The 141961-nt window shown below is 42.7% G+C and overlaps 5 protein-coding genes and 1 long non-coding RNA gene across 15 annotated transcripts in view; 4 read left to right on the top strand and 2 right to left on the bottom strand.

The window, feature by feature from the left end:
* ZCCHC24 (zinc finger CCHC-type containing 24) overlaps positions 1-3776 on the bottom strand; it is a 116035-nt gene extending 112259 nt beyond the window's left edge. Inside the window, exon 1 of the mRNA XM_075109298.1 lies at positions 3117-3776. Coding sequence (XP_074965399.1) covers positions 3117-3356 — 240 coding nt within the window. The 5' untranslated portion in view covers positions 3357-3776. The remainder of the gene's footprint in view (positions 1-3116) is intronic.
* On the top strand, positions 1511-32422 carry LOC142064388 (uncharacterized). The gene is made up of 3 exons (XR_012663083.1): positions 1511-1823; positions 16350-16489; positions 32316-32422. It is a non-coding gene; the product is annotated as an uncharacterized LOC142064388 (long non-coding RNA).
* Positions 32423-33325: 903 nt separating this feature from the next.
* LOC142064386 (uncharacterized) lies at positions 33326-41792 on the top strand. Of its 4 annotated transcripts, XR_012663082.1 has the most exons (4): positions 33326-36223; positions 36299-36812; positions 37256-37366; positions 40292-41792. XR_012663082.1 is itself a non-coding variant. In XM_075109296.1 (3 exons), exon 3 carries the CDS (start codon positions 37713-37715, stop codon positions 39276-39278), a length of 1566 nt encoding a protein of 521 aa, XP_074965397.1. In that variant the 5' UTR covers positions 33331-36223; positions 36326-36812; positions 37256-37712; the 3' UTR covers positions 39279-41792. The 4 variants fall into 4 exon arrangements, 3 of the variants coding, with proteins under 3 accessions (XP_074965397.1, XP_074965396.1, XP_074965398.1); XM_075109296.1 differs by having other exon boundaries at positions 33331-36223; positions 36326-36812; positions 37256-41792; XM_075109295.1 differs by having other exon boundaries at positions 33331-36223; positions 37256-41792.
* Positions 41793-48343: 6551 nt separating this feature from the next.
* Positions 48344-74393, top strand: ANXA11 (annexin A11). Of its 5 annotated transcripts, none has more exons than XM_075109286.1 (16): positions 48347-48488; positions 52536-52627; positions 60025-60085; positions 61269-61381; positions 62753-63130; positions 63657-63744; positions 64142-64236; positions 64686-64799; positions 65942-66032; positions 66150-66229; positions 66358-66414; positions 67319-67412; positions 68181-68276; positions 70886-70944; positions 71546-71668; positions 73659-74393. In XM_075109286.1, exons 3-16 carry the CDS (start codon positions 60034-60036, stop codon positions 73716-73718), a joined length of 1500 nt encoding a protein of 499 aa, XP_074965387.1. In that variant the 5' UTR covers positions 48347-48488; positions 52536-52627; positions 60025-60033; the 3' UTR covers positions 73719-74393. The 5 variants fall into 5 exon arrangements, with proteins under 5 accessions (XP_074965390.1, XP_074965387.1, XP_074965386.1 ...); XM_075109288.1 differs by having other exon boundaries at positions 48369-48488; positions 52536-52622; XM_075109289.1 differs by lacking the exon at positions 52536-52627 and having other exon boundaries at positions 48344-48488.
* A 2108-nt stretch (positions 74394-76501) lies between these two features.
* PLAC9 (placenta associated 9) lies at positions 76502-90547 on the bottom strand. Its single transcript, XM_075109294.1, has 4 exons — positions 90116-90547; positions 79226-79326; positions 78166-78286; positions 76502-76692 (listed from the first exon to the last, which is right to left on the bottom strand). Exons 1-4 carry the CDS (start codon positions 90171-90173, stop codon positions 76682-76684), a joined length of 291 nt encoding a protein of 96 aa, XP_074965395.1. The 5' UTR covers positions 90174-90547; the 3' UTR covers positions 76502-76681.
* On the top strand, positions 86133-137213 carry LOC142064384 (L-threonine ammonia-lyase-like). 3 transcript variants are annotated; one of them, XM_075109290.1, is made up of 12 exons: positions 103289-103703; positions 108181-108207; positions 111433-111775; positions 116258-116374; positions 117277-117518; positions 121551-121716; positions 122197-122293; positions 123199-123274; positions 123994-124119; positions 125355-125522; positions 125810-125867; positions 133833-137213. In XM_075109290.1, exons 1-12 carry the CDS (start codon positions 103570-103572, stop codon positions 133929-133931), a joined length of 1653 nt encoding a protein of 550 aa, XP_074965391.1. In that variant the 5' UTR covers positions 103289-103569; the 3' UTR covers positions 133932-137213. The 3 variants fall into 3 exon arrangements, with proteins under 3 accessions (XP_074965393.1, XP_074965391.1, XP_074965392.1); XM_075109291.1 differs by having other exon boundaries at positions 103349-103509; XM_075109292.1 differs by lacking the exons at positions 103289-103703; positions 108181-108207 and adding an exon at positions 86133-86667.
* Positions 137214-141961: the final 4748 nt, after the last annotated feature.

Below are 141961 nucleotides of genomic sequence, written 5' to 3'. Positions count from 1 at the left end.
CCTGGTACAATGGGCTTTTATGCAGCAAACAGCTGTGTTCATCATGTTTGTTTAGAAGGCGTCCATTGTAGTGGAAAAAGTCTGGAGGACAAAAAATCTTGGTGAAGTGCAAGACGACTCTGTGGGTGCTGGCACTTTTTATTTTTTTCCTGTCCAGTTCCTTTGGTCAGCATGCAAGTCACATACGCAGGCACTGCCATGCAGACTTGCACACCCGGTATAATAGCAACTTTTCACAAGTGCCGTCTCTTATTCCAAGCATTCTCCTCCAGAACTTTTCAATTGCAAGGCAACATACAGGACGCGCGACTATTTTACACCCTATGATCCTATCGTTTTTCAATCTGCTGCTATTTTGGCCCCTCATTAGGTCACTTTCCAAATATTGTGTACAGCTATGTGTCAATCATTGTCACAGCTCGGATCCTGGCTAAGCCAACCCAGGACAAAACTGGGAGGGGGAAAAAAATGCCAACCAAAGCAAGCACTGTGTAGAAAACAGTCAACAGTTTAACTGTGGAAAGCTATGTGTTGTTCCAAAGATAGCGCAAGCCCACTTGATGCAAAAGCAGCATACAGTACTAATGCTCCCCAAAATAATTTTATGCAGTTGAAATACATGGTGTATACCCAATGGCATCTGCAAATAAACAGATGTTAGAATCTCAAGAATTAAGAGCATGACATTGTAGGAAACTCTTGGGTGACTCCTGCCAAAAAAGCAGTCTCGTTTCCAGTTTCTGGAAAGAACGGCGCATCTAACCTATCGACAGAACTTTTTTCTAGCAACAGTACCTCTAACACCTTCCTAACCTTTGAATGCAAGCTGCCGTACAAGCAGGCAGCATTAGCCTGGGAACTACAGGGCTCCCTGCTCGCTTGGGGTATATCCAGCAGGGCAAATGCATTCCCGTGCCGTACAAGACACCTGTGCCCCCTTCCCTTTTTTCAGGTTATCCTGTATTAACACGTAGTTCAGATAAAGACAGGAAATACAGAAGCGTCTCTGCCGGCTGCATAGTCAATATTATTGTTGTCACAGGCTGGAAAATTAACTGGAACAACCTAGCATGCTGGATCTTTTAAAAATATTAAAATATCTGTATAGAATTAAGTGGCTGCTTATTTCCTCAACGGTGAATGTTCTAGGCTTTCTACAGAGCTGGCATTCCCAGTTGTTGTCACTCATGTGCCTCAGAAAGCTGTAATGAGGTTAAAAAGAGAAAATAGAGTTGCATCCGTACAGCTCATGGATGATAGGAATTGGTGCAGAAACGCAGCTAAGGTGACTGCTGGGATCGGAAAGCAGCACGGCCAGGGGGAGGCTGCGGAGGGGCTGACTGCTCGGAGCTGGGGCTGAAGCAGGGGCCCGCGGGAGGCCTGGCATATCAGGGAAACAATTTTCCGGAAGAAAGCAAAAAACAGTTTGGGGAAAAAAAACTGGAAAGAAATGTGAGCCAAATGGAAAGGGAGGGAGGGTGACAAAAGCGTTAGCCCCTACTTGCCAACAGCATAGTAGAAGCAGAAAATGAACTCGGGGTGGGGGGAAACTTTAAGGAAAAGAAAACTCTTTCTCAGAGACTGTTTCAAAGGCTTCCTGGATGCAGCCTCCATTTACTTGTTTTTTCCTTTTTCTCCCAGGAAGAAAAAGGTCTCACTGTGAGCAGAATGTATCCCGACTTGAACAAACGCAGGCCTGAATGGAGTCCCAGTCTGGACATAGTCCATGTAGGCCAAAGCCCTGGGGTCTTACTGCTACCTGGGCACCACGAAGCACATACATCAAGTGGACAAGGGCAAAATCTACAATCTGTGATCGACAGGTAGGTAGCTGGAAATTTAAATTCCACTCCCTGTTGGTCCTTCAGCAAAATCAATGTGCTTGCTAAGTCTGCATATTTTTAAACTGGGTATGTTATGTTGTGCTTAATAAGGCTGGGTGCATCAGACTGAATGGATTTTGAACTATATACTTTCAAAAATTGTGTCTGTTTTGAGACTGGATGTGCTTTGTGGAATTCTTAGGAAGAAAGAATTTCTAATTAAGGAAAATAGAACGTGTGTGTATAACTCCAGTTTCTAACTGTTAACAGCTATAACACCAGAGCAGTTGGGGAATTTGATTCGTTTTTAATTAACAACCCCACACCTTTGCTGACAGAACAGGAATGTGTATTTTGACCGAGAGTACTTTTTAAACCAACGCTTTAATGTAAATGGCGCTGGGAGGACTCTGAAATGTCATTCTATGGGAAGTGCCAGAGCGGGTCGGGCGCCTGGTCCATCTAACCCTTGTCAAATGGAGCCACCGATAAACATCAGTGGCGAGAGCCCCGCGGTAGGGAGTCACAACGCTGTTGGATCGCTTTGGGAGAGGCTGCGGTGTGCGAAGTGCCACCTTGCAGCACCTCCACGCATGTGAGGTCCCTCCAATGCAGAAGTGCTTGACCTCAACAACTTCCTGTGACAGGGAGTTCCACGGTGAATTGTCTTTGCGCACCCTAGTTCTTTTAGCTTCCTTCCCTTTGGTTTCATTTAGTCTTGTTCTTGTGTTATGAAACGTGCGCAAAACTTTTTTCTCACTCTGTTTTTGTCACGTTCCTGTTTGTATCGCTTCCTTTTAAATACTGCCAGCCTCTGAGCTCAAGCTATGGATGTTCTTGATATAGAGCTCTTCAAGTATCACTTAAAAAATAAAAAGGGGGGGAGGGGGGATGTGGAGGGCGATTTTTGCAGGTTATTAGGGTTGTAGCGCTTTCTGTATGTCCGTCCCCCCCTCCCCGTGCCCCGGCCCGGCCCCGCAAGGGAAATCGGTGTAACCATTTACCAGAGTGTCAACAGGGGCGGCCGGGGCCGCTCCCGGGCGGCGGGAGGAGGCGGCGGCTTCGCCAATGCCGCTCCGGCGGCCCCGGCCCCGCTAGCGGCCCGTTACCGGGACGGGCGCCGGGGGGCCGGCGCCGGGGGAGGGAGGAAGGAAGGAGCCTGGGCGTGCGGCCGAGCCTCCCCAGCCGCTCCGGGGGTCCCCCGTCCCGCCGGCTGCCGGGGAGGGAGGGTGGGAGGCTGCCGAGGCATCATGGCGGTTGTGGCCGGGGGGCTGCGCGGCGGAGCGGACTCACCTCGCTCCGCTGGAGCTGGAAGAAGCTGTTGAGATAGCTGGAGCTGAGCGAGGAGCCCAGCTCCGGGGTGCTCTTGGTGTAGCCGAGGTCGGGGTGCTGGGAGGAGGAGGGCTCGGGTCTGAAGGCATCGAAGGCGCTGGCCTGGTGCGTGTCTTGCAGCGAGAGATAGACCCAGTTGAGGAGCTGGGCGGGCTGGTAGACGGACGCGGCGCTGGTGTCGATGGCTGACAACAAGCTCATCTTTCCCCCGCCCCGGGCTCTGCCGGCGGCGGCTCTCCCCGCCGTGCCGCTCCCCCTTCCCCGCGCTCCGGCCGCCGCCGCTTTCCCGTCCCTGCCCGGGGCGCTTCCTGCTCGCCGCCCGGAGGGGAGGGAGGCCGGGCCGGGGGGCTCCTCGCTGGTGGGGGGTGGGGGGGGGGGGGCCCTCGCCGCTCTGCTCCCCCCTAAGGCCGGCGGCGCCCGCCCAGCCCCAGCGCTCCGCGCACCACGGGCATCGCCGCCGCCGCCCGCCGGCTCCGCAGCAAACTTTCGGCGCTCTCCCTCCCCGCCCGGCCGGTGCCTGCCCCGCTATCTGTCTTTATTCCCACTCCCGCAGGCAGCGGCGGGGAGGGGCTGCCGGCGCTCCGGCCGCGCCGCCGCGCCCCCATAGGCCTCCCGCCCGCTGCGGGGGGCGGCCGCGCCGCCGGGGGGCACGGGCGTCCCGCCGCCGCTCCGCCCCCGCCCCGCCCGCCCTGTCCGTGTGTCCGGCTGCACCGGCGGAGGTCCCCGCGCCGCCGGCCGGGGGTGTCCCCGCGCCGCTGGCGGCTCGCCCGCCGCCTTTGCGACGGCCTTCCTTTTCCTCCTTCCTGAGGCTTTTTGCACCAAACGCACGCAAAGCCCTCCCGAGGGCTGCTCCCCGGGCCGTTCCGGTGGTGGCTTTAACTTTGCAAGCTTTGCTCGGTATCAAGCTGCACACACACCGCCCTCCCCCCCGCTTCCCTTCCCTTTGCGCTCCCGTTGCTGTTTCTTGCCGCTTCCAGGAGCTCGTTGCAATCCGAGGTTCCTCCTCGCTAAACCTCTGTCAGAGCTCCAGGCTTACGAAGGCTTGCTCGGTCACTGAGGTTGTGCCAAGCCTTGCAGAGTTAGGGTTTCCCAAATAAGGCAGGCAAGCGGTGCGATGTTCCCTTTGAAATCCATCTAGGTAGCCCTGGCGCAGGCTCTTGGGCAGCCTGGCCGCGGTGGGACACGCTGGAGTTAAAGCTGAGTAGGCCTTTTAAGGAGTCGGTAGCACAAAAGAGGATGATGAATGATTCTCCTTTTAGGAAGGAGCCTGAGCGGGTAAGCTGGTAATTACAGTTCATAAACTCTTCCCCGCTGCCTTCCCTGCGATGAGCGGAGTAGAGCAGGGCAGCTATTTCTCGTCTTGGTTCAAACACTGTAGCAATCAAACTAGGAGTTTTCTTTTTAAAACCAAAGGATCTCCCAGGAGGTAACTTAAAAACTCAAGCAAAGCTCCTTGTGCTCTTTCCTGAGTGACAGGAGGCTAAAAAAGTCATGTGTCTTTCTAGGAGGGTCTGGGGGGAAAAAATCCCCATGCCTTCCTTACTTAGAGAACAGAAAAAAAATCTGACCTTTGAAACATCAAAGTTGGCATCTAGGTTTGCTGTAATGAGCCGTATGTCTCTGCTGAGATAGAAGAAAAATCACTGCTCTGAAAAGGCACGGTTACAAGCAATAGAAAATGCAGGTCAGCGTACGCATGGGTCGAAAACACTATTAAATTGTCAGCTGCAAACACCAAAGATGGATGCATTTTACTTCTGAGGGCAGGTACTTAAGGCAGCACAGATATCTGCTTGCAGGAATTGAAGTGAAGGTGAAGACTGTAACTTTCCAGAACTGCAAGGCGACGTAAAGTTTGGAACAGCTGAATCAAACTGAACTCCTTTAGTGGTGCTAATATTTTATTTTTTTTTTTTTTTTAATGACAAAGCCCTTGCAGCGCAAAGGCAGCTTGCTCGTTTGTAAGCTGTCCTGGTTTACAAGGCCTTTCGAGCACATCTAAACGTGTGTATCAGCATGAGGAACATACTACGCCAGTGTTAAAGGGTCTCTGTAACTGTCCACAGCATAGATCATAATAACAGAAGAATTAAATCGAATTGCATCCCAAACTCCAAGAGCTGCATAGCATTTTAAAGAAGCAAAAAATAAAGTGAATGAGGCTTAGTGACTTCATAAATTTTGGAGGAGGATTTTCCAGGATTTGCTGGTAAATGGAAAAAGAACAAGGAATACAGATCAGATGTGAGGACCCTGCCTTCCTGGCAGGTGGTGATAGTAAAGTCAGGATATGGTAGAAAGTCTAGGAGGGGGAACTAGGCTGAAACTGCTTGTGTTGTTGTCGTGAAGTTTTTGTGTAGGCATGCTAATTCCTTCCTTAAAGATGATTTCTATTCTTATCACTTCCCTCTTTTACTTGATAAATTAAGCCAAAATACACGTATTTTTATTTGACAGCTCCACTGTTCGCTCTGTTTAGTACGATGCTGTGAAGCAAAAGGGAGTTTGGAACAAGCAGAAAAGATAACAGGGCTCTTGTAGTAACAGAGGTCAAAATACAGAGCGGCTGAGGTGATACAATGTTTTAGACGAAGAGGTTTTGGTATGTTTTGATACTTTTTTTCCCAGACGGAATGCAGCCCTCGTTGTGGTGGTTTGTTTGCTTTGGTTAGGCAAGGCAGGGCAGATAGCAGCAGGGCGAGAGAAGGCAGCGCTAGAGTGCATTCATTGCAGCAGCTGCGTTCCGAGGTGCAGCTGTCCCCGCACGATGTCAGGGAGGGGATGCGTTCCACCAGATGCATACAGGTTTTGGCTGTAATTTCCCCTCGATAGTAGCCCTGGGGGCTTCTAGTAACCACACAGAGGAATGACTGAAATGACTAGATGTTTTATTCAGCATATCAAGAAAGGGAAAGGTTGCAAATGCCCCCCTATGATTAGCTTAACTAAAGAGCATCCATGCTTTGAGATTCAGTTGTCATTCTGGTCTTCTGCTCCAGTTTCTTCTGGAAAAGTTTCTAGGCAGTTCCCCTCCCTTTCTAGACTTAATACTGCTCTTAGCTTAGCAAAATGCTGCTACCGCATTTGCTACAGTACAGTTATGTTCCAGATAGCAATTTTTTTTTTCCATGGTAAGTCCCCCCCCTTCTTCACCGCTACAAGTCACAGATTAGTCAAGGTACATCGCAGTAGAGAAAAAAAGTTGTCAAGGTCGATTGCATTTGTTGTCCTCCAAAATATGTGGGACAAAACTGTCCAATGAGACAGTGCAATGGCGGCAAGGTGTCTTCAGGACATGTGCACGGTTCCTATTGAGTATGTTGGCATGGAGTATAAGTGGCATCGCCTACATGGATTATGCATCAGCCTTATGGTGCTGAAACAGCTATTTATTTATCCCCCTGGTTTTACTCATGAGTAGTGCTAATGAAGTAAAAACCAACTGGAACTGTAACACGAAACTTTAAATAATCTGAATGGCTTAAGGGACTTGGAAAATAGAAGCCTTGAAACAGGTCAAAGGCAAACACAGAGAGAGGATCCAGCACCTTCAGCCCTATTCCCTAAGTGGTGGGTGACCGTGTAATTTATTCAGAATGACCTTATAACCGCTCACTCGGCCTGTCCCCTTAGTGAGCTGGACCTCTTGGGGCTGCTCTCTTCCCAAGGCATCTTTGCAAGAGTGAGGAGCATAAGTGTCCACTTCTGGCCAGGGCTTGTTTCATAACCTAGTTTAGTTATATTCCTGCTTTAAGTGTTCATCCCTTTAGATAGCGTCGGCCTTTAAACATCTGTGATTTTTAAAATTTTCTTTTTTTATGGTACTCCATATTTTAAAAATTTATGTGCCTTAATAGCAAATATCTTAGATTCTCATGGTATTAAAGATGTCTTGGTCTGAATTGCCATTGTCTTAGTCTATTTCTAGAGCAGATGGGGCTCTGGAAAGAAAATAGAATGAACACCCAAAACTGCCAATAAGACTAGAGAAAACGGGTAACTTGAACACACCACTGTATTCTCCATTTTTTGTAATAGGGGTTTACGTAATGCAATGGGACGTTCAGCTGCAGTGTAGCTGGAATATTCCAAGCAAATGTTTTTCATATGCTGCAGCAGAGATTCTTATCTTATTATGAAATAATTTAGCTATGCGGTGGAAACAGTGCGTAAGCGCTCCTCAAATTATGAGAAGGCATTTCAGCAGAGTTGTAAACTGTAAAAGTACACCTGCGTGTGGCGTTTCTCAGTTATGGGTGTTACAGCCGCTCGTGCTCGCTACGTAGGTACAACCGTTCTGCTGCCAGCAATGAAACGCAGCAGAAACCAAAGTTTGTGACAGCAAGTCTAGGAAATGTGTGTGCTTGTTACGCCACAGGCTTTTGCACCTACCTAAAGCTCAGCTGCAACCTAGTGCTCGGGCACAAGAGATAAAATTCCTGTTTTCTTCCTCTAAGCTGCTACTCCTTCTATATCTTCGATAGAGAAAGTTCTGGAAGTGGATGAATATGCATTTATAGCTCCTTCATATGTAATGATTTGCTGTGCGTAGCGTGTGAAGCACAATTCCCGCGAGACTGCCTCAAACCACTAAGTGGGTAATTGGTGTAACAGATCCTCTTGGAGCACACAAGTTTTTGCACCCAGTCTGTTTATGGTTTCAGGTCTTGGGGCCTCCTCGCTTGCTCTGCGCTAAGACGGCGGTGCATTGCTGAGTAACTGCATGAAAGATGCCCCAGATATGAGTAGCTGTGTGAGAAATACTGGTTTGATTTTTGCATTGTTTTGTCAAGGCTCCTGCAGACTCTTCAGCTGCAGCTGAAGCTTCTCAAGTGTTGTTATTCCAGTTTTAAAAGGCAGTAGCTCCTTGTCTCTAGTACTGATCTCAAAGTTCAGCATCCCTGTCCAAAACACTAGCTGAGGCATCTTGTCCCTTGTACTTAGCCCATCCTAGCCCCTTTCTCTTGCTTGACCCAGGAATCCAAGAGAGGAATCCCAGGAGGAATGCAGGGAAGAGGGCCGAGCAGAGGAGCAGCACAGCAGCAGCAGTTAGGGAGAGGAGAAGCGGGTGCCGGGTCAGCCCGTCTGCCTCACCTGGAAGCGTCTGCCTTGGAACCACTGCTGATGCTGGTTTCAACAGCTGGAGAAATGGCAGGCGGGCAGGGAGTTACTGTCACCTGGGAATCCCTCTAACCTGCCTTAAGCTGGCAGAGACCCTTTACTGAGGGCATTTCTTAAACATCCTCAGCGCTTTGTAACTGGCTACCAACTGAATAAGACGGGTGCTCTCTGTGGAGCCTCTTAAAGGCCTTGGTGTTAGAGCATGCAATAAGAATACTCAAACAACTGCCTGAGGAAGGAGAGGACGACTCTTTATTTGATTTTTTTTCTTTAAAATGTGTCGAAGTTTTCATCTGTACATTTTTGTGCCGGCCTTTACTGCATATAATATATCTGCCCATCTGCTTCTCTCATTAAATCCACAGTACAGCAAGCTCCAGGAGCCAGATATAGTGCCTAATTATTTGCCACTTCTTCTCTGTGCTTCCCTGGGAGCTCCACCAGATTCTTTCTTCCAGTAACTATAAACTCTCTGAGTTTGCTTCCTGAGGTAGAACAAGGCTTTGAGAAAATAGGAGTTAGAGAAATTGCAGGAGATGGAAGAGAATGATGGAGATAAAGATAAATGAAATGATGATTAGTGGATGGCGCAGGTCGTAGTGGTTAATAGGGGATGAAGAGGACAAGAGGCGAGCGGTGGGACCCGTGAACAGAGCGGCTGTGGCGGGATTGGAAGCTGAGACTGTATCTACAATTAGCTTTTGATTAATGGGATATTTGACTGCTTTTTGTGGAAGTGCTGATTGTCCTCAAGTCAGCTCAGGTCTGGAAGCAGTATTTTAATTGTGGTATGGGAATCTGCCTGCACCACAGTTGCCACAGAGAATATCCCTACTACCTGCTTCAACACTGTAGTCTCACTGATTTCTTCTTAATGCAGCCTTTACATACCCAGGATTATCTGTGGGTTTGCTTTTTATGTTTTATCCCTGCTTTCCACCAGGCTGGATAATAGAATGAGTATTTCATTTGTTCACAGGTACATGCATCTTACCTGTTCTGGGTTGCAACGCTGATTCTAGAGCGGGCATTTCTCTTCATTAGCACTAACACTGTTGCAGGAAAGTTTGCTTCCTAGTTACTTTAAGTTGGCACATTATTCGTATCAGAATTGGAAACCCTCCAAGGAGGTTTTAGGCAGTTCTTCGTAGGAAAGGAATGAACTGCAGATGCCTGAAGACAAGAGATCTTTATTTTCATGTCCTGAAACTTGGACCTCCATCTCACGTGAGGGCTCAGTGCTTCCCTTGGTCAGCACACCTCACATGCCTACGAAATTCTCCAGGATCATCTAGAACTGTCTTGTGCATCGTCTGGTTTTGAGTGTCTGATGCAGGCAATGGGGTGACAGTAAGTACCGATGCCCTTACAGCTCTGGGCAGGAAGAAGCTGTCACCTCGTACCATCCCATCAAGGGTGTCTTTTATAACAGATACGTGGTGTACAGGTGTTGGATCAGATTTACTGTATCAGTTCTGGTGCATGGTTTTATGAGAACAGTGACGTTGGTGCAGGCATAAATATGGACTAAGTTACTCCATTAAAAAAAAACTTTCCATCTACGTACATTTATCCATTATAGATAAAAATCACGGTGATATTAAGTAAGTTAGCACAGCTGATGGAACACTAAAACCCCCTTTAAACCTTCTTTTTGAGCCAGGCTGTTTTTTCACCTTAATTAATGTAATTGACAAACGTCATTCTTTCCCACATACATGTCTTACTAGTAAAAGCACTACAGCCCAATCTCTATGTACTATAATCCAATATCTCACCAAGAAAAAGAAAAGATTCACAAGGGAAAAAAGTGCCATTCCACAGCCTGTGTAAAAACAGAGTTCTCGGTATAGAGTCGTTTGTCCCTGATCAAATTCACGTTCGCCCTGTTTAATTCAACCAAAGGCAAAACATGAACTTTCTAGCAAGACATGTTTTCTTAGTTTCTTCAGTGAAATCCTAAGTAAGAAAGATGAAGTTATAGTGGAGATTACAGTCAGTAAATGAACCAGAATGGTATAGGTACCCATGCTTTAGGGAAAAATATACCCCGCTCTTTAGTGTAAAACTGGAATATTTTGAGCTGTACCATTCTTCTGGAAATTTTTCTTGCCTGCTAACCCAAAACTTTATTTTTACTCTCCATGTCAGTCTAGACACCACTGCAGACCCTTACAGTGAACCTCTTAATTTAAGACTGGTACCAGCCTGCAAGAACTGACCTGATCTTTTCCCATTTAGTGAGGCAAGTAGCTTCTTCTCATATAGAGAGCTGAACAAGCCTCCTAGTGTCTCTGTCTTACAAATTATAGCTGTTAATTTGAAGGTGTTAACATGTACCACCTGGTCCTGTGAGGATGGGATTAGCCAAGGGTGTCATTAACACTAATAACTTGTTGAATGAAAAGTAAAAATGAAAGCTGAGGAAGTCTACAAGGGTGTAATTGCTCCAAAATTAACTTTCCAGTGTTTCTACCTTATGGAATGTCATATTTGCTGGGCAATGTGAACAGCCAATGAACAGCTGATGTATTTTTTGACAAACTAGTGAAAAAAGTGCAGAGTTTATTTCCCCACTTTTAATATTGACTGCACCTTGTTTTCTTTCACTTGTCTCAGCCCAAGCTGTAGGCCAGGGCCAGCTACGGAGCACATATGTGACTCTCTATCTACAGAAGCACGTTCTCCAGCTGACGTGTGCCCACTTCTCTGTTTCTGCCACAATATCCCAGTCACTGTAAAGACTTTTAAGGACACTCCTTAGAAGTGCCTCAAAACTGAATTGCTAGGTAAGTAAGGACATCAAGAAATGGGTGGATGTCTCAGTGTAATCCTAACACTGGCCTTAAAAACCACAGCAAAAGGTCTTGCACGTTTTTACACTGGGAAAACGTAAAGGATAAGTACAGATGCTCCCAGTTTAAATCTTTTTGTGACGGCTTTCCTCTACACTGGTTGCCTTTTATGCCTCCAGGTGGAATATCTTTCAGGAAAGTGGCTTCAGCTCACCAGCACAAGTGCCATACCGGTGATGTCAAAGGTACTGCATGTTCCTGACATTGCCAAATTCCAGCTTCGCTAACGGCACAGTTATGTATTGCATTCACCAAAAATATTTTTCCCATTCCTGAGCAAAGATTTTAATAAATGAACGCTGAACTGAAATTTTATTCAGCAAAAAATTATCCAGTTCTGGGGAGAAATACAAATGTACTTGAGCAAACTGAACGACTTTGGTTAAATTCTTCTTGAACTGGTGAAAATTCTCTGTACAAAATACTCAGAGTACAAAATAATGCAAAGGAAAACCTAAATTAAACATATTGAGTCTCTGGGTCCCAAAACCCAGCTAGATTTTCCAAAAAGCAAAAAAGTTGAAGTTAGTATTTATTTTTTTAATTTACATGTGTGGAATATGCAATTTGTTTACTACTGCTTCTAGTACATATGAAATTATTGAATGCAGACCGTTTAACAGCGGTTGAACTCCCACTCACCACCACGTCCTTTATTCAAAATACATCAAACAAGCTACAGATACAGCGAGAAGGTTCATCTCCCCTTGCCTGGGTTCAGAGAAAAGAAGAATTCATTTTAAAAAAAAAAGTTAGAAATGTGTTATTATCTGTTGTTTTAAGAATTAGGACACTGTTAAGCCCAGATTACTTCCAAAGAAACAGATTCAAATTCTGTTTTTTCTGTTAGCGAGAACCAGAGGAGTCCGGAGCAACAATAGGTTCCGCAGGAAAAAAGTTCATGTTCTGCCTCATCGCTGGTGTAAAGTTATATACGCTCATCATTTTGCCTTTGGTGTAAGCACATGTATTTTGACTATATTTATACCAAAATATAGCAAAATGGAGATGACAAATGGTAACATGCACACTAAGGCACAGCACAAGAAGGGATTGTGCTTTTCAGTCAGATTCTTTCTAGGTCATGAGTGACTTGAATGAAGATGTCAGTATCCTGCATCTGTTTTTCTATCTTGCCAGATGTCTTGAGGTGAGATAAGAGGATTCATGCAGCTAGGAAAAAACCCAGTTATCTATATTGTGTTTTCTGTGTGTCAGCAGAAAAATATTAGGCATCCCTTGGCAAACTGAGTGCTACCAAAAGTTACTTACCTATATTTAGTAATGACTATAACAATATATTAGAAATAATATAGTTTGTTTAACTTCTTTTAAACTTTTCCCCTTGATGAACTGAAAATACGACTGTGCTGCAAATATTGCCAAAATTATGATTCTTTTAAAAAAACTTCTGAGAAGAACTGACAGTGACAACTAATATCCCCAGTAAAATGTTGTGGTTTGGCTTTGATTTGTGGTTAACTGTGGCTGGGGTGTCAGCTGGAGGTGCAATTTGTAGAAGTACTTCCAAAGTAATAATTCACTTTCAGTTGTAGTTGGAAAGTTTGAACTGGGTTCAGATTTGGTTCAATTCTCTGTTTTAAAATGCCTTTATCTTGCACTGTTTCTGCGCTCAAAGATTCTCTTGTTCTCTCCACCATCGTAGTTACGTGATTATAATTCTTTCATAAAGAATGGCTCTAGAAGGCCAATAAATAAATAAATCATGCTATACCCCCTAAAGATCTGTTTTCTGGATAGCTTGAAGACTGTATGTTAGCAGGAGGCTTGGGTTACATTGGGACACTTCTAAACTGACAGTCACACTTTTAACATGAATAATTGCTTTTGATCATAATAGCAGCAAGTCTGCAAGGACTAATAAATTCCACTGAGTTACCCAGAGATATAGCTTAGTCTCCTTGGAATCTATAATGCATTTTTAATCGGACTGTTATGGCTCCGTGGTACCTGCATATTCCATTGAAAGCTTGAAAATCATTCAGTTATAACTCAGTAGAAATTGGAAGAGTCATATATCCTGACTGGGTTTCTTATATTTTTGGCTTGTATTTTTAGCTTGTAGTAATTCCCAGAGATTGGGGAAAAGGCCTCATTCTGTTCAACCTGCTTCTCTAATCATCCATTTTCCCTTACTGAATTCTTCCTTATCAATAAACTCTTTGTTCCCTTTCTTGGCCTGTAACAGTTTGGGTTCTTATTGTTTTGAAAGCGTATTTGGGGAAGTAACAGTCCAACTCAAGTGATGGATAGCATATAGGATTATATCTGCATTACTGAGTACTGGGGCCTGATAGCTGTGAGCTTTTCTTTTCTTTTCTTCACTCTTTTTTTTTTTAAAGGAGGATCAACAGACCTGGCATCCACTCATTTTAGTTTTTTTTTTTTCTTCCTCAGGGAAAGATCTAGTCTGGCCATCCACACCAAATGCCCTTCAGCAGATAGAGCATGTTTTTGCATGGATTTGTGTTTAGAGCACACTGTGTGTGCTCTGAGATGTGAATAAAAACAGGGTGAGGGAGAAAAAGAGAATCATTAAGGTTGGAACAGATCTTTGAGATCAACCGTTAACCCAGCACTGCCAAGTCCACCACTAAACCCTGTCCCCAGGCACCACATCTACATGTCTTTTAAATACCTCCAGGGATGGTGATGCAACCCTTCCCTGGGCAGGCTCTTCCGATGCTTGACAAACCTTTCGATGAAGAAATTTTTCCTAATATCCAATCTAAACTTCCCCTGATGCAGCTTGAGGCCGTTTCCTCTCATTCTATCCCTTGTTACTCTGGAGCAGAGACCAGCCCCCCCCCTCACTCCAGCCCCTCTCAGGCAGCTGCAGAGAGCGAGAAGGGCTCCCCTCAGCCCCCTCCAGGCTAAACCCCCCTCAGCCGCCCCCCAGCACACTTGTGCTCCAGACCCTGCCCCAGCCCCGCTGCCCTTCTCTGGACACGCTCCAGCCCCTCAAGGCCCTTCTTGTCCCGAGGGGCCCAAACCTGAGCCCAGCATTCGAGGTGGGGCCTCCCCAGGGCCGAGCACAGGGGCCCCATCCCTGCCCGGCTCCTGCTGGCCACACCAGTGCTGACACAAGCCCGGGGGCTGGTGGCCTCCTTGGCCACCTGGGCACTGCTGGCTCATGCCCAGCCGGCTGTCAGCCAGCACCCCCAGGGCCTTCTCCGCCGGGCACTTCCCAGCCCCCTGCCCCAGGCCTGGGGCGTTGCCTGGGGTTGGTGTGACCCAAGGGCAGGACCCAACACTTGGCCTTGGTAAACCTCACACACTTGGCCTCAGCCCATGGATCCAGCCTGCCCAGGTCCCTCTGCAGAGCCTTCCTGCCCAACTTGGTGTCATCTGCAAACTGACTGAGGGTGCACTCGATCCCCTCGTCCAGATCATTGAAAAAGATATTAAACAAGACTGACCCCAACACTGAGCCCTGGGGAACCCCGCTTGTGACCGGCTGCCAACTGGATTTAGCTCCATTCACCACAACTCTTTGGGCCAGATTTTTAGCCAGCAAACAGTACACCCATCCAGGCCATGAGAAGCCACTTTCTCCAGGAGGATGCTGTGGGAAACTGTTTCAAAGGCCTAAAGTCCAGGTAGACAACATCCACAGCCTTTCCATCATCCACTAAGCGGGTCACCTTGTCATAGAAGATCAGGTTAATCTATGATTCTACAATTCTCTATTTCTTCTGTGCTGCTTGTAGTACTGAAGGGAAATTCCTGCCTTTCCCCCTCCCATCCATTTAGGATGGATTATAGCGGTTCTCCTTGTGCAGGGTCTTTTTCCCCCAGTTACATAGCTTTTCATGATTTCTCCTCTGTGGAGTTACAAAAGAAGGCTTTCAACTGAGCAGTGCCGTTGTTAGCAAGACTTTCAAAATGGTAAGATGTCCCTCCTGTGTTTTTGAAGGGCACAGAATATTATACGAATGCTTGCCATATTGGCATTTCAGTAATCGCAAAACGTTTTCATGCTGTGATACCCTGAATAGTTTGTCTTCACTCATGCTTTTATGTTTCTTCCATTATGTAGCCTATTTATTCTTTCTGTGAGGCTTCCAGAAGGATCGATGCCATGAATAGTGGCCCAATGTAGTTCTGATGATTGCTTATTTGCTTGGAATGGAATCAAAACTATGTATTATTTGACACAGGACACTAAACAGCCATCAAGTCAGGATTTTATCAGTGGTGTGGGCCAAGTTTCAGCCAGCAAGGGGAAATGTCCTTATATAATTCTCTTCAGGCTCTAAAAATGTTTTTCTTTAATGACCCTCAGTTGAATGGTACTGTAGAATTACTAAGTATTTTATCGATATTAAATAAGGATGAGTGCATCCATTTGATAGGTGTTATTAAAACCAACTCTGTAGGTATACACACTTGGACCAGCGAAATGACCCGACTGTGGATAAACGTGAACCCCCGGCAGGCAGAGCCAGCCAAAGCTGTGACCTCAAATTTCTTACTGCAACCACTAACCCGCATACTCTAACCACTAACCCACATAGCAGGGATTCAATGTGTGTGCTTTAACGGTGAGTACTCTGGCAATACATCCCCTCTCCTGAAAAAACGTTCTGCATTTGGGATGCACAGTCCTGTTCTGCCTTGTCCTCTGAAACAAGAACAATTTTCAGTAAAAAAAAAAAACCAAACAAGTCCTAGTCAGCTAGCCCGCTTCTGAAATTTATTTGTGCCACTGAATTTCGTCCCCGTTAAAAGGCTGACTAAAATCTGGACATTATTTCATTGTTGTTTTTACCTTTGAGTTAGTTTCTGCCTTTCTGATGAGCTGACTTGGCTGCTAAAGCTGCTGGCATCCCCTGGGGCACAGGAGCAAGGCAGTCAGCTGAACCCTTCCCTTTACCCTGCTTTGCAGCACGAGTTTCGGGGGAATGGTTTCCACTGTTTATTGGAACTGGGATTAAGAGTGTTTTGAGTGACAGACACTACTGGGGAACTGTAAAAGCTTTCATTTCGCTTATTCCTTTCTTTTCACACTGCTCAGACAGCACTGTAAAGTTGCACTACTGTTAAGAGTGAGAAACTACCCCACTACAAAGCAGTGACTTTAAAGAACGCAGCTGCCTTTTGGCACCTAGGCATTCAGGCTTAAAACCTTAAGCCCACTCGCTGCCTGTGGAATACTTGGGGAAAATAAAAATAATGCTTTTCTTGTTCTTCCCAGGACCATCTATGCCTGTTACAGTCACCTCACTGCACAATGTCATCTAATGCTGATATCCCTTCGAGCCAAACTGGTCACCAAGTGAAGGCAATGAAAACCCAAACTTTCAGGGGTGGCTTTGGATCTCTGCAGCACTCCAGGTTTGTTTGGCCACGTGTGTGTTTGTGGCTTTTAAGTGTCTGCCCAGGCCCTGAAGTTTCAAGCGTAAGCTAGTAATTTATTACAAGCTTTGCAATCTCAACATTTTTTCCCCTTAAAGTCCTACTGTTACTGTCCAACTTCTGTTCGTGCTGCAATGTAGGTACAGGCTAAACTGGGATATTGGTATTTCTGGAGGATATTGTTTAGAATTAAAACAAAACAAAAACCAACAAAAAAACCCCTAGCTAGGGGCAAGTGCTTTGTTTGCAAACCATTTTTGCTACATCTTACCTGGAATTTCTCCAGCTCCCTTTTTTCCACTGGCTAGTCATGACAGATTCCCAGAACTAATAAGCCACTGTTTCTTCTAACAAGAGGAAGGCTCTGGGTCTGCCATAATTGCTCCTAGCATCCTGGCTCTACCTGGAGTGCTTCCATCTCCTGGAAGGAGTCCAGCCTCTGCTCTGCAAACCACACTGCATAGCTTTGGTTATTAAAAATACTAAAGATTTACTTTCTTAAATATAGCTGTATGAGAGTTCAAGACTTAACAGTTCTTAACTGGCATATAAAGCAGAGTTATTTGGTTTTGACTTTACACTTGATGCCCATTACCACTTCGATTAAGGAATCATATCTTACAATCATTTCTTTGATAACACTAAGCTCTGTCTTTTTGCATAATAGCATTTTAAGTATTTATAGTGTATTTCAATGTAAGACAACACAGAATGTACTTTTTCTCTTGATACCCCTTGTTCTTCTAATTGTCTTCAAGTGAGAGTTGCTTTGTGTATTTATTTACCCTGACAGATTTGATATGAGTATTTCTAGATTTGTATTTGCAATTTTTTTGTTTTGTGGGTTGGTTTTGTTTTGGGTTTTTTGTTTTGTGTTTTTTTTTTTTTAAGAACAATAGCAACCTTGAAATCTCGGGCAAAAAGTCCTGTGTAGTTGAAAAGCTTGTTATAATTTTATAGCAGAAAAAACCTGCCAGCTTTTGTCTCAAACCAGGAGTGTGAAAAATGTGAATGTGTAAGTTACAAAAGGTATTAGATTTATTGCTTCCACAACCAGCATACTGAAGGTATGTGGCTGAAGAAGGTACAGCAGCATCTGGCTGTGGTCCTGAGGGGTCCCTGCTGGCCAGGCTGCTCTCTTCATCTCCGTCTCATTGCTGCTTATCCTCCTTACTATTGGTAAACTCACTGGACTTCTGATAACACAGAACGTCCAAGCATGGGAAATGGTTTCAGGCACTTTGTCTCAAAATTTCCTTCTTCGAAAGGTAATGGGTAACTCTGACAACATAATATATCATTAGCACCAGTTGCAGGCTGGATGTGACCCAATAACCTGGCCCACAAGTTCAGAGGCGTTGGTCCCATTAAACCTTGTTGTGTTTTGCTTTGTATCTTTTAAATGGTCCAGACCAAAACGAAGCACAAAATTTAGTCATTGCTTATATGGCGTTTCCCTAAAGCATTGAATTTGTTTAATTTTCATACTTGCCCTTTTTCATTTAACTGCTGCCTGTGTGTTGTCATCAGCACCTTCACTGCTGTAGGAGGCTCTTGGCTGCGTAGCATTCACGCTTCAGCCGATGGAGGCCTGATCGTGCGGGGCACTCGTGCAGCATGAACCAGTCTGCTGGCACTGGCCATGCACGATGCCTGGTATTTTTCCATCGGCTGGATGTAAGTCATCACTTGCACGTAGTTTCTGCTGAGAAGCCTTGGGAGGGAGAGAATGGGACTGAAATGCACTTTTCGTCAATACGCTGCATATTTCTATGAACTACACATCTGTGTACTCAGAAAAACACCCAGTGATGTACATGGCCAACAAAGCCAGCTGTATAAAATAAGCAGCCAATCCTTGTGATATACTGCTCCCATATGATCTACAGTGTAAAAATTACTCATAGGAAGGGCTTGGCAAATAATTTTTGAGGAAGTAATACATCTGCAAAAAAAACTATGACAAAACTGAACCAGAAATTAAGATTCGAGTACTGGTTACTTAAGACCCCGTGATTCTGTTGATTGCTTTACATGGACAGTAAGTTAGTTTCCTGGAAGGCTTTTGATGATCTGTCAGCAGTTAATGCAGCTATTCCTTCCCACTTCTCACCCATCACAAAATATGCTATAAGTGTAATGGGCTGTGCTTTTTTTATCTTCTCAATAACTTATGATTAGGTCAGATTCTGTGGAAAAATGTACAAATAGGACCAGGAAAAAAACCCCAAAACAAACCCCAAACCAGTTTCTAATTTTTAACAGAAAAAGAATATTTTACCATGAGCAAATTTCTTTCATATTACCATTTGTCTTTGATGGTCTTGTCCAATATCTGACACACCATATCAGATTTTTGAGATTTAGCTCAAGCTAAATTGTCCTGCAGAATTCGTTTGAACCCCCTTGCATTTGCTGTTAACTTGGGGATCTCTGGGAATAGATAAGGGAAGTCATTTTTCAGATGATTCAGTGCATGACCTAATTTTTTTTTTTTTAATGTCTTGCTCTACTGTCTTGAAAATAGTCACTGGTTAAATCTCCTCAGAGCTATAAAAGCCTGAAATTTTAGCTATAGATTTGAAATGCTGCTAAATTGCACAGCTGTTGGGTTGAAGGGGGTTAATTTGGTTTAGCCTTTCGAGTGTACATGTCAATGGAGGCTATGTATTGGTAGAATAGTAAACCGTACGTATTTATCCTTCAGCCAAGGATTGGCCACAGTGCGGCTTACATAGACAGCAACGCAGCAGTTTTTCCCAATCAGTAAACCACAGACCTTCGTCTTACTCTTACAGGACCACACTTCTCCAGTGTGAAGAGGACACCATGCAATTCTAACAGTTTGGTACACAGCATCTGTACCGCCGCATGACTGTGCCAGATGCATGCATGGGCACTTTTGTTTTGGAGCTCTGACCCCTTGCTTTTCTTAAAACATCAATTCCTAACCTTAGCTACAGTAGCAAATAGTAAATGAATATCTGCATTTACGTTGTTTGGCCAAAAATACTGCGTCTATTTCTATGCATCTATTAAACACACTCTGTAAAACATTTGCTAATGCAGTATAATCCTCTTGTAATTACCTGTTAGGACTTGCTGACCTGTTCTCTCTCTAAGAAAGAAGAAATTTCTTTCTTACTTTTTACTTTGCTGTAGAAATACAAATTATTTATGTTCGTAAGCAAAATCAGGGCAAGTATAGATCAGTCATTATGTGATGTGGAGAACTGAATTTTGGTGTCAGTACTATGTACAATGGGCCTCTGATAAATGATTGACAGTGTTCCTATACTGCTGTGTTAAAAAAACAGAATCCCTTTGCTGCTCTGCAGGGTGTTTAAAGCGTTGTGCGTTAGTAAAGCCTGCTGTTTGAACGAATTTCACATCAACACCAGAAAATATTTGACCTGATTTTGTTAGTTCTGCAGCAAAAGTCAGGCTTTGGGAACGTTATCTTCTTTGCACCTTGGATAACTGACCTGCAGGGAAAGGGCTACCTCAGAAGATTGTTATAACTCTAGATGTGTTGCTGTCTGTAAAGAAATGTGGGATCTTGTAGGAACACTCTCTAGATGTCTGATTTTCCACAATTCATGTTTTGGCCATTTTTCCACTTTCTATTCAGTGCCCAAACTTCTCCCCTTCTTTGGGGTATTTTTTTTCACTGCTGTGCCTGCCAATCCTCTCTTCCACCCCAAAGAGCTTGATAAACTAAGAAATTGTAAACCTTTTAGCTGCTGAAGTATCTTCTTGGAAAGGAAACTTTGCAAAGTATGTTACGGCTTGGATTAAGAAGGGCTGCATTGTTGCTTAGAGAGCTCCCATAAATGCTGTGTTGAAGCATCTCATAACGAACAATGGATACTGGGATGGAAATGAACAGTGATCCATTGATTTCTTACTATGCTTCTGAACTGTTTGTCTGTTTTCAGATTCTAAATAGTGAATCAATACACAGTAAAGTCTTGATCTTGAAGAATAATTGCTGGTATGCAGCAGCGCATCTTGTGGTTAGGGCAGTAGATGGGACTTGGGAAGAGCTGTATTCCTATTACTCGTTCAGTCACTGAACTACCCTATGGCTTTAGGAAAATCCCTTCACTCCTTTCTTTTCACTTCCTTTGGCCATTTTAATTTTTTTGTTAGACTGTCTGGCCTTTTTATCAAGGGACTATCTCTTGGGACTACCTCTCATTCTCTGTTTTGCCAAGCTCATCACAAGGCCTGGCTGGATAGTCCAGTCACATCTGTGTAGATCCATCCACTGTGTCCATTACTGTAGTCCTACAGGTCACTTTCTAAGATCAGAAATGATCATATGTAGTTTAGTGTTGATATGATATATAAGGTTCACCATTCTCCTCCTTACCTTGAACTGTAGTTATCTCACTCTCTTGTACTTTGCTTTACGATGAAGAGTAAAGTTATTAAGTGCCTTTATAGTTTCAGTTTTCCTCCCTACCCTGAGGCTGGACACAGGGGGTTCAATTACGATTAGATGTTTGGGAAGACTAAGCATAAAACCTGCCACTGAGAACATTCCAGTTTTACAGCAATTTCATATCTACTGTGCCTAAAAGTCATAAGCAAAATGCTTTTGTGCATTATCGGGTACACCAAGTAGAGTCCGACTGGACAGGTTTGGGGTGAAATAGGGTGGCTTTGTGGTACTCCCCTTTGGGTCAGAGTTGTCGTCAGTGAGCTCTAGCTATGCCACGTCGATTGCAAATACTTCCTTATAAAAAGAGCCAATTTAGCTAGGCAGGGTTCTTCTCGTCTGCAGTACATGGAGCAGATATTTCCTAGAGGGATCAGGATTAGGAAAAAAATGTGACATGAAAAGCAGGGTAATAGGTTCCCTTCACCATTATGTTGGTTGTAGTGCAGAGGAATAGGAGGGAAAAATGAATTGCTCTTTTAAATGTTTTCAGATTAATTAGTCGTTTTCTGGTGTATTTTATTGATATGTGGGTTTATTCCCTTTCAATGTACTCAGTATTTTCCTTGGGAAGGAACAGGAAAAAAATAAATCCCTCTTATATGACTCTGTCAGTTGTCTACAAAAAGACTTACCCAATTAGCTGACCACTGAGCCCTGCAGACATGGCTAGAATATGGTTCAGTTCCCTCGGGCTTGCATTTTAGCACTGGGTTTAACAGTTTCATTGTGCATGCTTATATTTTTTCCCTCTACTGCTGTGAAGTAGCAAGCTTATTAAAAATACACTAGATGTTACTAGGTACCTTAGTGGACAATGGGATTTTGTGTAGAAAAGTGAACCAGAAACTTCACCTCAAAATGCTGTGAGGGAGGTCTAACTCTTCACAGAATTTAAAGCTGGCAGAAACCATGGAAATGTTTATTCTGACCAACTGTAGTATGCAAGATGTTGAATTTTGCCAAGAATTGTATAATCTTTCTAATATCTTTGGCTAAAAATATCTTCTTGATCTGAAAAACACCCCTACAACAGGTAGGGCATCAACTCAGTGATTAACCACCCTCTGCATTTAAAGTGGCCTCAGCCACTAGTTATCAGTTTGATTTTCTGATTCTTTTTCTTATCCCCCTCCCAGGTAAAGAGGTGGACAGTGCTTGCTTTCTGTGGAGGTTCTTTTGTCCTGTAATCACATTGCCTTTTCATTTTGCTAGATTTAAGAGTTTGAGGCCTTTTATTACTAAGCAAAAAAACAATCCAAAAACACTTTTATTTTAATTTCTAAAGTGTTTCCTTTCTGCTGCCCTGCTCTCCAGACTTCAGCTGGTCTCATTAAAACGTGGATGTTGGCTGTAAATGGCATTCTAGTTCACCTCACCAATACCATATATAGAAATAAATCCCTTTCCCACTAAAAATCAGCACATCTACTCTTGTTTGTATATCCCAGACATTGGATTGCCTGGAGCCCATGGAAGGATCACGCTGGTTCCAAACTCCATTTAACAGCAATTTGTCAGTCCAACTGCGTTCCTTGCTTTTGGATATCAAAGCTTTGTATACCTTTTTGGACTTGCAGGAATGATTGATTTTTCTACAGGTAATTAAGTGGATTGGGGGAAATGGGGGTTTTTATCATCTGCCTTCTCAAAAAAAAACCACCTTAAAGTAAAACTTGAAGTTAAAGTCTCTAGAATCTGAACCCTTTAAAGACTTCCATATACTTCTCTTCCCTGTCTCTCTGTACCCTTAGTCTCAAAGCTGAGGATAGACCTTCTTCATGTTACCAGTTTAAAGCCAGGTAGTAATAATACATGTCGCATACCACACCTGCGAGAAGTGCAGAGGAAGATAGGAGGATGAATGATGTATTTCAGTACCCGCAGTTGTTAACTTTTGACTTTGTTATGTTTATGTCGAATCAAGGAAACTCTTAGAGAATAAACTGACCAAATTAGCACGTACGTGGGTAACCTTCCTCCCATCCAGGTTGAAGCCAGCAGTTAGAAAGTGGTAACGAAAGGCTCACAGGGTAGAGGAGTGATATTCTACACCTTACGGGAAGATGCTATCAAACACGCTCTCACTTTTCAAGGTCCCTCCCCCTCCCGCTGCCTAATCCATTCCTCTCTTCACATTTGGTGCCTATTACGTTTCATGACAATTTAGCTAATGCTCAACGTGATTAGCTTGGTTCTTGCTCATATTTTCAGTGGCTTTGGTTTCCATGCTTCTCCAATAAGACAGTTCTTACAAAGTTCTGTTTGAAAGAAGGAAATGAGCTAGACTTTTCCAAGCCTCACTGCGTTGTTCTGTACGTAACCATTTGGAAAGTTCATCTATGCAATAATTATACTGTTAAAAACTGTAAATGGAAAGAAAAGCAAGACTGGGGATATCAAAAGATTTATTTGGATATAGTGTCTTAATAGCATCAGGCTACAGGAAGGTGATAGAATAATGAAGACTGATTCCCCCCCGCCCCTCCATCAGTTTACTTGCTCCAGAAATTCCATTTTATCAGCCGAAAAAAGCAGGAACATCTTTTCAAACAGTAACAACCTAGAAAGTGCTGGCTTGCATTGCAATGCAGAAATTTAGGCCTTTAGCACTGTACTCTCTTGATTTTGATAAAAGAGATGTTTTAGTAGAATAGCAAGCTAGATACTATAAAGCTTCCTTTAAAGAGAAATTAAGATAAGTTACCAAGCTGCACTTAATCTTTTTTGAGCTTTTTAATTCGTTTTGATATAATCTTTGATGCTGCTTACGCACAGAATGCAACTATTTGATGTATATGAAAAGAAATAGCAAAGCCTGCCTGGGAGCATTCCTGCTGCAGCAGCGTTCAGTGCTGCTAACCGCCATAGGGTAACTATGGAAGTCTCTCCTGAGGTCCTCACGTGTGAGTTACTCCTGTACGTCCTACCAGCCCTACTGGTGAGGTAGATTTTGGGGAAAACCCTGGTGAGAGACCAGTTCAAATCTCTCTAAGCTGCCTGAGTGGGTATTCATAGAAGCGGGACTTTGTCAAGCTCTTCTAACTATTGGCTCTTAATAAATTATCAGAGGTTATTCATTGATTTTTATTGAGTATTTAACTGGTTGGGACAGGAATACTGGAAAATGTTATGCCAGGGGAAAAAAATGACACCACAGCTGTGCAAACAATGCTAAGATGTTCTTCATGCCCTCTCCTCATTGATTTGCATCTCCCCTCTCCCCTCATGCACTCACAGAACACAGTAAGTTGTATACACTTGATGTGCAGAAAATAGATACACTTCTAATGTGGATTATTAGGGGCATAACTTAATAATCGTTTAAAGAGCATGCTGAGACTCATTCTGTTACAGGCCCTAGGGCATCAGCAGTAGTTTGAGGGTCCAAGAGGATTCTAAACTATGATCAGCACGACACATACCAGTAGGTGTATCTTCAACAGAGGAACTGCCACTGGGCTATTTTTAGTGTAGCTATCAGATGTCTTAGGGTGGAAAATTGCAGAGCTCTGTTCCAAAAGATCCTACAAAGCCAGACAGGATGACCTCAAAAATATAAGTAGATTTTTAAGACCCTACCAAACGTGAATATGTTCTGAGAAAGATGAAGGGCAATTTTTGCCAGTCGTGCAGGAGCAAGGGGGAGATGCTTTCCTTACTCGTGGTAAATCATAAATCCTTTACATTTGTTTCACTGTTTGTTTCTTCTCCTCAAAGTTCACAGGGCCCAGTCCTAATACCTCCCTAATTTACACCTGCATCATGTAATCCCCTACCTATTTTAAGCCTTGGCTGTACAGACTGAGCTGGTACATTACTGCCACGTAGAGTTCAGTGCCAGCTACTGTATGTTTTTTATAATTTATAGGTACCCAGGACTGCTTTCACTAATCATGCAAATAAATGGATGCCATTTTTTCTTATTCTCATATGCACATTCCTCCTAGTGAAACAGGATACTCTTAGTCATGTGCAGCTAAGGCTAAAATAAAAACTCCGACCGCAGGTTATATATAAGGAAGGTATATGACAACAGCCACGTTTATTTAGAATATATATTGCATATGCATATACAACTGCATAGATGCACACTCCATGTAACTACACCAAATTGCATACTACTGAAGAAGCATATGCTGAAGATTGTAATGAGAGAAGTAACTATGCTGCAAAGCATGGCATGTGGCTCCACGTTCTTAATTTTAGTAGTATCTAATCTCTCTGTAGCAGTAATGCAGCAGCTCAGTTTCCACAGTCAGGTGTAACTTCTTGTTAAAGCCAGGCCTGATTATATGAGAGCAGAAAAACCCCCGAGATATTTCTTTGAAATTCCTTCCCAAACTCATATAAAAGCATATGTGAGAATGCTTGCTTGGAATGAAGAAAAAATGACTATTTGAAGACAAAACTGAAATATTCTCTTGCTTCACCAGTACCATGTCATTGGTTGTATTTTCTGGAAACTTTCTGGAACATGCTGCTGTTGGTTTTCTGAGGTTTTTGTCCCTATCTCGGATGTGGAACAAAAAAAAAAGGGTTTTACTTTTGAAATCATAGTCATAACAACTGAGTGGCTGCAAAATTGTAGTTCTGCATTGGAGTTTTAATAGCTTAGTCTTGTTTTCATGCAGCGATTGATACAAATTTTATTTTAATCCAGGAAATAATTGAACAAAGGCCAGATATTGATGACTGGCAGCAAAGTGCGATCTGAAAGTGTCTGTAGTCTGATAGGTGTGCATCACACTTGACCGAGTGAAGTCTGAGACTCTGTTTCCTGCAGTTTACAGGTGGTAATCCGTAAGGGTGCTTGCAGGCTATGCCATGAAGCATCTTAACTCCAGTTCATACGCTGCATTTTTTACTATTCGTAGTATTAAAAGGGGCTATAGGATTGTAACTGTTTGCTTTATTGTCTTTCTGGGCCCTCTGAAAATGAACATTTTGAACGATGGTAATGTGATCTCCCCATTTCCTGTTCAAAGTCTTTTACTGTGCTCCCCAGCTGGAGTTTCTGGCTCTTTCCTGTTTCAGAGTGTTCTGTGTACGGTGACTGTCGGTATTTGTAAGTTTGCCGTTCCCTACCCTGAAGATTTGTTGATAAAATGTTAGCGCTTTTCTCTTGCTTAATTTTCTTCCTTCTCCTTTGGCAGCTTTCCTCAGCTCTTGGCAGTTCCAGTTCTTTGTCCCAGCCATCCAGCAGGAGATATTCTCATTCTGGGTACATTTCTCAGAAAGGACAACTTTTGTTGCCTCTCACAGAAGCCTCATAGAAATCCACACAATGTTTTCTTTTCAACCACCAGCCTATGTAAATGTGTAGGATCCAAAGGAGGCTTCCTGCTATCAAAGTGTAGCAGAGGTGAAAGTCATCTCTTTCACCTTACCCTCGACCTTTCATTGCACACCTTATTAAGCAGTTAATTATCAATTTATTGCTATTAGACTGAGGACTGAGGGTTTTTTTCTTCTTTTTTCCCTGCCAAAAGTGCTGTGCCCTGGTCTTGAACTGCAGACATTAGATGGCCTGTTGAATGGAAACCTCAGTGCCTGTGGAATTATTACACATATAAAGTGGCTTTTGTACCTAACCAGTAATAGGATCAGTAGCCGTGTCAATTTAAATGATAATTTATTAAGGATAGGATTAGTAAGAGCTCACTTGACTTTGGGAGTAGAGTTAGAACCTTGTTCAAAATCCCACCTAAATCTTCTGTGACTTCTCTTTAGCTTGTCCTTGTTTCTTTGTGTTCAGCTGGTCATTCAGCAGAGGTTAAAATTACACATACTGAATTAGGCACTGAATTAGAGGGTTTGGTTTTTGGATTTGTTTTTTGTTGTTGTTGTTTTTAAGTTAATAGTGCTTACTACTTACTGCCTTTCAACTTTCAATCTGTCTTACAAGCAGAAACACATCACCGTTTTAGTAGCAGCTGCTATTTTCTCTTTTCTAAGCCTGCATTCTCTGCCTCTCTATTCCTATCCCTCCCGTGTCCAAGGGAGAGCTGTTAAAGGGTTATCTTGAGGGGAAATCTCGCCTACTTCACTGGGCCTTTCCTGACTAGAAATCCAAGTGGATTTTGAATGTAAACTTTCTTCAAAAACATCAGGAATCATTCTGCGGAATATTCTGAAGCAAGTCCTCTTGCCCACACAACTCAGCTTGGGTTTTGTGTGATTTGGTAATGTTACTCTATTGTTACCTGTTAGACATTAGTATCTAATACGAATACTAGGTTGCTTTAAAAATAAATAGTGTCTTACTCCTTATATATCAGTAAAGAGAGTAAGTCTTTCCTGGTAATAACTTGTATCTGGTATCCTGGCTGCACTACTAAAGTCTTTCCCCCCAGGATCCTGGAAAAAACAATTTTAAAAATGAACTTGCTCAACTCTTCTATTTCTGATCATATAGTTAGAAGCGAGAGTCTAATTTGACACAGATGGTAAGTAAATGGTTTCTTAAGCTTCCACTACTAGGACTGTAGAGTTTCAATTGATAAGCTTCAAACAAATTTTAAAAGCCTGGAGTATAATAAATATAGAGTTGAACTCGGGGTTAGAAGCAACAGATTGCAAATGCAAAGTATAGTGGGAGATAACACTGAACAAATGCTTATTCTGTTTTTTAATCTAGCGTACATAGATGAACTAGTGATTCTTAGAAACATGAATTGAAAGTACATCATGAGCCTACTGTAAAAGAAAACAGGAGCAGAATATTAGTAAATATTCAGATAATACCAGATTGAGAGGAAACTGCAAATGTTAGAATGGGCTGAGAAATAACTGTGGAGATAAGATGCCTTGGTAAGAAAGGAACAAATCGTATTTGCCATAGATCATTGCAGCTTATACGCTGTCATTCTTCAATGGAAGGATAGAAATGAAAAAATACAGGAGGGTGGCAATAATGTCATAGCTTAGATAGGTTTATTCAATGTTCTGGCAATGAAATACATATGATGCAAGCTTGGGGTTTTAGGTGTAGAATGCAGCGATCAATATGGTGAATAACACTGAATTGATATTCAGTACCCAGTTATTATATTTGGATAATATGGACAGTCTAGAAAATATATGCAGAGGAAAGATTAAGCACCCAATTAGCACTTCACATAGTACGTTAGTAAAGCCATGGATAGGGAATTTAGTTTTTCCAAACCCTCAAAGAGTCGATGTCTCCCTGCAGAGAATTCAAGGTAAACGCCAGCGCATACTTGATGTACGCAGCCATTGGTGAGTGAAGTGAGTAATGAAATGGTGGTATAATAGAGACTAACAGGCTGTAGTCGGGAAAGGGAAACTTTTCTACTCTGCTGATGGTGAACTCTATTAGACTGCAAAGATGGAGTCAGTGGAACTGCTTTTTCAGATACAACGGTAGTTTGGCTGGAGCATGAGTAAATGTACAGTTGGGATCAGTCCTGTTTTGGCATGGAATACAGCTAGACGAATCAACGATATTTCTTCCCCATGTCTAGCATCTATGATGTCACTCCTGTAAAAATATTTTGCTACAGAAGAATAGATAAAAATCTCTCCTCTGATATATTTCTTTAGTGTACTGCAGGGGTGGAAAGTCACCATGCTGAGCTGTCAGAGTCCTGGAGAGTAAAACCTTCCTTTGCTATGCATCATAGGCAATGGCAGGCCATGATGTGGGCTGTGATAGTAATTAGGTTTTATAGCATGTGTATTTGTGGTCTTTTTACGATCTATTGCCAGAATGTACTATTTTAAGAGGTGAGCATGTGCCTGTTGGGGATTCATCTGAGCTCACCAGTTAGGGTGTTGCATGCTACCAAACAGCTGTCAGAACAGAGAATTCAGTTCCAGTCCTGTACTGAATTTCATGCAAGCAGCCCCTGCACCCTGTTTATGGATCCGCCTGCGCAGAGCTCGCTGAGGGATTCAAGCAGGCATCAGGTTGTTCCCTGTAGCTGTTTTTCATTGCATGTGAAGTGAGATGGTCCATCTTTGAAGCTGGATACAGGCTAATGACATACCCTGTTGCCAGGATCCTTGGAAACACCAGAAGGAAATTATGATGTTTCTATATATTTTCTTAAATCCTTGCTTTGAATCAATTTCCCAAATGTTACGTTTAGAGAACAATGTCCTGCAGGACGATGCACTGTTTCTGGCTTAGCTTTGTCTAGGTCCTCCTTTTCTGATCACAGGAGAGGGAAAGCCAGGCGCCTCCAATGCAGAGCTTCCTCTGGGGCGATAATAATGCAAAAACTCCCCGCTGGCTGCAGGGGCTGCAGCGCCCACAAATGAAAGCTGCCTTCATCCCCTCCTGCTGTTTTCTCCTACGTACTGCAAGTTTTTTCATAGGAAAGAGTTTTATTGAAGATGCATGATGATCCCCATTTTGGGGACTCTCAGATTCTATCAGTTAGTCAAAAGTCCTGCTTTATAATTCAGTTTCATGTTCAGAGAACATCTATATTTCAAGATCATGTCCCACACTGGGGCAAACCTGACAATTTCTGGCAATTTTTTTGTAACCTTTAAGATGCTCCAAGGATGCTCTGTGGCCAGACAGCAATAGAAATGTGCATGAGGGATGGATCATCCTGGTTTGAACTGTGATTCCAGCAGTCTTGGAAAAAGCGAGACCTATGCCAAGCCTTCAGGTGTAATTTCAGCGACACTTGGCTGATATAAACCACCTTAAAATTGCAGCCCTTTCCTCTGCACCAGTTTCATAGATCACCATCAGGCCTTTCAGATGGATGTCTAAATTGCATCTCTGCTTGAATAGATTAAAAAAGAAAACAACCCAAAAACTGTGTTTCTTGCCAGTCATTTCCTTTACACTTGTCTACAATTTCCATGCTTTTGGTGTTGCCCTCTCTTTAAAAAATCCTTTTAAAATACAGCATATTAATGGAAGACTCTTGAAGATGTTAGTTCCTTTGAAAACACTACTTTATGTGCAGCATAGCAGAGAAACAGTGTTATGGTAAATCACTGGACATGTTTGACCTCTAAATAACTCAGAACTTTCAGAAAATTGTATGGGACGAGGAACAGCCTGCTGTTTTGAGCATAGGTGAAGCAATTTGTAGAAAAGGAATAGTGATGCCAATTTTTTACAGCTGGTTCAGGAAATGCTGCCTGAATACGTCTGGGCTCGTTAGAAAGGATGGGTCTGTACTGAGTCTGTGGTAACTTCATATTACCAGACTCAACAAGTGCTGGGGGAGCTACTCTGCCGCAGTGAAAATTGCCCTGGCTAAGCAACGGGCAAAAGACAAAACACCACTGCCCAGAGAGGCTGTGGAGTCCCTTCCCTGGACGCGGCCCTGTGCCCCCTGCTCTGGGTGTGCCTGCTCAAGCAGGGGTAGGACAGGATGAGCTCCAGAGGGCCCTGCCAACCCCCAGCAATCTGTGATTCTGTGAAAACTAAAATGCTCTTTGAATTCAGCTTGCTTCAGCTGTGGGCCTGAGTTCAGGTTCTGAAGGTTCTGAATGACAAAGGTTTCAGTCAAGAGTGCTTTCCTTCAGCTTTGTACTGTCTGACTCTACTGCGATAGTACAGTAGTAAATCAGCTCAGAAGGCTTATACGTACAGCTTGTGCCTTTGAAAAAGCTTACTGTGTTGTCATGTGCAAAACAGGAAACGTGTAATGGTATGAACCCCAGAGGAGCCGATCCAGGGCAAACTGTCCTGACCTTGCAGAAAACACATCCATTCGAACCTCGCAGTGAAATGGAAACATACAAGTTAACCACAGAAGTTAAGAAATATCCTCGCCTGCGTTGTATTGCTTTAATGTGGAATATTTTTTACATGAGAAGCTGAGCGACGAATAACACAGCCTGCAAGCTGATGCCGCCGTACAACTCTCTTCATATAGTTTTTCTTTTTCTTAGAAGCAGTATCATAGCCCAGTTTGTTTTCAGTTTGTAGGCAAAGCGGTGTTTTGGAGTGGGTGACATACTTTCAGATTTACACATTATTAGATATTGTTGCTGTCCTCAAAGAGTAAGAAAAATGTAAATACCAAGGAGGGAGAGACATGATTCAAATTATCCTGAGCAGGCAAAAGCTAGATTGTTAGTTAAAACAGAGGAGAGATTTGATTGAGAACAGATATTTTGCTCCAGAAATTACCTCTTCTCGACCAGACCAGTTCTCCACTTCATGTAATTTTTCACCTGTCAGAATGAACACAAGGTGTCCTTAAAACCAAGCGACATTTATTTCACTCTTGGCCTGCGCAGGTATAACAATAGCATCCAAATCCTGTTCCCAGCGGTATCTCAGGCCATGTTTCTTAAAATACAAGGCTAAGGTTTTATTTCATATCAAACTGGAATTAAGAGAGGAATACACTATTTGAAACCCAAAAAGCTACATTCTAGTTTTTGTATAAGCTAATAATTATAATTAGTTCTTTTCAAAAGGCCTGGGAATAGATTTAAAGATAGAAACCATGTAAACTTTGGAAGTTTTATATATTCCAACTATAAAGCCTACTACATAGAGATGTGCTAAATATTTACAGACAGACTAGTACTAAAGTTTTGGTTCTTTCAGTAGTGTGTGTCTTCACCTACTGATTGAAACAATATTACTCTAGCAGCCTTTCTGTTAACTACAATGCTGAAGTTATTCAGTGCAACATAAACATTTAGCTCTGCAGTTTAGTCTGTAAACACTTAAAAGGTTGGAATGTTTATCTAAAATGGCCAGACATCCAAAACTTGCAAAGCTGATCTGTTTGCAGTGTTAACAAGGAGTAGAAAATGAAGAGTTTTACTCATCTGAAAGCGAAGGAGAAAAGAATCTCCTGTTTGGCTCCCATCAACAATTAGGTTCAGTTTTGTTTCAGCGCCGAGCTTCCTTGGCACCGGTTTGCCCATCATTAACTCACTTCAGAAGATAATTGGTTGGGGTTAGGGCTGCTGCTGGAATCTCAGTGTAAACCCAGGTCCCAGTGAGAGGAGGGGAGGGGACTGATGCAGGTAATACTACTTTGCTGGTTTTATTTCTACTTTTATTTTTTTTAAAGACTCACTGTGATATGCCAAACTGAAAAAAACCAGAGGTTTAGGAGTTGCTTCATGAACACTGAACTGCCATAAAGCCGGCAATTTCTGTGAGAAGGGAGGAGGTACCGTCACATAGATGTGACCATAGCATCATATTTTAGTCCTTATGATACTGCTAATAAGTCACCATACCTCTAGGCAAATAAACATGATCGATCCTCCATTCTTGGTTTGGTTACTTGGTATTTCCACAGAACTCAGCCAGCCCTGCCAATATATCATAGTTGTAAAGAATTTACTTTGGTTTAGTAAGTATAAATGCTATTTCTGCTTATTTTTGTCTTCCTTCAGTGCACTAAGACGCTGAGTCCAAGCTAATCCGGAACGTGATTCATACCACCATCAGATGAACTGTTGAAATCCTCCCACCAAGTCAGAAGGGAACTGGCCACTTCATGTAGAGGGTAAGCAGCAGAAACAGTAACGATGCAAACAATAGCTCCAAAATACTAAATTCACATTTTCATAGTTCAAAAGGAAGTTTGGTTCATATCGTGATGAAAGACCAAGTGAAGTTGGGAAGGTCTTACCGTATACAAGTTAGTTTGGTTGTGACTCAAATTGCGCAATATTTTAATAAAATTACAATGTCGAAGAAAGATTTTTAAAATTTTTTTCCCCCCAGACCACAGCAGGGGTTAACTGAGGAGCTGCTGGTTGACAAGCTCTGACTATAACATCAGGAAAGAACTCGAATGAGTTTACAGTTAAACATTGATCTGCCAACAGAGGGGAACTACATAGTTATCTGACATAATTCTTCTCAATGTGTTTAAAAGTAATTAGTCTCTTAGACGTTTCATAGCAGTGCCCATAGATATAATTGCTGTAATGACACAAACGGCCACTTGAATTCTCCAGTGCACTTCTAGTGATTGGATGGCTGATATTACCCCATGTTTTGATCTGCTAAATACCCTGAGGTGACTTTATTTTGCAAACCTTTTTCATTCTTGCTATTAGTGCAATGATAGTTGCACAGCAGGGACACAGTCATTATTTGAAACCTCTGTGAATATTCACTTCGATGAAGTTTTGGTAGGCAGTAAAAGGACTCCCTCTGCTGGCAAATCCATGTGTAACTATAAGATAAAACGAATTACTGTGGGCACGTATCTTCCTGGGATGCTTCAATGTTGTGAAATCCCAGCAATTTGATTAACGCAGTTGAGATTAAACAAGCAAACAAAACCAACTAGCCACAATCTGCAACTAAACTTTAAACTTTGACACTTGCGTAATTCAGCTCTATTTACATTTGAGCATCACGTACAGTATTTTCTCTTAATACATTTTTCATTCCCTGATGTAGGATTAAATTAAAATTGAAGAATGAGGGAACGCCAGTGGCTCATATTTCTGGGTGTTGAATACTGTGGAGGTGAAATAGCACAACTATTTAAAGAAAAGATAAAATGCCTTTCCCTGTCTCCAGGAAAAGGCTCTGACTCACCACATAATGTATTTTAATAGGCTGAAGGTCCGTATCTGAGCTGTCATTCCTTTGTGCTTTGAGCCACCTCAGATAATAGGTTTTGCTTATGGCAGCTGCTTTGTAAAAGTCAACAAAGTTGTTTTTTTCATATTGCTCCTGAATATGAAAATGCAGGTCTAGTCCAGGGTATAATGAGTCTCCCTCCTTTACAGCTTCAGTCAAAGGAGGTTTGCAGGACTTAAAGGCGAGGGGTGCAAAACAAAGCAAACAAACAAAGTGCTTGACACCAGCTGTAACCATCTAGGAGTGGCTGAGTTGGAGAGAGAAGGAAAGAGGAGAATTGCTTGGCAAGGGTGAATCATGATCACACCTGAGCCCGCACGTGTTCCCCTGGCTCCCTGCGCAGACCTGCGGAGAGAGGACACTGTTGGGATCCTGGGTGACGCTGCAGAATGGACCCATGCGATGCTGCACGGCCGCACTGCTCGCTCGCCACCAGGAGGCTCTCGCTCCCTGCAATTTAAAGGCAAGGGAAGAAGTATGTGCTGATGCAAAGTATCGGCTAAGTAGGCAGTGCTTGTCGGAAAAACTCTCTAACTTTAGATCTGAATTTACCTCCTTCCCTTTATGCAAATACTGCCTCATTACTGTCAATACCAAGAAAATAACCCAATTTTATTCAGTTTCAGTTAAATACTGTGTCATCCAGCTCTTTCGGGATCTGGTCCCTAGTCTGTGGTTAGGTGTTTACCTGGGAGGCTGGGACACCTATGAAAGGCAATCTTTCAGTGCTCGCTTTTCTTAATGGTTGCAGAGTATTTTGAGCAATCTTGGGTAAAAGATCATTTGTGCTAAAGATGGCTTGAATGACATGGTTTTCCCTGAATGTGGGAAAGGCTCCTCAGGGAGTCAGGGCTGAGGCCTGAGATTATGCTACTTCTATGTAGGAGACCCAGTTTAGTAAGTTCCAAGAGTTATTCCCCAAAGTGTTTTGCCACAGCAGGATGCTGCTGCAGATGGAGGCATGGTCTGAGGAGGGGCTGACCAATGGCATCACTGAGGTGAAGAAGCCCCCAGAGCTTGCTGTACACGGATGACCCCCGTGGGCATTTGATTCAGTGATCAGAAGGTCTGTCAAGTTACATTTTTAAGTAGTTTGAACTGTGTTTAGGTAGTCTTGGGAATTTTTCTATTAAGCCTTTCAATTTTGACTAATAATTACAAAGAAGAATTGTGTGTGTAGGATATTTATCTTTATGTAGTTGGTTTTTATCCTCATACTGAGGATAGAGGAGTGGTATTTATCTCCAATTTTAAGGAAACCTGAAGCACAGACAGGCTGAAATCACATACTAGGCCTAGAGTGAGCCAAAATTACCCAGATCTTGATGTCCACTGAGTAGTCATCTTTTCAGCTCCATGATTGTTTTGACATACTTGCTACACGAATAAGCTGTAGACACTCCTTTCCCCACAAAACTACCACACAAATAAGAAAGAGGGGCATAGAGTAGAGGAGGGAATAGAAGGACAGTTCAATATGGTGTACCTTAACGTAGGATTTAAAGGTGAGAAGAGCAGAAGATATGGGAGAGGGTTCAGGCCTAGTGAATAGCACAGTAAAGGTGAAAAGCTGTGGATGCATGGCCTGGCAGGAGGAGCTCTAAGGTGTCAAAGCCAGAATCAAGGCTAAACAGCTTTGTGAGCGAATGACTCCAAGTCCCATCTTCTTTTTTGCTTAGAAGCACAAAGTGATGACAAAATAAGGAGGAGGTAATCATAGAAAGATTGCTGCAAGACAAGAGCATGGAAGAGTTACACAGGAGGCAGGGGGATATACGAATTCAGATATTTGTTTTTCAAAGTTGTTTCCCAAACTGTGTGGTGTGATGGGTGCACCCACTCTGAGTTAGCGGTGCGGTGCTTCGGACCTCACCGACAAACAGGCCTGGCTGAAGCCAGCCCTGCTGTGTGAACCTTGAGAAACTGTGCTGAGCTGTATCTTCTCAGGAACCTAAGGAATTTAGGTCATGTCTTATGAGGAGCTAACAGTACCAGCCCGAGCTGGGACCAGAGGAAATTAAAACGGCTATGGCTGCACACCTGCACGTACACCTGTGGAATAATTACTGGGGGTGAAATTATTGAGGCTAAAGTTATATCCACATTTCATAAAAGTTAACTTCCAGGGTGAAATACAGTTGGCATGCTGAAAATCGGTTCAGTGATTGCTCCCTAAGCAACACCACCTGCAGTCTTAGATGTTGGCACACACTGGGGGAGCTCGGTGTACTTAGCTCTAGGAGGGATAATTGGAGGAGGGAGTGGAGTGAAGGCTCTGCAGCCAAGCTCATCCATAAATCACTGCAGGTCTGCGAACTAGATGGAATCATGGAACCGTGCCCTGGCCAGCACTGTACAATTGCAAAATCGTGCCCTGTGGATGAACTTTGCTCATTATAACCTCATTATAATACCAAACACACACCTCCATCCCAAAGTTGCCCGCCTCCAAGGTACGACCACCCCTCACTGAGCGTGCGCTCTGAATTTCTTTTCGTCTATACCTTTAAATCAAAGCGAGGAGTTTCTACACCAATCAGTAAAAAAGGTATGTATGACTAGAGTCACTCAAGCTCCACCTAAACATAAAGTAGTTTAAAATGACCTGAAGAAAGAGGTATATTAGGGAAGATATCATTGCAGACTACCGGATCAGTCAACGGGCTGAACGTCTCTTCCCCCCCATAGAGACGCCTATTGGGTAAGGCTCAAACTGAGTTATACCAAGTGATTCCCTGGGAAATTTAGAGAACAAGCTTGTTATTTTGTATTTCAGCACTTTATACTTGCACGTGTTTTGCAGACAGTGTATTTACCACCGTCAATCCAATAAGAACCTGTATTCCTGTTGCTTCAATAAGCTGCACTATTAGCGAAGCTGGCCGTGAAGAGTCATTGAGCACAACTAGGCTAATAGTGATCATACCATTAGTGAACCTGTAATCGTGAGAGTTCAGTCTATTGAACACAACTGGACTGACAGTGCTGAATCGGGCATCACTCAGAATCCAAGCCCAGCTGCCCCTCTGACAACTGAGGACTAGCTGGACCACAAGGGAGTTTATTTTCTGCCAAATTTCTTCACCTATTAACGCAACAACACCAAAGGGGAGTTTGACTATGAGTCAATCGCTTTACGCTACAAATATCTGTAGCCCCCAGAGCCCCTTGAGCTCTCCTGCACGGCCTCGGGCTGCACGGCGGTGATCTCCCCTTGAGTGGGGACGGCTCTCAAGGTCACTCCTCAAGGTTGAGAGATCCCTTACCCAGCATCTGATATCTACAGCAAGGTAAGCAATATTTTATGTTAGATCTAAAGCATACTGTATACAAGTTTGCTTAATTATTAGAAGTGTAGTAAGTACGAGATGTGATGGATGCACTCGACACCCTGACCAAACTAGTGGTAGGTTGGGTCAGGCCCCAGAGGAGGTAAAGGTCTAGGCTGTGAGTGGGCCACAGCCTTCTCTGGTTCCAACCTGTTCTTTGAAAACCTGCACAGGAGCAGGGTGACATGGTGAGCTTTGATGTATATGAGCATGGAAACCAGAACACTGACCATGCGATTAACACATGAATAGCATCTGGTTCTTCCAAGACTCATTTGTCAAGGAACAAAGAAAGCTGTGTGTACAAGGAGTCTCATGCATACCTTTTCCATCACATGTAATTTGACTACGAGCCAACCACTTTATTCCATAAATATGACAGCTTGAGTGAGCCTTTTCTTCAGCTCTCCCTGCTAAGCAGCTGGCTGCATGGCAGCGATCTCCCCCTGAGTTGGGACACCTCTCAAGGTTACTCCTCAAAGTTGAGACACCCCCTTACCAACTGCAGATCTTCGGTAAGTGACCGACATTGCACCTTAACCTTGTATTGCAGGGCATTAAGATCTTGTATCGGTAACTTTGAACCGTTATTATATCCTCTGCGCAGTAAGTAATAGATTGAACCTTGCCATCAGACTTTGTTAAGCCTCACTTTTACAACATCTTACCTCAATAAAACCACCTTTGCTGCTACCTTCGGCTGTGCTTCTTTAAGCAGTCTAAATCTCCCCCACGACAGTAGAGTGTGTGACTGCTATTTAATTACAGTTTGATTACTGTTTAATTAACATTTAATAATTATCCTTTAATCACCGTTTAATATTTTTTTTTTAATAAAACCTTTTGGTTAACCCCACAACAATGACTTCTCTTAATAATTCACCTGAGACAAAACCCAGCATAGTCAGCAGGATGGCGGGTTCAATCACTGACTACTTACGGAGGCAGAGAGTTAGCCCTTCGCTGAAATTTTCAGAAGATTGGGAGTGCAAAAAATGGGATAATTGGGATAAGGTAGAGGAACAGTTAAACCTTGCAAGGGGGAAAATGAAAGATGGTAAAGAAAAGGCAATAATATGCAAAATGTTGGGAACGTGTTTGGAAGCAATCTGTCAGTATAAGGAATGCAAAGAGAGGGAAATGCAAATGTTACAAGAGGAGGCTGAACAAAGAAAGCAACAAGAAATCCTGTTATCTCTGCAGATAGAACAATTGATGAAAGAACTGGGGGAGGAAAAAGAAAAATGCAGGAAGGCAGAGGATAAACTAGAACTCATGATAACTCAGGCCTCCAACACCCCAGATCCTGTAAAAATCTGTAAGGTAATCGTGTCCCCGGAAGATTGGGATGGAAATATTTGGGAGGACCCCGATGAAGAATTTAGCAAGGAGAGCGAATTAGATGAATCAGAATTTAAGGTAGGCCCTATTACCAAAACCAAGGTATCTGCTGGACCCCAAGGGGGCAAATGGAGAAATACCGCAGAGACCATTCCATGGGACCCCCTTCCTCTGGCCAATCTGCAAGAAAAATATGGGCGGAAGACTGGTGAGAGCGAGACTGAATATCTGTGGCGTGTCTCCTTAACTGGAGGAGACCGCATTATGTTAGATCAAGGTGTAGCGGCTGGCTTTTGGGGACCAGGCGTGTTCTTGAATGAGGGGCCAGACCCTAACACTGAGCCACACTCTATCACACGACGAGTGGCTTATTGGGCAGGGGGCAAAGACCCTTGGGATAGGGGGGAGCCCGCTGCTATACCAATAAGATCTTTAAGTGAAGTTTCTGCTGCCGTTACAAAAGCAGCCTGCCTCCAGGCTATGAACGACAGGGGTGCACATGGTAATTACCCTATCGCTGCCCCTGTAAATCCCCAAGCCATGAGACCGCTGATAAAGGGAGCCCCTGCTGTCTTAAAGCAATACCTCATTGCAAAAAGCCATGAAATAAGACAAAGCATAGAGCATAACACTCAGGAGGGTCAGAAGAGCCTCCGACCCATCCCGACATGGGCAGAACTGATGCGTGGCATTGTCAGTCGTGGTCGGGAGATACGGTGGGACAAACTGACACCAGCTGGGCGGTCCCGAGCTGAAGCAGACAACAGATGGATCTGGCAAGTAAAACAGACTCGTCAGAATCCCCGGCACCTTCCCCAATCTCATAAACTCCCTGTTGAGGTAGTGGACCCCCAAAAAAGGCATAATGGACTGTGGAGGAAAGCCTTAGCACTAGGCATACCTCGGGTTGCCATACGGGGCCAACCGACTGAGATTGTACTTAGTCTGGTCCGGGCTTTTGAAAAACAAAGGATATCAGGGAATCCGGAACAAACCAAACAGCCACCCACCCCCAAAGTCCTTGTGAATAACCCTTTCAGCCCTTTTAAGGAGGAATTGCAAATCTTGAAACCAAAAAATGAGTAAGTCCCAGACAGCAGCTTGGGCTGCCTGTCCAGAGCATTGAAGCTTACCACTGGGATAACACAGATGGCCCTCACATTTATAACCCAGTCAGCCCACAGAGACAGCTAGTAACCTTTTTAAGTGACAAATTTCAATAACCTCAAGTTTGAGTGCCCAAAGAACTCACATTAAGGCAGCTGACAGGGGTTAAAATAACAGGATTTACCGGCATAAGTAAAACTTGCTGCTAGCTAAAGTAAACTTTTTCTTGCCAGAGGAGGAAAGGACATCAAGACACCAATTAGGGGTAGTTTCAGGGAGAGAAAATGTCTTAGGCTTTGATGTATTACAAGGACAAGTTTGGAAATTGCTGGACAGTGGTGTTTTGTCTTTTGGCCGCTCAGAGTATCCTTGGTTAGCTGAGCAAAAATCGGCAGCTACCCACGGGTGTCTGTGAACTGGGGTAGTTCGCTTGCTGCGAGCTGCACCCACGCTGCCTGGCTCCAGAACGACCCATGTCCCTCAGCACCCCACCTCTTGCGCTGCCCAGACGGGTATTGCAGAGGTCATCGCTGACCTACGAAAAAGACACATTACCTCCCGAACGCGCTCTTCATATTATTTCCCCAGTGTGGCCAGTTTAAAAAAACAGACGGGAGATGGCGCCTAACCATAGACTATAGAAAGTTAAATGCAAACCCGGCTCCTCTTACGGCCCCCATCCCGACCATGGCTGCATTAACCCCCCCTCCCCCCCCCAGGCTGCCGCTCCCCCCTGGATGGCGATCCTAGATGTAAAGTTATGTTCTTTATGGTGCTGCTGCAGGAGCAGGATAGAGGAAAATTAGCTTTTACCTAGGACGGGATACAATTTACTTTTAATAGACTTCCTCAGGGCTATAAGCATTTACCCACGATAGCTCAGTGGAGCTAAACATCGTATTAGTGCTAGGTGGGTATATCCTAGTTACTAACTAAAAGGGGTAACCTGTCCGGAAACACCCCACCGAGACTTGTTTTGTCTTTCCTTTCAGGAGCAATACCCAGGAAAATATCAGCATGCCACCCTTGGAGATCGGATTGGTCATCCGAGGAGTACTAATCCTCCTTGAGTCGTAATCATCACCAACATGAACCAGATTTGGTTTACACCTTGACAAGCCTGACTCACTTCTTTTATTTGTGCTAATCAGTACGGTAACTGCAGTACATACTGCACCATGTATGTTTAAAATCCATGGAAGTCCAGGAATAGTGGGAGGTCCCACTTGATAGAAATATTACCCGTAATGTATCCAATCAATCAAATATCTGTATCTGTAACTTTGTAAACATTACTGGATGTGACTTTAATTACACAGCCCCAGTGACCTCAGTCGTGCTGTTAAAGCAAAATTACACACTGTATCGAGACCTTTTACCTCCCTCCACTGGAATGAACTGAAGCTACTTCACAAGCTACTGGAACATAGACATATACAAGCCTTATTACAAAAGACACGAAAACAAAGCAAAAACACATTAATAACGGTACATCGTGATAGAGAAGAAATACATCGTATACCAGAAAAAGTGCGGAAGGATGGGGAACACCACTTGTGGAAACCCTATTTGGATGGTCTCCAACGGTAACAGGTGTATCAAACACCATGTTGCATCCCGTGATAATAATGTTTGCTGTTGTGGTGATTTGTATTGTTATTACTGTCTTTTTACAGATTTGAATTTGGTTTTTGGCCCAGTCAGTGTATCTCATTGTAAAACACACAGACTATCTTGCTACTGATCATGTGAAATTGTCTTATAATTAACCCTTTTAAATTTTCTATCGCTTAATCCTCCAGTAGACAACACGATGCCATTACCGCCTCCTATTTGTAGCACAGAGGCAAGAGGTGACCGTACCACCACTCTGTGAAGTAGAGTGAATTGACTGTAGTCACGGGGTGGAGTGTGACGGGTGCACCCACTCTGAGTTAGCGGTGCGTCGCTTCGGGCCTCACCGACAAACAGGCCCGGCTGAAGCCAGCCCTGCTGTGTGAACCTTGAGAAACTGTGCTGAGCTGTATCTTCTCAGGAACCTAAGGAATTTAGGTCATGTCTTATGAGGAGCTAACAGTACCAGCCCGAGCTGGGACCAGAGGAAATTAAAACAGCTGTGGCTGCACACCTGCACGCACTCCAAAGGGGAGTTTCACTACGAGTCAATCGCTTTACGCTACAAATATCTGTAGCCCCCAGAGCCCCTTGAGCTCTCCTGCACGGCAGCGGGCTGCACGGTGGTGATCTCCCCTTGAGGGGGGACGGCTCTCAAGGTCACTCCTCAAGGTCGAGAGATCCCTTACCCGGCATCTGATATCTACAGCGAGGCAAGCAACTTTTATATTAGATCTAAAGCATACTGTATACAAGTTTGCTTAAATATTAGAAGTGTAGTAAGTAGTAGAGTGCTTCACTGCCCTTTAATTATTGTTTAATAACTGTTTAATCGTCATTCAATCATAGTTTAATAAAACCTTTTAGTTAACCCCATAATGATGACTTCTCTTAATAATTCACCTGCCACATATGGAAATCAAGGTCAGTTAAGAGGGCAAGATGTCACTTACATGGCTTCACAAACCATTGGAACTTTTCCTTTTGTTAATAATTTGTTAAAATTTGTGCGATAATAATATTTTTCTTCTAAATGTCTAGAAATAAGGAGCGGGGTGTCTGTAAACACAGGATTGTTAAGTCTCTGGTATCGTAGGAGTAGGTACTTGTAATAGCTCATGCTTTCTCAGTTTACATACGAGTTATAATGAAAGTCTTTAATATTTTAACCTGCATTTGCAGTCTAGGAAGTCCCCAGGAAACTGGTAGTGCTCGAGTCATAGGAAAAGCAGTGCAATACCTTGTTATTGAAAATAACTGCAAGACGAGTACTAAACAGCATGAATCTAACACAGCTTATAGGGAACCATAGCTGTTATATCCCTGGAGTTACCTGCTACCAGCTTAGTACAAACCCCCTGCCTTGTGCAGACTATAATGGAGTACAGGGAATGGTGGAAAAACTGTCTTCACTTCTATTTGGTTTATATCTTCTCAGAAATTCTGCTGCAAGCCAAACATCCTTCAGTTGAAAATGCAAAGGTAATATTTTGAAATGTGCTGTTGAAATATGGTTGAGTAAGTCTCTTCAGCTTCCTGTGAATTTATCAGAGAACCTTGCTTTTCTTCTGCCCAAGAGGAGAAAATCCTCTGGTCAATTATTGACCTGATTTGAAAACTCTCTGTGATACTGGTGAGTGTTGGATTGCCTGAGCTGCTTCACCCTCTATTTCCTGGAGACAGAGGGGAAAAAAAGAGGTAGGTATCTCTGTTTGTCATAATGAGTTCCACCCAGAAACTCTGTGGGGCTGTAAAGTAATTTACAGTAATGAAGCAGAGTTCAAAATGGTATTGCAAACTGCCACACTTGACACGTAGGGATAAATGGCTGATCCAGAACCCATTCAGACGGGTTCACCAGTCACCCAATTGAATTGCGTTCAGAAGTACTTAAATACTAGCAAATATTTATTTTCCTGTATAGAGAGCTTAAACTCTGCAGGTGTAGGTGCGGTCTGCATGCCTGGGCCAGCTCAGTCTGTTTCTGTGAGATCTTTTGCCTATTATCCAACGTTATTACTTGGAATTAGATGTTAACTGGAGTTCAGAATTCAGTTTTGCACAAGGTACAACCCAAAGCAGATGATCTGAGCAAACTGTAGAAAATCTGACCTGCAAAGGGCTGAACTAGTGACTTGTTTGAGCGTGTGTTGCAAGGTGTCAGTCCACCAAAGTAAGCTGGGCTACGTCCACCAAGCAGTAAAACTCTGAGCTATCCAGCTGTAACACTTTAAGAGTTTAATGACAGGTTTGTGTTAATATGAAATGGAAACTAAAGCATTTCCTTCTGTTACTCCTTGATGAAATGGTTTATTTCAAGACTATAGTCTGCTGCATGTGAAGGGTAATGGTTTACATACAAATGCACACTCAGCACTGCATAACTTGTACAGCCTTGAGTGTAGAATTAGCTCTTACTTTTATTTGAATGAATTTAGTAACAGTGGAAGGCATTCAGATAGACAGCCCCACAGAGCAAACCTCACAGCATGATTGTTTTGGAAAAAATGCAAATTATGTGCAAGAAGATTGTTTCAGCAAAAATCCTGTGTGCTAAAGGCAGGTGCCCTTTGATAACACAGTTTGGATGGTCTATCACAAATTCTGGAATAATTTAGTGATGGAAATGAAATGCTGAAAAATGGCTATGGAAAAAGGAAGAAGACAGCACCTGTGAAATCAGGGGTGTGGGTGTTGTATTGAATTAACATACCAGTTTCCATCACTCGATTCTGGTTGGTGTGCTGTTGCTGGCCGTAAAGCGGATTCGTCGCCCTGTGTGTGTTGAGCCAATAATCACACACTCAGCAGAGACATCATTTATTTCAGGGTGGCGCAAGACTGGGTGCTCGGTGGTTTTCCACAAATCAAGCACCCCGAAGCCAGTTACCTCATTATATTTATACAATAAGTCCATACATGTTCTGCCTATCTAATGCATATTCATTCTACTCTACATAGGCTGTGTAATGGCATTAAGTCGCTCCTCTTGGCCCCGCTTCAGATTCTTCTGTGCATCTTTTCCTCTCTTTGGGGGTCCTTGGTTGTCTTTACCGATGAAGTATCCTCACCCTTTTTATCCATGTATGGTCACAAGTCACCTAAGGACAAATCAAGGCTATTTTCTCTTGCCAACTCTCCTTTATTTTCTTCCAAAAGGAACATTTGTCCTTGATTAAATGGATAACGCTGATGGCCAAGATATCCTGTCCCTAAGCTTAGGTTAAATATTAAAACATCGAATGCTACATAAACAATGCTTGATTAAAAAGGAGTCTCGATTCACACCACTTAAATATAGATAATACCTCTCCTTTCCAAGGGGGGTTGCTCTCTTACACTCACTGTTATGGCTCAAATCCATTTGGAAAAGTATGAGGTTGGAACTGAAGTCTGGAAGAGGCACTAGGAAAATGCAGTCCTTGCAGGGAATGCTGCTATGATTTTGTGGGTTCAAACACACTTGGTTTGAAATCCTAATACAGAATGACAGCTGCTAATACGAGTAAAAGTAATTCTCGGTTCAAAATGCATACATAACACCAGGTTTGGGGGTTCTGTCCTGGCTAAATACCAATTTAGATATTAAAGCCTTAAAGACTGAAAAATAAAATTAGATATTAAAACTTGCTGGTAGGTTTCCTGTGATTTTAACTGGAGAAAACACCCTTGTCTTCCTCTCTGGATCAGCTGCATCGCGTGGCTTCTGTGGTTACCTTAGGAACTGCATGCTGGAGCAGTTCCAATTCCAGGCTGGGTTTAGGTTTCCTAAACTGAGCTGACTGAAAACCAGTCCTAAAAGGTATGAATATAATACAGCACACATACAATAAACATATGTAATATAGTATGCTATACTGCATGGTTCTGCATACTTTTCCTCTTGTAAACTCTTAAGGAAAATGGCTGCAGTTACGTTCTGCTCTAGAGAAATAGTCAAATTGTGACATAATATTTACTTTACCAGTAAACAGTTAGTGTACTTTCGAGTTGAAATGTGTTACAATGATATAGAGGAGAACCTTAGCTGGAAATCTTAAAGCTCTTAGATCTACCCTCCTGGTAGGAATCCATGCTACAGCTAAGCTGATCTAACAAGGATCAGAGAAAGCCTGGCTGGAAGTGACGGGTGGAAAGAAGAGAGTGGCCTTGTCCCTTTTTGGCAGCAACTACACTGTGAACCTCTCTGTGGGAGCATCAGATGCAATGCTGCTGAAGGTGAGCAGAAGCAGGCTTTATATGGAGTTCCTGTTAACATCTCTCTTTATTTTAATAAACTCTAAGGGAATCAATAATTTAATGTGCAAGTTACATCTAGCTCTGTAACTCAGATATTCACGTATCCTCCTTTTGAAAATGCCTTCCATAATTTTATGTTTGGGGTGACAAAAATTGGCACTTTTCAGATTACGCTTTGTCACCTGTTTGAACCAACCACCTACGAGGCATTAAATAGAATTAAGGTGAAGAAATAGCAGGTCAAGGAACTACATGAATACATTGCTGGAGCTAGAGTTTCATGCTTGCGTAAAATACAAGAGAATGACTTGTTAGTATTTAATGCCTCGAATGTTCACTTCTGTGACTTGTGACTACATAACTGTACATATCTGCAGAAAAAGGAACACAGTAATATACCAAAACTGGCGATCTCTGGGGGTTTTTTGTGTTTTTTTTTTGCTGGTTTTGTTTCTTTTGTTTTGTTTTTGTGTGGTTTCTTTGGTTTGTTTGGTTTTTTTTAAATCATGAGCCACTTTTTTTACAAGGGACCTATCAAAAGCATGACTAACACTATTGCACGTCGGCATCCTGTTTGGTATTTTAGAAACTGTTATATCTGTGCCACGTAATTTCTTCATGCATGTGTCTAATATATATGATCCACATGAAACCATTATTATTTCTTCACGTACTTGTTCTTGTGAGTCTCACTGTCTTAGATTTTTGCCCAGGAGTGTTGTGAAATTCAGTGGGTTTAATGATTTTTGTCAGGTTGACAAGGTTCATAGCTCTACTCTGAAAAAAATTAAGGGCCTTGCTCTCATCTGCTTCTACCCTTCTCATTCTCTAACAAAATGATAAATATTCTTACAGATACTCATGCAAATTCACAGCTTGAATCAAAAGCAGTCTCTCTAGTGAGAGACTTCATTTGTCTCAGGCTTTAATCCATCAGCTTCACATGTCTCTCCCAACAGTCCCCCTTATTCCACTGAAAATGAAACAAACTCACTCTAACCATTTACAAGGTGTTTCCAATCTATTAAAAAGTTCTGATCTGTCACTTAATTATTAACATCTGTTTATACAGGAAATTTTCCCTAATGGTGGTGTTAGGCCACTTGATTAATTTTTACTGATAAAACATGCTGCCGAAGCTACTGCACTATGATGTCTTTTTCTTGTGCTGGCAAGAACATTTGCTGCCCATAACAGCTTTTGCAGGAAGAGGGATTTGCTCCAGCCAAAGCTCCCAAAGAGCATGGGCTCAGAGGTTATCATTCCTGTGGAAAATTTTCAGAAATGAAATATGTTAAGCAAACACCTCATCCCCTGACTGTTGGAAAATGCCAGCTGCTGAGGTTTCCATACAATGGTTTCCTTGTCAGAAAAAATATTCCATATGCTGCCATAGCTAGCCCAGTCTTCTGCTTGTGAATGCAGCGTCAAAGGTGTGGGTCTTCTATGAATCCCCCCATTTACCCAGCCTCAGTGGCTAGAAGTGAGGCAAACCTGGACCTTAGTTAAATCTATGGAACACTGCAACTGACTTCAAAGCGAGCACAGTTGGGTCCAGAATAAATACAAGACTGGTTGCAGCAGCACAAGCTTCCTCATACATCCCTTCCAGCCTAAACATGGTACTCAAATGGCTTTTCTACATGACAAAATAACTGTACTTTAGTTGCAGAAATATGTGAATTTTCAAAATCTGGCTGGAAGAAGTAACTCTTTGTAGAGGTCACTGTGTCCTCATCAGATGGGACCAGCAGCTTCTCTGAATGACTCCTAACCCCCTTTCAGTCAAAATTACCCTGGTTAACAAAACCGTCCTGTTAAAGCTAATGTGGCCCCTTTGGGCTGGCATGAGTCAGCTAAGCTCACTCCCAAGAGGACCTCTACCAGCATGCTGAGAGCATGACGATCCCTGGCCTCTTTGCACATGAGCTGCTCTGTGGGCACTTCTTAATCTTTCAACCTGCCTGCAGAGTGAACGTCAGACTACACTCTGCATCAAAACCTGGGTTGATGTCTAGCTTTTCCTATTAATCAGAAACGTCTTTATCTGTGAGGCTTAAGATCAGCTGGGAATAAACTTATAATTTATGCTAAACCACAATAAGCCATGCTTAAATTGAAATACATGTGTTCACCTGCTTTGGACTACTTTAAGTTTAGCTTTCTCCTGTGGGTGCAGCCTTGGCCTCTGTGGTGCCAGTTAAAATTTTGATGAGGGGAAAAAAAAGGCATGTATTTTCTTTAGTGCCCTCACAGCTGTTATATTTCGATGATGGGCCACAATGGTACGTTGAAGCTGTATGGAGGAGAAAAAAACAGCCCCTGCACTGAAAGGAGTTGGTGGTTGAACAGGACATAGGCTTAAAAAGGCATGAACACATCCATCAAATTTAGTTTAGTTCTAAATGAAATTGCCTGTTACAAAGTGTACGCACGAGGGAAGCAAGCGCTGGAAAGGAGGTTCTGAGACCCTCTTCACAAAAACCCCAGCTGCAAAGAAGAGTTTATTCCCTGCCCAAGTTGTATAACGCGATTCAGTCAGCGATGTTATTCTGATGGGTGTCTTGGCAAAAGAAATTTAACGGGAAAATGCTAGGCCTTTTTATTATTTTGTTTTGTCTCTCTAAATGCTTCCATGTGGAAACTTCACTCATCTCTAAAGAATGCATGTAGGAAAAAAAAAGATGCTTATTGAAGCGTTTAGCTAGTACTGCTTGTACTAGGAAAGGTCAACGTGAAAAACCTCCTTCCTCTAAATATTTTTTGTAGAATTTCACCTAAGGAAACGTGTGCTAAATGCAACAAAGCATGGGTTTCTGTCCCACCTTGCCTGGCAAACACATTTTCTGAATGTTTTCTGAGTTTCTGGTGAAAGCCATCAGTTTCTGGGTTTAAATCCGATTTGGACCCCCACCTCCCTCGGTCTGTGTTGCTGCGTCCCTCTCACACAGTTGCTGAGGAGCAAAGTACCGCAGGGGAAAAGCCCAGCCTGCCCGTGTGACGGGGGGAGTTACTCTTTTTACCCGTCTGTTTTGTTTTTTAGGAAACCGCAGCCTCACTAGAAACGTCCTTTGCGCCGGGCCTGCTCTCTGGGACCGCCCGCCCAGCCCTAGGCCCCACAGCCGCCCCGCGGGCCCTGACAAGGCGGACGCCTCAGGGAGGGCGGGAAGGAGGGAGGCCGCCGGCCCTCCCTCGCGGCGGGGCGGGGCGGGCGGCTCCTCCTCCTGCCACCGCCCTCGCCTCCCAGCGCCACCGAGCCGTGAGGAGGGGCGGCAGCGGCCACCGGGGACCCGCGGTAGGAGCGACCCCTGCGGCGGGACGGGACGGGACGGGACGGTGAGTGCCGCGGGGCGCCGCGGCGCACCCGGGTGACAGGCGGGGTCGTTGGGGCTCGCAGCGACTCCACACTTCGTAGAAACCTGCTCTTGTTTTACGCAAATGGGGTGGTTTCGAAGGAAAATGAGCGTTTTGCTCTTGCAGGCCGGTACTTCGCCTCTGTTTTCAGCTTATCTTGAGCTCTTGGTTTTGGTGTGTGTGGTTAACAGGAGAAAGAAGCCTAAGAGGGTAGTCTTGTCAGAGCCGTTACACAACGCTTGTTTTTACCAAACATCCTTTTCTACAAGCTGCTTGTAGCGTGCTTTACTTTTTCTTATGCTATGTGTGCTAAAAGCGTGTTAAAACAGAAACTGTTAACCCCTTGCTATATCTTGTGTCAGACAGAAAACACGTAACTATGTGTCAGACAGGAAACAGCATAAACATCTCGGTATTCAGAAAAGTTCTTCCCTGTCCCCATTCTGTTTCTGGAGAAGCAAAGCTGGGCAGTGGGGAGTATTTTCTTGAGGTATTTTTTTTCCTCGTTTATCAGGTTAATGGTAGTCCCTGGAAGCCTATTCCTGATAAGGAGGAACAGATGAGGGAGAAATGTTATGGAGGGAGTGGCAGAAGCACGGAAAGCAGCTCAGCCAAAAATGGGGACAGCTGCATTGGTGCAGAGAGGCTGAGGTGAAGGTGTGGGCATAAAACAGGCTGAGGAGAGGAAGAAGTGCCGGTGCAGCGTGCTTTGATGAAGGAGCTAACGGGCAGGTTTTCATGCATCTAAAAGCCTGGCTGCTGTAGGAGGCGGGGGTCCATGCCCTGACACCCCCCGGCACGCAGTATTTTCTGTTCAGTGAGTCAGTGCTCAACTGGAGCACGTACAGCATGTCAGAACTGGTACAAAACCGGTGCTAGCGTGTGGCTGCTATAAAATTTGCGTGCGTGGTTGCTTTCCCCACAGCTTGGTTATTTCTATAATTGCCTGTTTTAGAACTGCTGTAAGAATCATGTGGACCACTCTCCTCCCACTGATGCAGCAGATAACTTGCACTAGGCTTTGCTTCCCGTTTTGCCTGTGGCCCAGTCCCTGCTGCGTTTCTGCTGAATTTTTGCTTCCTGGAAGTGCCTCTGTAGCTACTTTTGTGACGTCTTCCACCCCCCGCCCCCAAAGCACCATGTATAATACAACGTACCATATATAATACAGATTCAGCAAGATTGTGAAGGGCCTAATGTTTTTATGTCTATGTCAACAATGACACTTATGTACTTTTCTCTTGCCTGACCTCAGTATAGAGTTAGGAGCCAAAATATCTTTGTGAATCTGGACTTGGAATTTCTGGAGCGGTTGTCGCACTCGTTCCTGTGCTATATCTCTTCTTTAGCCTGTTCTCTGTAGTCCCCAGAAGTTTTGAATTGTCAGACTGGAAATTCTGTGAAGTGACAGAAGTCACTAAAAGTTACTAATGACTAAAGTCACATTTAAACTAAAAGTCTAAATTAGTAGACTAAGGCTAGTCACATCCCACAGCTGTAGGGAGCTATTTTATGGAGGTATTTATGTAGTCAATAGAGTATATTAAAGAAAAAATATTGTAAAGCCTGTAATGTTAGATAATAATTTAAAACGCATAATCTGATCTGCTGCACAAAGTCAAGCCAAGAAGTCTGTCTGGTTTGAAGGCTACAGGAGCTGCTGTTTCCTGGACCTCTGGCAAGTTTCAGAAGATGGAGCGTCCAGAGGGTCTGTTCAATAACATTGCATTAATCAGCGCTAAGATAGAGCCTGTCTTAGTTCTGTGGTAGTGATCTAGGGATAAAAAAAGGAAGCTGGAGTTAAAGCAGAGATGTGGTCAAAAAGAGCAGGTGGTTTAGTGGTGGCTGCAGAAATAGCAGGGGTTTTTAACAAATTAAAAGGAATTTATTTTTAGCTAAGGCTCTGTGTAATCATCCATAGAAACTTCTCTTGTCAGTTTCAGATTGCAGTTGGAGGCTTCCCTTGAATTGAGTATACAACTGAGTAACAGCACGAATGTAATTTCTTTTATTTCATCATTTATGTCTGCGACCTTGAAACGTGTCTGTTTGGGTATATTTTTAAACTGTATTACAGAAACTATTGGAAATAAGGATGGAGGCTTGTCAGCTGCATTGTAGTGACCTGTGTTTTGGGTTGCTTTTGAAGAAGGTAGCAAAAGCCTTTTTTTTTTTTAAAAAAAAAAGAAGAAAAAAAGAAAAGGCTGCATGTTTACGCTCCTGTGAGCAACACTTTCACCCATTTGAAACTCAAGTTGCTATCGTGCACCGAAGCTGAGGTTGCCCCTTTGCTTTTGCTGTTGAGGGCTTATTTGAAAGCAGGTGTGTTTGATGTAAATGCTGAGTTTCCTTCAGGCACTTCCCCAAGCTGGGAAGAATGTAATGCAGTACCACAAGTGGTAGGTGAGTAAGCCAAAGGGCAGCAGCAAACGTTGACGGTGTATTACTTCTATTGTTGCTCTCTGTTTGCTCAAGATTTTATGAGAGCTTGCTACAGAATCCTGATAAGAGGTTAGACCCTGGCTGGGGCAAGCCTGGAGTCAGTTACGGTCAGAGTGGGGACTCGCTGGTGTCCTTCTAAGAGAGAGTTTATGTGCTTCTGATGACCAGGCTGCCAATCCTGCCTGTCCTTAGCAGCTGGGTTTTTTCTGTGTGTGTGACTGTATCCATCCTATTCAGCTGTTACAGATGCTGAGTGTGGGCCAGTGCTAGTTGTTAGATTGTATGAATTTAGACTGAATAGGATTCATGTGTGTTTTTCAGAAGCAAACACAACCCGCACAGACCCGCTGCCTGGCTGTTCCCTGTACAGTGCAGAGCATCAGTGTGCTCTCCGATCGCTAGTAATATTATTTGCTAAGATATACAAAGAAATGGAAAGAAGTCCTTTCCAGACATTGCCTCCTTTTTTTCCTTGTGTGTTGTCTGTTTGAGAGAGAAGATACTGTCTTATTTGGTAACAGGGAAGGCTAAAAGCCTTTTTTTTTAACTGCAAAGTATGGGTGGTTTATTTTTTGAGGGCATTGGGAAATTGTCACTGATGGGTCCCTCTGTCCTAGCTTTAGCTCAGCTGTTGTCTTGAGGAAGCACTTCACAGTTTCCTACCTTCTTTGGAGCCATTAATTAGTATTCATTTCCTCATTAGGAGAGGTGGGCCTCTGATTCAGGCTCTTGGATCCCAGTTCCTAGCAGAACTGTCAACAAAATTAATCCTATATTAAAGATCCAAATGAGTTTTAAATCTTCTTAAGGCCTCTGTTTGCACTAAAACTTACTATAGCCATTCAGTCAATATGCATGTGAAGCTATACTTGCTGGGATTTGTTTATGTATCTAATTCACATACCCAAAGACCTCTTGCTTGGGTAAAAAAGCATGTTAGACTTCTACCTTTGGCCTAGAAAGTTGCTCTAAATTAGGTGTTTAAGTTGCCTAAAGCAGACAGTGTGACTATCCCTTTTGTTGTTGCTAGAGAGAACAATTTTAAGTTTGGAAAATCGCAGTCATTCTATAAACATTGCACTTATTTATAGTCTAAATAAGTGGTTATGGGCTGCATTTGGCAGTGCTTTGAAAATACTTAGTTTTCCACTAGCTAGGAGAATAAATGTATTTCACAAATGTTAGGATTTAGGGGGAAAAAACTCTTCTTTTTCAGTAATAAGCTTTAAGGACTAAAGTTTGCTCATCCCACATGCAGACTGTATTTGAAGGCTATAGTCGTGCTTTCTGTTAACCTTGCTTGTTTATGGTTGTTGTGAAATACCTGGCTCTCTGGTTTACTATACTGAATTGGTTCTTTCCTGAATAAGTCAATTCCTGTAAAGAAGTAATTGATCAGCTGAAAGTCAGTATTTATTTACAGTCAGGAATGAACAAAGCGTGCCCATTTGCTCACAGATGAGTAATAGCTCCTAGTGTTCCTGAAGAGCTATGTGCTGAAGCCCTTCAGTGCCTAGAGAGCATGAAAGCCATCACCTTTAAGAAAAAGTTAATGTATTTGCAAGCTCATATTTACCTTTTTTCCAGCTGGGGAGTCCCAAGGCTGTCAGACCGGTGCAGAGCACAGACGTTTGGTGCGCAGTGTAGAGTGTGTCTGTACAGCTTTGAACTAAGGTTCTGTAAGTGTGCATTTCTTTGGGGGGTTGTCACTGGAACAGCATGGTGTTATTTGGCTTATTCTGCAGCCCAAACAATGTAAATAAAGGAAGTACTGGCAGAGGGACCTAATGGAAAACTTTCGTCTTCCCTTTGTTCCTGTTGCCTCGCAGGGCTGGGGAGTGCTGGAGCCTTCCGCTTTCGCAGCCAGGCCACTCCCTGGCTTTGCGGTTCACAGCAGCTAATAAATATTTGGTGGTGTGAAATGAACAATTAGGTGTTTTTCTAGTAACTGATTTAGAGTACTGAATGTTACACTATTGCTTTAGTTCTGTAGGATTTCCCACACAGTGTACGTTGTGAAACGGAGTAATCGGTATTTACCTATCCTGACTCTCACTGATGATATAAAAATTTTTTCTTGCATGGTAGAACTTAAAATAGATGAGTATAAATCCCTGAGGCATTAGTCAGCTGAGAACATAATTCAGACTATTTATAGCATGACTGTTTTTTACAACAAATTGTTTCATATGACAAGTTATGAGTTTGCAGTAGAACCACCTCATTGTATTAATCCTTCAAACATCTCATAAACTTGTTTTGGTATTATTTCTTGCTTGTTGTGTTGTTAGGAAAGTGTCTTTATCTGTGTTGTCGTATATGTTTTGACTGTCTCTATTGTAAATATTCCAAAGGGAACATTGCAAGAGAGTGCTACAGAAGAAATGCTCGGATCAGGGCAGAGTAGGACGCCAAAATGAAGTTGGCTTCCTGGCATTAACTCATGTTCCTGCTGCACATGGATCTCGAGAGTCCATGCAGCTCAGCTAAATAAGTTCTCTGGGTTTTGATGCCTTGAGTTACATGTAGGGACTAATACGTGAACCCAGAGAGGTCTGTGATCTTCCCAGAAAAGTCACAGATGCTGAATGAAACCGTATACTGGGGGTGTAAGTGTTTAGCTGCAGAAGCAGGATCTTCATGATGATGAACTGCTGCCACTGAGTGGTAACATTATACTATCATTTTCCCTCTCCCCTGTTGCCTGCTGGTCGGACCCCTAAGACAAAGGCCCGTAAAACCAAGCACAGAAGTATGGTCTTTTTCCTGTTTGACCACTTGCCACCTCTGTGGTTCAGCGCTGGTGAGTGGTGTTACATTGCTGACTCCGGCAGGCCCGGTTCTGCTGGCAGCTAGAATATAGGGTTGGCCTACTTTCCCTTTCCACTTTTCACCCTCTGTGAAAGATGTGGGTCGTGAGTTGTCGAGGACGTGTCCCGGTGAGAGGAGAGTACGCTCAAGCTCATAAAGGAGACAAGGGGGACTGGTTATTGGAGCTTTGTTGTGAAGGGGTCGAGTTGCCTGTTACATCGGAATGCTCCTTTGCAGGCTTCTGAGGTATTAGTTGAATGTGGTGTCATCTTTGTTTTGTTTTCTCACCAGCCAATAAAAACAAGCAACAAAAGGTGCTACTTGTAGGTCAAAGTGAGTCATCTTGGAAATTCCTTCTGGCCTAGATGCTCTCAGAGGTCCCTTCTAACAAGTTATTCTATGAAATACAAAGTTTGTACTGGTGCAGGTACCATCAAAGCAGTTGTTTCACTACCTTGGAGAATCTTAATTTGGTCATATATTCTCATGCCTTTCTCTGTGTGGGGTGTTTAACACTGGTCAAATTACTCTTCAAGTATAAAATATTTGAAGTGGGCTAATCTTATATGTAATTTAAATTATGAGCAGTGGTCTTAAAACTTAACTTCTCATTGCTAGAGGTTTGAGAATTGGGGTGCAAATATTTGCACTTTTGGCTAGGAGCCATGGCACTATCACCTCCTGTAGTGGTACGGCTGTAACATCATGGTTTATCCTTCTGCCACTGAAAAGTAACAGTTAAATGACTGTTCCTATTTAACATTTTTACAGCCCAGTTGTGGCTTACGGGTCCATCTTCCCATTCAGCTGTTCTTTGGAGGTAGCATCTTTCTTCTGCTCTACCTTATTTTGAGTAAGGCTTGTCAGTGCTACCTTTCTGATGCAGGTCAAACAATGCTAGGTGATCTTCTAAAAAAGTTTTTCTGTAATAATGATGATATTGAATTAGAAGGATCATCAAAACTGGCAGTGCTCCTGACTTGTAATGCTATCAAGCAGTTCAAAGAGATGGTTTCAAAAAGCCGCCTTATTTGAATTTGTTTCTGTTTTGCTATCTGTTCAGAACTGTGGGCTACGTTTTGTGTTTTTTTTAAGGAAACATCTTTTTGTAGGAAATGGATGATGTGTTAGTACTCTTTAAATATACTTTTTTGAATAAAGACCAGTAAAGGTTCCTAAAGGCAAACTATGAGCACTAAGCTCTGTGTAAAAGAGGTTTCCTGAGTTTTGGCTGGCATGAGCTCAGCTACTTTAAGCCCTATTGGAAGGGGAACCCATTCTGCTAAATCCGTTTTTTCGTAGTGAAAGGAACACTAGGTAGGGGTCACATACACAGATGACTTAATGGAAACCCAAATCTTAAGGCTTTTTGTCTGACAGGATGAGGAATATTGCACCTGGTATAGGAGGGAACAACCTCTGTGCTGCAGTGTGTAAGTCAAAGATAAATCTTGCTCAGGCTGGTAGAATAGCAGCTACTATGATGCTGACTGTGGCTTGTCCTTGTCTTGCAAAAGCACAGTGGTGGATGCCTCAGTTCACCTCTGATGAAAATCCACAGCATGTTGTGAGGTGATAAATTCTCTTCTGCTGGTTTCACAATCAGGGATCAGTGTCAGAGCGGGTTCTGTAATTCATAGCTTTAGGCAGCCTTTTGTACTACATCCTGGTAATTAACTTGGAGAAGTAAAGGCCAAGTGTTTAACTTCACTCTGTTCCCTGGGAAATGGGCATAATTAAACAAATTATTTTGAACACATATAGGTCATGGTCTTTTAATCCTTTTTTGACCTCAATTTATTGGACCTTGGCATAGCTGGAGCCTGAACAGTAGCCACTAAATAAATTCCAGGAATGGGCATGAATGTACTTGCTGAGCTTACCTCTACTGCACCTTGAAACAAGTTTTCTGGCACACTTGTCTTTATTCTTTATTTCTGCCATCATTGTGCCATTTGTATTTTCAATACAGATATCTCCAGTTGTAGTCCTTTTCTGCTGTGGTGTGGCTTAGAGGAGTGTATTTTCAAGATTCCCTTTGAAAGTATATCACAGATTTAATCTGTTATGAACAGGTCTGTTTCCTCTTAGCTTTGCCAAAGTGGCAGGAAAATGCTTAAGAGCCTGGCCAGTTCGTGGCTTGCAAAGTGAAGCAACATAGCAACAGCCACTGTGGGAGTAAAACCTCAGACCTTTATTTAGAGGCTTGGGGTGGACCTCCAGGGTGAATACTGGAAATGGAGGGAGGACCTTAACACTATTTGGTCTGTATTTTCTTCAAGGCACTCCCTCTTTCTCTGTGTGGTTTGCTTGTTTGGATTTTTTTCCTCCTTTTACGCACTACTTCTTTTATGGCTGAGCAAACACAGACCTTGCTGTTCCTGTATCCTCCCACACAGTGTTTGTGTAGCAGGGCGGACTTCTGCATCTTCTGTTCCCTGGCCTATGTCACTGCTCTGCTGTCAGCAGGCAAGTGCTGCTCGTCACTAACAATTTTAGTAAGATGATGTGGATGTAGCAGAAGAAATTTGGGAAGATGGGCTAGAGGATGAAAAGTAGAGAAGGTTGTGGGAATGGTTGGGAAAGTTAAGTTAGAGGGGTAAATATTTGCTAAGTTAGAGGAGTGGCCAACAGAGACTCGATGAAGTATGGAAAAGGTGGTGATCAGGGAGGTTTTTGACCATGAGGAGTTGGTGCCTTTGTGGATCTAGTTTGCCTGGAATCAGACCAGTGGGAAAATTTCCCCTTGGAAAAGTCCCAGATAAATGCAGTGTTTTAAAGAAGCAAGTGGAACATTTTTGTATATAGTAACATTTTTTTCAGATTGCTAATGAAGTTAGCCATTATTTCTCAACCTCAGCTTTAGTTGCTAAAAGGCTCTTCTGATATTTTTTTTTCTATTTGAAAGGAATGTTCTGCATGGGATTAAAAGCAAGCAAACAACCCCGCTAAGAGAAACGACGCCTATCCCATTGCTCCCCACCCTCTACGAGGAAGAAAAAGCAAGCTTTTTTGCCTTAAATTTCTACTTAAAGCTTTATTGAAAAGGCATCTTATAATTCTTTTTGGAGCGTCCTGTCATTATTAGATTTACACATGAAGCTAAAAATAAATGAATAAATCAATAAATATGGTTGCACATCAAGGGAAAGAAAATAATTTCAAGTCCGTAATAATTTGTGTATCAAAAATATACATGTTGACAAATGGGCATCTTGCAGGCTAAGAGTCTGGGTTGTGGGATTTTTGGTTTTTTTGAGTGACTTGAGTAATAATTGTTCCTTTTTTATGTTCTGTTTTATTTTTTGTTTTATTACATAATGCCAGTTACTGGTGTAGTGAGGCTCTGAAGTGCCAAGCTGCCTTCCCTTGATGCTTTTTTTTGTTTTTTGCTGGCCTCTCCCTGGTCCTGCGCACGCATACCTGCCCGCAGGCAGCAGTGGAGCGGAGCTGGCAGCGTGGGCAGTGGGCTGTGCTGCTCCCCTGCCGCCGTGCGCACCCCCCCAACGTGTGGCTGGGGCCTGGCAGCTCCCTCCAGCAATCCAACACGCCCGTGTAGGCTGCAAGGAACATGGCGAAGCGCCAGGAGGGAGGAAGCTGCCTGCTCTTTTTCCAGCAGAGGAGGATACATGTTTTGCTTTCAGCTCTAATCACAAATCTTGAGTTTTTGCTTTTTGGACTCATAAGCTTGGGGGCTTATCAGTCCTCATACGGGAAACAGAAGACATTGCCTTCGGCAGTTATGATTCCATTGGGAGAAAAATATCTTGCAAGCGCTATTTGGATGGGGTTTATAACCTGAGTTTGTGTCTCCTTCATTAAAGTGTTTGGCTTTATAAGGTTCTGTAAAGTTGCTGTGAAGTGCAGTGGCATTTTGAAGATGGTCAGGCTGCAATATTGTTTCTCTAAAGCATTGAAAAAGATTCCAGGTAGCTGCTCGATACCTTTATGCTCTTTATGTTAGTATTTAGCATCAGTGAATATTCAAAAGTAAAAATGTGTTATTTTGCTGAACTGGAGGGCTGGCCATCAGAGACTTTTTCCCAAGATTTAGCTTTAGCATTAAAAAGTGGACATGGGTAGGAAACAAATCTTAATGTAGGGTATGCATTGGGCGCTCCTGGAAAAACAAACTTGCTCTCCCTGATGACTGCTGTGTATGGAGTTTGCACTCCCTTGTGCATGGTGCGCAGTAATTGTCTTGTATGCCGCATTTGGTGCTGTTGGTTTTATGTGCTGTGTTTGCATATGAAATGAAAAATTACATAGAGAAGTGCATGTATAATCAAAAGCTTGCTGTGTTTTCAGCTGTAGGAGTTGATCTGATAAAGGATGCTGCTACTTAGAGCAAACTCTCAAGTAGGAGAAGGACTATTTTGTAGGTAGTGGCATTATTTTGAACTTTCAAGAATCTGCTCTGGAACCTCTTTGAACATTTAGGTTTTTCTTAATGTGGCCTTGTGAAATGTCATTTGCTTTGTGTGGAGGCAGTAAAAGAAATGCTAGCAACAACCTTGATATTTAAGTTAATCCAAAGCTCTTAGTGCTGCAGTGAAGCTCTCATTTGAAACCAAGGCTGAAGGAAGCGTGGGAAAAACATTTACCATGTTACGGACAGCATCTTGTAAGCATCTGATAGAATGTGAAAATTTCTCTGAGCTTTTCCCTTCAGGTATAATCTGGTTGTGAACGGTGTCATGTTAGCTAATCCATAGCCTGTTCTTCCAATTGAATATGCAGAGTTAGGCCATGATGGTTGTGGGTGGTTTTGACTTCCCAGGACCTTTCCTGAGGTTGAAATGTGGCCATTTGCGATTGACAGTTTACTGATTTAAAGCCTGGTTCTGTCAAATGTCAGCAAGCTTCCCAGCCATGCATCCTGCTTGGTCTCCTCATGTGTGGGACAAATAGGAGGACAGTGCTTCAATTTGCATGCACGGGAATAATGTCCAGTTAAAGGCATCCCTTATAGATTTACTGGTAAAGAGGCTTTTTCTAATGCAGCGAAACTGCGTTCACTTAGTTATGGAATCTTTTAGACACTTTACATACTGGAGTAGAAGTAAGGTAGGGTTATAACTTTTAGTCTGCTCTGTCGATTGCAATTTCTATTAGTTAATTTCTCTGTCTTTAAACTTAAATAAGTGCATGCAGCATGAAGTCCAGATAGCTTTTAAAAAAACTGAAGATTTCCTAATTGTATTTTTAAAAAGGTGTTTTTCCATTCCACTGTTGCTATGCAAAAGAGCCATGCAAACCTGAAAGGGAAATGATTTTGCAAAACAAAAGCAATCCCACAAAAACAGCATCCCCCCAACCCAACCCCAAAACAAATTTCCACAGTTGAAATCTAAAACACAGCAAAACAAGTCTGGTGCAAAAGGTAGTGCTTTAGGAGGAAAAGGAGAAAGAAAGGAAAAGGATGCTGTTTGCACAGCAGATTGGGAATAGACTGGGAATTGCCGCTAAAAATAACCTTGAGAAAGGTAAGGCTGATTGTGGATATTTTCTTCATCTGAAACGGGCTCCCTGAGTTACTTTTACCATTCTTCCTGATAGTTGTTCTGTTTAAAATAAGGCTTTCTGTGTTCTGGAAAACAATTTTTGTTTTGACCTTCATTTAGTTCTTCCTTTTTGACCTCCACTTCTGTTTTGGACAGCTAATGACTTTGTGCACTTCTGTGCTGACAGAGGCACTGTCAACTTCGGGAGATCAAATTCCTTCTAGGGATCTTATCCTTTCAGTAAACCCTATTTTATGGGAGTGCTGTAAGTGTGAAGTGTCCCCCATCTGCTTCATACTCTGACCTTGCACTTTTGCAGGCATTTGCATTTTAAATGCCTTCTAACACTTCTCATAGAGTTATTAATTTGAAGTTGTGGCTTGTTTGTCAGGTGATTTTTCTATTCTTGATTAATAAGACTATTCTGTGTAGGTCACAAATTTCTTGAGACTTAAGTAGCCCAGTAAAGTAAGTATTTTCAAGTAATACATCCTTAACAACATAATGCGAGCAGTAAGTAACTGAAATGAGTAAGAAAAATAGTCTGAGGAGTAACTCTACAACCGCTTAGTTATCTGAACATGTTTATTGGTCCAGCAAAAGGAAATGGGAAGAGGTTTTCCAGGGAAGAGCCTGTGCAACTTGTGCAGTTTATGTCCAAACTTCGATAACTGGCTACTGCAAACATGTTGCCTGTTAGTTTTATGTGGTGTAATTAGGGAAGCATTACAGAAAATAACTGTGTCACACATCCTTTTCAGATCTCTGCAATGAGTTACCCTGGCTATCCCCCAGCGGGTGGATATCCACCAGCAGCCCCAGGTAAGTCATTTAGATGCAGTAAACTTTAAATGGCAGTGGTGGTCTTATCTGGAGTGGAAGGGTGGCATGGATGAAGAACAAGACTGCTGCGGGTTTTCTTGACTCGTTTTCTGTGCTTACTTAAGTCCTATTTTATCTTGGCTGGGGATTCTGATTTATGTAACACGAGTGGTCTGCCATGTGTTCATATGAGGCCCAGTTTCATTCATGTCAAACGAAGCACACGGCACTAGGGTATGGTCGTAATTTGACCAAAATCAACAAATGTCAAGGAACAGTGTCCTGTCGGCACTGAGTCTTGAAGGCAGGTGGTGAGAAAAATGAGTATGGGAAGAAATCAGTCACGCAATTAAAAACCATATCCCACAAAAAACTAGAGCCTTAATTATGACATTTTCCCTAATTCACTATTCTCAGGCAGACGGTTGTATATGGAAAGGAGAGGGCTGTTTAAAAGGATATTGATTCTAATAATATGAAGTGGATGAAATATCTAACTACTGATTAATATCAGGGTGAACTTTATAGTTGTTGGTAATGAACTTTTCAGCTGTTAGTATTGTTGACAGAAAGAAAGGACTGGAGTCATATGGGTATGGACAAATGTGGAGTTAGGCAAGCTAACTCTAGAAAGGGAAGCAGCATACAGTGAGAAGCCAAACTGGCCTGGGGCGGAAAAAATCCTACTCCTCAGCGGAATATTCTGGCGTAGTTAGGCTGCTGTGCGGAGAAGACTGCGCTGCTGTGTGCAGCCACGTTTTTTGACTTGGGTATCCGTGAATGTACCGTATCATGCTCTGTAGACATCTCTCAAATTAGCAGCCTAAAAGGAATTAATATCTTCCTATTGGAATACCCAGACAACTTTGTAGTTTAAGAGAATCTACTCTCTAGTCAAAATGCAGTGTTTACAGTATTAGCTCTTGAGTGTTAACCTTCAAGTATGTTTAGAGTTGTTTTAAATGAGAACTTGGGGATTCAGCGATAACTATTGTGATTAGAAATATCGAGTGAGGCTTCTCTTTATATCATAATTGCACTGCTATCCTGCACTTCTTCAGCTGATTTTTCCTTCTCCCAAACTGTTAGTGCTGAACAGACATTACATTAGAAATATAAGAGGTAAGGAATAATTTTAAAAACGTGTAGTTTCTTGTTTCAGCACAGCTGTGTTTGATTTCAGGTAGCAGTCCTTGGGGTGGTGCTGCCTATCCACCTTCAAATCCACCTCCAATTGGTCTAGAAAATGTGGCTGGCTATGCCAGTCAGTTCAATCCCAACTACATGGCTGGAATGGTGAGTTTCCTTTCAATTAATGTCTTTTACTGTGACTTAAGCACAAAGATGTGTTTCTGGCATTGCCACCAAGAAGTTTATCGCTTGAGTTCTGTGCCTTTGTCTGGTCTGTTTAGGTGTTGGGCATTCAATATAATTTATTGAAGAAAATGGTTACTGCAAGCAATTCCTTATTTTAGGAAAGTAGACCACTAGTTAAAAGTTGATTTAAGAACCTAACTTCAAAAGTCATGGACGAAAAAGTAATATAACTTGGCTTTTGCTGTGCAGAGGGCTATGGGAACAGACTATTAGCTCTGACTATGCACTGTTAATATGTTCACATTGGCAAACACAGTCCGGATTTTGTCTGTTACCTAGATTTTGGCCAGTGTGAATAAGGAACAGTGTTGTGCAGTTTGAGGTATTGATGACTCATCCCTGAAGAGAATATGGGATCAGCTATCTCTTATAAGTGCTGATCCTTAACAGATGGCAGTAAAAACCTTTTACATTGATTGAAGAAAATGCTGATGTTTCCAATGTGACTTTTTTTTCTTCTGTTTTGCATAGAGTAGAAGTGAGTGACACTTCTGACAACTTAGTCTTCAGAAATCTGTTATGCTGCACAACAACTGCCTAATTTGTAGGGAGACATTTGCATTATAGATGCCCTTCTGAGGCAATGATTAAATGAAGTAATTTGGCAGCCAGCAGTCAAAATGAGCAACAAACTGTTTCGGGTGCACATAGCAATATCTGCAGCTTCTGAGAACGCTACAATCATCAAATGTTGGTTCCTCTGTAGAAGAGGGTCCGAGCGTGTCACGTGGGAAGATGATACTGCATGTGGAGCGGAGTATCTTTGGTGGCAGTTTCTGCAAATGTCTTTCCAAATGTAGTCCAGGAACTCTTGCTAGTTGTAAACTACTAATGCACCTGGTGTGTCATAAAACAGCCAGAGGTTGCTCATAATAAATCCCTGCACTCAGATGATGCTGTGGTCATGTAAGGCAGCCATGGCCAGAGAAGGGATAAGCATAGTTTTGTGTTGCTGGGGTTAATTGGTGTAAGTTTTTAGAGTAAGAGGTGTGTAGCTGTTGGCGCCCTTCCATGTGAGTGGTGTGTAATGCTGGATGCAGGGGTTGGTATGGGTCTGTTGGTTCTGCTTCTTGATGTATGGCAGCTGATGATTACAGTAAAGCAAGGCAGCTGAATACAGGTGTTTTTTCCATCTTGCTTGCTATTAAGACATGATGATTGCAGAGTCATTTTGTGGATGACGAACTAACTATCTGTGTTGGTTGGGTGCTAGTACTCTATTAAGCACGTTATTTAAACTGAGTAATTTGTACACCTTCTCATCTCTTGCTTTATTGGCTGTCATTGCAGGCATCCAACGTTGCAGCAACCTTCGGAGGGACAAACGTACCACAAGGCGCGTATCCTTCAGCACCTGGGGGTTATCCCCCTGTCCCTCCGGGTGGCTTTGGGCAACCTCCATCAGGTCAACAGCCCTCTTACGGAGGGTATCCTCCACCTGGAGGGAATCCACCATCAGGAATGCCAGCTTACCCAGCATACCCAGGTGGGGCTGCGCCGGGCCAGCCCACACCACCGCCTGGGCAGCAGCCTATGGGCTATCCAGGACAACCACCGGCCACTTACCCAGGGCAGCAGCCCATGCCAAGCTATCCACCAGGCCCTGCTGTGAATCCTTCTATGCCCTCTTACCCAGGAACTACAGGACCTATGGTCTCTCCTGTACTAGTAAGAGCATTTAGTGCTTTTGTTTTGAGATGTGACCATGTATACGTTTCTTTACATTTTATTTGTGTATATAAGTGTACTGACCCTAACATTTGAAAGTCATGAAAAGAAGTTTGACTAAAGAGAGAGATGGATCCTTTCTGAATGCAAGCAGTATAGGCCCATTTGACTTGAAACAAATGCTAGTTTGCCATGTTATCCAAGAATAAACATTTAGTGTGAATTCATATATAATTAAATTTGCATTTCCTAACTTAACAAAGTATTGCCAGTTGTATATACAGTTTAATCAAGCCTTAATTAATTGGACAGCAGATTTAATATTAGTGAACCTTCTTGACCTTGCATTTTCTTATAATTTGGGTATAGAAATGAAATAATTGTTTCAGGTGGGGTTTTTTTGAGTTGTCTCTGTTACTTTTCTAACAAAAAGAAAATTGGTAACAGCAGTCATCTTTCCTGAGCAGTAAAACACGGTCTTTTACTGATTGACACTAATATGCAACTCAACTCGGTCTGATTTTAGCCTGGAAACCGAGGCACAATCACCGATGCACCGGGATTTGACCCTCTGAAGGATGCAGAAGTCTTAAGGAAGGCCATGAAGGGCTTTGGTGAGCAGTCTGTGGATTTACATTTCAGTTAAAAGTAGGACTGCAGCTTTAATTCGGCACTGATCTTTCTTTCTCTGTTGTTAGGCATGTACTGGGTGGGCTAGGTCGTGTGTGGTTGTCCTCGGTTATCAGAAGAATTGTTGGAAGTTTATGTAGGCATAAACAACATCGTGAGTTTAATATTTGGGTTGGGGGGGGGTTTGTATTCTCACTGTGTTTGTGACTGGGAGTAGAGCTTGAAGTTCCGTGGTCATACACAAGAAGAGATACTGTACATGAATTAAAGGCACACACATCCTTTGGCTGGGTTTAGAAGAGATAGGATCAAATGGAAGCAGAAAGCTGTGTTCTCACATGACGCGCATACTAATTCTGTGGTGTCTGTGTGCACGTACAGGAACCGATGAGCAGGCTATTATCGATTGTCTTGGAAGTCGTTCAAACAAGCAACGGCAGCAGATCATCCTGTCCTTCAAAACAGCTTATGGAAAGGTAAATGCATCATAAGAACACAAGGAAGAAGAAATAAGAGCCTACATTGCTTCATTGGAAGTTAAAAGTCTTGAGTGTTTGGGGAAAAAAGATTGGAAGTTGTTTAAGGGGAAGATGGTTTACAAGTCATAGCCTGCTTAGGGTTCTGCTTTTACTCACTCTTCACTTTTTCATGCAGTGTTTCAGATGAAACATATAAAGCAGTTTCTCTGCTCAGTGGTTATTTTGACTCTTTGGTCTATGCAGTCTACTTAATTGGACCTTAATTACCTAGACATACATGTTGCATTATGCTGGTTTTAGTGTTGTTAAGTGAAATAGCTTTACTTTGAAGATACATTATTGATCCTTATGCATGAAGAATTCTCATTAAACTCCACAATTTTGGTGCTTACAATTCTCAGTTCTGGTCTTTATGCATTTTTTTCTTTGTTTTTACTTCTCGTTAGGATTTGATCAAGGATCTCAAGTCTGAGCTATCAGGTAACTTTGAGAGGACAATCTTAGCAATGATGAAGACACCTGTCATGTTTGATGCTTATGAAATCAAGGAGGCTATAAAGGTTTGTGTAGGAGATACAAATTTATAAGATAGAGGAAATATTTGAGCTGATAATCTTTTTGGTAGTCACTTAAAAGTTTGAACGTACATTCCCTCTTCTTCATCCAGATATGCAACCCACTGTTCGACTGATCTGTACCCTGTTTCTTGGAGGTACATGACAGTAAAATTGGGAAATGTTATTCCCATAGGTTAAAGGTAAAGGCTGTTTAATAGGTTTGTGTTGTAGAAAAAAATATATCAATAAATAAATCCACAAAAAAGGCAGAAACTCGACTTCTAACAGTCTCTGCAGTTCATTTATTACATAGTCTTGAGTAAGCCACTGAGCCAGCTCTCTCCTCAGCCAGCCACTGCCTGGGGTGCTGTTGCTTCTGGGTTTTTGCTTCGAGCTGTGATGGAACTGATAAGACCGCTCAACTTAGAGTTTCCAGTGACTTTACACTCTGTGCTCAAGAATAGTTCAGACAACTAGGTTCATAAAGATTTTGGGTAGGGTGTACCCTCTTATCAACTTTTCTCCCACCTCAAAAGTGTATTTTCCTAGCCCACACCGAACCTTTCCTAAAATATTATGGAAGTGTTGTGTACTTTCTCTTTAAAGTGATCAGACTATTTTATAAACTTTTAGGTTTTAAAAATAAAAACAGGTCAAACATGTCAAGACAATGTTTAAATGAAGGTGAAAAATATATTTCTGTTATTGAGTCAGTACTTACATAGCTGCAATTTTGAAGTAGCGAAGAGGATGAAATAACATTAGTGATATTGTAATTGCAGCTGCCATCTATTAGCTGGTGAAAGTTATCTGTTAGAATTTACAAATTAATCTTTAACAGTAGAAGAAATTGTCATCATTTTATGAATCAATCTGGTGTGAAGGATGACGTTTTAAAATGAAATTTAGTTTTCATAATTTTAATTATCTTAATTTGCATCTTTAATACATGTCTGTGTCTTAGAAATGTGTTATAAGTAGCACTTAAGCTACTTGCTTTGTCTTGTATAACAAGATAATATTCTGGATTGTATTTTGTGTTCTGAATTCTATTTGTATAATTTCATTAAGTTTCTTTTACACGGTGTTGTAGAAGTAAGATGAGAATCTGAAGAGTGTGTTTTCTCCTTATGCTTTTGTTTTAGGGCGTTGGCACAGATGAAAATTGTCTCATTGAAATCTTAGCTTCTCGCAGCAATGAGCATATTCAGGAACTCAACAGGGTCTATAAAGCAGGTTAGATTTGTTACAGTTCCATCAAAATTTTCTTCCTTCCTTAATCACTGACTGACAGTATGAATTTAGGAAACGAGCAGGGGTGTATGATGATTCATGACTGTGTTTCTCTTCCAGAGTTTAAGAAAACTCTGGAGGAAGCAATAAAAAGTGACACGTCTGGACACTTTCAGCGGCTTTTAATTTCACTTTCTCAGGTACTTGCACTTCCTGGGATTTCGGAGTTTGGGTTTTGTGGGTATGTGTTTGTAGGTTTTGGTTTTGCTTGGGGTTGGTTTTTGAAAAAGCCTCCCAGTAACACACTTGTATTTTCAAATTCTTTCAGGGAAACAGAGATGAAAGTACAAGTGTTGACATGGCTCTTGTCCAGAAAGATGTGCAGGTCAGTAGAAACTCGCCGTCATTTCTAAGTATACACAGCTCAATACACTGAAATTTGTGTGGTTTCTGCTTGCTTTTAGTTTTGGACACCTTGTGACTTCTTCTGATACAGTGCTTATGTTTCAGTGGGTGGAGGTGACATGAAAAGCCCAGGCGGAGCTTTAGAGCAATGTAGCTCCATTACAGAGATGAAGCTCTTGAGAATGGAGTCTGTAGGGTTTTTTAAATCTCTCATTCTATCAACTCTAGCTTTTCCAGGTGTTGCTGACTCCATTGTGCTGCTTCTTAAGGGAGTGGTTCAAAGAGATTTGAGGTGATAGTGTATGGACTAAATTTTAATCAACTCAACACCTGCATTAGCCTTTACCTGTTATTTAAGGAACTCTGGATTTTTGCAGCAAATAAGGCAGTTGGACCTAGTAACTCTTGCCCCGTTCCTTTTTGTGTGTTCCGTTTCACCACAGAGCAAAGAAAACCTTGGATCCTTTCAGCACACTACTGTCATATAAATAGTAATGTAATTAGCTTTATACATTGTATGCCTTCGCCAAAAGACGAGAACATCCCAGAAAATACCTAGAGGCGTAGGAAAAAAGCTAGATGTAAGCCCTGTTAGGAAGAACAGTTTTCAGGTACTTCTTAAACAATTTCCCCACCCTTTAGTTATCTGGAGCTCCTGTGTTTGAGCAGTGACGGCTCAGTGAGCTAGGAAAACCGCAAGCATAGCATATTGTAGGAAGGCTAGAACTAGTTGGCATTTATTGCTTGCTCCTGTTTTCCAGCAGTACGTGGACTAAGAAATAACTATAAATGGAGGAGAGGCTGTAAGGAAACAGATCTGTAGCTCAGCTTTCAGCCTGACTGCTTTTGTGAGTAATGAAGTGTGAATTCCCTTCTGTGTTTAGGAGCTATATGCAGCTGGAGAGAACCGTCTAGGAACTGATGAATCCAAATTCAATGCCATTCTGTGCGCAAGAAGCAGGGCCCACCTCAGAGCAGGTAATGGTGTCCTCTATGTAAACAATAACTTGATTTTGTTGTATGTAATGATGGAAATGTACAGTACCGCTCTGTGCTTGAATTTCCCCATCTGTAAAATGAGCGTAATGATACCTTAGTGAAAAGCAGGGTGAATTCTGCTGAGGGGAAGGGCATGCAAGAGCTGCACATTATGATAATCTTTCTTAAGTATCAGGGCAGGTAGAGGGTCATACTTGTTCAAATGTTTCTCTGATAAAAGAATTGAAAAACTAGAATTGTTTAAATTTTGCGTGCTTGTGTGTGTACGGGATGCTTGCAATCCTTCCCTTCCCCTTTCATTCGCTAGTGAGTAGGTGTTACGTCAGTCAGTGGTGGTGGGAATGTTTTAGTAACTACATAGAACTTTTGAAATGTGCTACATATTGAGGCACTGATACAGAGAGGAAAGGGATGTGTGTGTGTGTGTGTGTGTGTGAGAGAGAACCTAAATGTTTTCTTCTCAATTTTATTGACACCCAAAGCTTTCCTAGAAGAATTTGCACTATTTCCCTTACAGTGGTTTTTTTGGTCTGGCCCTTTCCAAATAAGGACAGAACTAGACAAGCTAGAAGGAGTGTGATGACATGTAAATGGAACAGTATGGTTGATAACATAGTATTAGTCTTTGAGATGTTAAGACTTCTGTAAGTATACTGTAGTATCAAGTTGAGATGAAGCCATCCAGCATGCACCAGTGCCACCTCTTTTGTGAGACTGACTCCTGAAATCTTCCTCGTTCATTAACAGTCTTCAGCGAGTACCAGAGGATGTGTAACCGGGACATTGAAAAAAGCATATGTCGTGAAATGTCTGGAGACCTGGAAAAGGGCATGCTGGCAGTAGGTACGTGTCGTCTCGGCAAGTCCGTTCCTGGTATTCCACTAGAGCTGGCTGAGATGGTGGCATCTGTGACTCCAGCTCAGGTTGTTCTTAGCGATAATTCCAGTTTTCTGCTTTTTATGTTGAGCTTTCTCTGAAGTCACTTGTGGTTAGTAAAGCAGGGTCCTTAATTCACCTCAGAATGACAGATGAAGCTTTTGCTTCAGGCAGCTGCAGGATTTAAATGTCACATGTTAAAGTGGGGAGAGAATTATTAACTGTACTTGGCATTGTTTTAAGAGGTTACGAGAACTTGTACCAACTGCTGAGTCAGTGAGAATGGAATATTTGCGACAGCTTTGGAAATCAAGCAAAATAGAGGCATTAACCCTCTGATTGATTACTTCTATCTCTTTTTAGCAGAAAGAAAACTTAAATTTGATTTCAAAGGGGTTCTATTTTCACATTTCCTGTGATTACAGCTTTGTTAAATCTTTGGTTTTGAGTGCCTCCAGTACTTCTGAAGAGTAAAGACTCTTACCTCAAGTCTACTGTTGTCCCTTGGGGGGTGGTCATTAGTGTCCATGAGGTTGGGACAAAGCCTCAAGTCATTGTGCAGTAGTTTTGTTTGGAATGTTTTATTCTAGATGAAATTGTAGACTTTCTCTCTCTTGTCTTTTGTCTCTCGTCTCTTAGACAAGACTGCTTCTTTACATCTTCATTTCTTTTTCTGTTTATTACTGTGAAGTTACTATGCATCTAGAGCTGCTGCTTTAAAAGTGTTGTTCTTTGGTTTTGAATATGGTAGTGACTAGAAACGTGATGTAACAAAAAAGGAAAAACTCCAAAAAAAAAAAAAAAAAACCTCCTACCAAAATGAATAGGAAAAAATGTACTTTGCATCACTTGCAAACAAGATGGGAGGGGACATTTGGCTCAAACAATTGTTGGTTTCAAACAAAATCTTGTGAAATAGGAATCAACTTTAAAAGCCTCACTTATTTTTTTTTCTTCACTCCTGTCTTGTGCTGATGTGAACTATGTAACCATTGTTCTTACTCTACGTGGCCAAGCTGTCGCTATAGCGGCCTTTTAATGACCCAAACTGGGGCCAGCTGTGTTGGTGTGATACACTTGCAGACCTTTTCCAGGATTCAGAATTTGTCACCTCAAAAACTATTGTTAGAAATCCAAAGGTAGGGAAAAGAAATATTTCTCAGTGTTTGTAGAAAAAGATTGCCTCGGTAACGAAACTGTACTGTGGGAGTTTGGAAGTCCTTTGACTTCATGGAGCTTTGCAGTCACTTGGCAGGTCTCCGTGTGGATACAGATTCAGAACTGGGACTGTAGCTTGCAGACAAGTCAGTAGTGTTTTGAGCCAGAATTGTCTTTAATATTCACTGAATAACTCCTTTATTGACTAGATTATTGTTTGGGTTTTTTATTTATACGTATATACACACATACAAATCTATATCAGTCAATGATGTTAGCATCATTTGTTCTGTGAACCTCATTTTCAGGAAAAAAAATTTGCTAATTGAAAACATTTAATTTTGCTTTCTTTAAAGCTTTCTGGATTGTACAACTGGTAACTTGAAATAACATCTTCAAACGTTTTAAAGTGCAAGTGTGTTGTGTTAGCTAAATACAGTGATGAGGAAACATACATTTCATTTGTCGTTTGTTTTTGAATTGTATTATATGTATCATTGACAATTGTGTGTGGTGAACCGCTATCTCTCATCTACATTTTCCTATTCAGAAAAGTAGTTTTTCCTATATAGAATGTGTGCTGCTGTGAAATAAGTATTTAGGTTTACCCCTTTTGTTCTGTATTGGTTTTACGTGATTGCTTTTGATACCTTTTTGTGCTATAAAATGTCAGGTGTGGTTTGTTTTCTGTGTAGTTTGCCACAGATTGCATGATTGTTTACTTGTAACTAACATAGGATCAATATATAGATGTTAATTCTGATGAGTTTCACTCTCCTGATTAATGTGACAGTAATTTGATTACAGTTTTGCTCTTTCAGATTGCTAATGAACTGTGCTAATTAAATATAAAATCCAGCCATTACTAAATAAGCATGTCAAGAATTTTTCAGGATTCCTGGTGAACATTGTGGCTAACAAAAAAGTGTGTAACTAACTTTAAAATAAGCGTGAGGTTTCTGCCCCAACTTTTGTCAGGGCAGGACTTGAATTTGTCATACCTTGCAGATGCATGGCCTAAAAATCCTTTAAATTAGGCAAAAGCCAGGAGCACCCACTAACTATGTGTTCCTTCAAGCCTTCTGCCCCTTCCCCATCCCCTCCTTTCCCTTCATAAGCAAGAATCTGGTCATTAGACTTCAAAGATGCATCATGGCTGCTTCATGCTACTTGGTTCTAGTGACGGAAAAAGCTCGCTTTGAGCCGTGAAGTGCAGTAGGTTCATTAACTTCATTGCAGCTACTGTTTGGGTTGAAAGTAATTTCAGTGACTAACTGAAGGAGTGGAAGCTGCATTGTATCAAGTGTATGTCTGCGTAAAATTAGAGCATGTGACTATGTAGGGTGAGCTCAAAGAATGACTGTGGTTTCTGACTGAGGAGGAAGTCCTGATTTCTGTAATACTATTTCTTTTTGCAGTTAAGTGCCTCAAGAACACACCAGCTTTTTTTGCAGAGAGATTACAGAAAGCTATGAAGGTAGGTGCCTGTGACAAATACATAAACTTATAGTGTGGGGGGTTTGTTTTGTTTTTTTTTCTTTTTTTAAATGCTTGTAGAGATCATTGGAATTAATTATTCAGCTGAAGGTATTACATTTTTCAGTGGGCAGATGACTAACAAGATGCAGTCATTATTATGAAAGGCTGGAAAAATCTAGCTAATTTGATCCACTTAACACAGAGATGCTTACAGCTGTACCTTAAAGCAAGTCTTCACCTGGTAAAACACAAATGTGCTTAAGACTCATTGATATCTCTTAAGTAGGGAGGTCTAGCTGAAATAAATAAATAGACCATTAAACTCACCAAACTTTCCTGACCCCCCCATCCCTCTGACAACCCCCCTCCCTTGTTTTTTTTGCTAACTGTTCTTGTGCAGAGAAATTACTGTTAGTGTCCCACCAGTGAATTTAATTTATTAAAGCATGATAGGCCAAATTCTGTTCAAGCTTGTTGAAGTCAATGGAGTTATGCTAATAAACGGCTATTTGTGGGGGTATGATTTTTTTTAACTAGCACTGTATCATCCAGAATCCACATATTATTAATACATCATATGGTTGTTTTGTTTGTTTCAGGGAGCAGGAACGAAAGACAGAACTCTGATTCGAATCATGGTGTCACGCAGCGAGGTTGACCTGCTGGACATACGTGCAGAATACAAACGGATGTATGGCAGATCCCTCTACACAGATATCACTGTAAGACTTGGAGATTTTTTCCTTCCCTGCTGTGACATCCTTTCTTCTAGTGGAATGTGGATTCTTTCACTGAACAGCTGTTAACTGTACTGAGTGTAGCTGGCTGTGTTTGGTTTGCTGCACTTGTCCGGAGAGTAGAGGGTGAAGTGCCAGAGCACAGACAGCACTTGCTTTTGCACAGGGGCTAGACGAGCTAGAGATGGGAAGGAAGCCAACAGATAAGGAAAGAGAGGGAAATTTGTCCAGAGGGGTTTCAGAGATGTGGTTTTAAGTCCAGTCTCTTCCCCAAAGTCTGTATAGATCTTGTAGAAACCGCTTAGTCCTCTAACTGAGTAACAATGATGTTCTACCTCATATGTGTGCTGAAAGAGTGTAAAATTCCTAATATGCTTTTAAAAGATGGCTTCCTCTTACTCTTGAAAGTCCAAGATTTTGGAAATAGATTCTCTAGCAGGTGATCCACCCTACTGCTGCTATTAAATGCTGCAGCAACAGTCAAGAGGATGCCTGGCCCGTCGGGAGGGTAATAAGACCTGGAGGAGAGTGAGCGGTGCTACTTTCATTTACCTTGTAATGAAGGTGCCAAATCTGTTAAGCCCCTGTTTATTCCTTCTGCTGTTGACACGGAGGGGCTGCAATTTGGTGGCCTTTGGAAGGAATCCTGCAAAGGTAGTGAAAGATAGTGTGCACCAAAAAGTATTGATGTGAGTCTTCTGCCAACAACTATATGGTCTTTCTGCCCATGCACCAAGTGTTTAACTCTAGAGTGATGATGTGCTTCTATGACAGTAGCTACATGCCCTGCAACCACCAATGTGTGAGTAAAAAGCAGCGACACATTGGTGGGTAAGTGGTGTGTGTCTCTTGCCACCCTCTGCCCTTCTCTTTTTACTGTTCAGAAACAAGCCATACCCGTATAATGGGCTGAACTTCCTCAAAACTTGGTTTCAGTAACCATGGGGCATGCGTGTGCACAGTTAAGCGCATGGAAACTCTACTTGTTATTTCTGTAAAAGTAGAGCCAAAAACATCCGCAGAAAGGAAGTTCTTAATTCTTCTCTCTGGGTTTTGTGGTGGTTTTTTTTTTTTTAAGTGGGCAGCTGCTCTTTCCTTTAAGCACATATATAAAGAGGAGTGTTTTGTATTTTGTAGATTGTGCTTTAGACATGCACAGGAATTATCCTGATCTTTGAAGGTCTCTTTGTCAGTATTGCGATATTGATCTGGACGAAGCAGTTCTCAGTCATACCTGACGATGGAGGACGAGATAAATGCGCTAGCTGAAACTGTTGTGTGGAAAGGATGGGCAAGCCTCATCAGCCAAAACTAGTTAACAGGCAGCTCCCAGGGAATGCTTTTTACTTTTAAGAGCACCAGGCACAACTCAGCTAGCAGGGCCTTCTGCGATTAGTTGCATGTTTGTGTGTGCATCCATACTGACATTCACCGCCCACAACATGAGAAACGTTCTTTAATTGTGGGGGAAAAAAAAAAACCCTTAGATCTTTTGGTATCAGGGCATTTTTTTTAAATGTTTGAACATAATAAAGAGTAAATTTTCACTTGCTGCCCCTGGAAAAAATCCATATTGACTGCAAGGAAAAGGACTTCTGTATTAATTTTTCCATATTTTCATACCTTTTGCTGGAAGAGAGGTTTTCAGTGAGATTTTTGTATTGAACTATTCCCAGGTGAGTAGTTGAACCTGTATACCAAATTCAGTTTACTAAAGACATATATTCTCTATGGACACTTTTGGTTCCAGTTATGGAAGAAGTGGTTTTTACTCTGTACTTGTATTAGACTGATTTCTAATTAGCAGGTTTAAAATTTTTTTTTTCTTTTTCTTTAAGATGATAATACCTGCTTTCTTTCAGCCCTGGTTTCATCTCTTCTGGTCATTAATGTCATGATCAGGATGCTTACACTTCTTTTTCCTCTATTTCAAAGCACAAGTCTTGAGCTTTTCTTTTTCTGTGTTTCTTTCCAGGGTGATACTTCAGGAGATTACCGGAAAATCCTACTCAAGTTATGTGGTGGAAATGACTAAATGGAGTGTTGAGCTTTTCTTAAAAGAGCTGCTATCCTCATGTTTTTGCTTTAAAGCGTCTTTTTTTTCTACAGAAGCAAATATGTAATGACCTGTTTCTCCTAAAGCCATTACATTTTACAATATAATATTGCATTTATTTTCTCTTCAGTCCAAAAATAGTAAGTAATTCCAAAAAATATAAATATTGTACTTGCGTGCCATGTGCTCAGGATTCTGTATAGTAGTCTCAGCAATCCATGAGTGACAGGTCGTTATTTCTTTTCTGCTTATATTATGCTGAAATAATATGTTTGGTTTATGGAACAAAAATCACAGTTGTATGATTCAACATTTTATTTTCTGTAAACGTTATGTGCTGTTTTAATGCAAGTTTTATAGATACATTCTATGCAAAGTTGGTTTCATGCTAGTGTACTCCCAGGCTGGAGAGAGCAGCCTTGGGTTTCTGTGTCTAGTTAAGACTGTTTTCAAGAAGTTTTGTAAAGGTCTGTGTTCCTTCCTTTTAAGGAAGGTGTGTTCCACATTTCATTCTTGTTAGGGCAACTGTCACAAGGCAGTAGTAACAGTGACAGTAGAAAAGATTCTATGGTTAATGTTTTAAGGTTTTTGCATTGTACTTTAAATATATCTGTGTAAGAAGAGATTATGAAATTAAAGCTGTCTATCTTCTAACTCTTTGCAGACTATGCTTTTTGGTCTTCTTGTTGATATATGTGCGAGTGACGACTCAGTTTACATATATTAGTTTTTCCATAGAAGTTCTCTGCTTGAATCCACAGAATTGCAGAAATTCTTGTGTTGACAAGAGTTTAGGACTTGTGTGCTGTCGATGAGCAATTGTCTGTATGTGATACATGTAATCTGTAGTTACTGCTCAGTATTTTCATTATACATATTGTAATTTCTCAGACTCTTGGTACTTTGAATTTTTATTCTCTGCTAGCATGGATGACATGTTTTCTGCTTGTCGTTCTCAAAACAGAAATGTGTAAAGAAAAAAATTTCAAGGCGGGGAAGAGGTTTGATTAATCAAGAATGTGCAGATTCCTTTTATTTCAAACACGTGTTGCGTTGAGTAGGAGTCTGTGGTGTGGCTGAGGGAGACCCTACTGTTGAGTCACGAGGTGCAGACAGGACCTCTTTGCTTTCTAAACTCCTTCTCCAAGAGGAGTCTAGGTGTGGCTAAGTCCAGTCTTAGTCTCAGACTTGGTCAACAGTTTATTTTCTAAGGACTGTAGATGTAACAACCCATCAGAGTATTTGTTGTTAGTAACTCATTTGACAGCTGCCCAGGCCGGTCACGTTCAATGAGAGTGATCATAGCCTTATTAATGTATAGTACGATTTATTATAGCAACAGATACACAGGTTCTTGGGATTACCGGTGATAAATTCGCTGGTTACAAGGCACACATAAATACTAAGAAAATGAGCAATGCTGCTAGGCTACAAGTGCATTAAGCAAATATGAAGTGACACTAATGCATCAGAGGTTTAAAGTGAAGCTATATAGAGGTTTCTAAGTTTTCCTGGGGAAACACTTGGTACAACCAAGTGCTCAAATCTTACCCAAAGGTGTCCCAGTGGGGGGGAAGAGAGGCTCAGCCCATCAACTGCTCCCAGAAGTCAGAGTGGTACGCGATGGTATCTCCCCTAACACCCTCTTTCTCTTAAACTATTTTATACCATTTTTTACCTTTCGGGTGGAGTGTGAGTGACTCTAGTCGTACATACCTTTATTATGAGTGGTGTAAAATTTCCTTGCTTTGCTTTTAAAGGTGTAGACTAGAAAAATTCAAAGCGCATCCCCAGTAAGGGGTGGTTGCACCTTAGAGGTGGGTAGCTTTGGGGGTGGAGGTGTGTTTTGGTGTTATAATGATATTATGATGAGCAAAGTTCACCAAAAGGACAGCATTTTGTCAAAAGCATGACGGACCGTTGGCTCAGGGTGGCAAATAGGCAGTGTACCAGCGCCATGGTACCTAGAGTTCCCATTTATCACAGAGCCTGGCCGTGATGCCTCCACACCGCTCCACCCTCTGGACAACTCCTCTTCGAGTCAGTACGCCAAGTTCTCCTGGCATTGCCGACATCTAAGGTTATGAGCCTAGGGAGCGTCCGTGGAATGGATTTCTCGCATATTAGCTGCACTCCACCCTGAAAGCTTCTTCAATGCTGTACCTTTTCTAAAAACATACGTTTAATTTCTAAGTAATCTCCAGCGATTATTCCACATTATGTGTTATCTCTCTCTCCCTTCTGTAAAGATCAGGCAGGTCCTTTTTCCTAGAAGTTGTGTTGCTGTTTGTCGCGGAAGAAAATGGGGGCGTCACAGTGGCTGATTCTGGAATAAATTCTGGGTTGCACTGTCACTACGGCAAGGAAGAAGCACGTAAAGATTACAGAATAAGGCGGCTGTGCATCCAGATGACAGATTCTGACCGGGACGTGCAGGTAGGGCTCCTGTTTCAGTCAGTGGCAGCAATGTGACTGCTGTGTCCAAAGCCAGGCCCCTCCATACACTCATTTTTGTCAGACAATTCGGGCATATCTTGAGAGGAAACTGCAGCTGAAAGGGTTACCTCCACTGATCCACACCAATAGCAAGAGTTCACTTCTTTGCCAGGGAAGGAGTAAACTTTTGAATTACGGGAAGTTAGTTAGCTGTGCTTTAGTCCTGGACCCCACCTGTTCTTGTTTTCTTACTGAGGATGCTGTATTTAAAATGTAGTTTCAATAAAGTAGCACTGCTGAGAGACTTAAAATACAAAGCTTTGAAATAGTGTCTAAAAGCAAATACCTGTTTATTATAAAGCACGGGAACACAGAAGGCAAACTACAGCTGAGGATTGTTCATCCCTGCTCAAATTCTGGAAACACAAGCTTATTAAATGAGCAAAAGTGCAACTGTTTATGATGACCATACTGTTACGTTCAGCTGTCTTCTGTCTTCGAAGTCCTCAGCTGGTATCTGTACAGAGAAGAGTTGATGTAATTATTTTTGTTTATAAGATCAGGATCAATCTTTGTGGACAAACATTGTTTAAAACATGAATCCTGCCACTTTAAAGTGGGGAGCTGTCGCTCTGAATCACTGAATCGGAGAAGGAAGGTCCTACCTACAATTCTTGAGCTGTTTGGCAACTGTTGCAAGCTCTGTCTGAGTACTACTTACTAGACATTTGTGCTGCAAATATGCCAAGGTTGACTTAGGATTTCTGTTTTAAATTCACTGTGACACTTTACTGGAATACTTTTCCTCTTCAAATAAATTATCATTGCAGGGGAGTAACTTAATTGTTACCTGTTAATTGGCCCTCACAGAAAACTGGAAATTTTAATGAATAACAAAGTTGGCGAGGACGTATCAGTCATGGTGACCAGATCCATACAGCCAACTGCAAGAACTAGAAACCAACATAAACTCTACTGCTTTCTATTTGGAGCCCACCTTCTATCATGTAAGTGCACTATAGTATGCACATGTGTAAATAGCCACGTACAGCTATCTTAAATGAACAAATGAAAAAACCCAACACTGACAAAACTCGCTTCATAAATACATCATACCTGTCCACGAGAGGTTTATTTTCCACCAGGAGTGTGTCTCGCCTTGTTAAATGCACTATTGATATTTGGGTGGAGAATGAAGAGGGCAGTATGAATAGTTGGTCTCATCCAAATAATTTCTGTTGCGGTTTAACTTATTCCAAAAACATTTATCCAGAAGCATGTTTTGTGTGAGAGGGCATGCGTATCAAAATTGGATTTAAGATATAAAAATGGTAATACTTCCAATAACTTCTTTTGTATCCTGTTGCTCTTTTTGTTTCATTTGTCACACATGAAACAAAAGAATCACAGGATCTTAAACTGGAAAAAGAACTTGAGATGGCTTAGCCTATCCTGCTGTTCTAAGATGTGATGCTTGTTTAAGGTTTCCAGTGCTGAGGAAACTACTGTCGTATAATTTTGGTGGTTCACTGTCTGTATAAGAAAGCTTTACATTGTCTTTTGCTTGAGTCTTTCTTGCTGCATTATTTTGTGTTTTATTCACTTTTGCAATGGGGGAGAAAACACAGCTTTCATCTGGTAAAAGCCTTACTTGTTCTGCTGGGCTACATCGATATTCTTTAGGCTAAATGTTCCCAATTTAGCAACCTTTATGTCGCTCATGTGTCTAGCTCCTTGGCTGGGTTTGTGTTTGTTTAGTGGTTTACACGCACACCCACACCCACACCCCCTTTTCTTGCTCCTCTCTCTTCAGTGGTTGTTGAAGCTTGGTGTTCAAAACTGGACGCAGTATTTCAGCTGAGGCCTTAGCTGCACTGAATTGAATGAAGAAATTACGTCTTGGAGGGGAAGGGGAGAAAGGATGACATGTTTGGTAATAACATGTGGAACACTATTTTCAACTTAGGTTATATCCCACTAGATAACTTACCATCAAAAATGTCTATGAGTGGGGTTCCTGGAGCGACGGGGATGTTCGATGTTGTCTCACTGATGATGTTGAGGAGCGATTTGACTTCTGATTCTAGATGCTCCACTGTCTTTATTACCTTCTATTGAAAACAAGGGAGACAAATGGACAACAGGGGTAGTCAAAGGGTCAAGTGGAAAGAATAGTACCAAATTTGTTAGTGGAAGTGCAAATCTAATGTCCCATAATGCTAACAGCTCATTTGATTTGTGTTGCGCATTGCAGATTTTAATCTTTCTTGTGTTATGCTGGCCTCTAGTGGCGCGAAGTATTAAAGCGTTGTTTTGCAAGAGTTAAATTGCAGCACCTCTGTATAAATATGAATCCATTTCTTGGAGGGGCCTTTCCATTAACTTGTTTTTAATTCTCTCTCATTTCTGAGCCACCATCATATCCAAGAAAAGAATCTGTATCGAAGATGAGGAGCTGATTGGGTGGAAAGAGGGCTGGGACTAGAGCAGGAGAGAGGTAACGTTGCCATTTGAGAACCAACAGCACGCAGTTTGGGAGCTACCCGGCTGGGAATAGTTAGCACTGGACATGTATCTTGTAAGCGCTTAAAACACCAGAGAAAAAAATGAAAACTAGGCAGCTTTGCTAGAATCCTGGTCGTAGAGTTCATTTAGCTCTTGAGTGTCTGCAGGAGCAAGCAGAAACTCCACCATAAGTCTTGGAGTCACCTGCAGAATTCACATCTAGCCGGGAGGAGATGTGAAACTTTACAGGTACCAGTTCTGAAATTGTTATATTAAAGGCACAGTGTTAAACATTTTAGAAAAGGCTGATACGTAACAGTCAGTGATTGGTTAGTCAGTTGTTTGGAATTCATCAAGATTATATGTTTCTGGTAATAATGGCTTTAGGCATAGTTACAAACTATAACATCTGAAAAAAATAGTCAGACCTTGAACAGAATAAAACGAAGAAAGGTCAGTGTCTAGAAACATCATTCTTCGTTCTTTGGCCAAAAGGGTGGGGCAGAGTCCTGGTAAGGTCCAGGAGCCAGTGTGATAGCTCTTACCTCTTCAATAATATCTAAGCGTTTCTGCATGGTATCATGTTCGTTACACCAACTCCCTCTTCCCAGACTTCCAGGTAATGCGCTGACAGGGTCCGCAGCAGCTGGAAGAGCAGCCACAGTTAATTAGCAGGAGCTTTTTAATAGCAGTCCTTACCTTTCTGACTTCTGAAGTGGTATTTTGCATGCTAAACAGCGTTGTTTATGAAACCAATGTAGGAGTCCTGGGGAGAAACCGAACCTCTCTCCCAATAACTACAGCTGTACCCCAGTGCTGTGAAGGTCTCCTTGCCTGTGCCTGTTGTCACGGTTGGTTGGAACAAGGATTTTTCTCTTGCCAGGAGGTTTTTGGTTTGTTTTGTGTGTGCGTTTGTGTTACACAATCTGTTTTTTCCTACCGGTGTAGGATAAGTTTATAGATGGTAACTCTGTCTCTACAAGTATAAAACCCGGGCATTGGGAAGATCTGCGTTACACATCAGTTCTCTTAGACTTTCTGCAGAAGCAGCAGGAATGTAAAGCTTTGAAGAGTAGCTAAGCTTATCCGCTTATGCCCCAAATGGATACAAGCCAGTGATTCCCCTGAGCCAGAAACTTGTCCATAGCAGTCTGATTTTGCAATGGGAAGGGAAACAACAAAAGTGTGTACAGCTGATGCCAGATGCCATTTGTTGACCAAGTCACTCATGTACGGTGCTATATACAAAGTCACTTATCTCTGCCGGTTGTCTATATTTACCTCTCAGGACTCATGACCTCTTGCTCTTTGAATGTGTCATTCTACTGGCCCTACTCCATGAAGGGGCAGTACCTGCTGGTGTCCGTGCTTTAATGGAGCCAATTTTCTTTTCATAAGTTTCATGCAACATTCAGTAACAAATTTAATTATGTGTGCATAGAACTGCAGCAGAGTACTTTAAACCCCACTACGGTGATAACGTATCTTGCTCCACGTAAGTTAGGTCTTGTTCTTGTCTGAGGCCTGAAGAAGCTCTGATAATGAGAAGGCAGCAGTAACTCATTCTGTTGTTGATTGTAACAGAGAGGAAACTGTGAGTGTGTGATACAATGAACAGTAAGAAATGTAAGAAAAGGAACTAGTCCTGTGTTCAGTACTGTTGTGCGAGAGCAGTGATTTGGAACTGCTGCAGTGCTTCATCGCTAGTCTGCGCCAAAACTTCTGGAGTGTAGATGTGAGATGACGGAAAACATGTCAGTAAGGATTGTAGCCATTGCAGTTTGATGGGATGAGAGATACACTGTGAGTTGGAATGCTTTCCTTGCAATTGGAGGGTGGCAGCGGAGAGGGTTAAAATGTGATCTGATGTACTAGCGGTTATTTAGAAATTGGTTTGGCAGAGCTTAAGAGAGAATTTTTGGTTGTTTATTTGTAACAAGATTTTGATTTGGGTTTTTTTGGTGCATTCACCAGGAGATGGTGCTGTTAGGACAGAAGCCCAAAGAACTAATGTACCTGTTTAGAGAAGACTGCTGAAATATGGCAGGTACTTAAACACTAGCTGCTTTGCATTTGCCCTTTTTCCCCTCTTTGCCGCTGTTGTTGGTGTTTTGGGAGTGTTGTTAGCTTGTAAATTAGTGGTCAAAAGAACCATGATACTTCTCAGAATTGTTGTTTATTTAGATGTTTTTTCTGTCATGGCCGGAACAATATGGAGATACTGAAATGCTGTGTAAGAAAGTGAGGTTACAAAGCAGTGGCCAGCCCTTGTCTACAAACCTTGGCTTTCCTAATAATAGGATAAAAGCAAGGTAAGTTCCCTTTTACAGTCAGAGATTAATAAAATTTCCACCTTTCCAATATTCCCAGCTCTAGTACTTTCAGTGTGAAGCCTGATGGCCCGATTCAGCTGTACTCTGAACTGCCACCCATCGTGTTGGAGAGAGGACCAAGGGCAAGCAGAAGGTATGGTGCTGAGGTAACTGCGGATCTGTTTTTGGCTGCTGGGAACATTCCCAGATCTAACTACAAACGAGCTGTGAAAAGAGGCAGCAGAAATCATTAGGTGGACTAAGAGCAAGCAGAAGGATTTAAGAAACCCCTGGGAGGTGATTTTTAACAGTATTAACCTAGCTGTAGAGGGATGGATCACCAGGCTGGATGGAAAGTTTGAGTGAAGGCCAGCACCAGTTGTATGCAATTGTTAAAGGAGCTTTTGGCCATAAGTTACATGCCAGGCTTGTTTAGTTTTGTCCGTTCCCTAGCAATGGAAATGCAAAAGGGTTAATGTTGGCTAGCTCAAGTTAGTGTTGGCCACTTCTTTCTCTGATCATGCATCTCAGATCATGCTGGTCCATTAAAGCCCAGAGCTCTGCTGTAGGAGAAGCAGAAGTAGCGGTCTGTCCTGCCCAAATCAGACTCTGACCCAGAGACTCTCTGGCCTTTCCAAACGGCTAACGGCATGGTGAAGGTGCCTGTTGGCACTGTGCAGGGGCTCCTTTCACCTTTTTCCTGATAGAAGACCTTAAATCTGCAAGATGTTTTTTTGAAGCAGAAATTATATAAGGTCTTATACAAAATGACCTTTTAATCATTCCTTTACCTTATCCTTTCTGTGTGAAAGAGGATTCTGTTCACACAAAGCTCAGCATTGTGCTGACTGCTGCTCTAGGCAGGTGTATGTAGATGGGGAGGTTAGATATGATGGATGACTGTCATTTGCTCAAAGCAGGATGAGCTGTGATAGGTATGTATAGCCAGCGTGAGGTTGTTGCATCTCACTGTGAGGTCAGCAAAACACTACCCAGCTTTGTGTGCACATGGACATCTAGAGAAATAGTTAACGAGTTGCTGTGAATGCAGGACTCAGTGCTTGGTTCCTTGGAGTGTCTGGTTCCTCCCCTCTTCTGACACGGAGACAGACAGCTTTCTGGCACTCAGGGCATATTGCTGCGTTATCGACTGTAATGGGCTTACTGAAGGAGGAGGAGTTGTCTTGTCCTAGTTTGATGGAACTGTAAGATGTTACCCAGAATCACAGGACTAGTGCAGTGCCTAAAAAATCTGACAAATAGTCAAAGCCTAAGTGTCTCAGGTAGCGCCTGGCAGCTGTTGTTAGCGAGTGGTAAGAGTTAGTGGAAACCCAAGTGTGTCGCGTTCCCAGACCTCGCAGGACAGAGTTGGCTGAGGGCTGGCCCACCAGAAACCCTCTGAGCATGCGTGTCTGTGTCTGATTAGCGACTCACACCGGAGCAGAGGTGCTCTTGCATTTGCGATTGCCCCTTCACCACTGCGCCAGAACAGGGTGCTTCAGGTGGATGGCTGCTGCTGCTGGCTGGGCAGCCAGTGCTTTGGTCAGTGTAGTTTTCTTCTGTTTTCTCAGCCTTGGCTTGAGGCTTTGGCTGCTAAAACCCCTGACTGTTACTTCGTTGCCTGCCTTTAGCTCTTAGCCCCCAGCCGCTGTCTCTGGGATGGGCTGTTCGCAGGACAAAACCAGTCCCTTGTAAATACGGCACGTATCCCGGTCACTATGGTCAGTCACTCCAGCTGAAGCAATAATTTCCATGTGCTCAAAGAGAATCGCATGTTGCTTATGAGCACTGCCCTTCTCTGTATTGCAGTCGGCGAAAGAAAATGACACGGTCTGCCTTTGGCACTGACCTCCTCCAGCAGCATCTCTACCTCACGTAATAATAGCAGTCACCTTGTAAAGGGAGTGAAGAATGGAAGGCTGCAAGCCTTGTAAGCAAAAGACTAATGGCCTTTTAGGATACTTCCCTGTACTCGCTCTCTTGTTGCTAAAGAAACATTTTTAAAATGTAAAGTAGAATTTTTACTTGCCTGTGTGTCAAAGCACATGCATAAGTGCAGAAAACTTGGATAGTAAATTTTGAAGCTAACAGCTTTTAAAAGTAAACTATTCTTTGTATACTGTATAAATGACGTATTTAAAATGTGTGGGTATTTGCAACTTCTGACAGCTTAAGCAAGTGTGTAGGAGGCATATTTCAATCTCTTAAATATCTAATTTGAAGCGTAACAGATTACTTCAGGCAGATAGTTGTTGTAACATTTCAATATGGCAGAGAGAACACAACCTTTCAGTTAATTTCCCATCTGCAAATTCCCACCGCATGCTTCCTGCAAGTGAGACACTTAGTTCAATTCTTGAAGTCTATAATATTTGAGATATAGATAGTTATTTTCCACCAAGAATCGGAGCTCTGTTGTTCAAGGTAAGAAAATGACCTGTGTCTGTCTTCCAATGATTAAGTCATCCATGCTACATCAATGGTCCCCATAAAGCTGAGTAGTTCTAACTGCCCTGTGCTGTGATAGTCAGACACCAGTAGATGGAGCAGGAAAAGGAATCCTTGAGTTCATTGCTAATAAGGATATGTTTTAATAGGAGAATATGGTCGTGTCTGAAAGAAGTAGCACGGTGAAGAATAAAGATCTATGTATCATGGTCAGCCTGACGGTACAAAACTTGATCTTATAGCAGGGGACAGAAAGAGCAATCAAGTAAGAAGTAAAACAACCTTAGCAAACAGGGCAAAGGCCTTAGTTTCAGATCACCTCTCAGTTAAGCTCCTCTGCCTCCCGTACTTTTGATACATTCCCCCAGCCTCCCAAGATGTTGCTTCCACACACTCCCTGAAGAAGTCCCCTCCTAGGACCATCAGGATTCTGTCTATCCAGACGCTGTTAAATGGTTCATTTTGATCATCCAAGTTGTTGCTGATGTTAAGCATCAGAATAAACCTGAGCAACTGTTTCTTCACTGTCATTTGCTGCTCTTACTAAGACTGACAGGACTGGGGGTACGCAACCCCACAGATCTGGTAGGTTTTTGTAAGTATCCTTCCTAAAGATGCATTGCTGGTCAAACTGAAGTTACAGGCTTGACATAGAAATTACTGCTGGATTGGGTTCTTTGGTCTGTGTTATGGAGAAGGTCAAGCTGAGTGACCATAATGTCCCCTGTGGTCTTACAGTCTATAAAAGTCCTTTTGCATTATTCTGTGATCAGTGTGGTTTTGAAAGTTAACTGAGAGTTCATGTTGTGCTCAGTAGGGAGTAAAACAAAGCAGGCCACAAGCCAAATGAAAGACAAGTGAGATTGAAACAGGAACCAGATGGCAAATAAGGAAGCCTGAAATCATGTGATAGACCAAAGGGGATAAAGGCTAACATGTGTAACTCTTCAAGAAAACATACGCCGCTGTGTGTTCATATTTGCACTGCCTTGGGTTTGGCAGTATCATTTTACTCCTGGAGCATAAAGCATAAGGAAGCCAGATAGCTTTTAATGAGAAAATGAAGGGGTAGTAATGGATTTATCTTCCAATAGGAAAAAGGTCATGAACTTGAGTATTGAGTTCAAATGGTGAACCCCCTAACCAGTTTGGGAAGAATGCGACAGACCTCTGAAGGGATTTACTGATCCTTGCTTAAATTATTCTTTGTCTACATATAAGTGTTGGACTCCACTTTAACATGTATATATAATTTTGAAGTGTTAGCTCAAGAAATTAAACAGTTTACACAAGTGGTTGGTGAAGTTAACTTGCAGCCGAATACAGGAAAGATGAAATTGCTGTGAATCTGAGCTGATACTAGTACTGTCAGTATTAGTGCTTTCAGACCTAAGACCATGTTAAGCCAAGACTGTTAGCCATATTTAATTCTGGGGGCCGTTCTTAAAGGCATCAAGCTTAGTCTCCAGTTATGTCAACCCTTAATTACGTTGGCATCCCTAGATATGGAAGTACTAGATTAACTTTCTGCACCACCACCAGTTTCATTATCACCACTGTGCCAAAATTAATTTTAAGCTGCACTATATATAACTTAATCCGTATCAAATTTTATTGTTAGGACACCAAAGATAATTGATTTGGATAGAACGTGTTGTATTGGAAATGGTTTTTAACACACAGATTGTCTTCAAATTCGTACATGCTCAGGAGCATGCCTTTAGCTGGACATAGAGCACCTTCCAGGCTGTAACCCATAAAATGCTGCCAAATGCTTAGCTGTGATTTAGGTACCTCTGAACATCTTTCTAGAGTTCAGAGTTTTTAGTTTTTTAAGGATAAGGGAATTCTTGCCACCTTTAGTGATTGCAATAAAGACTGCAGGAATTGTAGTAAATATGTAAAATTTCTTAGCTTCTTATATACTATCATAGGTTACTATACTTCATACTGGAGGCAACTTTACTTGGCTCTAGCTTTTATGGCAGAATGACACTGCAAATTCCATACAGGGCAAAAATGGAGTATCCAAAGAGGGAGACGGAAGGTAGGCGTTGTGTATTAGACGGAGAATTGACACTAGAAACCTCTTCTGGAATTTGGGGGGCGGGAGAGGATTGGTTTGGTTTGGAGTTCTTAAAATCATTTCAAGAAGGTACATTAAAAGTTTTTAATGCTTGATTAGGGGTTAATCGGTAATCTGTACATTCACTGGATATTTCAAACGCTACCTGAATGTCAAGTCTTGGGAAGATCTCAAACATGAAACAAAATCCAAGGGGTTCCTCTGGTATCCAAGATTCATGAGCCTCTGGTAATAACGGAAACATCCTGAAATAAGTTTCTTCCATGAAGTTAATTTTAATATACATTTTAGAAGCTAAATAACTATATCAGAAAGTCAAGTTCCAAACTTGCAGACCTGGTTCATACTCTGTTTATCAAAACGTAGAATATGTTACTACGAATATTATTTGGGATCCTAGATCAGTTAAGATTGAACTTAAATTCTTTTTTTCCCTGAAAGAGAAGGACCGAAGAGGATCTCGAGCATGGTGGGATGGATTGCATTAGTGAAGGTTCGTCAGGGTATCAGCCTACCAGTTCTCACTTGTCTGACTTGTCTGTCCCATCAACCTACATGTGAGATGCCATGTTGTGATACGTTCTCACTTGTGCTTGTGAAATACGCAAAATCAGAAAGGGGACTTGATAGAAAATCTTCCTGACTGGAAGATGGCTGCCATGTATTTCTGTGTAAAACAACTTCATTTGGAGGAAGTTTTTGCTATCGTGATCCACATCATTCTCGCTTCGCCAGGAGATTCAGCTCTTGCTTACCCAGCAGCAGAGACTGAGAGGGAGTGTACAAGGCCCAGGACAGTTTGTGCTGCTGTGGGCACTCTTCTTTCCAGGCACAAGAAAATCTGGGGCCCCTGCCATGGCTGTCTACCAGAAGCAAAATTACTACCTGAAAACCACTTTTCTTCTGCTGTCTTACCTTATTTGTGATCAGAAGCAGCACTTAAGTTTTGTATATTTTCATTCCAAGGAAGGATGATGATAATAAAATGTTCCTGTAAAGGAGCTGTTGGCTTGGAATATGTTTCCAGAATGCTGGCCTTCTGAACAAGCAGCCAGGGAATATCCTCTTGCGCTTGTTGCTGCGATGGAAAACGACCACAGGGAATTGGACTGATAAGAGATGTCGGCTACATAATGTGCAGGTAGGTTACTCGAATTGGTGCTGTAACTTTCAATGGGATACCGTGATGCTTTGGGCAAACAAAACTTTTCCTTTGCTATGGTTTTATTTCTGTGTGAATATATATTTGTTTTGGAAACTAAGGCGAAGTGTTAGGAGGATCATAGCTAGTAGTAGCTGTATAGGACATACCTGTGCGTGGAGAAGGGGATGAGCCGTTTTAGGAAGAAGAGGAGCTGTGTTGTAGCATATGTAAAGAATATAAGTTGTGTAGAGTGAGTGAGCTTAAGGCTGGTTTGAGAATGGAGGAGGTGAGGTAATGAGCATTTGATGCCACCATCAATTTGATGACCGCTGGTATCTGGGGATAAAGAGTTTTCAATTTTATGAGGACATGGCTTTTGGTCTGTGTTTGGTAATAAGAGCTACGGTCATGGGGAGTGGGTGAGGTGAGACTGTGACTTATTAGTCAGCTCTGTGGTTGTGTACTTTGCATATGAGTCAGTTATGGTAGTAGAAAGAAATATGATACTACAATGAAAGCATATCCTTGTAGTGGTTTTTTTTCCTAGTACTTAAACAAGTCTAAGAGCTTGCTTGGAGATCTGTTTCCCTCTGGCACACAGTTCTTGTGTTCTGCAACAACTCGGGAAGTAGAATAGTGCTATAGAGAGAGAAATCTATAGATATACACACACATACATACCAGATCCTGGCATTCACAGCCAAGGCTCAAAACTGCTTCAACCAGAGCAGATAAACTGTGTTTATAAATACAGCTGCATCCTGCAGATGAACAGCAGGAGTCCTATATTTCTAAACCCCTGACTTTTTTTGGAGTTTGATGTTAACCTTTGCTTTACACATGGAGGTTACAAAGACCACAGAACTTAAATTCCTTTTAACTAAATATAACAAAGCATAGGGTTTTACAGATATATAAAAATCTGGAAAAAGGGTCACTTCTGTACAGAACCCCTATCTTCATATCCCTCATGGTCTTAAGCACACCTACATCTGGGTACGCTTTGTTGTTCTCCTTCCTTGTTGGAGCTCAGAGATGAGTGTTTGCAAAGACTCTAATCCTTGCATTGGAGACAATAATGCTGGTAGGTTTCTAAAAGGACAGAAAATACATATAACGTGGGGTATAGGTTAAACCACTAATAGTTTATTAGTAGAGAAATGCGGGTCCAAGTCTGGTTTAAGATAGGACATCTCTCCTAAATTTTTATTGTGGATTTAATTCTACGGTGCAGCAGTTTAATCTCTTGGAGGCAAAATGCTGTTCTGTGAGAACGCAAGTAGTCAAACTGAGGCAAAAGCAGGCTGTTTTGAAGGGATTTTTTTTTTCTCTCCAGTTTCTAGGCAATGGTGTAGCATATAGATTTTATCAGCTTTGATATTGCATGTGGATATCAGAGGATCCAAAATGTTCTGAGAAGTCATAATACATTAGCTGGATGAAGAAAAACATTCTTACACTTGGTTTCCTTTAACTCGTAGTTAAAACTGAAGGCAACTTCTCCTGTTTAAAAGCCAATCACGCCAGAGCATGGAGTATTGAGCAGCAAGGCCTCCACTGGAGCTCTCCTGCTGCTGTCTCCCTAGTAGCATGCTCAGTTTTTGGTTTGCTCAGCTAAATGGAGTGTGTCAGCGGCACCAGCCTGCTTGCCAGATACTTGTTTACCTGAGGACTCCAGGTCACCTCTCTGCCATGCATAAGCATGCAGCAAAGACTTTGCTGTTGGAGTGCTGCTCCCCGCGGAACCATTGGCCCAGAGGTTTTTTGCAAGAATGGAAACACGTTTAAATGGGGCAGATGTTGGATGCTGTGCCCCAGGCTACACCGTGTGCTACATTTGAGCAGCACCCCACAAACTAACCCAGCACCAACAGCAAGAACTAGAAATTGCAGCCATTAGGCAGGAGCACGTGGTTGTGACCAGAAGGGCTCCTGCGCCCGCCTCTCCTCCTGAGCCGTGTGAAGGCTGAGCTTGACGAATATGAGATTGCTCATGTCAATGGCTGAATTAGAACATAAATTCTGCTTTTGCCAACTCCAAACCATTTGTAAGAGGAACCTGTGGGCGTTGGGAGGGAGGATCTGTAAAGAAGTTAAAAGTTACATTCCCTGACTCAAAGGTAGCAAAGGGAAAGCGGGGGTGACATTTTTAAGCCTGTCAGCCAGCCAGGGTGCTCCCTTGGCTGTGGCAGACACAAAATTTCCCATCTTACCTCAAGTACGCCTTTGAGAGAGCGAAAATGATACCCTGAGCCGCTACCACCTGGCACGATACTGGCGATTAGTCTCCACTGCTGTTGTTATTCCACTACTATTCTATTTAGCTGGATTTTATCTGAGTTTGCTAATGATTTCAGCTTTCAACCATCCTTTTGGGGGAATAAACAAAAACATTCTTCCATGTTTCCTTCTTTAATTTCACTTTTTTTTTTTGTGTAGCTCACAACTCACAAGTGTATAGCGAGTACTTGGAGTGAAAAGAAATTAGAGTGCCCTCGCTGGGGTACTGATATTTCAGTTCATCACTGATAAACATTACAAAGCCAGCTGGGTGGGAGGGAGTCAGGGCAAGGAAGAGTGACTAGGACTTTGGGGCAGAAGGGACTAAGTTTTTTTTCAGGAAATGTTTTGATTGTGATGGAAACTTTCTACCCTGCCATGAAATACAAACATTGTGTGTTGTCAAGAAGTAAGAGCAGAGGGAAAATAAAGCTGGGCCTCAGCTAGCAGAAAACACGTAATACAAACAGGCTGGGAAGCCAGGTTTGTGGTTGCACGGGGACTATAAACCCCTGAACTAGCCAAACTGAATAGCTTTCAGTCACACTGTCAGCTACAATGTGATTACAGGTTATTCCGGCAATAATCTGTTGTTAATGAAAGTAAAATTCAGATGCAAGCTTATCAGATGTTCTGTGTTATAGTTCGTACTCTTAAGAAATTTCGAGAAGGCGTTATGTGCCTCAAATCTCAGGATTAAGCAGAAGAGAAAAAAAATGCGGTGCTGTTACCAGCAAATCTAAAAAGAATGTTTTAAATAAAGGAAAATCTTTCTCTGTTCACCTTGAACTCTGATCTCATTTCTGAGTGGATTAGTGTGTATGTTAATAAGGCTGCTGGAAGAGTAATTATGGAAATGCAGGGCACTGGCTGCAGCACCTGAATGCGGTTCTAAATTTCTGAAAATACAGTGATAGTATTTCCTGTGAGAAGTGAAAAATCTCTACCGCAGCAATATGCCTCCAGGACAGACTTCAATAGCACAAAGATGGACATTTTCCTGTTAAAAACCATATTCCCACAGAATTTTGACACATACCTGTGTCACCTTCATGTAAAACTCAGAGTAAGCAATTCTTTACCTCCCCCTTCCAAACCATGCAAAGGCTTTGACCATGCTACGGTTAAGCTACAGTTTCTGCTTTGCAAGCTCGGAATCACTTACCTAAAAGATCGTGCTCCTGCAGGACTAAAATAAATGCTAGCGCCCAAAGGAAAAGCATGGTTTCAGCCTCTCCAAGCTCTGCCGTAGTCCTGGTGGAGAGCCCTGCAGCCTCCCTCCCCGGCTTCACATCGACTCCTCCGTCCAGCCGTTCGTGCTGAGGTTTAGCCAGAGTTAGGAGGAAATATGCCCAGGCTGAGCCAAGATTCTTGAGCTGTTCTCTTTTTCTTCCCTCCTTTTAAAAAGCACCCTTCCAGCTCCGCGCAAAGTCCATTTACCCAGGCAAGCTGGCAGAGGTCCAAGCTCCCCAAAGTTGTTTTTCTTTTTACCCTTGTTTTTATTTACACAGACTACAGCTGGAATGTGCTGAAGCGCTTTGGATCCTGTAAATATAGCAAGTGGGGCAAGAAAAGGAAGGGAGAAAGGAGGAGGAAGGGGTGCCGGATGTTTCTTTCCCTGTAGAATTTCATCTAGGGCGGGGAAAGCAGGAACACTGGAAAACACAATATCTTTAGATCTTTTGAGCTTACAGGGCTTTTTCCATTATTTGTTCATTTTGAAGACTGTAGAAACATCTTTTTTGGGCAGCATGAAGCGTGGCAGTGTCATGGGAGGTGGCAACTGTCGGTGGTGCTTTGTTTGGACGATATTGTAGGAGCTCCTGAGGAGCCGTCTAAGCTCTTTTCAGTTTGGCAGGCTTTTGAAATAGGTTAGACTTGGTAACACCACATGCAAAAATAGCGCTGCTAATGGTGTTCTGACAACGTGCGTGATTTTTAGCAGGATCTTAATTAAATGTTAATTGCTTCTCTTGAGGGTTCATGGGTGCTGACTGGCTAAGTGTCAGTCTTTTGACTCCACTAGACTGGTGTTCATGACTTAAGGTATCTCCTTCCTGGTATTGTTCCTCGTATTGATCTAAGTTAAGTTACCTTTTTCAAGTTATTGCAAGTAAAAGGTGAAAGGCCATTAGGGTGTCCTACCTGATCCTAAAGGCCGTTGTCCAGGACCATTGAATATAAAAACCTGCAAACACAGAACAGGTTTCCTTAGTCTTTACTACCTCCCTAGCAGTCAGGAATCAAGTAGTTTGAATAAGATATCTGAAAGTGAGCCTGTAGAGATGCAATCATAGAGTTCAAAGTATAATCATCCTCAGTGACTTCCAAATCAAGTTAGATTGCAACCTCAATTACAAGGCAAAACAGCCTCAGTAATAAAGATTCTGTGCCTGGAATTTAGCTGATAACTTTGCTGAGGCTCTGAGCAAAACAGGGCACAGAACAGCCTCGGTGTGTATTGAGCCCTCAGGGCTGGTGCTAGTAAGCTAACATGTTTATGAAATAAAAACTACATTGGCTGTAAGAATTAGAGTGGCAGTGTTGTCCTGGGTGTTTTGGATGAAATCACTATGTTGCTACATAGGGAATTCTTGTTTTGAAAAAAATTCTGATCATTCCTGCTGAAAAACTACGTACATTTTAATCTTGTTAAAAACATGTCTTTGGAGAGGAACTGCAACAGGTTACGGGTTCTCCGCTCTCTGTTTTACTCTGTGTTTGACTATGAGACGCTGATGTGGTAGGCTGTGCTTTCTGAAGTGAGAGATTATCTGTGTGCTGTCTGTGCTGTGGAGAGAGAAGACTGAAGGGCAGAAGAAGAATCTTCATGAATAGTTGGCTGCTGTTTTCTGAATGCGTTTGTCCTTTACTGTTGTCCATCCTTAAGCAGAATCATGCGATGTGTTCTCTGTATGGCAAAGGGACCCTGTCTGTGGGTGCTCTTCTGCGTGCTCTCTGCCATCCTCTGTACCATGCTATTGAAAAGCAATGAACATTCATTGAATTTGGTTTTCCCTTCAACACGATATAAAAAACAGCACAATTTCCGTTCCAGACCACCTCTGCTGAGGTCACTCACCCCCTTTAAAGCACTTTTCCTCAAGGTTCCTCCTGAGTTGCTCTCAGGCTCCTGGAACAGTTCAGTCCCTCCAAGGCACTTGCTTCTTAACTTTTACATATTGTGTTACGTTTGACCATAGCGAGGTGCTGGCCTGATAGCCACGGAGAACTAAACAAAATAGTGAGGGTTTTCTCTAGTATCATAGTCCAGGGGTTGTTTCTGTCATGACAGAGAAGCTTTTTCCACTGCAGGGAAATGCAGCCAGAGAGAATACTTCTGCCAGGTGGGATTCTGGTGTTCAGTAGCACTAACCAAGATCATCAAAATTCTCAGGACAGTTAATGACCTAAGATGACTTGCGTTATTTATAAATACTCAGAATGAAGCTACAGATGAAGACAACTTAACTAGCAACATGAAGCACAGAAAGTCCAGGGTGTGTGACAGAAATCATTAAATTGCAAAGCAGATTTTTTTTCAGTGCAAGACAGAACACTTGAGATCAGCAGAAAGAATATGATACAGGCCTATTTGTCTTCTGAAAAGTTAGTCAGTAACTGATTGCCATCAGAGAAAGCATTCTTCAGCCTATTCATCTTGGAAATGTCCATATATGAGAATATAATGAGATCATATGAATATAGGTTTGCACAAAATCCAGCTGTTGAGATGTTCCCAAGATACCAGCAGCCAAAAAAAGCATACCAGTGAACAGGGATGTGAATTTTTGCCAGCAGGCAGTCTGGTGAAAGGGAGAGCAAACATAAGGATTAAGTCTATTTTGGGAGTGGGTTTTTTCATACAGTCTTTCTGTATCTCTTTCTTGGACTAGTCAAATGCCTGGCAAAAGCAGTAAATAAGTGCACAGTGATCCCACTGAGTGCACAGGGAGGAGGAACAGAATAAACAAAGGACATGTGTCGGCAGAGGACACATGTGCCGTGTGAAAAAGATGACATTGTTATGAGGCATGAAATCCTGCAGCATGGGCTGACGGAGGATATGGCTGAGCGTACGCTTGGCAAAAATTGGAGTGCGCTGTACTGCAGTCCCTTGGGACTTTATGTGCGACAGAGAAAATTAAGTGGAGATTTCTTTAGAGAACAAAAATATGGTAGAAAACCCATCCTTGTAGGGAGGGGAAAGCACCCTACACTGAAGAGAATGAAATGAAAGAGAATAGTCTCTATCCTGGATTTAACACTGGTAGATGATGAAATAATTGCAAGGTTCGTGTGTCCTGCCTACCTGCCCCTGGGAGAAGATTTGTGTCCTTTAGGGACGATGGAGGTTCCTTAATACAAGCTTAATATCTGCTAGCTGCTCACGCCCAGAAGTTCTTGCTACTTGGAGGCTGTTGAACACCTTACGTAAAATGAGGCCTGGTTCATGATCCGTTTAGAAGGGGTCAATTATTTTCACCCTAAATTTACTCAGTTTCTGCGTGCTGGGTTGAAACACTAGTTGGATAGATATGAAAGGAAAATTTTGTCACCTGGAGAGGCTGATTTTCACAGAGTAGGGATGCAGCTTGTGGACTGCTTCTAAGGGAAGCAGAAGCTTGCTCTGCAACCAGTACATCTGGTGAACAGATGAAAGGCCTCTTGTAGTGGTGCCTTCACCAGAATGAAGTAGGCATTGCCATTTAAAGCTTTTGATAGAAGTGACTCTTAGCACCACATCCCTGACGGTCTCCGCTGAGCCTCCATGTCTCTCTTGTTCATGGGGCAGCCCCCGTTGGTGTTACAGGTCTGTAGGCTGCAGCCTTCAATGTGTGAACACCTTCAGGTTCTGTACCCCTGCAATCCCCTCTCCAGCCCCTTCTATATCAACTTGTACTAGTGTTTATGATCTTGATTTGCAAGGGACATCAAAAAGTATGAAGTTCTCCTATTGTCATAAAGGCATAATCTCTGATGCTGTCGAAAGAAGTGTCACATGGTTGATGGTATGAGGTACTGTCAAGATCAGCTGTGTCTCTAATTGTACCCTCCCTGGAGAAGTTAACAAATGTGTGTGTCATGGAGCGGACAACTCTGACCCAGCCTTCTCCAAAACATTTTATTTTGTACTACGCCTAAAGCCAACAGTGAGTCAGCTACAGAAATTGACTCTCTTGTGTCATCTTGGTGCCAACACACTAGGCTGGATTCTTCTTGCCAGCATTAGGTAAGCATCTGATGGCTTCAGGCTGTTTTGCATCTGTGGCTTCAGCTTCCTGAGCAATCATCTGTGAGGAAACTGAATCAGAAAGCTGAAGGAAAAGGCGGCTCACATGGAATGCAAGTGAATGATGTCGTTTGTTCTGGATCTTTCACCTGTTGCTAGTTCCTTTCATTTGACAGATTTCATGCATTTTATGAAGCCTGGTCATGCTTCAGAAACCCCTATGAGATATGGTATGCAGCGTGCCTGCCTGTTTTAGAGAAAGGAAAACTTTGTACCAGCAAAGCTGGACCAACTATATTCCCAGCTAAATTAGTGACTCAGAAATGGACTCTTCACTCCCAGCCTTGTATTGCACACATGGTGACCTGATAATGTGTGCTATATTTTCTATTATGGAAGGCTGCATCCCTTTGCTGTTGTAACCTCACGTCCACCCATTTGAGTCACATAAAAATGTGAACTAGATCTGTGAGTCCATGGCAGATAATATTCCCGAAAATAGTACTCGTGGGGGAAGGACTTGATTATTCCCAAATTAGAATTACTCAGCTAGTGTCTTTAGGAGATCAATATTGCAAACCAGCCCAATTAAATGAGATAATTACTTGAAACTGGACCAACATTTTTATTCTGTGAAGGAGTAGCTAATGTCTGAGAAGCTATTCATCTGTTACATAGCACCTTGCTGAACACTAGTCATGGCAAATGGCAGTAAAGCAGAGGTCTGTGTTACTTAACATCTGTGTACCTTTCTCCATTAGGCAGTGAATCAGCCGTGTACATGATGCCTTTGAATATAGGTAATATTTACCATATGAGTGACTTGTGAAGTGGAGATATCTAATGAAACAGAGAAACAACTGGAAATAAATCCCATTTTTGATTACTAGCCAGCCTGTTCTCCTTTCCTCTTAATTACCACAAGTTCATGGACAGATATAAGGGAAAGAATGACTTGCCAGAGAGGGAAGCCAAGCTAATCACTCCACTGGCATTCCTCTGCAAATTTACAGTATGTGTATTATTTTACAGCCAATGTAGTAAATATCCCAGGTTGAGACTCCTTTTAAAATACGTGTGTCAGAGGAAATACAATACTGGAGCAGGATGGTAGTAGTTCCTTTCTTATTACAGATCCCTCCCATCTTTAGCTGCAGTTTTTCGTCAAGTGTGCCTCCGACACATGCTCCTGGGCAGAGATTGAGCAGGAATGAGTATGAATTTTTGCATCCTGCTGCCTGCATAGTTAATCACATGGTGGATCCTGTCCAGCAAGATTCCCCAACAGTACAGCTAGCTATTACTGTATGGTACTGGCTTCTCACCTCTTTAATTCCAGCTGCGAAACTGCATTAAAATACAATTTAAATGCTTTCATAATGCCACTGTTTAATAAGAGAACTTGTGGTACCTGCCATAGGGCAATTGTGTAATCATGAATGGGAAGAGAAGTCTCCATGAAAAAATTTCTATTAAAAGTTGATGCAAGGCACGAAAAACCTCGTGAGAGTATGAACAAATTAATAGATTAACAAGATTAGCATGCACCACAACCTCTGGCGGCAGGGCATTAATTCAGATTGTTAGAAAACAGATGTGGACTCTGGATTCTTGTCCTCCACCCCTTATATTGAATTTTTTTCTAATGAGATCCTTGAAGTGTGATCAGTTCCATATGTGTTTAGGGGGAAGGCTGCTGGTGGTTACACCTGCTATTAGTTTACTGCATCTGCGTGGATATTCTAGTTAGTGTTAAGGATGAAACAAATAAGAGCAAGATTTATCACCTGAAACGAAGTCCTTGCAGGAAATCAGGACAGCATGGATGCTTTTTCAAAAACCAGATTTTAGGACATCCTACCTTGCTTTAAGAGAGCAGTTGGCTCTAGGTATATTAAAATAGTTGTTACAATACTCTGCCCAGATGTAGTAAAATGTTTTAAATTGTCTGTTCCAATTGTCCTATGATTCAGATCCACCACTGGAACTCATTGTAAGAACAACAGGAATATTATTTCTTAACTCAGATAGTCGTCTATGTCAATTTCTATTTTTATTTCTGTAAGCGCTTTCTGTATTTTCTTTCTTGGATACTACTTTTCGCCGTCTACACGATAATGAAGGGATAATTTTCTGTTTCACAGCAGTGACTATCTAAGGTGTCTTCTAATTAACATCAAGAAAAGAGGAAATGGAAGATTAGAGGATAAAAAAATGTGGAAGGGGAAGGGAGGGCTCATTGCATGTATTCAAGGAACAAGAAGCATCAGAAGTGAGGATAGAGAAGCCATGTGAATCATCAGGATGCTATAAATAATTCCAAGATAATCTCTTTTCTTTAAACTATTGTTGGGAAAGTGAATTAGGAGAAGGCGGTAGGACAAGAGCCTGTGGATTGAATTTAGAAGTAATTACACTAGTCCAGGGTGCAGACAGTGTTCTGCTGGCGTTAGATACTAAGACCAGGAAACAACCACTGGGAGGGACTCGATGCGCAGCCTTGGTGGAGTCGGCGAAAAAGAGAGCGTAGGGCCGGGCACCACGAGGCGAGGTGGTCAGGAGCAGCCTGAGGGGCAGGGGAAGGAGCGCAGGGAGCAGGCTGGCTAATGCGGGTAAACATCACCTGGCAGTGAGGGAGCTGCCTCACGCGTGGCTGGCGAGGCCATCTGTTTCTGTCTGTGCGGCCGCCAGGTTACCCCGGGAGCTGCTCCGTCTCCCGCCCCGTCTTCGGCTCAGGCGGCCCCTTCGTTCTCCTCTTCCCACAACGGCACCCGACAAAGCTGAGGGCTGGGCCGGCTACAGCCCGGAGAGCTGATCTCCAGCACAGCGTGAACTGCAACCGAGCGCTCGGTGTTTTAATTAGACGCAGCAGGAGGGGAGGGAAGGAGATTTAGATCAATGAGAGTCTAGGCCAAAGTAACAGATCCTGAACTGTTATGTACTTGACCTTGAGCGTGCTTAGGCTGGCGGGGAAGCAGAGTTCACCTAAGAGCCAATGCCAAGAGGGGCTGGTGTATTGCACCCCGGCAAAGCATTTATTTACATTCAGCAGAAACCATCATGTGTCTTTCACTGCTTTTGGACATCTAAGCAGCGACATGTCAAACATCTTTGAAGGCTTTTAAGCCTCTGAAACTGTCAGGTAGTAGTTACCTACAGACTGCGGCAAATCAGAATCCCTTTGAGAGTAAGTCTGTAAAAGAAAAAAAAAATCTAATTGCGTTTCAGCTCATGTTCACTTGCCATTTGAATGCTTGGGGATCTTTGTTGGTGAAAATAAAGTTAATTATAGTAGTACTTTGAAATTATACATTGCCGCTGCTGTGATGTTCTAGTGCCATCTGAAATAGCGGAAGGCGAAGCTGCCGATCACAATGGCTGTGCTCCGTGCAAACAAACTAATGCATGTTTCCAGGGATTCGCTGCGCGGGCGTCAGCCGGTGCGCTTCTCTAACGTGAACACAGCCGTGTGACCAGTGCTTTAGACCCAGAAGGACAAAAAGCCCGGAGTCAGTGGTAACATAAGGTATCTCATGTTACCCAAAGTTATCTAGATACAGTCTTTGCTAATTAATATCACTTTGTGAGGTGGATTTGAATAGATTATGGGATACTTCCATGCATCTGCAATGCTAATTTACTGCCTCTGCATGTATTAAAAATGTTATCCTACAACTTGAAATTGAGATAAGCAGGCTATCACAGAGCTAAATACCCCAAATAGCAATGCAAAATGTTTTGCTGGTTTTTATCAGTTATTTAGTCTCAGTAGTGGAGAGTGCACTTTTTTTTTTTGTAACCGCAAAGCACAAGCTTTGTGCTGGAGTTCCCAGTTTTTTCTCATCTCTTGAAATGTATTGGTTCACCATCTTAGAATTAGACCTCTTACGGAGATAAATACTGTTTTGGGGAGGTAACACTGGTTTGGGGTGATAGAACAAGAGGAAATGGCTTCAAGCTGCATCAGGGGAGGTTTAGATTGGATATTAGGAGGAATTTCCTTACTGAGAGAGTGGTCAGGCGCTGGCACAGGCTGCCCAGAGAGGTGGGGGAGTTGCCATCCCTGGGGTGGTTTAAAAGGCATGTAGTTGTGGCACTTCAGGGCATGGTTTGGGAGACATGGGGGTGTTGGGTTGGTGGTTGGACTTGATCCTAGAGGTCTTTTCCAACCTTAATGATTCTATGAATCTATGATTCTATAATTTTGGGGCTTCTAATGTAAATTTTCGCTTTGTCTTGGGAAATATCTCATCCTTTCTGCAACATATTTACCTGATAAGCAGGTACAGTCTGTCCCATATAGGAACTTCATACAAAGCACATCCAAGCTTCCCTCTAGCTTTTGTGCAAGCAAATATGTTCTCTGAATTGATGCCTGTCCTTCCTCTCAGTCACTACAAAATCCGGCTAGAGGAAGCTAGCTCTGTTTCCACTGATTTCGACCTGCCTTATCAGTCTTTTTTCAGTTCCCTAAAGAAAAAAAAACAGGAATGTGATGTTTTGGTACCATGGGTCACCTGCTAGCTGACAGACGGAAACACTGGGGGCTGAAACTCTGGTCTGCTCTATAAATATTGATTTATGCAGAAACTGAGGTGGAAGTTAAATTAGTATGCTAAATTAGAAGGAAATGTGAAGCTTTTTTGTGTCTATTCCTTTTTTTTTAATGGCAATTCTTTTTGAATCGTCTATAGTTTTTTATCCATACTGATTATTATAGTAGTTTACCACCACATTTGTATCGATACATTGCATAATCCTAAATTATAATCTCAATTTTCTGTACTGCTACTCTCTGAACAACTTTTTATTGTTTTTCTTGGCTTAACTGCAGGCTCTTTCCACTCTCTTCCCTTCTGCATCAGATCAAATTCTGCAAAGAATTCTCCGCTTTGGATAGACTATCACTTCCCACCCATGCTGCTCTCACTGAGGTTGGAAATGTTATTAATTTTATTTAGTGTGGGGAAAAACTTGGCTAGCCCTTCAAAACCATCTTTCAAGTCCTGTAATTCAATGAAGTCTTTATTTACAATGGTAATAACTATTTCTCCCAGTGCTGTCCGAACTGAGTTCTCTCTGGTTACAAGAAAATGAAGCACTGTTTTCCATTTCCATGGCAAAGTGGTCCTATTTTATTTTTCAGTTTGGGGGTAAAAGCAGCGTAACCTTGTTTATAAAGCTTTCTAGGAAAAGAAGCAGCTGTTACTTTCCACATTATACTATCTTTCAATGGCTTTTGTGCCAGGGACTGAGGGAGGAAGGCAGGTGGTCATATACAACCTGATGAGTGTAAAATTGTTATTCTGAGACCTGGATTTTCCACTTCTCTCCAGTCCTAATCCTTGATCTTTCACACTAGCGCACGAACACTGAATTTCAATTCTGTCCCTTGATTAAAGTGTGGGTTTTTTCCCCCTTTGGACTCAAAATTATCTAACTACAAGATAATAATATTGTACGATGATGTGGATGAAACCACTTCTCAAGAATTGCCATTTCAGACGTACGCAGTGCCCCTGACAGGGGCTGGTTTTACTGAGGTCTCAGCTAGGTATGCCTAAAGCCGCGCAGATATGAATGATGATTTCCTTGCACAAATGTAAAAAGTGTGAGTGGTGGCAGTATGGAAGATGTCAGTGAAACCTTCAGAAAGCTCTACAGCACTGAGGCATTGACTTTCTTCCCTTAGGACCTACCACAGAGCAGCTGGGAGGAGGTAAGAAACTCTAGCTTTGACAAGAGATGTGATCTAGGGAAGACCTGTAACTTAGCGTCGTCCTGGCAGTTTCATGGCAATTGTGCTGGGTTTCACTTGACTGTTCCAGCAATGTGATTACACCTCACCTATCCCCCACCTGCCCATATATAAAAGGAAAAAGTCAAAGATGAAAGGTAGTTTTTCCTTCCTGCAGTAGCTGTGGTGTTTTCTGAAGCACTTTGGACAAGTTTGAAAGTGGCTATATTAAATTATTCCAGGTCACGGTTTAAGAGGAGTAAGAAGATGGTTATTTGAGGAGTTTGGTTTATTTGGAAGTGAGATAACGGGTCTCCAAACATGCTATAGCTCAGATCAAATCAATGCAAAAGGCACAGAAAAAGTCAACCCCACCCTGTCCCAGGACAGCTATTTTGTTGTTCACATGTTAATTCTTTGGTTAGTCCTTTGGTCAATATTTTTGAATCTTCAAGCAGTTAGTGGACCGATCCCTAGATACTTAAGTAACTTGTTCATGCTCCATATGTTTCGCTGTGCTGCTAGGGATTGGCTCGATCCTATTCAAGGTGAGTAAATATGATGAAAATAACGTATTTCAGTCTGTTAGCTAAGAGGTATTTGGCTTTTCAAAGCTAAGAGCCAAGAGTGAGATTATATGTGAAAGGTTTGCAGGATCAGTTACTAAAAGGTGATACGCTATGGAAGTTTTTTGCTGATTAAGTGCAAAACCAGGGAGAAAGGAGGGCATCCTGGGGATTTCAAGTGCAGCAGACAACAACCACTTGCAGAGAGTTGATTGAGGCGCGCAGCCTGAAAAAAGAATTTGCAGAAGATGGCATGAGGGAAATGACCTATAGGATAAAGCCTCTATGGCCGACTAGTTCGAACGCATAACTGGTCTACCATGACCATTGATGCAAATGAGGCACAGTACTGTAGGTAGCAGGGCTTGGATTCTCTCCTCACACCTGACTAGATGCTCTTGGTGGCAGAGGAAGTAGGCTGAGATGCCCTGCTGCTGTGACTTCTGCTGTTTGCATCCACCTTGTCAGCTGTAAAGCTCCTCTAACAATCACAGCACTCTGCTTGGAAAAAAATGACTGAAAAGGCAATGAAATCAGGAAGGAGCTGTAAGCTCCATCATACTGTTTTTGTAATAGCTGTTAAAATATGGGTTAATCTAGCTCAAGTGTATTAAACCTTGAATCAAAAAGCATAAAATATGTACTTAAGTTAATCCCCAGCATAGGTATTTTGATGTGAGACTGCCCCTAAAAAATGTCATTTACGGGGATGTTGCCTTCTGCTGGAGAGTTCTGGTTCTTGGAGAGCAGCATCAGAACTACCAACTCCTACTAATAATTGCATTAGTAAAGACAGAGGAAATAAACAGGAATTTCCTGGAGGAGGATATTAGGAAGAAGTCGGAGACCAGATTAACTTCCTAGATGAAGGTGACAGTTATTTAAAGAATTCAAACAACAACAACAGAGAGAGAGAAAGGTGTCTTAGTCAAAGACACACAGATACTAAAAAACCAGTGCCTGTGAAAGGTGACAAAATCCAGTTGCTCTAGAAGGAGTAAGCAGGACTGCTGCACAGCCATCCCCTCTGTGTGCACAGGGTGAAGGGGGATACGTGAAGTGGCGGACAAAGCGTTAGAAGCTTGTAAGGACAATGAAGTTTGACAGGCAAGAATGAAAGGAAGACACATCTAATAATAGTGTGTGTTTAACCGTTTATCTCTCATTAAGGAAATAAGCAGCTCAGAAAATGGTCAGAGTTAACTTACAGCAATTAGCAGTGATGCGGTACCTTCTAAGACACTGCAGAGTCAGCATTTCCAGCGCACCCTTAGGTAAGGGCTTTGAATTAATGTTTGACGTGGGCCTAAATCTGCAGCAGAAATTTCCAAATATCCTTTTTCCATAGCGGGCTGCTTGTTTGGGAGTATTTTAGAAGGACAACAATCCAATGCTTCATGTAATACTGTCCTGAAAGAGCTTTGTGAATTTGTTTCCAACTGCTCGGCCAAATGGTCACAAAAATCCTTTTACTGGTTTTGCGAGGCCTGCAAGCACCGATCACGGGTCAGGGCCTCATTTTGTGACAAGCTGAATTCATGTCAAGCCTTGAGCGCATCAGTCTGGACTCCCAGACACTTGAAAGCTAGGCATTGTGAATTACACTGCTTTTAAGTTCCCTTTCCTGCCCAGCACTGCACTTCAGATGTGTTGTGAGCAAAGGAATAACTCCACCCGCCTTCCCTCTGTGCTTAAGGCACCGGTGACGTTGGCCTGAGCTTCACCCTGGCTTAGAGCTGCCTCTTCGTCTCTTCACTTCTGCAGCAGCGTGCTGCTGGGCTGTGGCCACGTGTAGCACGTGCCACATCCACTGCCTGGAAAGGGAAGGGTAAAGGGGTTTTGGGTGGGAGAAACAGGAAAAAATGGTGAATCCGGAGCATCATCTTTACTGATGAAGTCTGGGGATCCTGGACCTGACTGTCACACCAGTGTAGAGGAGGCTCCACCAGCACGGCTTAGAGTTCCCTGGAGATGCCAAAAGAATATTTTGTCATTTATTCTGACTCTTCCATATAAAGCAGATTATAATATTCCTCACAGTACTCTGTGGGGAGGGTTAGGTGACAGCTTGGGTTTCATTTGCCTGTTCTCTGTCGTGGGGGTTAAGATTTTGTACGTTATCAGCAGAAAGCAGAGGGTACTGAGGGACCACTGATGCCTGGAGAGGGACATCTGGTCAGTCCCCAGGCAGTCTGAAGCCTGCGCTCCACCAGGGCTGTATTCCAGAGGAGAGGAATCACGGAAGGACCCCCTGCTCCCGTCCCCACTGCACAGCCATCCTGCATCTGGAAATGTGGCACTGCTTTTGCTAACGTGCTCTCAGGGCAATGAAGAACAGATTTACATGGGCTTTTTAATATCTGCTGCTGCAGTCTTTCCCCTAGGTGATCTCTTCTATCTGTATGATCTGGATATCTCTGGTTTTCTGCTACAAGGACCCGTGCCAAGAGAAGACCTGAATTAAGTGATTGGTCTCCTCTGCACCTCACGAAGACCCCTGTCCCTTGGTGCTGCCTTAAAGGATACCTGCAGGTGACTCAAGCACCACAAAAAAAGGCATCCCTTTCTTGCTGCCTCTGCCTACCCAGGTGCATGCTGTTAAATCACGGGCCGTTCAGCAGGTCTAGATCATGCTGCACAGCTAAGCAGTAAGTAACTAAAGCTTCGAGTGTCCTGCTAACAGAGCGTCACCCAAGCATAATCCGGGCCCTGACTCAAATTGACAAGGACAGGTTGGCCTCTGAAATAATCTCTTTAAATAGCAGCAGCCATCTCTCTCAAAGGCACTTCCCTCCCCCAGCCAGCGCTGGAGCTGCTTTCAGCACGGTCGCCCACTGTTCCCCACCCAGGCATTGCAGGGCTGGCACTTCTCCCAGGCAAGTGCCTGCAGCCTCCCAGCTTTGCTTTGCACCAGGAATTACAATGAATTTTGCAGCACAATTTCTCTACTCCAGGGTGTTAAAAAACAGAACTCCCAGGGACCACTCCAGGGAAGATGAAGACTACGATCCTTTCTGGCAAAGGTTGGAGAATATTGCTGTCTGACTTAGAGCTAGACTGCTCCTTTCTCCCCCTCAGGGGTCATGGTCAGCCCTCGGGGTCCACCCAGGGCCAGGCCAATGGACGTGACAACCCCTGGACCCCTCCTGCCTCCTTATGGTGTCGTAGTTGGAGTTTTGCTTCACCTCGTTGTTTATTTAGTCGCTGTGCTGTATAGGTAATGCTTTCTTTTTCCTTTCCTTACTTTCTTTAAAAAAAAAAAAAAAGACCAAAAAAATTTCGTAATTTTCCAATATCTCCCTGGGTTCTGTGGGTATGAGTTGCTCTTGGTGTCATCCACTAGAAGCAGCGGAGATTTGAATACTTCAAGCCTGTGGAATTCAGCTTTTTAATTTCTGCATGGGTACGGTATTAGAAATAACCCTAGACAGGCCGATGGGCTGCTGAAAATTTGTCTTGGTATAGCCTGTATCAGATCCTGTTATTAGGGGTGTTCTGCAGTCGTCTTTGTTATGGTGCTTATGGTCTTCTTGAATTCCTGTTTTCAGGCTTGGATGGTGCCGACGGAATTTAGGAGGTGTCTAGTGCCCTGCATAGCCCCAGCTGGTGGGGTGTGCAGCCCTATGGCATGGTTGTGTTTGAACAGCCTCCCTCTTGACCTTTTCCATGGTTGTTTTCTCCCCGAATTTTATTATCTTAACACCGCTAGGAAGATCACAACCGGGTGTAGCCAGATGTGGTATAAACAGGGGCAGTTCTCCTATCCTGCGTCTTGCCAATAGTTGCAGATGTTGGTAATATGTAAACCATAAATCGTTTCAGTGGGCTCAATGCTGTTAATAAACGCTCATGGAACACCAAAGGGGAAAAAAGGTCCCAGTTCTGCATTGAAAAAATGGCTCGCCCAAAGTCACACACGGTGTGATGTGTTCTGCAGCGAACTGAGAACCTTAAACCAGTCCTTTCATCACAGGACCACGCTTTCCTCTAGTTTGGGTTAAGCTGTTCATTCTTTATTACAAGTGAATTATAGAGATGTGTTAATCACCAGAGAACCTCTGAACTCAATATACATTTAACTTAAAGAGGGAAAAAGTTTAATTACTTGAAGAGTATTAACTGCCAAACTACATGCAGTGTTTGATAGCGATCATTCGACACTCAGAGGTGTGAATGTCCTGTAAGGGCTGCGTAGAGGGACGGGCCTGTTTGAGGGACGCTTGGAAGGTGTGGAAGCAGAGGTAACCAAGAGGGATGACCTTCTGAGTTCTTCTTGCTTTCAGATTACTTTTTCTCATGTTATCTATTTAGCAGCTGAGAGCCAGTTGCTGTTGTCAGCAGTAAGCAACGACGTTTCAGCAGTGCGTACAGAAGTCTGGCAAGGGATTATAGCCACAGATGAAGGCAGCTACAGGACTAGGCTCAGGCTCTGGTATATCTAACTGACTGAAAGCAAGGAGCTATTTTATCAGAAATGATAATGCAGCTTGGTTGTTCCCTGCATGAGCTTGACCTTTCTTTACATCTGTTGCTGGCGTAACACCACAAGGTGTTCTCAGACCTGTATATGGTGAGTAGAGTTATAAATGCCTGCTCGATCTCAAGGCCTGGTTATTATGTACCTGTCTATGCTGGACGGCCCCAGTGCATACATCCCCCAGCACTCGTGTCATACAGGCTAGTAACTAAGCCCTGATCTCTTCATCTTTAAGACACTCTGATAAGTAGCCCTGCCACGAACTTCCTGCGGGAGTCTTAGGCAAGTCACTCGATCTGTCTGTGCCCCAGTTTCTATCAATAAAGTTGAGCTAATATTTACTGAATTTGCCTTTCTGTTTAGGGGAAGATGTTGGTGATTCCTACGTGATTTAGGAACAACCGCTTTGCAGAGGGTTTGGGTAGCTAAATGTCAGAGATGCATTTTAAATTTCCGTCCTGTAATTGCAACTAGTTGGAGTGTTACAGTCTCAAACGGGTGTTTCTAAGTAATAGTGTTATACAGGAGAATAATAATCGAGAAAGTAATGTTTGATGCGGTATTGCCTTTGATCTATCTTAACCGTATTGTCAAAAAGAGATCTAGCACGTTCCTTCCCCATGCCTGGGGGAGTTTACTTGTCACCCTGAAGTCCTGCAGAGGACACTCAGACACTCCACGGTGCAGTAGCCTAGAATTGCTAGCAGCGATGGAGACATCTGTGATGATGCTTCTTGCCATTTGTATCTCAAGAGGCCTCAGTTTTTCCATCATTTCTCTTTCTTAAAGGCCCACTTGCACAAGCTGCTGAGGTGCTTTTAAGAATTGCTGCTATTGCAGCATTTAGATGTGTTCTGGGAGGAGGGAGAAAAAGTAGAAGAGGAGTCGGGATGGAACAGGAATGCTTAGGAGCTATTGGGAAAGGGAATGACAACAAACGGGAACGATATCAGAGGAGCGTGGAAGGGTCAGGGGAGATGGGGCTGGGAATGTGGAATAAGAAGGATTAATGGGGCTGGGGAAGTTGTGGTTAAGGGAGGGATTTGGATGAGGGAAAGGGCCCTCTCTGTCACATCCTGGGATTACCTCTTTGTCACTCCTTTGAGAGGAGATCCCAGCCCTAGCCACATCTCAGTTGTAAGTTGAGCAGACTGCTTCCTGCAGCAGGCTGCACCCCCACAGTACGTGACCCATCTCTGCTCAAGCCCTTCAGGAATGAGGCAGAAGTGACTTTAAAGGTCACATTTTGCTGTAATAAATATTCCAAACTTGATGGCATAAGATGTGAGCCCATTTATTCAGAAGGCACGTAAGTATGTCTAAAACTGTATCTTGCTAATGTCTCTTGCTCTGTGTGCTCCAGGAAGGTGTTCAGGGAACATGTAAATATGAGCTTAAGAAACCCCTACCCCCAAAATATTAAAAAAAAAAAAAAAGAAAAAAGAAAAAAATCCACATCTAGAGAACATGTGCATATGTGCGTATGTGTGTTCCTGGGTTAATTACAGGCTAGTCCCAGCTCATTGGGATGATCTGAAGTGGCATTCAAGCTTAACACTTTGCCGGTTTGCACTGTGCCACTGATCAGTCAGAGTTTGGCATTGGAAGTTTGCAATTCTTGTCATGGCATAGACCTATAAGGATGTTAAAGTGCTCTACAGAACTTGTACCTGTAATGTCAGTCCCTCTTCATGGTGAGCGTGTATCATTGTGAATGCGGATGATCAAAACTGCTGTAGAAACGACAAAGAAATACTGAGTTTTCAGTCTTATACTAAAATTTCTTTGTTTCCTTTTGTAACACTTGAATTTCTATCTGTGAAGCAGCACAGTAACATGGGAATGTACATCCATAATCCCAACTTAATTTCTGCCTCAAAACGCGTTGTTTTGACTCATTTTGTAAGTGCTTTAAAAGATGCCAATTGCTGACATTGTGTATGCCTGCAAATCAAAATGGCAACAGCGGGTCAGACCAAAAAGTAGATTGCCTCTGTCTTCTCTCTGGTGGTGGCCAGTAACATAGAATAGAATCATAGAATCATTAAGGTTGGAAAAGATCTCTAGGGTCATCAAGTCCAACCACCAACCCAACACCCCCAGGCCTCCTAAACCATGCCCTCAAGTGCCACGGCTACACGTTTTTTGAACCCCTCCAGGGATGGTGACTCCCCCACCTCTCTGGGCAGCCTGTGCCAGGGCCTGACCACTCTTGCAGAGAAGAAACTTTTCCTAATATCCAATCTGAGCCTCCCCTGAAGCAGCTTGAGGCCATGAGCTTGGAGAAAACAGGAACTTGGAGAAGAAATAAAAGCCGCCTAAGATGCTTTTTCTCATATGCTTTCGTGGAGTCTGCCAAGTAAGTGCTTAGAGGCTTCACAGATTGCTTCTTGAATGATGTGTTATTGGTCACTATTAGACCTACTTCCATATAGTTGCACAGGTTTTTTTAGGAACCTGTTTACACCATTGTTCTTCATAGCATCCTGTGGCAATGAGTTCTGCGAGCTAATTATCTTCTGTAAGAAGGGGACTTCTAAATTTTCTTATACTTTCATATGATCTCCCCCTAACATTTATACTGGGAGAAACAGCGACTAATCCTTCCCAGTTTGCTGTTTCCTGGACGCCCGTGACCTTGTAGATTTTTTTTGCTCCTTCAGTTTTTGAAGCTGCAGAGATCCAGTACATCAGTTGAATCTGCTCAGTCTCTTTCGTGGATCCTGAGGAAGGCAATCCGCATGTGCTTCATCTGACGGGGACACGCAACTGTCCCATCATTGCAGGGTAACTGTGTGGGCATTTCCTTCTCCTTGTTACAAAGGCAACAGTTGGGTCTTCAGGTATTTAGGTATTATATATATTTATATATATAAAATCTACTGCATTTTATAGTCTCAAAATTATTGTTGTTGTTTTTATTAACTTTTTAGTTTATTATTATTACTATTTTTCCAAGCTTGATTTCCCCAGTGCTATTTAACTTGATGAAAATTATCAATATATTCAAAAAAACAAATGGGAAACAGAAAAATTTTCATTCCGAGTTGTTGCTTTTTATCATTCTAAGAGTACATTTCAGCACACACTGTCTTTGCATTGCCGTTGAGACTTTAAACAACGTAAAGCTATCTGCTTAAACAAATGATATTTTTTCCAGTTCCTTAATTATTCATGGAATGTCTGCATACGGATCTTCTCTTTTATTTTTTTGCAGTTATGCCGAGCAGCTGTTCTTGAAAAAGTAGGTTTATAAACTGTATTTTACATGTTTGCTTTTACTAATCGCTTTAAAGGTAAAATGTTGTAATTTATAACCATGTAACAAAGCTTGCCAGCTGGATATTTGTTTTATGGCTGGAAATAAATAGACTTTTTCATGAAAACTGTCCTAGACAAATTCCAAAAAAGGAAAAGCAATCCATTTGAAAGGAGCAATGTTTTCTAATGCCGGGGTTCGTATTTATATTGGCTCAGATTTTCATCTGGTGGGCTTGATCGCTAGAATAGGGCCATATTTTGTTACTGTGCATGAGAAGTCACGTGCTGTCTTTCTGGGAGCACGTGCATGCTTTGCTGCCTGCTTTGACTGCTCCTGCATGAGAAAGTCTTACTGAGGTGATCTGCGCCAAGCACGCGAACTGTGTCTGAGGAGAGAAACGCATCTGAACCCAACAGGGTTATTAGTTGCCTGTTTGTGATGGATTATCAAATCTCAATCCACTGTTTACCTTGGGAGTTAATGTAAATAAAAAATATGTACATAGAATGATACTAAAAATTCATCTGAAATAAATATATACAACACATACGGATACAATAGCATGATGATGCTATTCCTTTGGTAAGGAGGCTGCTGGCCTTTCAGGTGCAAATGGGTGATAGTGTCCATATCAAATGTTGAGATGGTAACGCTTCAGATGTGCTTTAAATCTCTCTCAAGCTTGAAATCCTGCATGTATCTTACAGCTCTTCAACTTCTGTTCTCTGTTGCCAACGGTCATAAGGTGTTGCCTCCGTCAGGGTCCTGAGCAGGTACTCACTGCTCACGAGAGCAGTGCTGCAGATCAGGGACTGAGAGTCTGATTTACTTGCCCCTCTTTGTTCTGCCAAAAAAAAAAGGAAATGCAAAAGTAGGGCCAAAAATCAGTATCCTGTTTCGGTTTTCCTATTTGTGGATAAAAATATCTGATGGCACTAGTGTGGCGAGGCATTGCCCAGTGGTTTGGACTTTCCAGCAGAATCCTTGTTCATCAATAGACTTTTTGTAGTCATCTTTTGCTGGTTTGTTTTTTTAATGGACTTTTTGTAGTTGATTGCAACAGATGCAAGGAAAAGGCGTGAATTTATTTGCTATCTCAAATGTCAGTAAAAAAAAAAGTTGGCCTAGAAAAAAATCACGATTTTTTGGATCTACCTACGTATTTTACCCTACACATACCCTTTTAACCCATTGCAGTGTAAGAAATATCATTCATTGCTAATGCTTGCTAAAGATTTTAGATAACATGTTTAGAGATAAGATGTACACGTCCTTCTCTTTTTGGAGGGGTTATGGCCCGCCATGATATGGAAAATGTTTTTTTTTTTTCTGGGGGGAGGTAGGGATTGAACTCTTAACAGCGATGTGGCCTCTTAGATGATAATAGATGTTGTTTATGCCAGGGGCTGTGCTGTAAAGAGTTCAAGGGGAGAGAGTCTGATCTGATTCTCATCTTTGCATAAAACTGACTGATACGCATGAGAACTAATGCTGCAAGCTTCACATCTGTATGAAGCGTTCCAACCCCCTAACCCCAAAGGACCAAAAATGCAGAAAAGTATGGACTAGAGCTACTTGATAAGCTATTTAATCTGAAGGCAGGGTGCCTGCTGTTTGTGTGTGTCTGCTTTAAGGTACGGTATTGGGAACATTTTAAATCACAAGTTTCAACATAAACAAATGTGTAAATTACTTACTTATCTTAGAAAACTGGTGTTGATCTCATTAGTTTTGGGAAGAGAAGACCTTGCTACAAAAATTGACCTTTTTTTGTCTCCTGTGAGGATATGCAGAATGGTTGATGCTCCTGGTATGTTACTTGATTCAAATAACACCACCTTTGATGTTGCCCGTATTGTTACGTGAAGTCCTCAGTGGAACGCTTGGAAGTGTAACAGGAGGCAGAGCTGCTGGCACTAATCGACGGGACCACAAAGAAACTGGATGGCACTGCCAGAAGTGGGGCAATTGCTCAAAAAGCAGCTGTTTCTAAATGTTTTTAAATTCTTTTTAGGAATTATTACAATGCATATTACAGTGCTGATGGCTGCTGTAAACCTAGGGCAACTTCTGCTTTAGCCAGCCCTGCTGATGAATAGCTGCATAACTTAAATCCAAATTATTTTGTGAAACTGGTAAATATTTTTTGTTGGAGATGATGCAGAAATCTCTGATGTAATTTAACATGTATATTTTTTAGAAAAACCTTCCTCCTAAATAGATTAATATTGAGCCCTTCATGTAGAGGGGCTTCTAACATCTGTGTAAGCATAGCCACAGAGCAGGGGTGGTATCAGCTCTTTTCCAAATCACTGGTGGTCTGCTTAATGCTCCTTTTTCCCCACATTACTCCCCAGATTCCTAGAATTGCTAGAAGTTTTGCAGTTATTTGTTAGTAGGGCTGCAAAATCCTACACTACAGTATATTACCCCTTGTGAACTCCTGAACACCCTGGACCATCAAGTACGGCAGCTGAACGTAGGAAAACTGGCAAATTTTTCTAGCAGTGTTGTCTCTCCGAAGTTTCTTGGGGAAGACGCTTGTGTGGCATCGTGGTGTCGTCTGATCTACAGGTGTGTTTATCTATGAAGTGTTAACTGACAGATCAGGAGACCTAGTTCTTTAGCTCTGTAGTAGGATATAATTGTTTTCCCTTATCAAAGTAATTTATTTCCCGCCATGAGGCAGCTGACGACCACCATGAGTGCACTCTGCAAGTATGCCAGAGCAGGGACACAGACCTCGTGTACAACGTAATGACATTTGTTGCTGCTATTAATAGTATTGGGGAACGCTCTGCAGCAGCTATTTGCCTTTTTTGAAAAACAAGTTGCTGCAGACAGGAAATACAATTCCAGTTATGCCAAAATTTCTGGAAGCACTGAACTGGGATCATTGCCAGTTGAGGTGGAGTACTGAGGAAGGTCTGGCTGCCCAGACAGCACAGATGATATCTTTCTTATTTTCTTGGGTATGATGGTTTCCCAGTTTGTCCGCATGCTGGGTTATCTGTGGCTTTTCTCAAAGCTGGCTGGTTACAGTAGCTTTCAATCCACCTACAAGATCAGGTAATATGACAGTAATAATTCAGTCTGCCTATTTGAGGCTTGCAAAGAGCAACTGAGATTTGCATCCTTCTTAAATGCTGAACGACAAGCCTTTAATCATCCGAGCTTTCCTAACACGGATCTTTTATTTGTTTTTAGGGATGACAATAAAATAAAGAAACAAGATGTCCCGGCACTTTGTGATCTTCGCTGTTGTAAGGATGGGCCAATAAGAAATGGCCTTATTGGGCAGAAGCCACCCTCTATCAACCCTGAGAGACTGAAAGATTTTGGTGAGGAGGATTACCTGAACGGGGATGTGAAGACCTGGGAAATGAAGATAGTGAGCCGTAATGAGGAGTTACTTGGGGATGCCCTTTCCTGCATCCCTCAGTCAAGCAGTAGGACCAGCCTGTCAAGCTGTAACAAGCTGATTCGATTTGAAGATATTAGTGCAGCAGCTTTCAAAATCCAGTGCGGTGTTCAGAAAACACCCTGCATGGTAGGGCGTTTATACGGCTTTGCCTTTTCTCAGTATTTCTTTAGTTTTCTTTATAGAAGTTGATCAGAAATGCACGAAGAGTATGTGTGAGTTGCAGCAGATAGGGCTGTGTAAGATGACTCATGTTCATGTTAGTTGTTGTTAACTGTCAATAAGCATTTTCTTCTTGCCTGTTTTCACTAACCTAAATCCTCAAAGATTGCAGTGACCTGTAAACAAAGGATCAACCACATTAGGCGTAGACTTAATGCACTGGCGTATTGTGCTCCCGGTGCAAAACTCTTGCTACAAGGAACCGGAGTGGGAGATGGTGGACTGTCAGTGTTTGGGTAAGCGCTCTTGTGGGAGGGTCTGGTTTGGAACCAGCCCTCATATTTGGGGAGTTTGAAGGTGCAGATTTGCCTTCCTTGCTTGGACAGCCTGGCAAGGCTGGATATGCCTATAACCAGGTGGTTCTGCCACGTGCGTCTTCAACAAAACAAGGATATTAAGATACACACGCACAAACATACTCACCTATTGGTCAGTCTAGGTATGAAAATGACTGAGACGCTCCCATAAATGTACAAACATGTGCTAAAGTGTAACAGAAGTACAGAGGCAAGCTATTTAATTCGTAGTGTATTTCTAGTGTTGGGAGCTCTTCATGAAGGCTCTTTATCAAATCTGTGGCTCATCTCTTTTCCCTGCAGCGGGTAAAAAGTGTCCTTGCCAAATGGCAATTCATAACAGCAGCCCCAACTTGCTCTCCCAATGAATCCCTCCCTGTTGCTGACCCAGGGCGCCCCGCCAGCCTCACCGGCTGGGGATTGTCTTTCTGGCCTGCACAGGGAAAGGACCTTGTGCCTGAGCCGCTGCTCGGAGTTAACAGTCCCTGGAGCAAAGTGGTTGGGTCTGCAAGACTCGGCAGTTTTCCTGGTCTGCAGGTGGTGCCTGCTGACCCAGAGACATCATAAGCGCTTTCGCTGGGTTTGGGTTTTTTTATTTAGCTTAGAGTCCCCAAAATGTGGGTGGATGTGATTTTTTTGTAGCATAGTACTGAAGAAGTGTGTCTTGTGACAAAGGGCGTGATACAAGACTCTTCGGGTCTGTGAGGTGGCACAAAGACTGGCAGGGTAGTGCTGGCCAGAGTGCAGGGAGCCAAACTGGATGCATCTTACATTCATATGCTGCCTGTTCAGAGTGACTCGGGAGTAAGCCATCCTGCCAGCTGTACCTGGATTTCCTTTCAGAGTGGAAAAGCTGGCTTGCTCGGGAAGGTGGCGGGGCAGCGAGCAAACACATGTGCAGCACGGGTGGTTGGGGGGCCGGGGCGTGGGCAAACTGAGGGAGAGTACCAAACTCTGCACATTGCATCGTTTGTCACCAAAATGCTCAGGCTGTCAAGTTTGAGAGCACAGCCAGTGCTGTAGACAGAAGTGCCAGTCTTCTGCTTTTGTGGAGACACTGTCCCAGGAAGAGAGGATTTGCATTTACATTGCAAGTAGCGAGCACCGCGTTTCTTTGTAATTGACAGTTCTGGTCATATTTGTTAGATGGGTTTGATCTTGCTGCATGAAAATAGGTCTATGGGTGGGGAGAGGGAGACTGCCAGGGCTTAATTTGAAAAGCAAAACTAGCTAGCTCCCTGTGATAGCCTGGATCATCCCTTCCCTGCGGCTCATGGCGTTGTACACCTCTGCCAAACTAGTAAAGTCCGTCTCAGCCCCATCCCGAGCCATGCCCTTGCTCTCAACACGTGCTAACGCAGGAGAAGGCGAGACTGCACCACGGGGTCCACCTCCTGCTCCCGCAGGCACCCGTGTAATATGAGCCTTTTCAAAAATTTATCGTGCTCTTGCTCACAAGTAGTTAAGCTCTCCTTGGCCAATTCACGGCGCTTGCTCTCAGGCAGCTTTGCCCCTCAAATTAAAATAGCTCTTTTCTCTTGGGTGCCCCTGGCAGATTTCTGCAACATGGTTGTATCCCCTTTCCGCATTCACTGTGCCAAGGTAAACAGGCTAACTTTCTTTAGTCTGTTTTTATGAACTGTGCTTTTGGGATGATCAGAATAGTGGAAAACCTATATCCCCACTTCTTTTAGTGTGAAAATAGCCCGTGACTGTTGCTGTTCACAGTAATGTTCCCGCAGAAGTCATTAGTACCTGTTTCATGCACTGATTCAAAAGGAAAGCATTGAAAGCCCAGAGTGGTGTAAAGGGAAGTGCAGATAACCTTTATTTTAAATTGTCTCTGAGATGTAATAGCCTAAAAGTAAGTCCCTAAAAGGTTAGGGACATTTGTTTGGATTAAAAAAGCAAGCATGACTGCAGCCCATTCAGTTGATTGAAAGGAGAAACGCTTTGCAGGGTGATTCCTAACCTGCAGGTAAGACGATGGATGGAGCGTCCTGGATCCGTACGCAGGAGTTTGCCCAGAGCTGAGATATGGCATCATGAATGATTGTAACAGATGTTGTAGAGGTAGCGAGTATAGGAAAACAAGGAATTAGCATTAAATTGGGCACTTGGTTTGGTTACTGATGTTGGAACTTTAGGGGTTGTTTTGTGTTAGCTTTGTGGGTGCCAGAGGGAGGCCGTGCTGTGCGTTGTGCATTAGGCACAGTATCTGTAGTCCTGTGGTAAGATCACGGTGACAAAAGGGAAAACTTACAGGCTTGGTTCAATGAGTCTTACAAGGTCATGCATCAGGCCAGTACAGCTGAAAATAGCACTGACACCTCCTTTGTTAGAAGTAATTGCTATATTTAGGCTACATTAAAAAAAAACCCCTCAGTTAAAGGAAGCAGAAAAGGATCACCTGAAGAGCTAAAATATTAAGTATCAAAATTAAAGAAAAATAATTATAATCTGAAGTACACCACCTCTGTGGTAAAGAGTGACTTAATGACACATATTTTTAAACGTAGGAGACTTAGCAACTTTATAAAGTCACAGGATTCATCTCCTTAAATCCCTTTTCTCATTGTTCACTCTAGAATCTGAGATTGTCTATGAAACCAAAACTTATAAACTAGTATGATATACAAAGAACCAGTACAGGAGTGTTTCTTGTCTAGTGCTCTTGTTCTGCTTTGCATAGGCCTTCTCCGCAGATTAGGCTGTTGAGGATAGAAACTGTTATCCTATTAGTGTGCTAAGCACTTTCCATTCTTTCCGCTCTGCAGCCAGATTTGCAAAGCAGCAGCAAGTGGTAGCTCCTATTGCAGGATTTTCAGAAGCAAAATAGAGAATCTGGCCCCACCTATGGGTGAGGAACTTAACATGTGCTCGTAAATCCACTAAAAAGCCTTGAAACATTAATCTGAAATATTTAGTTTAATTGCATACCTTAAAGGAAGTATCTGTTTCAGATATATTTAGTTTATATAAATTCACTTCGAAAGTCCTACAGTCTGAAAAACACGTCAGTACATGTTACTATGTGCACTATGCACCACGTGCATGACACTGCCAGATGCTTTTCGATACCAATGTTTAAAAAATGTTGTCATGCTGTCTTTTAATCTGTCTCTTTTTGTGACATTTTATGAGGGCTTGACCCCCTAAAACCCCAGGTCCTCATTTGCTTTGGCAGCCAACAAAAGATATAGAGCCAATTATGAAATACAGATGCAGTAAGCCTGGGGAACTGGAACCCACAGGCGTGCTGCAGCTCTATTTCATCAGTTACCTTGTTTAAAACTCTTGTTTTAGATAATATGGCAATAGGAAATTAACATGGCGATGCACGCTGTCTTGCATGTCTTACTATGAAAATTGGTTAAGGTTTGCCTTTACAAAAAAGTTAATTAAAAAAATCATGCACTTGCACACCGCGTGGCATGTGCTGTGCTTCCTAATTCCTCTCAGCTCAGGGATCCTTTCTGTTCCCAACACTGAGCACTTTTAAAGAGCTGCTGCTTACACTTGCCACCCTGGGAAATATTTTTTATTATTTCTATCATTCTTCAAATAAGAAATATCTTTACTAATGTCTTACTGGCCTTATCATACAAAATGCACAATCTTTAGTAGAGAATCAGTGGCAGAAACTGTAGCAGAGTCATAATGGGACTCAAGGAGGAATTTTCTAACTGCTTTTGTACCTATTTGGAGATGAACTTATTTTCTGGGTATTCAATATCCAGTTCTGGCAAGTGCTAGAATATCAGACCATTGGGTGGTTTTTTAAATAATTGAAAATAATTATTTTACTACCTGTATTTGAACAGTAAGAGCAGAACAAGTGCTATTTTCAGAATTCATAATGGTATGGGGTACATATTTCACTCCTGCAAGTTTGAAAAAGACTTCCATAAACCAGAAGAACCTGCTTGGTAATGCCACACTGTCACGTATTTCTAAAGAAATGGGTTACGAAATTTACTTTTTAGAGCGCATACATGGCAGTTGAATGCAAGCCTCACCAGGGAGCTGGTGGGGTATGGAAGATTTTTCTTAATTTTAGATATATCCCCATAATAACAATTCTATACTCCAGTATTCTAGGCTATCCAAGCAGTATGGAATGGACATCTACCTAAAGAAAGAGTTCCTCCAGTACACGGGATCTGTGAAGGAACGAGGTGTACTTTACCTTCTGACATCGTTGCCTCAGGTATAATAAAATGTCAATGCTGAAAAAGAAATAGATGAGTTCTGCTTCACAAAAGTGGAGCAGAATCAAAGAGAATTTTACCCATAATGTCCATGGCATTGCAGTGTTTCTTCTGTTTGAACCATTGTGCTGAACAACGCAGATAGGTCTGCAAGTACCTGAATGTAAAATAATTTACTACTTTATTTATGCTTGGCCAATCTGCTGGTGAAATGCTTAAAACCGTTTGAAAGAAAAGCCTGCAAACTGTCAACATCAGCATTTTTCTGTGGCATTTAGATGACGGTGTGTGTATGTGTACTATGGTTGTGACATGTTGAAACCACCAAACTTTGCGATGAAGAAATTGAGTTACAGTGGGTGATGAGAAGGATCTAGATCGCCACTTGATTTTGTAATGAATTTCGGTATCATTACATGAATAGCTTGTTTGCCATTTGTTGTAGGAAGTTACTGAGCCTCTGCAGCAATAATAATTATAATGGTCATGATAGAGCAGCCCAGAAACAGTGGTTAGTCCTGCGCTTTTGTAATAATATGAATAAGTTCCTTCTATCAAAGGGAAACCTGAAATGAAATAATTTCACGCAGGCAGGGAAGAGGGACCAGATATCGGCTCTGAGGGGCCAGATATCGGCTCTTCTGGGATCGGCTGGAGTTTTGCAGCTGATTCCAATGGAACAAGAATTGAACCCAGAGGAGCGCAGGAACCAGGGACCGATCTTGTGCTGCCTTAGCTCTGCGTGTGAGTCCTGAGATCACACCAGACATGCACATACTGTATTATAATATTATCAGCTTGTAGAAGAAAAGGAGGAAGTCAGACCATTAGAACGATCCAGGGTCATACAGGACAACTCTGTGACACTATATAATGTGCAGTAAGCAACCCTGTTTTTTAGGATCAGCAAAGAAAAGGGGTGATCGTGGCTTCGGACAGTAACTTTTCCATGGCTGTTGCCTACCACGCCTCAGAGCTCCGTATTCCAGTGTTTGTCATCATGTCAACCAGCACGTCCCCGGCCAGAGTGAAAATGTGCCGTGAGTATGGTGCCATGGTTATATCCTACGGCACTACAGCGAAGGATTCCCAGATGCACGCAAGAAGGTTGGCGCAGGAGAACGGTTACCTCTACCTCGAAGAGTAAGTGGAAAGTCAAGCTGGTTAGAAAGGTTAGATTAGGTACTTGCACAGCTCTGCAAAAACAGTTTCATTAAAATCTGATCACAGGTCATCAAAACGTTCCCATTAACTGGAATATGGACAGTGGCATACTCCCAGGCACAAACCATGCATCTTTCTATAGCAGTCGGGGCTGGAAAACCAAATGGAACACTCTTCCCTCAAATTAGACAAACTTCCTGATTAGGAATTACATGGGCTAGTGCGATAACGGATATATGTTAACTCTTTACGAACCCTGTCAGAAAGCATTAAGGCTGGCATTCGTTTTTGGTGTCTCTGTTTGGAGTAAGGTGGGTAAAAGGTAACCTTTAATGCAAAGGGTCAGAGGCGTAGTGTGGAGCAAGAACAGGTTAATGCTGTAAAATTTTCACCTGTGTATTGTGGGTGACAAAACTGTGATTTTGTCTTGAGAAAGATGATTAAGAGGCGACCTCACACATATATTTGAAGTAGCTAAGGGTGAGTATAAATTTAAGTCTGAACAATTTGAGGTCATTGAACAAGCTGGATCTAATAAAAACATGCTTAGAATAAGATAAGACAGGCAAAAATGTTTAGAACTGATGCATTTTCTATTTTTGTTTTACTTTTCTCTGTACAGTCTCTTCTGCCTTTCCCTTCCCCCCCATGCCTTTTCTTTTTCCTTAACATTTTTCAAGTAAGATTTCCAAAAGCGCAGAGGGGTGAATCGTTAGCATGGGGTAGCCAGCGGTCCCTCTGATGCACTGAGCTGGAATGTTATTGTGCCTCCCCATCGCTGCCTCTGTGCAGGCTTTATCTACCACCGTGTTTGTACGGCACCTACTGCAGTGAGTGCCCGTTCCCCTTTGCCTCCCAGGCACTACTGCATTAAACATAGCAATAATGAGTAGCGTTGCTTGGAAAGAGGATCCCAGAATGAGCAGAATGAAGTCCTCACTTCTTTCCTGGTTGGTTTATAGGGAAGGCAATTTTTAAAACTCTCCTTTTCAACTGCACATTAGGTCTGCAAGCAACCCACAGGGCTGGTTGGTGTCCCCGTGTGTCACCATGGGCACAACCTTGTCCCAGACTGAGACTTGCAAAGAAACCCAAGGGAATGAGGTGCCCTAGATCCCATTGAATTTTAAACCCATTTAGGCTCTTTTTGGAAATCACAGCTTTCCATAACTCTGTGATTTCCAGGTTTCTGTCAGCCATTTTTCGGTCGATGTGCTCACTCCCTAAGCTGTCTTGCATCAGCTATCATGTTTGCACATAAGAACTAAATTATTGTATTGTAATTGCATGTTTAATCTTCCCCTCCTCCCCAGATAATTATTTATGTTGCATAAGGTAGGTAGTCTCCAGGTTCACGAAGCTCCAGGGACAACGCACGTGAAGGACCTCAGCATCTCTCTTTGAGGAACTGTGTGTAACGTTACCATTAATAATAGCCAAGCGCTCTGATTTATTTCAGGTTTCATGTTACGAGCAGCAGGTATTTCAGATTACAAGAAACAGAGTTATTCAGTCTGTTACTATGCTTAATTAAAACCACTCAGATGCAATTTTTCACACTCTGGAGGAAAATAAAATAGAAAAAATCTGAAATGTTATTTTATTTCAGATTAATTCTAGCTTGTGCAAAAACCCTAGCATTTTGGTCTGTAGATCTTCTCAACAAGCAATTCATTCTCTTCTTCCTGAAGTAGATGTTATGTGACTGTCCTTGGGTTTTACCTGCACGGGTAGTGCCCTGTAGTTGGGTGTGTCAGTGTCAGGTCTACCCATGTCTTGAGTGCAATTAAAATACTCTGTTATGAAAATGATTGTGCAAGAGTTCAGTTAAAGGCAGGAAACTTTTTATCCAACTGCAACTTCCTGTGAAATTCCAGGAAGGAAATGTAATTTTTCAAGTTGGAATTGAATCATTAAATCTACCTAATTGCTAGGTAACATGGGACTTTTAATAACCATAGATGTTCAGGACCTCATTTCAAATGCAATGCAAATATTGCCAATAAGCGACACAGCACCTCCGCGGTGATGTGAGAAAGACTGATTCGTGAATCAGAGAGGTGAGAGTGCTACAGACTGAATTATGCACCTTCCTGCCTTGACAGTCCAGTTTTTTCTTGTGTAACTCCTTATCCTAATACTGATCAGACCTGATCCTCGTTTGTAATCCTGTTAGTCTGTCACTCTAGAAAGGACAGCCGATAGCTCTTGAGCCCTTTATTTGGAGAAGAGGGAACAGAGCCTGCTAGCTGCCGCGTCAAAATTTCATTGGGAAGCTGAAGCTTGACAGCCCATCTTTGATTGCTGATATATGGCATGTTTCAGAAGGCGAATGGCCAAATTTCTAGCTCTGACTCAAAAACACTTAGTTAAATCTACAGTCTTTAGATTTATCCTTTCCCTTGATTTTTCCTTCAATGGCATATGATACTGAAAGAGACATGTTTGATCTCACAAAGCAAAAATAATCAGTCCCAGTGCAAATAAAATAACCCATTTTATTATAAAAAGCTGAAGGCTGATCAGTGAACTGGTGTTCTAACTCGATGTTAGCAAGGAAAACATGATTATCTGAAACATTAGATCAAGCTGCTAATAAGTCTCCATGCCCCGAGCAGTCTCCTTCAGACAGAATTTTCAGCTGGTAGAGAAGTTTTACTCATAAATTGAATACCCCAGGTCCTCATTCATTTTTGCAAGTCCCCATGGTTTGCCATGTAACCATGGCAGGGGTAACTCCGCAAACTCAGTTCTGAATCTTACTTGCGAATAAGGCTCGAGAAGAGTTGTTCAGGAAGCCAGTGCTATATTCTGTCACATGTAAGAAGGAGGAGGGAGCTCCTTCAGTATCTTGATAAAGACGAAAAATTCAAGGGTTCAGTTACTCATCCCACTATGATTTCTTGCCTTTTGTCTTTAGCTGTGCTATAGGAGTGAAAATTCATTCATCCCGTCCTTTCTTGTGTAGTTCTGTAGACTCTTACCCTGAGGAATTTGCTGTGTTTTGCTCTGTATGTGAGGTAACTTCTCAAGAGGGCCTTGGTCTCCACCTTGCAGGTGTTCTGCGCTCCTGTGCTGAGCCTCTCTGTACATGTCTAAAGGTAATAAAAGCGTTGCTTCCTCGTACCCAAACATCCTGGGTCAAGTAAATCAATTTAAGTCATTGGATCTATAATTCCATTTGCTTAGCTGTTTGCCAGAAAGAGCAGAACACACCGGCATACAGAGGTCTCTCTTTCATAATTTTTTTTTTGTTTCTATATAATTCTACGTTTACATCACTGCTAACTTTTAAATAAAATGCAAACAGCTTTTAGAAATAGATCCAAGTCAACCACGTGACGGGACAGTGGACTTTTCTTCAGTGTTTTGACTCTGTCCCTATTCTGCTCATTAGATTACCTTTGCCTGAAAGTGTTTTACCAGTGAGTATCTTGGCGTGACTAAACGCTTCTCTTGCTCTTCCAGAGTCTTCCAGAGTAATGTGGAGGTATCAGATATTGGCCCTGGAATGTGGAAGGACTTAACTGTAGCAATTGGTTTGGTATTTGTGAGGTTGAACGGGGTGCTTAAATTTCATGAAAATTCCCATTTACCACAAACACTAAATTCCACTTATAACTAAAGAGAAGGAGATTTCCTTTTGAGGCTTTGCTTTTAGTTTGGACCGCAACATTTAAAATTCAGGAAACTGAAGGAAGTGATGGCAATGGAAACATGACTTCTGTCTCACCAGCTCTGTAAACATCTGACACTGGTAAGAGCAGAGATAAGCGCTCTTCAGCCTGAAGGGTATTTGAAGGGTTTGTCAGTGGCACAGGTTTTCTCCCCGTAGGTAATGGTCCGTCTGATGGCAGTATCCTGGTGTATCGCCTCCTCCCCTCGTTGTGCTGGTGATTTATTCTCACATATGGTTTTTTTCTGCTGAATGATGTCTTTAAAGTAGTAGGTTGCACTATGATTGCGTTGACAACTGTGAACTCTGCTGAGCTGTGCCCTTCCTTCCCGCAGGGAGGATAGTGCTGCCTACCTGTCGGGCCTGGGGACCGTGGGGCTGGAGGTGTACGAGCAGGTGCCAAAGCTGGACGCAGTGATTTTCCCCGCAGGGGGCCACTCTGGCTTGCTGGCGGGGTCGGCTGCTGCACTCAAACACCTCAACCCACATATTTCTGTAATTGTAAGTTTCCATTCACCCGTCAAGCCCTGTGTTTTGTCAGGTTTCGCCGCAGCTATTTTCAAAAGGCACTGGTATCTAGTGATAACACTGTGCTGGTATCTAGTGGTACGCTGGTGGAGATTGGATATGCTGGGAACAGGGACTATCTGATCCCATGGGCTTCACCAAGAAGAAGAGCCTCTGAGAGCCTGGGAAGCCCCCTGTCCCATGGCTGCTTGGCCAGATTTAAGAAAAAATGTGGGAAGACTTTTCCAAAGCAAATGAAATCCACTTCTGTGTTTTGAAACAATTTCTTACAGGAAAAGTTTCCCCCTAAATAAGCCACAGGATAAGTTTATTGATAGCACAGTTATTAAGCAATTTGAAATTAATTGTTAACTTGAAGAGGAAACTTTGTGGAGCGTTTTTTGGTGTCCACTTTGGTGGTGACTTCTGCTGTCGCTTTTTTATTGATGCAGTTATAACCCTTGTGTTCCCCAGGGGGTTGAATCTGAAAGTTTCCCTGTATTGCAACAATCCTTAAAGGCTGGCCACCCCACTGAAGACCAGGCTTGCAGCAATCATCACTTCTATGGAGGTAAGAAAATGGATTGTTCTTTTGGAGGTAAAATAAAGGTTGTATTTGATTTCTCCAGCCATATTATTTTCTCATTAGTTCAGTTGAAAAATATTCTAAAGCAAACCTCTGAAGAGTCAGAATTTAATTCAAGCTGTAAGAGCAACTTCTGCCACATTGTACCCCCGCCCTGGGGTGCAATACTATTGCCAGTGCACGGGAAGCGTTCAGGTGAATGGTTAGAAATATGAGAGTATTTATCTGACCGTTGTGCTCACAAGCAGCATCTTAACCAGTGAAGCCAACAGGAAAGCTCTTGTGTGAAAGACTAATTTGTGAAAAGGCAGGAAAATACAGCGTTTAAATATTTAGACTCACGAAACTGTTCTCGGAGCAACAGTGTTTATAAATGATACAGTTGTTTCCATATCATTTGCTCAAAAAAACCCTCAGCTGTTAAGCAATTTAAGAATATCCTGTTTACCTGACGTTCAAAGGTCTGGAAGCTTTGGGTGAAAGCTGAGTTCTACGAACAAACAATTTCTTAACTCTCTCGGTAGGCTCTGCCTGTCTGCTCTGCTTTGCTAACTGTACTGTTGTAGCTAACAAACCCGGTGCCATGCTGAGTTCTCCTCTCCCTCAAGCTTCACTGAACAGGGAAAAGCACCGGGCTGCAGGGTCACTCTCACAGTGCAGCTGTGCCAGTGAAGAATCCTCATTTTCTTAAAGGGGTCCAAAATGGTAAAATCTTCCTGCGTGATTTGGTCTTTCATTACCAAATGCATTTTTGGTAAATGCAAAACCAAGCAACTCGTATAACAGCAGTGTGCTGCTCTCGTTAAGGGCATAAACCAGACAGGGCTCTAAAAAATGTTGAACTTGTCTAAAGCAGCCAGCTTTGTATTTTTGTCTTTTGAAATCTGCAGATGTGAGCGGACTTTGCTTTGGCAGCAATTCTTTGCAGCTGACTGGGAAACTTGTGGATAAAGTTGTTGCTATGAGGTAGGTGAAGAAAAACAGTGAAACGAATAATACTGTGTGAAAACTGTTGTATATGAAGAACGTGGTGTGGCACCAGGGTGTGGTGGTTCTTCCCGTGCCGTGGGGAGAGCAGGTTGGCGGAGGTCGCCGTCGTGCGCACACTGTGAGACCGGGGGGGTGCTGGCGTGCCTTTCCTTCCAAGGGGGCACTGAAGACACTGAACCCAACCCCACACTTCATAGGATCATAGAATAGCTCAAGTTGGAAGAGACCTATGAAGGATCATTGTGTCCCACTCCCTGCTCCTCGCAGAACTACCTAAAACTAAATTGTATGACTCAGAGCGGTGTCCAGACTGGCCCCTTTGGCCAAAATCTCACCTGCTGCTAGTACCCGGTCACGTTCTGGGTGGAAAACTTGTCCTTGTTGTGTTCTGCAACACTCGAAGGCAGCCTTTGATGAAACTCTTCTAAATCTTCACAGAGGGGCCAAGCTGGCGGAATATACTTACCGCTAGGATTTATGAGCGCAATGGTTGTGGTAAAAAAATGCCACCCTGTCTTCAGTCTGTAACAAGGCTGAGATGTACATCCCCCCCCCAGCAGCACAGCTTCCTGTAACACCACCTTGGGGTCGGATATACCTGGGAGGGTGGAAGGGATCCAGTTATACATAAATGTATGGTCTTCTGCTTTTGATAGCTCTTTTGTTCTGTTTTGACACAACTCTCTTGCCTTCAGGGAGGAGGACATCCTCGTTTCGATGCTGAGATTGCTGGAGTATGAACGAGCCACGGTTGATGCAGAAGGGGCCATTGGATTTGCAGCGTTGGTTGCAGGGAATCTGCCCGAGCTGAAGGGTAAAAGGTACGGCAGCTATCGCGAATGGGGAGCTGCGGCAAAAGCATGGGGTCGAGTGCCTTGGCCCCAGGAAACAGAGAGAAGCTACTTGTTTTTTGAGGGACGAGGTGGTTCCTGCCCCTGAACTGGCAACAGGCTTGTCTGTGGCATCTACCTCGGGCTGAAGAGACCACCCACAGGTCACAAGACAGTACTGAACAAGGCGAATGTCAGCCTGGAGACCTGCCAAATCTTGTCATTTTCCTGTATTCTCAAATGGCTGGGGGAAAGGCGGGCACTCACAGCTCCAAAATCTGCCAGGAGAGCACCCTGCTCTTGTCAGCCTGTTGCCTTCTCTCATTCCGCTTGTGGAAATCAGCCCTGTCTGCGGTGGGGCAGGAGCTAGGCTGTCTTCTGCAGGCGCTCGGGGGCACCTGCCTCCTGGCCCGAGAACGCCTGTCCAGAGAGTCAATGGGATTACCCTGTGCTTAGCGTTAAACGTGTGGGTAAGTGCCTTCTTGCACCTGGGCTTGAGCACTCAGTACTTAAGCAGATTGAGCCTTGGCTCAGGACACAGTCCAGAATGTATTTAGACGTACATGCACTGAAGACGAAATAAAATTTCCCACGCACAGACAGCATTGTGAGCTAAAATGCTGCTGAGGCAGCTCTTCAGGACAGGCTGGCAGAGCACACACAGAGCAGCAACACGTTTCAATTCAGTACAGCTAAAATAAAAGGGAAAATGCAAAAGTTTTGTTTTAAAGAGGTCAGGTTTGACTCTGCAGACAGATATCATCATGGGCCAACCATGTGGCGCTTCACTCGCTCTTCAAACATTTCTGCATTCATTTTGCAGGGTTGAGATGGATTTAATTAGTGGTTACAGAAAGACTTGAACATATACTTTGTCTAGCCATTAAACGGTTGAGACTCGGAACTTGCAAGGAAAAATGTCACATTTTTAAAATTTGGAATAGACCTAGACTTCCCCAGTTAATTATCTTGAACAAAACTAAAATCTCCAGGAAATGCAAGATGAAAACAAAGCTTCAGACCAACTGATGCAGCCAGCTTCTAGGCTCCCACTGCCCGCCCACAATTGATACTGAGGGCCAAGAGCCCCCCGACGTGTAATACCTATTTATCGAAGGGCAGTCCTAGCAGATCTTAAGCTGATATTGAATACAGTGTCTGTGATTTATGGTTCCTCTGCACAGACAAGTGCTAATCAAAAACCCTATTTTTCTCTCCATTTTCAGAGTGGCGGTCGTCATATGCAGTGGAAACTTGGAATTACATTTGCTGCAACAGTGCATAGCTCGCGCCCTGACCCTCGATAACAGGGTGTGCAGATTTTCCCTTGTGCTTTCTGACTGTCCAGGAGACGTTTCAAAGCTACTGGAGATTTTGGCTCGGGAAGAAGCAAGGTAAATCAGACTAATAGTAGGGAAATAAAATCACAGAATAGCACAAAGATTCTTAAAGATTTGGAGTTGTTTCCAAATGTTCTCTAATTAATCAAAGGGTCTTTTCTCGTTATATTTCAGAAAACCTTTTTTTCCTTCTTTTTTTCTCCAATGTGAAAGCACTTTTGCAGCGTAGAATAGGTGTCTAATACAGAAAGCAGCAAAGCTAGTTACTGTTCAAACACAGTAACAATTTTACAATGATAAAGGATTGTTGCGACCTCTAATTTATCCCTTATTTGACCTAGAGTTTTGGATATCAAACAAGAACGCATGTTTGTGACATCCGAGCTCTTCGCTGTCAAGGTAAGATGAGATGCAGTTTCAGTTTCTCCAGCAATACTGACCTCCCCTAGTTTATTCTCTGTTCCTATATCTCTATATGACTGTGTTGATGAAATCCAATAGCGCGTGCACAGTGATTCGGGGAGCAGTGTGACAGGTTATTTCTGTGCGTTACAGAGCACCTTGCCTCACCAAACACTCAGCAGGCATGTGAACGATACAGGGCCTGTTTTACCTGCTGGTTGTGACACCGTGGGCGAAATACTCCAGCTGTCACTATTGCAAACCTTCCTTACGTGCGTGGTGGTGTGCTGGAGGTGGTGAGCAAGCTGCAGCATCAGTCCAGAACTTGAAGAACCAGCTGTGTAGGCTGGCTGTAATTATCCGAGATCAGTTTGCCTTAAAGCAATGTGGAGAACACCCTTACTCATAAGGAATCCTCAATTTTAACTAGGACCTCGGTTCTGTACCTTATCCACAAAGAGCGCAGAGCAGAATCGTTATTCTTTTGTTCAGTATTTGATAGAGTAGCAGTGAGGAGGTGTTATCAGTTAACGGCATATCTTAAAGGGATCGTTTGTCTCCTGGCGTATCTCTTATTTCAACTGGTTTGGGCAAAGGCGTGGTTCCACCAGTTTCATGCCACTGGCTGTCCAAGTCCAACCTGACTTAGTTTGTGAAATCACAGGTGGAAGTCAAATTAGGGATCTTTGCTAAACAGGCTCTTAACTGGAATTCAGTAATGCTATTGAATAAGCAAGTTCTTCGATTTTGGCATTTAAATCTAATTTCCCACCTGGATGCGAAAACCGGCTCAGTATTTTCACTTGCGGATATAAAGAATAGGTTAGATTAAAGACGACTGTAGCAAAGGACTGCAAAGAAGTTCACGAACGCCTTTCAGTGTTCATCATATGCTCATTCATATGTTCATGAACGTGTTCAACAGATAACATCAAAGGACGTCATCAGTTTTCTCAAGCACCTAGGACTGTACGTAGTTCCGCAGTGTGCCGTAACGATAGGCCAGCTCGCTGCTGCGGGTAGGTAATGCGACACTGCATGGGGTAGAGGAACCCCTCTGAATCAGTGACTACCTTAGCTCTGAAAAGCCTTTTTACTGAAGGCTAGCTTCGACAAACCCTGTAACTCTTCTGAAGTTTTCAGTGTGGTCTTTATGAAGTAAGGCTTGTAGTTTTTATTAATGCTACTGAGTAAATTAAACAAAATGCATACGCTTAGTTTTTGATTGAGAACGTTAGAACAATTTTCCATTGCTTTTAAACCTCTCCCAATGAGCCAGTTTTATCAGAATTGGTAGTAAAGACAGTCCCTGAATAAAAAAGTGCCGATGCTGTTGTCTGCGCTTTAAGCGCAATGTATTTTCACTGACTGTCCGCTCTGAGAATCTGACAGTGTTGTACTCTGAGAGGCTTGAAGGGAGGAATTTGCATCCCTGAGTAATTTAATTGGATGTTGGATTTGCATGATAGCTTTTAATCAGTCGGGGAGAGGCTATCGGATAATTAGATGTGAAGTACAAAGCAGCGATCCAGATTTATAGGCCTCAGTGACTTTGGAGGCAGCTCTGTCTGGTGACACGTAGTGAATCGGGAAGCTTTGCTCTGCATATTAAAACAAGCGTTATCAAAAAGGGAAAAATATTGAATTTATCTTTAAGAATCTAAATGAATTTGCCCTAACCAGATATAGAACCTTGTATATATTTTCATAGTAAAGCTAATACACGTGAGGGAGGCTTTGCTTTTTTCTTGCTTGTAAGAGCCGAAGCCCTGTGTCAGCAAAGCATTTCAAGCATTTGCTACAAAGCAGACCTGCAAAGAACTTTCTATCATTTTCGTGAGTGCAAATCACAGCACATTAAATTAAGCATGCACTTAAAACTGGATCAAGAATCAAAATTTTCATGTGTTGAGCTGGTGGTAATAGTAAGAAAGGCATTACAGCTATACCCCCTCCACTCTAATACATACTTGCGACTGTGGGGGTAGATGAAGTGTTAAGACAGAAGAGAGCAGTAAGTGGAGTGGCTGGTTTGAAACACTAAGTCCTGTCAGGATTGTTGTCTCAGTATTTAATTATCCTTTTAGAGTTACCTCTTCATTTCCAAAGGAGAGAAACCAGGCTTCTAGTCACTGCTTATCAGGAAGACAGTGCATTTTGGTTTTTCTTCCTTCTGGTGAAATGCCTTGCTGGGTTAGCGTTTATTCACCTGGTGCACGCTTGGAACAGTCCATGGGAAGATCCTTGATAGTCTGATTTCATGGAGTAGTAAGGACTTTCTAAAATGAATCATTATGTTCAAACTATACTTTTGGAAAGAACACCTTTTGGAACATTTTACTGACAAAAACAAGAGATTTTTTTAATGGAGTAAAAAAGGTTTATGGCTACATCAGATTCAGCTGATTCTTAATGAAGCGCCTTGTGCGTTGCGATCGGCTGGTCACGTTCTTTGAAACAACATGGGAGTGTCTTTTGGATACTGCCTGCTCATACCTCCAGCTCAGATCCTCCTTCCTTGCGGTTCGTACCGGATTTCTGTCTTGCAGAGGACTTCACCCTGCTTCACGCTTACCCGAGCAGTCAGGAAATGGCTTCCAAAGTCCCAGAATTGAAATAGCTAACTCTTAGCAAATGACACAAATAACCAGTCTGGTAGGCTTCATATTTTACAGCTATTGAAGCAGGTTCGGTGACCAGGAGTATCTAGACAGAAATAAAGATCAGAGCTAAGAAAAAAAAATCCAGCATCGCCAGCTACCTGGATACAGAGATCTGAAGGATGACCCAGCTCGTGGGAGGAAGCTACAGCTTGCTTCTGGGAACTTTCCCTCTTCTTTATCAGTAACATTCCTCAGATTCAATGTGGGACAATATACTGCTTAAACTTCTTCTGTCTGTAAACCTCATTTAAATCCCTTTAATTCCATATTATTATTGACTCGAAGAAGTCAATGAGAGCAAAGTCAATAAGCCACTTAATAAGGTAGGAACTACCTTTCCTACGAAGCCATGCAGGGCTCTGCCATAGATCAGCAGCTTGCCTCCTTAACAGGTGTCTCATATTTAGATTCAGACAACTCAGCGGAAAACAAAAGTCTTTGAGCTCGTCAAGTTTCTAGAAAAGCCTTCTCCTCACCACCGAAACTGCAGCATAATCAGACTGGCAGGTACAGGAGGGTCCTGGAGCAGAGCAGCGAAGGCCTGCGAGGTCTCGAGGTGCTCCAGCAGCTTTGCAGAGAAGCAGCTGCGGTGCCTTTTCCCTCTGACCTCGGTCCTGTTTGGCGTTACGGGGTTGTCTGGTCTGTTCACTTCAAACCTCTCAGAAGCTTAGCTCTGCTGTGGTTTTAAATAACTCAGAGGAGGCCAGTTATAAAAAGAACATCCATCACATTACTTTTCCCTCTGACTGTGCAGCAAAATAGTAATTCATCAATCAAGTGTCACTTTTTCTCTACGATAACATTTTCACACCGCCCCAGCTGTGCTGGGTTTCCTGGCTCATTTTGTGTGGCGTAATACCTGTTTTTGCCATACAGTTTATTCACCTCAGGCCAGAACTCATTAAATGATTTTAGTCCGCTCGGGTTAATTTGAGTAAATTCCTCTGGGGCAAGTTGCATTTTGTAAAGGGCTGGAGGAACACGTTTTGGATTAGAGTCCCCAGTTGTCAACATATTCCATGTTCCTGTCTGTGAAGAGAACACAGAAGAGCATAGGGCTGTCCAGCTATGAGAAGGATGCTATAATTTCTAAAGTATTTCCTGCACGACCCTGAGCGAGGCACTGTTCCCATGCTTCAGTTCCCCATCTGCAAAACAGAGACACTTGGAGGGGGAAGCTCAACAATACATTTCTTCTGAGGCCCTGCAAAAGAATTCACTCGTTTTCTTTAATGGCATTCCGCTGCAGAGTAACGCGGTACGGCATAGCCTGCCCCAGTCGTAGGAACAAGAACATGACTCTGGGGAGGCTGAGAGTAGGCCTGTTGGATTATCATCTCATTTATGTAATGCAGAGGTAACTGGTTCGTCCTCATGCTCACCGACCTGAATGCAGGAATATGCCAAAAGATAAGGGCTCAGGTGGCACAAACGAGTGACAGCTGTGACAACTGTAATGCTCTTTCTCAAGCGTTGCACTGCACCGACCTTGGGGGATGTCTGGCAGGTGATCCCCAAACCATGAACTGAAGTGCTGTTGGCAAATAATCTATAACGTGCAGTAACCTGCGCTGGGCGTTTACTGAATAATTCAGAAAATTGCCCAATTGTTGATTTTTTTCAAACAAAAATGAAAAGCCTTGCTTTGTTTATAGAACTGAAACCGGTATATATAAACGAAGTTTTCTTTCCTAACTCCAGTGATTTTAAAGCAAACCAACCTACACCGTTGCTGACCAAGGTGTATCATGAATATTAAGTTATGTGAATCGTCCGAGACCAACAGCATAGAAGAAGGTGGCGAATATTGTTTCTAGGATTAAAGAAGTGGGATACAAAGGTTCAACAGATGAGCCAGGGACAGAAGGAATTGCGCTAGCTGGTTACGATCTATCTTTACATGGAGCCTGGGAAAGCACAAAAGACTGAAATCTTTTGCTTGAGCAATGCTACTGACGTTCCCTCTGCTCTCTAGCACTGGCTCGGCATGTCCACCCAATATCTTTATTTGCACACACAACCTACAGCTCTCAGGTGTCAGGGAGTTGAGAGGCACACCAAATTTATTTTTAATACTGAGGAAAATACGATCTAAAAGGCGAAGTGCCCACATACGAGATTGCAATTAAAGGGGAGCAGAGATGCCCGCCCTGTCGCCCAAATTATTCAGCACAGAACTGCTGCAAATTTCCTCCTTTTGTGAAGTTTTGAACATTCCTCTCCTTGAAATGGAATTAATTTCTATGAATGTTTTAATTTATGCGTCTGTATTTTGGTGGTGCACAGAGTAATAAATTGTGATCGATATCTTCCTTTATCTCTTTTTTGGCCTTTGTCCTGCTCCCTCAATTATTTCTAGTTATTAAATAACACCTACGAGACATCAGTATTCAGTGAAGATCGTTCTATCTTCCAGTACTTGTAGGTCTGCTATAAAAAAACCCAACAGACTAACTAAACCCTTAGGCTGGAATCAATCTTTAGACTACCCGCTGCAGAGGGCGGAACTATAAATGCAGTAAAAGATCTGTCTGGCCAGTTATTTTAAGTGTCTTATGGGGGGCAGATAAATTTTTATTATTATTTTTTTTAATCCAGCAAGGATATAATAAGCAGGAGAAAAATAAATAAAATACACTCATTTTTTGTTGTTGTTGTTGTTGGGTTTCGTGGGGTTTTTTGATACACGGAAAAGAAAGGTCTGCTGTGCAAACATGGTCCTGCAGTCAACGAGAGCTCTGCTGGGTCAAAAAGCCTATGTCTAGTACTGAGGGCTTATGGGTTTGAAACAAACTTGAAGTTTTCTCTAGTTGTCGTGGGTTCTCTTGTCTGGAGTGTAAGCAACATCAGGCAATAGGTTTTGTCATTTCTTCTTAAATAAGACCAATCTGGAGCAGTCAGTTCGTCAGTAGGTACGCAGCCTCCCATAGCTGGTAGTACCTAGGTGACTGTTCATCCTAGATAAATATAACCCTCATATGCCTCCCCACGAATATGAGGGTTGCCCTGTTGGACACTCATATAAATCGTGCTTCCCAGGAGAAGCGAATGCGAGAGAGGAGTTTCTGCGAAGGTAAAACTGCGGTGTTAAATGGGCTTAATCTGAGCAGGAAAGCAAATTTTTGCCTTCCTTGCTGTTCAAACCTGTAGCTGCTCTAAAGTGTAGTGTGATTCTTGTTGGCTCCTGCTGTGCACAAATGTTCTCTCGTCCTCTATTTGACAAGTGTGAAAATCAGGTAAACTTCTGGAACTGTTTGTCATTGCTGCTGTTATGACTTTTATAATACACTACAGCACATTAACGGCCATACCACGTGTGGGATGCTGTGCATGCACAGAACAAAAAGGCAGTATTTATGCAAGCTGTTTACAAGCTCTCTGGCTCCAATCTATCCAAGTGTGTCTGGCTTCGGTCATTAGCAGGAAGAAAAGGGCAGAGAGGAGGAGGATACTTAGCTCTATAAATCAAAATGCTTTCCCATGCTTGCTCCCAGGGCAGAGCAACTGCTTGCTGCCAGATACTCACAGCTGAACCTGGCAAGTCCAGACTGGTTCCAAGCAGAGCAATTGATTTGCTCAGGACAAAATAGGCACGATCGCTGTGGAAGGGGGAAAAGTTTGGGTTTTTTAATTACAGGCTCAGTGAGAGATGAGCATGTGCTCTTGAAGGTACAACCGCAGAGCTTTAGGGGTTTTATGAGAGCCGTGGAATGGATAAATGGGTATGTGGTACTTCGGTGCCTAGATATCCTCTAGATACTTTTCCTAATCTTTGTGTTCTCTCCTCTTCCCTCATTATTAACTGTCTCCTTTGACTGTCCTTCTCTTGAGACTAAATCCCACTTTTTTCAGAGGAGAAAGAAATTCGCATTTAATTTGCATTCCAAAGATCCAAGCAAGAATAGAACTATGTTCAGGATAAGAGGCAAAGAATTACGGAAACAGATCAGATACGTGGCTTATTTCATGATGGATATTTGAGAAGCTATAGCCAGTTTTTTAATTAAGTGAGCTCATGGCTGTTTAGAATAACCTGGAGTTAGTGTTTTATCTTCTTAGTCAACGGTTTTGCTAAAAGTTTATAGTAATTTTAAGCTTATTCCTAGAAACACAAATTCACAAAGTTCTTGTTTAGAAACATCCTTATAAACATATTTGAGTAGAGACAATTTTATTTTTGCCTTGTGGCTTCTGTAAAGGATGCAGCTCTGATAGGAACATCTTACGGGGCATCCATCTCTAGTAGTCCACCGTAAGGTTACCATGACCAGTTTATCGTCTATTCTCTGTTACAATAAACTCTCTGTTGTTGCACCGTGACTCGTCTTGGATCCTTTCCTCGCTAGATTTCCGTGTTTCTGTGAGGTCTTTATCACGTAGCACTTTCGTCATCAGTGATAATTCCGGCAGGGTCAGCGGTGGTGAAGTTAGTAATCTAAAACGGTGAAGTATAATTTTCCTCCTGCACCTTTGCATTGGTGCCTCTACCTTCAGTAGTGCCCAGCTTTTCAAATGATGCAGCAGAAAGGTGAGTGTGTAGAAAAGAGGGATTTTAAAAGAATTTTAAAAAACAAAAAAGACATTGAAATTACTGTCTTCAGCAGCTGTGTGACAGGATAGTCAATAATACTTGTGGAGGCAAGTGAAGAATAAAAAGAAAACTATCAAGATTAGCTTTGTCTGGGTTTGGTTTGATTTAGCAGCAGAACAACCATAACTGAAAACTAGAAGTGAATCAGTGGGCAAACAAAAAAAAATCAGAGTAAAACAAGAAGGTCTGTGAGTAGATGAAACCAGGCAGAACAGTGCTGAGATGATAAAGGACCGGGGTATTACCCCATGAGAGAGAAGAGGAGGAGAATATAAAAAGCTTGAAGGATGGAACAAATGCTGCCCAGAAACACGGGAGATGGGGTGAGGTAAGAGTCAGAGATGGGAGAGGTGGCGGCGGCACTGTATCCGTACCCCAGGGAATGGGAAAGAGAAGCTGCTGACGGATGGCAACAGCAGATGGGTACTTGCCCAGGAGCCAGCAGAGGATCGGTCTGTTCTTCAAGCTTTGAAGGCAATAAAAAGTAGGACTGCTGGAAGAGTCTTACGACCTCGCAGAAGGCTGGAAGAGCCCCAGCTGCCTGCAGTGTCAGTGTTCTTACCTGCTTAGACAGGGGATGCGAGGTCCGGGGTTTTTACATTGAACTGATCCTTTAGCTTTTATGAGCATATTTTAGGATTTCATTGGAAATGCCTTTGTCTGAGATTGCTGCCGTGCCTTAAGGAATGTTCCTAATTCATTTCCCAGGTCACCTGCACTGTGGAGACCAGAGACAAGATCCACACAGCCCAGCTGAGGAACGCGCTCCTGGAACGCTACCCCACAGCCGCCTGGACCGAGCGGTGATGGGCACAGCACAAGGGAAAGGGCCGAGGTCCTCTGACAAGTATTTTACAGAGCCCTGATCTTGAGGCATTCAGAACAAATATTATCTTGCAAAGCTGAAGAGTTAGTGAATAGTTTGGGATATTTATTTCCTGCTCAAAATGTAGTGAATGTCCTTGGGAATAAAGTTAAACTCAAAACTTTAGCTTAGCTAAGGGAAACTCCTAGTTTCTGCTGGTGTTGGAATTCAATAATTCTTTATCAGCTGGCTGCCTGGTTTTTGGCTAGTGTGTAGCATCCAATGGCGTTCAATAAAAAACAGGGAGAAGGCATTCTTTACATCCGAATGTAGACGTCTCAAAGGTCTTTTGATTTTTGCCCCTGCTTAAAGTAACGCAGCTCCTTCTGCTGGATTTCGCCGTACTACTAGTGTAGAAATTTTCCATTTCCAAGTCAGAAGCAGTTCTCCATTTACTGAATCTGCTTCAGGAGATAGATACATGTGTGTGGGTGTGGGTCTGAGCACACATCTGTTCTGATCTTTGCTATCACGTGAGGAAAAGTTATGCTACTAAAATGCAATTTAAACAAAAGCAAAAAAAAAAAAACAACCCTTGGAAGATAAAAGCCAATATTGTATTAATTTCTTTTTTTTCCCAAAGGAAAAATGATCCTATTTATAAAGTGAAGTTCCAAAAAGATATTGCAGCAATAAAAAAAACCTAATATATTCTGAATATAATTAGACCTTATGTGCGGAACACACATGTAATTCATCCGTCTGCTTTTGGGGACTCAGTATAAGAAGTAGCATATAACATGGCTTGTGTTTCCTTATAAAAAGGGGTCTCTCCACCCATGTGAATTTTGTAATTAGCATGCCTCTGATCATCTTAGTCTGCCCAAAACAGACTCTATCCATCTCACCTGACAGATTAAGTACATTGTTAAGAGCGAAATATATTTAAAGACTACATGTTAATAGCCAAAGGCAGTGCCGGGAGAAGAGGAAGCCTAAGTCTTTGGCACATGGCTAATGCAATTAACAAAGAACATGTTGACCTAAATACCATTTCCATCGCTACGGGCAGAGACCAGCTAATAAGGTTACAGAGTGGGATGGCAAGAAACGTCAGAGAAATTCAGGCCCGCTTCCGAGTGGGCGCACAACAGTCGCCTTTCTGCTTGGGCAAAATTCAATTTAAGGCCGGCTGCAACAGAGCCAATATATGCGATTCCACTTGGTTAAATTTAACGAGGGTTGATCCAAATTTTGGGTATAGGTATTTTAGTGAGAAGTCTTAATCCTGCCTCTAGCATATCAAGTGGATAATTAAGTATGTAAAATAAATATGAAGTATTTAGCAGTGCCCTAGCAGAGCCCAGCTGAAAATCCAGGAAGGTCAGAGTGAGCGTCTCCATGGGCTGCGTGGGATCAAAGCATTGCAGTTCCCACGTGTGGAGCTGGGCGAGCTGGTGCTAGGTGGCCATGAAAACCAACTTCTATAGCTTTTCAGGGAGAAAGATGCTGCAAGCCCATAGGGACGCTCCTCTGTTGTCCGATTACAATTTATAATTTAAGCTTCCATCTTTAGTCCTCCCCTGAAGTTAGGAAAGGGCTTGCTGGTACATTTCCTCTCCTGGTTCTTCAGTGGGAAGCTTTGGTCTCTGAAGGACAAGCAAGAAGCCGCATGTAGAAGAGAGGATGCCCTGGAGCAGGCAAAAGTTCCCTCTGCGCTCTCTTAACTGTAGTCCATCTGCAGGCTAGGAAGGGCGTCATCCTGAGAGTTAGAGCAACCTAAACAGAGGCTCCCTATGGACTAAAAAGAAGGAACTGTATATGCAATCCTAGGCAGATCTCATCTGTATTGTACCTACTAGTTACGGCTATCCAGCTCTATCTGTAACTTAACACGTGCCTGCAAGGTGGGGTGAAGAAGGCAGCATTCTGGCTGTCTCTGCAGTATTTTTGTCTGGGAAATAATGTGTTTGTTCCGTCTTATTGTGGCTCATGAAGGAGCAGGAGTAGGGGGAGACTCTCACAAACAGTGGACAAACAATAGAAGTTCACTGATGTGGTTGGTTTTTGGAAGGACCATGTTGGTTTGCACATGGAACTAAAAGTTATTGATGCCCCAGTGGTTGGTTTCTTTCCCTTCTTGCCATCCGGACTGATGGGTACGGGGCTAGGCCTCCAGAACATGTCCTGTAAATCACAGCCCTTCTTCGTGGTTGGAAAGGTTTAAGAAATCTGTACAGAAACACGCGATTCGGACTACGTACTGCGTACGTGCCTCTGCCGTTGAAACAAGCGATGAAGCACATCATCAAAGAGCAGATTTGGGGATGTAAAACCACTATAAGCGGGGGTCTGATTATCCTCTCATTTCTTTTGGCAAAACTCGCAGGAAATTTTGAGGATGTCTCCGGTATCTACGTGAGAAAAAAAAAAAAAAGGGACTTAATAACCAATGTTCTCAGTAGCGGCCAACAGCTTCTGCTGTCCGAGTCCTTGCTTTATTGTCCTGCATTATCCTGGGTTTCGGTTTTTTAGAAGCTCAGAGCATTAACAACTTCTTTTCTAACCAGTGACAACTGCCTTTAGCAAGTCTTCAAGAAACTGGGGGAAGAGAAGTAGCAGAGAGCGCAACCAAAAATCAATGCACTCAAAATCCCTGCATGATTTTGAAAATGGGAGGAAGGGGGAGAAAAAGATAAAAAAGGAAAATGCTGTCTAGAAGTTACTTAAATTATCAACCATGATATATGTGGTTTGGTTTCATTTTTGTTGTACTAAGTATAAATATAAATTGTAAATCACTCTTCAGTGGTAAACACTTTACATGTGAATATAACGATACCAGAGTTGATTTCTATTCTATATTGCTTTTACGCAAGTCCATTGGCTCTCAAGCTATGATGGAGTTAAAAAAAATTGAAAATTAAACATTGAAATGACTGTGTGCAACTAGAAAGAATACCGAAATATCTGTGCTGCTGACTTGTTTGCATTATGAAATAGAATAGGACTATGGCATTTCAAAGATCTAAGAATGTGTTTTTAAATGTTTCATTTAAAGAAGTATTTTTACAGAGAGTGTTTTCATGCACCTTGGAAAAAAAAAACTTTAACGATTATGTAAAAATTTGACAAATTGTTAAATCAGCATCGTTAAACCCAAGCTTGGCATTGATTTGAAAAATAATGAAGATGATGTTGTGCCACCTCAGCAGTGAAAGATCTGTCGTTCTCTCGTACGGTGTTGATAGCAGCCTTGCATTAAAAATTCAGAATTAATTTTATTTTTTCCTTTCTCTGTCATTGACATCGACACAAAATCCACGTCGTTCGTGCACGGGGAGCTCTGGGCTGCCGGGGAGGTGAGCCCAGGTGGGCAGGACTGCTGCTCTTGCCCTGTGGAGTGGGCTGGGAGACTGCCAGGCTGCTCAGCAGCACGGCTGCGTGAGCATCTCTCCTTTCCGGCTTGGAAAGAGATTCTGTTTCGCGTACCGGGCCAGGTGCAAATCCCACCTTGCTGGTACCTGGCTGTGTTCCTGGGCAACGTGTGGAGTCTGGGTGCAGAGGGGTCCTGGGCTGGGCTCGTGTGGGTGAATTAAGGCCATGATATCTGGTGAATCGGATCTCAGAGGTACTTGTCACAAATATTGTGAACTTTGGTATCCGGTCCTTCAATTTCAGGGTGGAGCAGACTCCACCAGGTAAAACGCATGTTGTCGTCTCCAGTGGAAGAGGATGCTTTGACGCAGGTAATTCCACTAAAGCTAAGCTTCTCGGCTTTGGGAGCAGCCCTGTGAACGCAGGGTTTGGCAGGGACACAGCACGACTTCTTCCGAGGACTGATGCAAACCAGGCATATCTCTAATGGAAACAAAACCTCTTCCCACATTGATTCCTTAATTTCTTCAGCCAGGTCCTGTTAACTCTGGATTAACACCTAAAGCTCTGCCAGTACGTGTTTACGTAGCATCAGGGGAAGTTCATCTCCCCATGCGGGTGGCGTGTCCGCGCAAGAAGCGCCTTGCCATCTAGCCCACTACTTCTGGAAGACTTAGAAACGCCTGTGCCTCCTGCAGCGGCGCGAACAGCACTTGCAAATGCAGGAAGTGCATTAGACATGCTATATCAAACTTTTGCTAGATCCAGACCTTGGCATGTGGTTTAGGGATCAAAAAAAGCAAACTGCAAGACCCTGGGGTTGGGCTGTAATTCCTGCCGGTCATTTATTTGATAGCCTTGATTCTCCCATCGCCACCTTTGCTGTTTAACTGTAAGCAGTTTGCCACATATAGAACATTGAAGTTCGCAGAGTTTCTTTCTGCTACAAACCTTTGCTTTCACGTGTTCCCAGCTTTTTGCTGTTTCCCAGTGGAGGAGGAATCCTGTTGAATGTCATCCCTCCTGAGCTGATGAATTTCACATTGTTCAAAATCACCTTGTTTATTTTAATTAAAGCTGCAGCAAAAATTAGTGGCTGTGATTAGGGACCCTTTTAAAAAGAAACAAAAACCACATCTTGAATTAACTCAGCAGTGATCCTACATAACACCACCACACAACCTGCCTCCGTGAAGGAAGGAAGAGCTGGGCAAGGCCTTAAGGGGCAGAGCCAGATCAGCCACACCTGAGTGCGGCCACAGAAAGGATATGAGGGGCTTGCCCTGGCGGTGAGGGGTTTCAGCTGTGCTGTTGGAAAGCTCTGCGGGACGCAGGTACTTTTACTTGCCTTTTTTTTGGTCCTGTTTTGTTTCTGTTTTTTTACCTGTGAGCTTTTTAATCTTCAGTGCTTCTGAAATTTGTGGAAAAAGATGTCGTTTGCGTGTGGTTTGACTTTTGATAAGAAGTCCAGAGCATCTTTAGGAGGAGATTTTTAACTTGCGTTGTTTCTGAACTTGGTAAATTTGTCTCCCTGTGCACCTAATAGGTTTGGCTTTGAGAGAACAGTCTTGAAGAATGCTGATGAATGATACAATGGTATTTCTTAGACCTTTCTTTGTTTCTCTCCCCTTCTTTGTATGTGCTGTGGCTACGTGCGGAGTTGCAGGGGCATCGTAAGGTGAAGCACAGCATGCGGGTTACGGCCTCTCCCCTGAAGAGCAGTAGCAAAGGAAAAGTTGAGGGGGTTGTTGTTTCTCTTGCTTTCAACAAACCATGAGGATTTCTTGAGCTGTAGGCGCAGGCCTTGCACACAGGCACCCGTCTGAACAAGCATGTTGCTGACAAGATAAACTCAATGTACAGGCTGTTGGTCGTATGCCAAAAGTCTTCATGAAGTCCTTAAGTAAGTGGAATCATTAAAATAACTTCTAGAAAAATCTCTATTTTGTATGCGGAGATCACCTGCTGGGAGGCAGAGGACTAAAAATGTGCAAGCTTGTAATTAATAAGCAAAAATGCAAAGGATTTTTTTAAAATGTGTAGCCTGGTAAATAGTGAAGGGAGACTGACGGCCTCATTAATGAGGGCTTGTATGCAACAGTACCGTAATTAAGAAATGTGAATTCATGTTACCCCCTCTTTATTCAAACATACAGTATAAATACAAAAGGAATATATAATTCAGATTCTTTTATTAATGGAAAAGCCACTGCATTAGTTCCTTTTTCCTTTGCAGAGGTCACTTGCAAATCTTCCTCTTCAAGGACACCTTAAAATCAGCGAGGTAGAAGTTGTTTTCCATAACGTGTTCCTCTAAAGTATACTTTCTTTCTGTGGAAGGCCTGCAGTTTCTGCCTGCCCCTGCCCCAGAGATCGTGCCGGAATGCCCCCAGGCAGCAGACTGTAGGACTTCAAAGACCTGTAGTGGTCAAACTTAGCGCAGGCTCTAGGCTAATGGTCAACGAGGCTATTCCCCCAGTGCTAAGTGGGCTCAGCTGCTGTTCAGGAGCCCCGCTGCCCAGCCCCAGGGCAAATTAAATGTCCCTAATGAACCAACACTCGGGTATTTCCAAAGGTTGGCCCAGTTGACTCCTCTTGCGTTTAGAAAAATTGTAGGTCGGCAAAAAAGAGAGGCAAAGTGAGACAATGTATTGTGATTCTGAGAGAGGTTTTTAATCCCTCCCTCGCAAAAATGAGCTACAGCCCTTAAGGCTTTAGAAATCGTCCCCGGAAACCGACGGGCGACATCACATCGCCTCTGTTCGGGCTCAGCAAAGTTCCGGAGCTGACGGTGCATTTCCTGACCCAGCCTCTCACCAACAGAGCTTGATTTGAGCAGTGATTTGCCAAACATGCCAATCCCGATGGCTCGCCTTACTTCAAGCAGTGCCTTACACTCACCTCCCATGTAGTATGATTTAAAGGTGAAAATGGATCTGGGCAGTTTCTTTGTGTGGTGTTCTGCAACGAAGTTACCAAGCAGTCACAGCGTAGAAGCACTGTTGGAAGTGATGGGGTTATTTGTGACTTGTATGAAATGATTTCTTTTGATCACCAATGCAGGTCAAATAAATAATAACTTCTTTTCGTATGTGCCTAGAAAAAAGAGGTGCTGCTGGCTTAAGTGTTCTTGGCGTCTCATTTACATTGTTAGCATAGAGCATACCCGGTTTTGCACATAGGCTTCCATAGCAAGGGTGTTTTTTCTTATGTTTTCAATTTGAAATGGATGGGTAAACAGTATTTGTATCTCTTCAGCTCAGTCAACAGCCTAGTTGGCAGAAATATCCTGGAAAACCTGTCTCAGTGTCAGCTCAGCTTTCTTGGTGATCTACCTTCTTACTTAGTGGTGTGTTTTAACAGAATGAGCCCTTCTCTAAGTTTCATTGGGTTTTCCTTTTGGTGGGAAGCAATATTGTTGAAACATTTTTTTCTCTAGTGAAGCACTAATGCTTGCAAGTGTTTTCTTTCAGCGGGCCGGGTGGGTTGGGTGTTAATGTGGGAGATGGTCCGACACTCAGCCTAGCCTTTGAGCCGCTCTCAGAACACAAGGATACGCCTCTGTTGCTCTCCCCTTTTGTTGTGGAAAGGGTATTTCGACAGCAGTGGGAAGAATCGCTCTGTGATGAAGAGCAATCCTTTACTGTTGCTATTAGGATAGCCTGGAGAAATGCTTATGCCTGGTGCAACCAGCGCTGTTTCCAAAGAGCGTGTTACTGGCCATGAATGAAAGTCTCTTGATGGGCTTAGTGAGTTGTTGACCTGGATTCGTGCTTCTGCGGGCTTTTTTTTTTTAAACTAATAATTTTGTAAAGAGCTATGGTATGTTTATCTTGCTGCGATGTTAGGGACACTATAAACAAATATTCAGAAATGGTATCTCAATATTATTTTGAATCTTGTCATTCTGCGGGTTTCTTCCTTTTCCTCAAGGCTATTTTGCATGAAAAGCTAGCCAGCATTGCTTACCCTGTGCTTCTCAGGTTTTGAGAAGGGGATCTCATGGGCTTCAAAAACACTAGAAAACAGGCATCCATGCTGCTCACAGCTCTGGGGTAACTCTGAAAGTAAATTACTTATTAAAACAAGTGGAAAAACTGAACTGCTGGCATGCAAGGGTAGGGAAGAGAAAGTGTTTGAAGGTAGATGAATGCAACGTAGCTGCATTTCTGAAGCTGACAAGCAATGCCCAACAACCTCTGAACAGCGAGCTGCTGAGATCTGTCAAGTGAAAATAAACCACCAACCCCAAAACACACAAAAATCCCAGAGGCTTTTACCATTGCCTCGCTGAAAAGCAGCCCTCTAAGTTGAGCCAAAGAGCAAGCTGTCAGCTTCTCAAAGCTGTGATTTATCCACGGCCATTCCAGGGCCCTCGTGGAAGGGCTGTGATGGGGAGCGGCAGGAGCGCTGTGTGCAGACTGGTGGTGGGAGGGGAAGCTCGCGTGGTAGTTCTGACTGTATTTACAGCTCTGTTGATGGGAGGGGAGTAGTGGCAAATAAGAACAGGCAAAAAAGCCTATTAAGAAGAAAAAGAAGTCTTTTAGCACCTTTTCCAAGTCTTTAACTAGCCTTGGCATTATTGTGACACCTCTTCCTCTGTACAAGCACATTATGAAAATGTTGAACCAAAGTCATTCCTTTGATCCCTTCA

This window comes from Phalacrocorax aristotelis, chromosome 14, assembly GCF_949628215.1.
Source record: "Phalacrocorax aristotelis chromosome 14, bGulAri2.1, whole genome shotgun sequence".
NCBI classification, from domain to species: domain Eukaryota; kingdom Metazoa; phylum Chordata; class Aves; order Suliformes; family Phalacrocoracidae; genus Phalacrocorax; species Phalacrocorax aristotelis.
Note: the sequence above shows the minus strand (reverse complement) of the source record. Positions and strands in the feature narration are given on the sequence as shown.

What these genes read in the sequence shown, in the direction of transcription:
- LOC142064386 (XM_075109296.1), top strand. Translation starts at nt 37,713, where the DNA reads ATGACTTCTCTTAATAATTCACCTGAGACAAAACCCAGCATAGTCAGC.
- ANXA11 (XM_075109289.1), top strand. Translation starts at nt 60,034, where the DNA reads ATGAGTTACCCTGGCTATCCCCCAGCGGGTGGATATCCACCAGCAGCC. An exon ending in TCAAAACAGCTTATGGAAAG is followed by an intron (nt 64,237 to 64,685) that starts GTAAATGCATCA and finishes ACTTCTCGTTAG; the next exon opens with GATTTGATCAAGGATCTCAA. An exon ending in GATTACAGAAAGCTATGAAG is followed by an intron (nt 70,945 to 71,545) that starts GTAGGTGCCTGT and finishes TGTTTGTTTCAG; the next exon opens with GGAGCAGGAACGAAAGACAG.
- LOC142064384 (XM_075109290.1), top strand. Translation starts at nt 103,570, where the DNA reads ATGGTCAGCCCTCGGGGTCCACCCAGGGCCAGGCCAATGGACGTGACA. An exon ending in TTAGTCGCTGTGCTGTATAG is followed by an intron (nt 103,704 to 108,180) that starts GTAATGCTTTCT and finishes ATTTTTTTGCAG; the next exon opens with TTATGCCGAGCAGCTGTTCT. An exon ending in CCGAGCTCTTCGCTGTCAAG is followed by an intron (nt 125,868 to 133,832) that starts GTAAGATGAGAT and finishes TTCATTTCCCAG; the next exon opens with GTCACCTGCACTGTGGAGAC.
- PLAC9 (XM_075109294.1), bottom strand. Translation starts at nt 90,173, where the DNA reads ATGCTTTTCCTTTGGGCGCTAGCATTTATTTTAGTCCTGCAGGAGCAC. An exon ending in GCAGGAGCACGATCTTTTAG is followed by an intron (nt 79,327 to 90,115) that starts GTAAGTGATTCC and finishes CTGCTCTTCCAG; the next exon opens with CTGCTGCGGACCCTGTCAGC. An exon ending in GCTTAGATATTATTGAAGAG is followed by an intron (nt 78,287 to 79,225) that starts GTAAGAGCTATC and finishes TGTTTTCAATAG; the next exon opens with AAGGTAATAAAGACAGTGGA.